At 41.0% G+C, this 104,735-nt stretch overlaps 2 protein-coding genes across 11 annotated transcripts; both read left to right on the top strand.

Annotated features, from left to right (window-relative positions):
* Nucleotides 1-9,821: 9,821 nt before the first annotated feature.
* si:dkey-119m7.4 (uncharacterized protein LOC560629 homolog) lies at nucleotides 9,822-22,827 on the top strand. Of its 3 annotated transcripts, XM_062410776.1 has the most exons (11): nucleotides 10,236-10,350; nucleotides 10,436-10,532; nucleotides 11,613-11,716; nucleotides 11,840-11,994; nucleotides 12,515-12,683; nucleotides 13,056-13,194; nucleotides 14,867-14,973; nucleotides 18,835-19,046; nucleotides 19,233-19,341; nucleotides 20,716-20,928; nucleotides 21,761-22,827. In XM_062410776.1, exons 1-11 carry the CDS (start codon nucleotides 10,247-10,249, stop codon nucleotides 21,861-21,863), a joined length of 1,512 nt encoding a protein of 503 aa, XP_062266760.1. In that variant the 5' UTR covers nucleotides 10,236-10,246; the 3' UTR covers nucleotides 21,864-22,827. The 3 variants fall into 3 exon arrangements, with proteins under 3 accessions (XP_062266759.1, XP_062266757.1, XP_062266760.1); XM_062410775.1 differs by having other exon boundaries at nucleotides 9,822-10,532; nucleotides 13,056-13,185; XM_062410773.1 differs by having other exon boundaries at nucleotides 9,823-10,532.
* A 12,115-nt stretch (nucleotides 22,828-34,942) lies between these two features.
* fynb (FYN proto-oncogene, Src family tyrosine kinase b) lies at nucleotides 34,943-104,046 on the top strand. 8 transcript variants are annotated; one of them, XM_062411195.1, is made up of 14 exons: nucleotides 34,943-35,383; nucleotides 48,858-48,926; nucleotides 71,338-71,594; nucleotides 76,537-76,636; nucleotides 84,180-84,278; nucleotides 87,724-87,827; nucleotides 88,151-88,300; nucleotides 93,564-93,728; nucleotides 94,086-94,241; nucleotides 95,578-95,757; nucleotides 98,647-98,723; nucleotides 99,361-99,514; nucleotides 101,577-101,708; nucleotides 103,494-104,046. In XM_062411195.1, exons 3-14 carry the CDS (start codon nucleotides 71,348-71,350, stop codon nucleotides 103,700-103,702), a joined length of 1,773 nt encoding a protein of 590 aa, XP_062267179.1. In that variant the 5' UTR covers nucleotides 34,943-35,383; nucleotides 48,858-48,926; nucleotides 71,338-71,347; the 3' UTR covers nucleotides 103,703-104,046. The 8 variants fall into 8 exon arrangements, with proteins under 8 accessions (XP_062267179.1, XP_062267181.1, XP_062267182.1 ...); XM_062411197.1 differs by having other exon boundaries at nucleotides 34,945-35,383; nucleotides 76,540-76,636; XM_062411198.1 differs by lacking the exon at nucleotides 94,086-94,241 and having other exon boundaries at nucleotides 34,946-35,383.
* The last annotated feature ends 689 nt before the right edge of the window (nucleotides 104,047-104,735 follow it).

Below are 104,735 nucleotides of genomic sequence, written 5' to 3'. Positions count from 1 at the left end.
TTCTTGTACTCCAATTTTTCATGTGACCAGTTACGTACACCGGGGCCAGTGTAAACAGGAAGTAGATTGTCTAGTCTGCAGTTGTGTGCTTAGTAACAGGAAATACTACTGACGGGGAACGGCCAGGAGCAGTTTTCGCACGTGACTGTCAGAGAATGTGCACAAGTGAGTCCAGACTTTCCGAAGAGTTTGTTTTTTTCACATTTAAACAAAGCAGCAAGAGATTCTGAGCTCCTGATTTCTTCTTCTTCACATCGGTTCCGTCAAAAGTCAAAATAAACAAGCAGATTGAACTTATAGTTCACAACATCATCATGAGAACTAAATACAAATATAAAAGTAAGTTCAATCCCCCAGAAAAGTCAATACCCCATAAGGACAACATTTTCTTCTTCACTTGGTCAAGGTTTTTTAGGTTATTTGATCATTACACCCCTTTGTTTGTTGTTTTAAATAAAATCGAATATTCTGTTCTGTGAGTAACTGATACTTAAATGTTCCCTCTGTATGTCTTTCTGTTTTTGACAGATAACTTAACTTAGAGAACAGCCTACACCATACAGTCTGTTCTTATCTTCAATTATGAATAAGAAAAACACTGAGTGTAAGTGGAGTGAAGTTTTTTTCACACTGCAGTTCTCCTTTCCTAACACCTTACGGCTTTTCCTTGATCTTGTGACGTTTTCCATTGGGGTCAAGGGAAAAGTGCTGAGGAAAGGAGATTATTTTAACTTCCTGAATACAGCCATGGATCCTTAGATGGTTGCTTAACCTCAGTTTAGTTGAAGGATCCACAATTTATAGTATTGTAAACATTTGCAATTCTGTTTTGTTTACGTGAATGAAGGATTGATATGGCTAAATAAAGATTTGAAATTAACCAAGGCTTAACCATGTGTCCCAGCCTTTACTGTTCTATTCCTAAAACAAAAACACACACACAAACATACACACACGCGCGCACAGCTGTCAAGAGCATTTTGGATGGTCTTGCCCAAGAATACTTAAACATAAAATGGAGGAGCCGGGGATTAAACTACCGACCCTCTGGATTGTTGACGACCTGCACTACCTGAAAGACAGCCTTGGAAACAAATTAAATAACCATTTTATGCTTGTTGCAATAAATAATACAAAGAAGAAAACATTTAAGGAGGAACAAAAATATATTTGCATTAACTGAACACTATAGATGTATAGATTTAGCAGAGGAAAGCGCCTGATGTTGGCTACATGTTAAACAGTTAATTGAAGCATAGAAGGAGGAAGAAGTGATATCTGATGATAGAGGGGGCAAAGGTGATTCAGCAACACAATCCAGACCTGTATATCAATCAATCAATCAATCAAATTTGATTTGTATAGCCCATCTTCACAAATCACAATTTGTCTCATTGGTCTCTTACAGGGTAAAAAGAACGTAGAAACCAACCCAGCGCACCCCAGACCTGCCAGCTGTCCCCAAGAACGCCGTCACGCCCCCCTGCGCCGCCACGCCCCCCTGCCCTTCAGTGCGGCAGGATGATGTGCGCCTCACGATGATGTACGGTGATGATGTGCGCCCCACGATGATCTGCGGTGATGTTGTGCGCCACAGGATGAAGTGCGCCGCACCATGATGTGCGCAGCACGATGATGTGCGCTGCAGAATGATGTGCCCCGCAGGATGATGTGTGCTACGCGATGATGTGCAGTGAAGATGATGTGCAGTGATGATGATATGTGCTGCAGGATGATGTGCACCGACTCAGGATGATGTGCGCTGCACGATGATGTGCTGTGATGATGATATGCGCGGCAGGATGATGTGCACCTCAGGATGATGTGCGATGCAGGATGATCTGCGCCACAGGACGATGTGCACCACAGGAAGATGTGCGCCACAGGACGATGTGCAGGATGATGTGCGCCACAAGAAGATGTGTGCCGATGTGCTCCGCAGGATGATGTGCGCAGCAGGATGATGTGCGGCAGTATGATGTGCGCTGCAGGATGATGTGCACCGCACGATGATGTACGGTGATGATGTGCGCTGCACGATGATGTAAGGTGATGATGTGCAAGGCAGGATGATGTCTGCCGCAAGATGATGCGCGGTGATGATTTGCGCCACAGGATGAAATGCGCTGCACGATGATGTGCGGTGAAGATAATGTGCGGTGATGATGATATGTGCTGCAGGATGATGTGCACCGACGCAGGATGATGTGTGCTGCACAATGATGTGCGCTGCAGGATGATGTGCGGTGATGATGATATGCGCCGCAGGATGATGTGCACCTAAGGATGATGTGTGCTGCAGGACAATGTGCGCCACAGGACAATGAGCGCCAGGACGATGTGTGCTGATTAGCACAGCAGGATGATGTGGCCACAGGATGATGTGTGCCGCAGGATGATGTGCACCTCAGGATGATGTGAGCTGCAGGATGATCTGCGCCACAGGACGATGTGCGCCGGCACGATGATGTACGGTGATGATGTGCGCGGCAGGATGATGTCTGCTGCACGATGATGTGCAGTGATGATGTGCGCCGCAGGATGAAGTGTGCCGCTATGATGTGCGCTGCACAATGATGCGTGCTGCAGGATGAAGTGCGCTGCAGGACATGTGTACCACAGGACAATGTGCGCCGCAGGATGAAGTGCGCCGCATGATGATGTACACTGCAGCATGATGTGCGCTGCAGCATGATATGCGCTGCACCATGATGTGCGGTGTTGATGATATGCGCAGCAGGATGATGTGCAAGCAGGATGATGTGCGCTGCAGGATGATGTGCGTTGCAGGATGATGAGCCAAGCAGGATGATGTGTGGCACGATGATGTGCGGTGATGATGATATGCGCCGCAGGTTGATGTGCGCCGCTGGATGATGTGCGCCGCTGGATGATGTGCGCAGCATGAAGATGTGCGCCTCACTGTTAAGTTACTGTAAGCCAGGGCAGGATCAGCGGTGGCTTTGCGCATGCGCGATTCATTTGCAGTCTGGATGACTCGGAGCGTGGGTCTCCTCTCTGCTCTTACTGCAGCTGGGACTGCTGTGCAAGGCTACTGGGAGACTGACCGCCTGTGAGTGCGTTGGGACGGCGGAGGGGCTCACGGCAGCACCCGCTGCTCGTTGAGGACAGTAACGATACGTGCTTTCACTTCAGTCTCCAAAACACCAGAAAGTCTCCAATATCACCAGAAAAAGTCGCTAGATTTGTCACTAGTAGCTTTTGACAAAAAAAATCGCCATGAGGGTTTGGAAATCGCCAGATTTAGCGACAAAGTCACTAAATTGGCAACACTGCGCCAAACTTTATCCACTATCACGATCTCTGATACGCGAGCCACAGATGTGGCCACAAGTAAGCCTGAATTCTGGGAGCGCAGTGCTCTAGTGCAGGGGTCTCCAAATCCGGACCACGAGAGGTTTCCATCCGTACCGCGACTCTCCATTAAAAAGAAAAAAGAATAAATACATGAGCGACCTTGTTTGATTTTTAAGATACTTTTAATCAGGCATAATGACGCCAGCCCAGAGGAGCCGCTTGGGTTCTATGTGTTGCTATCATATCCTGTGTAGCCGGGTTGCTAGGTAGAGAGAGGGACACAGACGGAGACACACGGATGGAGGAGAAATATGGCATTATCAAAAGTTAGGAAAGTTGACGTTGAAAACCGAGTCTTCCGAGCAGAGTGGACAGAAAAGTGTGTGTCAGTTCCTCCTGCAGTGAGCTCAACAAGACCGGTGCGTCTCATTTGCTCTGAGTCTATTGCTTTTGTGCAAAATGAAACTTTTAAAACGCCATTATTAAACCAACACTGATACTTTGAAGACTCGCACCTGCAGCAATCCGAGGTGAGGACCAGGAAATAAATGAGCTCAAAGCCCACACAAAGTGTGTTTGGGTTGCAGCTGTCCCGTCTCTCCAGCAGATGACAGATTTTTTCAAAGTGGATCTCCAACAGAGCTTTACACATTTTCCAGCAATGAAGCAAATTCAGGGTGAGAGCGATATTTCTTCTCTTGTTGAGTTCATACACAAACTGATTGGTAACTTCAGTGATTGTTTTGATGACTTCAGCCCTGAAGAGCAGGTTCGTCTTGGCCCCACATAAGTTGCGAATATGCATTCTCAACACTTACCGCAATTAAATGTACATTCCTGTTTGAGAACAACACTGAGTCATCCAGTTCACCCTAAAACACTTCACGTTTGTCTTTGAGTATGTTTCATCTTTGATGGTTAAAAGGAATGTAGGCCTATATGAAAATTCCAACACAGAATGTTTATGGTACTTTGTGTCATGTTTGACTAGATTAGGCATTGTATTTTTGCAAGTTTGTATTTTTGTCAATTTGTGTTTGATTTTGTATTATAACAAAAGCAACCTTGTGCAATAAAAATGTTAATTAAGATGATTTAGTCAGAGCCCGTATTTGTATGTCTCTAATTATCTGGACCCCAGAAGGGGAAGAGGGTTGATGTCTAGACCTGTTGACATTTTTGTTGAAGACCCCTGCTGTAGTGGGTTGATATGGTACTATGAGCTCTTTAAGGAATAATGGTGCCATATTATTAAGGGCCTTGAATTAGGGCTGAACGATTTGGGGAAATAATCTAATTGCGATTTTTTCCCCCAAAATTGCGATTGTGATTTAATATGCGATTTTTTTCTCCCAAAAAAAAAACATAATGAATGATTTAAATATGACCAACACAATATTAGATACATTTACTGTACAATATTCTTTCCCACATTTTTATTTAACTGCTCATTACAGCAACAAGACAAATGCAGATGCAGGCTTGCTTCGCTATCTTCTGGATCAGAGGAGTTTTGTGGTCCCGCGGCACTCTTGCTGCGGGTGAGGACAGCAGCCCAGTGCCCTACTCTCTAACAAATCGCGATTTTATCGCAAATGCAATTAATCGTTCAGCCCTACCTTGAATGTGATGAGGAGAATTTTAAATTCCGTTCTAGATTTGACTGGAAGCCAGTGAAGTGAAGCTAATACAGGAGAAATGTGCTCTCTTTTCTTGGTTCTCGTCAGGACACGTGCTACAGCATTTTGGACAAGCTGCAGAGTCTTTAACAACTTACTGCTGGAGCCTGATAATAATGAATTACAATAATCACCTTTGTGCTATTCACATAAAACAAAAGCTATATAAATAAATAATTAATCCATTTAACAAGTCACAAAAATCTAAACTCTTTCGGGGTGGAGTGTGGAGGATGAATTCAGTTGTGTCACGACCTGAGAAATTGAAGTATCGTGACACACCAGTAACAACATAATTACCTCTGAAATTGTCTATTGCTCTTCTGTAAACGTTGACAATAATTTACACGTGGGTAAACAGATGAAAATTTAACTTTTAAGATAACTTTAGCTCATACAGATTTTTTTATCACAGTTGATAATGCATGATTTTGATTACTTAAGAAAGTCTACCTCCTCAGTAATGGTGTGTGTGTGTGTGGTGTGTGTGTGTGTGTGTGTGTGTGTGTGTGTGTGTGTGTGTGTGTGTGTGTGTGTGTGTGTGTGTGTGTGTGTGTGTGTGTGTGTGTGTGTGTGTGTGTGTGTGTGTGTGTGTGTGTGTGTGTGTGTGTGTGTGTGTGTGTGTGTGTGAGAAATTCAGTGACAGTTGGACAAGCAGGACTAAATGTTTGTTGTGCTCGAGGGGGGGGTCCAACTTTTTCCTTATCTCACCTTTACAGCCTGTAGTTGTTCTCCTTGTTTGATCTTACACTCTGCATCCTGCCATTTGTGTTGGTTTAACATTCCAGCTCCCGGATGAAAACCTCCTTCTCTGACAGTGGACAGATCATTTACAGAAAAATAACATATCATCACTTTCCAACAATATTCCACTGTATCTCCGCATTATTATATTGTGACCAAATAATTCTCATGCCGAGGTTCACTTGCATTAATGGGATGATCGAATTTTTTTTCATAGTACACATAGTGACACCAAATAACTGTGATCTCTTGTGCTTTAACTCAACATTTTCAGTTAACATTGAGAACATTAAGTGATTTGGAGGCAGTTTACAATAAATAGAATATGAGTGGGCTGGCTCACTTTAGTATTTTCAAGTGTCCACAGGACCAGAGTCCTTTACAAGGCAAGGACTTTAGATGAGCTTAGGGAAAGATCATGGTCTAGATTGAATGCAAATAGACACTTTGTGTCTGAAGTGACTCTGAACCTTCTCTGTATTAACCACAATCTTTCTGTGACCCTAACCTAGTGCTTTAGTTGTCCAAACCATAAAAAAAAGTATAATGATGCTAGAGTCAAAACAAGTGGATAACATACAGGTATGTCATCTACAAACATCTTACTGACAGGTGCTGTGCTTCTTCCTGAAACTTGTGAACAATATATAATGGAATTTTTGGAGAGACTGTCTCCGGGCCCCTCTCAGGGGCATAGTGCAGATGGCTGATTTGGGGAGTGTGAGAGGTTGGTGAAGGTCAAAGGCTTCACTCCCATAGACACCACAGATATGAGACTTGCGTACTGTCTCCAGAACTAGACAAATACATTTGATTGTTAAGGAACTAGCAGACCCATAGATTAAATGATCTGTATGCTATTAAAGTGTGACTACAGAAAAACAGAGTGGAGAATATAAGAGGACATCATGCACAGTTGTTTGTGACTTTCTCCTTGGCCAGGCTTCAATAAATATTTCAGCATAAGATGACAAAGGGCTCCTGAATGCTTTCTTCACTAACGATTTGACCATAGATCTGCAGATTTTCCACAACACAATACATGTGTATTATAATTGTTTAATCCAAGGCTTGCAATGACACAGATCCATCATTACTCGACAGTTGAGGACTAGAATATGTAGCCTATTCCAATGAATTGATGAATCTGGATTTCTGCTTATAGACTGTAGATGGACAACGACATGAGTCCATGGAGCCAAGAGTCCAGGCTGCTGGTGGTGGTGTATTGGTATGAGGAATGTTTAGCTAACACAATTTAGACCCTCAATACCAATCAATGTAGTATTGTTGCTGAGTATGGTCATCTCTCTATGGCCACAGTTTATCATCTTATATGCAGGATAATGGTCTGGGTCAAAAAGCACTCTCAAAGTCTCAAACTGGTTTCATGAATTACTGAGTTCAGTGAACATCAGTGCCCCCCCTGTCACCTTGTTTACTTTCCTGTTTACAATTTCTGTTGACTGTTTATCTACCTTACAGGTCGACTCAGTACTTAAATGGTATTATTTTGTATTTGTCCAGATATAAGAGATGTAGTTTGTGTGGATAAGATCGAGAGCCCTTGTGTGTTCCTCAAATTAAAATGTTTTTTAATAAATGTCCCAGACTCCAGCCCTATTATATGATACAGGCTCTACCTCCTCCTATAATTCAACATGGTGAGGAACTCTTTGAAGGAACCGAGAAAGTGAACGGAGGGAGGTGTCAGTTTGGATAAAAAAGCACATTTAGTTTACCAATTGAACACATCACATGCAAAGACAAATGGATCATTTATATTTGATGCCTAATGTTCAAATCTACATTTGTGCTAGATTTATTGTTTGTTCTTTTTTGTATGTATTTATTTTATGTATTTTGATGTGAACCTATGATTTTATTTCAATATGTTAAGCACAGTAACAATAAAGATGAGAAAAATATATGATAATCCTATAGTATATCAAGCAACAAGAAAAGTATAGATTCTATTCAGGTTTTTTATTTATCAAAGAATGAACAGCTGTACTACTGAGCTCCAAGTTGCACCTGATACACAACTATTGTGTTTAAATGTGTGCGTGCATGCATGCATTTGTCTGTGTCAATGACTTTCAGGAGGACACTTACAAAAGTATATTTACTATTTCTCTGCACCACGCTAGCTGCTTTAATGTTATGCCCAACTGTGTTTTTGAGTTTGGAATATACACCCTTGAATAAGAGGCCATGGACTGTCCCTTCACAGTATGAGACTTGAACACTGGGGCCCCACACTTCATCAAAGAATGCCAAATGTCAGTCCTCTCCAGTTACCAACAGGAGCTCTGTTCCACTTTTGTGAATTGTTTAAACACCCAAGTGTCCACTTTGAACTTGTGAAGTAGTTCGAGGCTTAACCACAAAAATAATCCCTCCTATGTTAAAATGATGCGGCAGCAGGTCAAAACAGATACTCTGAGGGGGCTGTAGGGCAGTTACAACCTCCCGTAATCCCTCCCTGCTGCATTCATTTACTTCTTCTGTGTCACCATTTTAGTTGCCTAACCCCCTTGCATCCCAGGGTAGATTAGGGTAAATTCAGTTGGAATGTGCAGGTCTGTAGTCAGTTTATTGACTGACTTTTGGCAGCTGAAAAAAAGATAAAGTGATACCTCTGCAGTTGGTCAATAATGTCTAGATATAGTCTGTGGCTAGGAAAAAAAATCTGTTTTTATAATTACTACAAAGAAATATTAAGAAAAATGTCATCAACTCTGCTTTTGGATTTCTTTCAAATTACTTCAAAATAACTGGAAAAACTGAGGCCAGACTCAACACAAACAACACAACACACAATATTCCATCCAGTAGCCTTCATTTTTTTGACACAGAAATCTGGGACTCATCAATATGTTCTTACCTAAACTTGTACAAACATTTTTTTAACTTCCTCAGACCTTGTGTAAGCACAAATAATGAAAGCCCGGCTGTCCCTGTAAACGTTAACACACACCATTTAAATTAAATGCTTAGTTTGCTAAAACTCAATTTTTTCAAACTAAAAAGGGCTTTATAGACAACAGTTATTTAATTTACTACTGCATTGACCAAAGGTATTCAATTACCATGAAATTGACGCACTTTAATCCTCATCATTGATTGTCATAATTCAAATCTTCAATTATACCAGTTGAGAGAATTTTGAGAATGTTCATATTTAAATGTAACAGTTTTGGCTTTTGATAAATAGTTTTTGTCCTATAATTGATAGGTCACTCCCAACAATTTCTATAATAAGTAGCAAAAGAAAATCCGATATGAGAGCTAACAAAATTATATATATCAATATAATATATAGTTCTGCTCCAACTTGCAAACCCTTGAACCCCTCAAGAGCTGCGCTGCAATGACATCCACGCCCATACATGCGCCGTAAGAGCGCATGTATGGGCAGCTTAAGAGTCGTTGGATGTTCTTGGACACAGCCAGCAGCAAGCTCCTTTATACAACTAAGAAGTTGTGCAGAATTCTGCTGGCCTGCTGTGTCCTGCACAGCCTATGGCTAAAAGTATCCCCTTACCAACCGAAGCAGAAGCAAAACCAGGCACAAAGATGTACAGTCAAATGTGGGGCTTCCTTCCTGCAGTGCTGGTTCGCGACGCCTTAATGCAGCGCCTTCAATTATGGTTAAAATGCCTTTTTTCAAAATGTATACTAAATAAAGTTGTGAAATTATTCACTTTTCCTTATGGGTTTATTTTTCTACAGCAAATGACACACACACACACACATATTCAGCCATAAACTTATTTATTTGTTCAGACATCCAGTAATTGTTTCAGTGTTTCATCAATTTTTCTATATCACTGTCGCAATGTCTCTCACTGCATCCAAAAGCCAGCTGATTTAGCAAAACCTCCAGACTCCAGGAGAGAGGACGGGGTGATAAACATTGTGGTTGAGATTTTTTTTCTTTCTGATTACATAAAATCCATAACCACCCAACCCAAATGTACACATGGGAAGTTTGTATCACCTTTGTCAAAAAGTGACCAGTTAACAACTGGTCGATGTCAAAATTGTGAAAAATCATCGGAAAGTTGGTTCATCAGATACATTTTATGTTCTGAAAGATTTTGAGTGAGAACGTGGGGGGACTAGACTGCAGCTCCTCCCTCAGAGGACAAACACCTCCCTCCTGCTTTTGTTCACTCCCATCCGGGAGGTTATATTTGCCTCAGAGAGCTCAACAGTTCACTTCAGATAGCCAAGGCTGCAGTGCAAAGTGTTTGAAGGTGTGACTGTATCTGAATGAGGACATTTCTGTACCTCTTAATTGGGCTTTATCTTGCATTTGACCAACGCTTGGTTTGCTACCTTTATCAGCTTGTGCATCTTCAGCAGCCTCATCTTAGGAGCAGTATTGGACACTTTTTGCCCATTTCAAGTGGGATTCGGAAAAGCGTGATCAAAATGAATTTTGATGAAATCCTCAGGCTTATTGGAGGCTTTGGGAAATTCCAGAAGGCGTTGTATGTATGGATCTGTCTACCTCAGATCTTTCTTGCATTCCACATGCTGGTTTCAGTCTTCACCGGGGCTGTTCCTCCTCATTTATGCCGCCCAACCTGGCCCTCAACAGGTAAGCCAGCCACTTTGAACTTCAGCCTTCTGACACTACCTGATGGCCAGTCTGAGTTGTCATGCAGTGACCCCTTGAACCACAGCGATGCTGTAACTCTTGGTGATGGGCATCCTCGTGGGAGCTGCCAGGGACGCTGGGAGTACAGCAACAACACTTTCAAAAGCACCGTAGTAACTGAGGTAAATTACTCTATGATTCAGGATTTAAGTTTTCTTATATCCACATTTTCACCATATGGGTTTAAAATCCTGCATAGAAAAGTCTAAGGGCTTAAAAGTTATATCACAGTGGACTGATATCTGAGAGAGGGTTAAATAAGAAGAGGGTTCTGCCAGCAGTGCAGGCATTTATATAATTGTCCCGTTGCCAGGTTATAACACATGAAACTGCAGGATGGGACATGTAAGTGGCTATATGAGTGTTCAGACAAAGCAGTGAGCACAGTAAGCGGAAGTCCCGCAGGATATTAGCAGTGGATTTAGAAAACTTCTGGAATCTTTCCAGTCTGTGACTGTGGATCCTGGTAGGCTGGGGCTCTGTGGATAGATCAACGATTTAAATAGTTTAAAAAGTAGCTTGCTCTCTAACAGAGCAAGTCGCATATATACCACCTCAAGGACAATACATGTTCTAAATAAAGCCATCACATAACTAGTGCCTTTATTAAAACATTGATCAAAAATAGCACTGTTGTCTTGGACATAAGCCTCAAGAGTTGTCTTGCAATACTGCAATGTTATGGTGCAATGTATTGAGTTTCTTGCTTCTTACAGGGTTACTATATTTCCCTGACTCACTGCAAAGGCAATGAGGACATACAAATCTAACAGGTTTATCATATATATGATAAATGCATATAAACATGAAAATATGGCCTGATTTTGGCGTTATAGGAAATAATAAGGTAGCACCAACATCATTCAGATTTGACCTATTAAGTCCTTCATATAACCCACTAACATTCTCCAATGGTAATAACGTGGATTTTCAGCACCCAATAAGTTTTCAGTTACCAAGACAAAGTTTTTTTTTCATGTGGACAAATGGGCATAACCTGGCACAAAAGGAAATATCAAGGTGTTTCATTATCCTCTGAGGACCATAATTATACGCCATATTCATCAGCTATCTCACTCCAGCAGTCTAACTAATAACAGTTTTACATTCGAAGATCTTCTACTTTTGCCCAACTCTTTTAGGCTGAGTGTGAGTTTTTGAAATGGAAATTGCTTTTACATTTTGTCCTTTGATCATTGCAGTGGGATCTGGTGTGTGACAGTGCTAGCCTGAACAACATTGGCTCCTCCGTCTACATGTTTGGTCTCCTTGTTGGTGCTGTGTTGTTTGGGAGCTTAGCTGATAAGTAAGCAATCTATCTTTCGAGCACCATCTAATGTATGACATTACTCTGAAGTCCTGGTTTTATTTTGTCATTATAAAGTTTTTGTTTTGATGACCAAATTGTGAAAATGTTTTATTTTTCCAGGTATGGTCGCAGGATCATCATCCTCATCAACCTGGCCACCCAGGCAATATTTGGGGTTGCTGCAGCTTTCGCGCCAAATTTTTACATATACACTGCCCTTCGATTTCTAGTTGGAACATCCATCTCTGGAGTTATCATGAATGCGTTTGTTCTAGGTCAGTGCCATATACAAATTGTATGCATTTTTTCTCTGAATTTACAAAAGAAAGCTATTCACAAAATCACAGCGAACTGGCTAACAGGTTATGGAAACCTCAAAATAAATGAATTGTTGAGTGACATTTTGCCTTTATATGACAGTCAAGATGATAGAAAGTGTGTGTGTGGGGGGGGGGGGGGTATAACTGACAGAAATTAGACTTGCTTAGTTTCAAATGTTTGAGTACTCTAAATTTGACCCTAAAAGGGATTCATAATCAGGGTGAGACTACAAAGTAGTAATGCACAGCACTTTGAAGTTTTGATTGCATTATTACAATTTAGGATATTTACTGGTCACTAAAACCATAATTGTAAAGCCTCATGACATTGATAGAATTGAAGACAGTTTAAAACTTGATGAAATGTTAACAGAAAATGTATGTATGTCGTAGCCCAATATACACTTTCAATGTTGTTATTGTGGGCACATTCAATATTTTTGTGCGTCTCTTGTCACATTTATGCTCCTTACAGGCACAGAATGGACAGGACCGAAGGAGCGAATGCTGGCTGGTATAATAACTGACTATTTCTTTGGTTTTGGCTACATTCTGCTGGCCGGGTTGGCATATCTCATAAGAGACTGGCGAAAACTGCAGCTGGCCATTTCAGCTCCTGGCTTCCTCTTCATCTTCTACATCTGGTAAGTGGACAGCAGTGTGAGCTGTATTTGATACAGTGTGTCCAGACAAGCAGGCAAAACGTATTTTCCAAAACTGTCCATCATAATTTTAATGAGAAAGGTCTTGTAATTGTGGAGGTCTTTTATTAATGTAAACCCCTTTCATACCATGTGACTGAAAACAAAATGTGTAGCTAAAGCTCAGTGTATGTTAGGTGCCAATCGTTGCATGCCAGACAAACTGTTCCTGATACATTTTATAATTTAATTAGGGCTGTATTCCATTATAGGTGTTCCAGCATTATTCGTCACATTATTTTTCTCGCCATTTTTAGTCAATTTGTCTAAGGAGTCAAATGTACATCAAAGCTTATCATAATTTTCTCTTTTAAGGGTGTTGCCAAAGTCAGCTCGCTGGTTAATGGCCAATGACAGGGAAGAGGAAGCATGGGAGCTGATCCGGAAAGCAGCACAGATGAATGGGAAGCCCCTCACCAAAGATCACGAAATGTGTCCGGTACAGGTGCAACAAGTAATTTTTATTTATTCAATATTTGAAAAAAAATGTTGCTGATGTGATCTGCCTTACACGTGGCATCTATTACACTTCTGTCCTTCCTGTGGGAGGGATCCCTCACATGTGACTGAGGTTTTTAAATTTTGTATTTTCGTGGAAATTCTGCAATCCCTTTCTGACAGTGAGGAATGTGATAGAAATCTTGAACAGCATTGTCCCACTTTAATGCTCAGAGCATGGTGCAAAAGACAAAAGGTTGTTTTTTAATATGCACATCGATGGGAAGCTGTTCTTTCTCTTTATACATTTGGCTCTTTCCTCTCCTTGTTGAGGTTATTTCTCAGGCAAAGGTCAGGATCTTCTGATGACATCAAGGCAACAATGCCTTAGTTCAGGCAATCACACCAAGATTTTTTTAGTTGTACAGTATACAGCACGATTAATGTTGCATTGTATAAGGGGGGGAATGAGGGGAACTCTGATGCATGAATATGGGCTTTACCAATATAAGTTGACCCAAGACTGGTTTCCAAAAAATATCATACTGAGGTTCTTAAAGGGATAGTTCCCCCAGAAACTTGTTATATACTCACCACTATCCTAATGGGGGTGATGGGTGAAGTGTTTGAGTCCACAAAACACTTTAGGAGTCTTGGGGGTAAACAGTGTTAGAGCCGAATCCAATACAATGGAAGTAGCTTGTGACCAAATCTTTAGATGTAATAAAACAACAGAAAAAACATAACAAGCCCAGACATTCATGTTCGACTTGAAACCGTGTCATTGGCCTAGTTAGCGAAGGTTAGCACGTCCGATGGTCCCTAAACACACCTTGTCGGAAGATATCAGCAGATATTTAGTCAAGTAAGAATGACAATGAAAAATGTTATGTCAGATTTATATTTTGTTTCAATATATTCCAATTTGACTGCTTAGCTTACACAATAGTTGATGTTTCTAAACAATGTATTTTAACTTAACAAGAGTTGTCATCGATACCGGTGATGTCATTAGTCTTATTTAGCAGGAAACTTGGAGTGAGGTGTGGGGTCAGCTTTGCCCCAATTCTATTCGAGGGGAGGCCACAGTCTCCAGACTTTCTACGCCTGGCCCGATAAAAAAGTCCATACAACGTTTGTCTGACTGACACCTTCACTGAGAAATATTGACAGCTCCCTTCGAGTGAGTCTGCTAGGAGTTACCTGAAAAATAATTAAATAAAGAGGTCTTGAAAATCACCCAATCTATAGTGAGACCTGTCAAAACGCTGAGAGCCCTCAGGACCAAATTGTACAGAACAAAGTGGATATGGTAGTTGTGACCAAGGCTTTAAAACAAACAACAGTTGGCCTTGGAGGTATCACTATGTAACGACTACTGGTAGCAACATAGTTACTTGCATACTGGTTCTGAGCGCCAAAAGGCCATCAGGTAAATGTACTGTCTGTCAAAATGTTACTATTTTGTATTTTATATCAAGAGAATATCATAATCATTAGTAGTGAAATACATCATTGTAGTTCATCTTGCTTTCCTAGCAGTGATAGTTAAATATTAAAGGGGCACAATCTCTGAAACAGTCAAACTGGTTTTCATTTAAATATGCAAACCATTGAAACAGTCAATGAGTCACTTTGTAATCCTCTCTCCCAAGTCTCCTACTCACTGTGTTTCACTCTTTTACCAGGTCTATAAAACTGAAGAGACAACAAAGGTGAAGAAAACATACTCATGCATAGATCTTGTTCGAACCCCAAAAATGAGGAAGCAGTCATTGATTGTTTTTTATCTCTGGTAAGTATCAGAAGAACATTACACTGTATATTACATTACTCTCTGTATACATTACATACTAACAATACATCCCCATGGGTATATGTCAAATTAAATGTTTCAGTTGGTTTTGTCCTAACATTCTATGACAATGCTATACACAATACAATGAAGCTCTTCAAAGTTTCTGGGACTGAAGACATTGCCCTGTATTATTGCTTAGGCCATTTTTTTTTCATATGAAGATACAAACATGCCCACACATGATTTGGAACAAAGTGACAGTTGATCCAAGAGGAAAACATTTTGCTTGGTGACAGCAGCAAGAGCTGCTATCAACCTTTGTAAGCATTTTCGGGCTGTAGTCAAATTAGAATATAAACTCATTGACTTGTATGCAAATGAGAACCTTTGAGCTTGGCTGGAAACAGACTCAACAAAGAAAAGTTATTTGCGGCTGTTTTCGGAGTGAAATAGGGCAAAGAGGAAAATATATCGCTGTTCCTGGACTTTTACTGTGTATATAAATATAATAACATAGCTTGCTAATGCAGGCATATACTTTTCACAAGTAAACAATTTGAATTAAGTTTGATGAGGCTGGAAAACAACAAGTTTTTTATGACATTCTGTCCAAAGACATGTGAAGGGGTTGAAGGGTGGCGTTCCATTGTGCTATTCTGAGAACTAAGTAATTAACAGTTATAAAAGAAGAGAGTATAGAGAGAGTTCCAACCCAGCTTACTCTCTCACCTCTGTACAGCCAGTCAGTCACTATATGAAGTATGGGCATGAATGTAAATAATTCATCAAGTCATTATTTTGATAGGACGTACCCAAGCCTTTAATGAGGACAGACTTTTTCTGGGTTGTTTGTACATGTTATAAATACACAGGGATTTAAACATCATGAGACATGATAGATCTATTTTACCAGTCTACATCACAGCTAGCATCTACCTCCCAGTCTTCACAGGTAAACTCATCTACTGACCAGTTGATACGTTCGTAGCTGGTTTTCCTTTTTTCCTTTTCTGAGATTTATAGCCCTAGGACTTGCTTCAAGGCTAAAACTTGTCTCTGAACTCGCTTTCTTCTCTTAAGTGCAAACGTAACTTGACGGGAACATAACATTACATTTATTTTTTCATTAGAGACAGGCAGTGAACTTGCTGTATGAAATGACCATAAATTATAATTCAAATAGTAACATAATTTCAGATCTGAGTCAGTTTCAAATTGGCAATTCAGTTTATATCGATTCAAAGCAATGCAGCATTTTTTATTCATAAACGATAAAGAATTATACACATTTATGAATAGCCCTAACATAACCATAAAGTACACACAAAATTAAAACATGTTAACATGCATGACTCCACATGAAGATATTGGTGTCACAGACCAGAAGTGGAATTAAGTTCATTAGGTGGCATCTAGACTGGCACTTAGGCCCCTTTATAAAACCACATTTAAATCCCCACAGATATCAGCCGTACATTTGCCAGGTTTTCTTTTTTTACTGAGATCTCGCGTTATTGTCAACATCAATAAAATTCAGCAATGTAGACGTTCTGAATCCCCCTATTCATCCAATCAAAGTAGTCGTTTTTACATAATCCTGTTTGTCATCTGTGATGGAAATCTGGAGATACAGGAGGCTGGAAACAACATAGTTATCTACTTTCTGCAGAAAGGATCAACACAGGGAGTCACAAGGATCTCAGAGTGAAGATGGAGAACAGTCAAATAGAAGGGTCTTATATAGGAGGACAAGGAAGTTTGCCTGAGCCAGTTCAGACTGGTTCTGTAGGGTAGTTTAAGACAGAAACTAAAGCACAGTAACAAATTATTTACATACATTTCTATTGGGTTCTTTCGACAGTCAATTAGAATTGCAAAGGTCAAACAGGTATATAGAAAGGTCATACAGGTTTCAGGTCATAAACATTTAAGGTCATGGAGTCTTGCAAAAAGTTACTCTTCAACTACAAAATAGGTTTTAACCACTCTTAGTTAATTTTTCCAATACACATCTTTAACAGTCAAAAATGATTTGAATGTAGAAAAATGGTTAAAGAAGGAGGATGACGAGAGGGAATTGCAGTTTGAAGGATATTTGTCATGGTTTCTGCAGTACAAAGAATCATTAATAATAATGAACTAAACACCAGTCATCGAAACAACAATAAATACTAAAATAAAATGAATACTGATAAGTAACTCAAATTAGCACATTAATCAAAGATACTGCAGATAAATAATGATAAATATGACATTCTTACATTCCATTGATGCAGAGCAGGGAGCTTCGATGGCGGTGAGTCAAAGGGTCGGCTCAGGTGTGTGGAGGCCTCATATAGATAGCTGTGCCTGTGCAGAGTTACTGTCTGTGTCCACCAGGAACCACCATTTAGATGGCTCAAGAGAATTCACAGCAGCCGCCCCCACAGGAGTCCAACTGCTGAGCTAGGGAATGAATTCCTTGTTGCTGTCAGGATGGTAATGAGGGTAATGGGATGCATCAGCTCTGGTGTACGCCTGCTTTTGAATTTAAGATCCATCGATCTGACTCTTTCATCCGAACTGAGATGGGCCTTTGTGATCTTCCCATTAGAACACTGGCTTCTGGGCAGTTGAGCATCCTAAACAAGTACCACATAGTTTTCTTTGAGGCTTTCCATTGTAGATAGCCATTTGCTCCGTACTTGTTAACTGGGAAGAAGGTCACGAATGAACTTTGACAAAAACTGATCTGCTATAATTTGGCTTTGAACCCGGAATCTGGAGTGTAAGTTACTTGAGGTAGTGTGGAGACACCATCGTCCCATGAGCCGCAGAATCCAAGACACAACAAGGTAATTTACACCATATTTTAAGCCTAAAAAGTCAGAAGGAAGTAGCTAAACTAGCAGACTTGGTTAAACGATGGTGTGTCTGTGATTGCACCTAGTAGAAAGATATCAGAAGACATTTAGGATAAAAACTTGGTGTAAATGACCTTGATTCCGTTGAATATGAATTACGGGGCTTCCAGACACACGAGCGGTATGGAGGCACACAAGTTGTATTAGGTCTGAAGAACACCATTCACTCCTATTGTTTTGGATTTGGCTGCAATGCTGTTTGCTCTTGAAGCTCCAGAGGTTTTTTTGGAGTCAGACCCTTCAACCACCCCTCCATCGCCATAGTGTGCAGAGGATAATGAGTGACTTTACATATTTCAGTAAACTAGTCTCTGTTGAGGACTCGAAAATGCCTTAGTTTGGCCCCATCTGGTGGTGGTGTCAAGAATGTAAGTGTCAAGCAACACATTTGACACAAGAATCTGGGATTCATCAATATGTGCGAACCTTAATTTTCTTTGTTCAAACAAATTTAGAACTTCTTCATGTAATGCGAAAATGTAAACACATACCCTTTTAATTAAAGGCATAATATATTGAAACTCCATTTATTTAAATACAAATAGTAGATAGCAATAATTTAATTAACTAATGCAGTTACCAAATGTATTAAATCACTATGAAATTGACACCCTTTCATCCTCATCATCTCTATAAAAAACCGGCTAGAGGTAAAAACTCTTTTGCATCATAACTTCTGTCTGCAGGAGTCGGAGTATGTGTGTGTGTGTGTGTGTGTTTTCCACTTCACTGTTCAGCACACGATATCGTCATGACAAACTGATGTCCTTATATGGAGAAATAGAGGCTTGGCAAATTTGCTAATTGACAAGAGCTGACATGCGCCTATCAATTTATAATGATTCTGACTCACAAACATACGCATGGTGGTGAGAAAAACAGCTGGTGGGTAACTTATTTGTGAATGACTTGAAATCTCCCATCCAAAATGATACCATTTCCCCACCTGTCTCAGGTTCGTCAACGTGCTGGTGTACTACGGCCTGTCCCTCAACATCTCTGACTTTGGGATGAACATCTATCTGACCCAGCTTATCTTCGGCCTGGTGGAGATGCCTGCACGCACCATCACCCTGTTCACCCTCAACCGCTCTCGCAAGATCTCCCAACTAGCTTTCCTAGCTGTGGGAGGCACAGCCTGCCTGCTGACCATCTTCATCCCCAGTGGTACAGACGCTCATGTCCTTACTCAGGAATTTAGCATATAATAGTGAAAGCCACATGTAGTAAAGTTCTGCAGTCATTGGTGATTTTTTCTATTCTAAAATGGTTGGTTAGAGGGAAGTTTTATTATTACGTTATTTTTATTGTTTTCCTACTGTCTGTGTGACTTTTCTTTGTCCGCTCCTCTAGAACTATCTGTTATCAAAACAGTCCTGGCCATGATTGGGAAGTTTGGAATCACAGCTTCTCTGTCCATTATTTATGTCTACTCAGCGGAGGTGTTCCCCACTGTGATCAGGTATGGGGGGTCGAGAGACCAGGAACAACATCAGGTTTCAGCTCTTAGTTATACTGGTTATAAGGAAAACAATTAGAGTAATACTTATGGATGTAAAGATGTTATTAATGATAGCACCAACAATTCATATAATAATAATGATAATAATATTTTCAAAAGTCTTTTATCAAAAAATATATTTTGCTCAAAGCAATGAAGGAAATCTGACATTTACAAAGCTGCGCTCTGATATTGATGTCAGTATAAGACCTTTAAGCACTATTATCTATGGGGCTCTATAATTGAACATGGCAACAAAAGTGATATCATTCAAATATGGAGCCATTGAAAAGAGGCAGAAGCTTAAAAGCCTTTTTTTAGCTCTGTGTTTTTGTCCTGCTCTATCACATATCACTACAGAAACATTGGTGCTGGATCAGTAATGTCTTATATAAGTTACACGTCACTATAGAAAAGACAGGATACAGGTTCCACTGACATTTTGCTGATAGGTGAACGACATATCAGGGGCCTCACTATAAAACAGTGCGTCCGCAAAATCAGATTTGTAAAACCTTGCTCAGCACGCACTCCTGACCGCAATGTTCTCTTTATAAACCACAGTCCACCTGGAAACCTGCATACGTGAATCTGCCTCATACTCCGCCCTTTGCATGCCCACTTTCAACTATTAATTATCAATGCAAAGCACCTCATGAATATTATTGACCCTGCTGACCAATAGGTAACCAAGGTGAGTCATGACAGTCATGACAGACTCACTGCATTAAGTTATGAGAAGAAGAAGCAAAACTATCTGACCCTGACATCGAGGTGTTTGTTACTGAGGTGGAGGAGAAGAAAGACTGATTGTTTGGTGGCCACAGAAGCGATAAACAAAACAAAATCAATTTTTATATAATAATAATGAATGCCTCGGATCTGACACTTTCTGAACATAATTTACTGTAAGTTATCTTATTCAATTGAACGTTCGTCTGGAACAGTTAGGAGCACAAATAACACTGTTTGTTTTAATGTTGAAGTGGATCAATAATCTGGCTCCAGTTCACCACCTAGCATCAGCAATGTCATTTTCCCATCTCCAAAAATGTTTGTACGTATGGGTCGGGGTTAGTGTAGAAATGCGAACATTCTCCCGTCAGGTTTGTTTTTATAAGTCCTAACGTTTGCGTGAGAAGTGGCGTACACAAGTTTCAGGCCACTTCTTTTGTGCATACGCAACAGTTATAAATGAGGCCCCAGATGTTTCTCTGAAAGCCTTCTATAATAACATGGGGGGCACAGAATAAGTGATTCAGCAGACGCATTAATGATTTGCCTTTGGGTTCAGACTCAGGTCTATCTTTCTTCTCATGTAACTCTGATTTACAGACAGAACGGGATCGGCCTTGGCTCCATGTGTGCTCGCAGTGGAGGAGTCTTGGCTCCCATGATGTACCTGCTGAGAAACATCAGTCCTCATGCTCCCATGTTGCTTTGTGGTCTCTGCCCTCTGCTGGGCTCTGCCCTCACCCTGCTGCTGCCTGAGACCGCCAATAAGCCCCTACCTGACACTATAGAAGATATAGAGGGAACCAACCACAGGTCTGACACCAGTACTTTTATACATAGTTTTGAATGGGTCAGTTCACCCAGAGTACAACCTCTAGTGGTGTGTCTTCAGATGTGTGTTTGTTTTTTTATGAAAATGATCAAACATTAAATTGCCATCTAAGGCAACCTATTTTTTGTTGTTGCCGAGTATTACAGAAAAAATTTAATATTTGGTAAAGACTGAAAATAGTTTTTGCATTAAGGGCAGATGATCTGCCTAAAGAGATGCTGATTAAATGTTCCTTTGAACTTTTCATCTCCGTTGTACTTTGGAACAGACCGAAATCTCAAAGAATGATATCTGCACAGAAGGATACTACAATGAGGCGAGAGAATTGGTTATTTATTTATTTTTGAGATTTTGGTGAACTGATCCTTAAAATATTGTATGTTGAATTTTTATGCCATTAAATATTTGGATCAGGGTTTTTTATTAATTAGTGCAATAATGTAGCATTGAAAGGTAAACGAATGAATGGAAACCATATGGTTATGTTCTGTGTACTCAAATAATTTGTTTATCAATTAGGGAATTCATATTATATTGGTGTAGACTCTTACTTTGGTACTTTGTACATTGAATATTACTTTACTGATGATTTACTTGAACCTTGCGGTCTTACCTACTTGTCACTGGAGAATGAAATTTTAACTAAAAGACAAAAAGATTATGCTGCTTGGTTTTGGTAAACAAGTAATCAATATTAAAAGGGGTGTGACACATTTTCCAGTGGTCATCAGCATTGAAAAAATATAGTGATAGAGTTTGAAGATTCAGTTATAAACATTTTTAATAAAATCGTTTTGTCTCTTTCTCTGTCAGTGAAGAGGACGGCGGAATGAAGCCTGTCATCTTTGACGCATCTACGAAGAACATGAACACCGGCAGCATCAGTATGAGCTGCTACGTGGGCAGCTGTAGCTGAGGGGTAGAGCGGTTGTCCTCCAATCTGAAGGTCGGCAGTTTCAATCCCCAGTCTTCCCCATCTGCATGCAGAAGTGTCCTTGGGCAAGATGCTGAACCGAACTGCCCCCATAGAACAACAAAGTGCTGCTGATAGATGCACGGTATGAATGGGTGTGTGAATGGGTGTATGTAAAACTTTATGTAAAGAGCTTTGATTGGTCATCATCAGACTAGAAAAACGCTATATAAATACAAATCCATTACATCCCATGAGGCAGTCAGTGTTTTTCAGTACTGTTTGTGGTTTTGTGCTGACTGAGCATTTCGTGTACATTATGTGTCTCAAAGCTTTTTTGCTGGACGCAGCTTCCTGCAGCAACTGGATAGAGATTGGTGAGCAAAAACACCTGATACAACTGATATAACTTTTGCTGCATTGTGATTTGGATTTGTCAATCACATGAATGCAAGCACTAAAGCCTCTTCCTCCAACTCAACTGCCTGGACCCTGGTGCATCCCTGCTGTTGTTTTACCCCCGAACAAATCTCACTAATCCTCAGTGTTGGACTTCTGAAAAGGAGAAATCTACAGGTTTCAACACATACCTGCATTGCTTTAGGTCTGTACAGCGGCAGCACATTCATGATTCTTGAGTTGTTTCTCTATTCAGTCTCAGCTTGGTTGTATTTTGAAAGCTGTAGCTTTATCAGTACTACATGTACAGTAAGTTTGCATCCCTCTCCGTGCAGTCAGTTACTCCTCCTCTCTTACGCAAACACACTCCCCACTATGATATGCACAGGAAGAAGAATTGTGTATTTGTCTTGTTCATCTATGTAAGAGACCACAAACTCTCACCAGCATGGGGGTTAGTATTATTGATTTCTGTATGCTTTTGTTTATTTTTACTTGTATATTTCTGTCATTTAAAATGTATGTACAATGTTATGGAGATCTGGAAATACAAGAGGTTGAAACACCATATTTGTCTTTTGTATATTGTATTTAATAAGGGGCTTTCTGTAAAAAGGGTCATCACAGAGAGTCACAAGGATCTCAGTGAAGATGCAGGACAGTCAAATACAAGGATATTATATAAGAGGACTAAGGCTATCTCTCAGAACCAGTACAGACTGGTTCTGAGAGATAGCCTTAGCCTGAGGTCTTCCTATTTGTTCAGTTTATTGGCGGGAAATTTGCGGTGTCAGTTTACATTGCATTTGCAATCTAAAGGTTTTACTCTCTGATTGCACTCTTATTAGCCTTTAATGCCTTTGATATGTGCCGGCCATAATTAACTTGTCTCATCTTATAACTCTGTTCTCACCAAATATACGTGGGTGGGCTTAAATGCCTCTGTATTAGCACAACTTTACCGGACTGAGTTTCTGAGAGACGATCCCTTTTTTGGCAAAGCACCGTCTGAAGATACAAACTACTCCTCTTGTCAGAAATGGCTGAACCTCCTGCACAGCCCAGCCTTTTCCATTGTTACCAGTGTTCAGCAGAGCTAAGTGCCCCTTCATGGGTAAGAACCCAATAGCCAGGGTTGCTTGGTTGAATAAGTCGAAAGGATATCGTGTTTTTGTTATTGTTTTATTTCTGTGTGTGTGGGTGCACACGGCGTCGTCTGAGACTGCTGCTGCTCACATGGGCAGGATGGGAGAGGAATCTAAACACAGACAACTGATTTACATGTGTTTCCTTTGGACATAAACAGATATACATTCAGTTCTTTGGGGAGTCTAAAGGGTCTGACAGTTTTCAGGTCAACACAGTTCAGACCATAAAACAGCTCAGGTCATAAAGTATTTGGACAGTTTGTATACGTATGTAGATACAGGTCATAAAAGTCTTACTTTCCAACTACAACATAGGTTTCCCACATACTTAGTTAATTTTTCATTACAACATAAACTGCTGGACACCAGCCAAACACTGCTGTCTCTAGGTCTTGGAGGCATAGTGGGTTTTTTTCAAAACGAAGGGGTATGGCCTAAAATATTAAGATGACCAGTATTATGCAAGTTCACACCTCTCAGGAACTACTTAAAAGTTCAGTTCAAAGTAAACATGAATAGTTCTCGTTCATAGGCCACCATTTAAATTCTGAGCTAGTTTATAGTTCAGTTAATTTCATAGTTTTAAGGTGGAAAGTGAGAATGAAGACCTAACTTGTTTTTTTAACTTGATCCATCACTACCCCTTGCCTTAAACTGTACTTCATATGTATCAATTCCTAAAAGAAATGTTTTTTTTTTAATAAGTGCTCGAGCACCGTATAGTAGTCGGAGGCCTATTGATAAAAAAATTCCAGGGAAATGTATTGGCTTTTTGAGGGCTTTAACAGGCTCAAATTCTTAGCAAAATTTGCAGAAAATTGCAAAGTGATGAAAATTTTCGTATTCTGGAGTAGTTTTCAATGGGCGTGGCAAAATGGCTCAACGACGCCCCCCCCCCCGAGTCCCCCGGAACTCGTTCACATTGACCGATCCTAAAAAATAAATTAAGATCAGTGTTGATCAACAATGCACAGTGGAGTTATGACATAATGCCCCTTGAGACTATTTTGTTTGTCTGGTCATGATAGATCGGTGTGAAAACTGTGAACGCGTTCCAGGGGTCTCGTTGTTTTTGATTTTTTGTTCACAAAAGTTTGAAATAAGTATTTACGTGGTGTCGTCTATTGTGTTTTGTTGGGGCACAGCTTAAACGATCAAAGCTCAGCACATTGTGTCAGGATTTGGGGAAGCAATGAGCAATAGGACCCAGACGCAGAATATAAACAGAATAGTTATTTAATAGAAACAGTTCTTAACCAGACAAACCAACAAAAACACTAAAGGGGAAAAACTGGATAAATATCAAAGCGAGTAACAAAAACACAAGGAAGCTTACACAGGGGATTCAGAGGTGCAGAGGCTCAGGAGATCAGGACAGGGCAGGGAAGGGTAGACAAGGGAAGACACACAAGAAGCAGAAAACACACACAAGGAGGTGAGACTACAAAATAAAACAGGAAACAGAAAACACTTTTAACAAAAAGACTGAAATCACAAACTAAGATGACACAGTGTTCCTTTTCCAGTGCCTTTGTTGATGAAACAATTTGTTCCCTTAATTTGTAATTGCAACTCTAGGAGAATGATAATAATGATAAAATATCTTATTTTTTTTAAGACATCTATGAAAAGAAACTGAGCTGTGGTGGTGTATGTTTAACTTACAGTTACATTTTGTTTGGTTAAGTTGTTTTGAATGTCTGTACAAACAGCACATTTCAGCCAATATAGCAGGAACATAATACCTTTTCCCCAACATCAACAGTTTGGCCCTCATGGCATCAGCTGTGTCAAGGCCTTGGGAGTGTGTCCTGTTCACTTCCTTATTCCAATGCCAAGAGGATGGACTACGCGTGCGAACAATTGAGGAAGAACCTAAGAAGACTTGGCCTCCGTTTTAACCAATGGGATTCTACCTACTGTTATAAGATCTTACAGACGCCGTTCTGTTGGGTCTCGTGTTCTGATGCGACTCGAGGCTTCGCCAGGGCTGCTAGAGTTCTGGGGGAGTGTGTTGGATGCCCATTGTTTTTGCTGATTGATACCTTTCATTGCTGATTGATACCTTTCATTGCTAAATAAATACTTGATTGAACAAACCGAGTTCGGCTCATCTTTTCATATTTAGGATAAACCAACACGCCTGACAGTTTGGCGTGTTGACTTTGTATCAGTGGTCACATCAGGTTTGATTGACTTATTTATTTCAACATTTTTCTTTTTCTGGGATTAATAAAAAGCATAAAGGCTTCTTTTAATATGTTCTCCGAGTCAACGGAAAGCCGAACTGTCTAATTGCCCTTCTCCCTTATCTTGCTCTTATTGATTTTAATTTGTAGTTAAAATTTGTAACTTTTTGCATACCTGTCTAAGACTCCATGACCTGAAATGTTTATGGCCTGAAACCTGTATGACCTTTCTATATACCTGTTTGACCTTTCCATTGCTTATTGACTTTCCAAAGAACCCAATGGAAATGTATGCAAATCATTTATTCCTTTGCTTTGGTTTCTGTCTTAAACAACCCTACAGCACCAGTCTGAACTGGCTCAGGCAAACAGCCTTGTTCTCCTATATAAGATCTTTGTATGTTCTCTGTCTTCACTCTGAGATCCTTGTGGTTTCTCTGTGTTGATCCTTTCTGCAGAAAGCCCCTAATTAAATACACGTAGATTACTTTGGTGTTTCCAGCCTCTTGTATCTCCAGATTTCCATCACAACCTCAGATAATATTGTAACGAACTTGTAGATAGGTTTATGTTCTGTTTGACTGCTATGTGTTTGTTATGACTTATGTTCAGCTAAGTACACCATGTTAAATAAGTATTGAGATGTCCTGAGGGTCAGTGAACAGGTCGGGTTGGGGCATGTTATAGTTCTAGACCAATTGTTGTGGGGTTGGGTGGGATGGCAGGCTCTCATTGGCTGATGAGTTAGCGGGTCAAGGGTGAGTGAGGAAAGGGATCGAAGAATACGGTGGTCGATATTAGGGGTGTCGGAGTTACGAATAAGAAGTGTGTCGTGTTCGTTGGACTTTAATAAAGTAACACATAAAGAGAGAAGTTCCCTGTCATTAACAAGCGAGGACGCTACAATATGAACATGTTCACCGTTCAAATTCATTATTTATCATTAAGTTGCGTTCAGTTCGTCGTTCTCATAAAAATGAATGTATTCAACGAGCTAGTTCTCTTGAACTCGTTCTTGCACAACACTGAAGATGACAATATCTGAATTTAAAGTTGATCTGATGAAAGCTCTAGGAGAGGTTGGTTCAAATACAACATGTAAAAAATGGCCACTTAATTAAAGATTCGGGGGAGGGGGCTGTTGTTACACAAATGCAGTTTGAGGGATTTTGAACAAAGTACACTGACGTTAATTACCACTAAAATGTTTTTCAAGGAAAGCTCACAGTTTCCATAAGACTTCCCCATCAATGTCTTGAGGCCCTTCTCAAAATGTTTGACATGGTTGTCTCAATTTGAGTTATGATTTCTGTGTAGTTGTCATACTTTTCCAGTTTTAAGGTTAATTGGGCCATGTATGTCTGACATACAACAGCCTCCTGTTTTGTGGAAGAGTCATAACAATTTTACAGCACACCGTGGTCAGCCCTTGTGTAGTTTATTGGCAGATGACAACAGACATCAAGGTGCATTAGCGCCATCCACTGTCTACAAATGAAAAATTGGAATTAAAGGAACGCCTTTGAGGTCTTCCTATTTGTTCAGTTTATTGGCGGGAAATTTGCGGTGCCAGTTATTAAAGGTTTTACTCTCTGATTGCACTCTTATTAGCCTTTAATGCCTTTGATATGTGCCGGCCATAATTAACTTGTCTCATCTTATAACTCTGTTCTCACCAAATATACGTGGGTGGGCTTAAATGCCTCTGTATTAGCACAACTTTACCGGACTGAGTTTCTGGCAGATGATCCCTTTTTTGGTAAAGCACCGTCTGAAGATACAAACTACTCCTCTTGTCAGAAATGGCTGAACCTCCTGCACAGCCCAGCCTTTTCCATTGTTACCAGTGTTCAGCAGAGCTAAGTGCCCCTTCATGGGTAAGAACCCAATAGCCAGGGTTGCTTGGTTGAATAAGTCGAAATGATATCGTGTTTTTGTTATTGTTTTATTTCTGTGTGTGTGGGTGCACACGGCGTCGACTGAGACTGCTGCTGCTCAGCTACACTAGTTAGCAGCAACAGTCCAGAGTGACAGGTAAATGGTAGTAATTAGGTTAGTGGGCAGGGTCATTGAATGATCCTGTGACTTAGAGGCATCATCATACTATATTGAGTATATGCAACTTAAAACTCACCAAAGAACTATCTTGGAGAGGTGGTGTTTAACAATAGAGAGTTGGCTCAAAGAAGAACGCATATTTTAACTGTTAACTGTTTTAAATATTTTATCATTATCCATCAGATTTCAGTTTGCAGGTTATTGTTTTTATGTTGTCACCTCCAACCAGCTGTTATTAAAACTCCAGAAATGCTTGTCAGCTTCCTGTGGTTATATGAGGAAGAGAAGTAAAGCTGTCAAACCTTAATGCGCCTCAATTGCTAACATGTAAGCAGAAACGTTTTTACTCTCCGCAGAAAGTAAGTGCTTGTGCAAAATCTGATTTATGACACTCGCTCACCACCTGATTTGTTTTTCACCACCATGTGTATGTTAGTGAATCAGAATCATTCTAAATAGACGGGCTTGGCAATTAGCATACTGCCACGCCTCTATTGTCTCCATTTAAGGACATCTGTTTGTCATTAAGAGAGCGGTGGGCTGAACAGTTAAAGTTACTGAGAGACTGTCCCGAAAGGTGTTTTCCTTTGATTCTCTAGTTTATGAGACACACGTTTAGACCTGCTGCACAACACGAGACGTATCGTGACGAACACAGTCAGGACATCAGGGCTAAAGTGAGGGGAACAAACCGAGTCATGATCCGACATCATCCATTAATAATTAAATACATGTGATTATCAGTATAAGTGTGAGGAGGGACAGAGACGAGCACAAATACACACACACTCACACACCAACTCACACACACACTCCCGCAGACAGAAGAGTTCTTTCCGCAGATTACAATTTACCGAGGTCTTTTAACTTCATTGTTGCAGAAGAATCAAAATCCCTGTTTATCCAGAAAATATAAATATGAATTCAGCAGGTTTTAATAGAGATGATGAAGATGAAAGTCGTCAATTTCATAGTTTGTTAATACAATTGGTCAATGCATTAGTAAATTAAATAATTGCTGTCTATCTACTATTATTATTGTTATTTGAATAAATATATTGTTGATATGCATTAAGTCAAAAGGGTGTGTTTACTTTTTCTAAGTAAACTAGGCCCATTATGTCCCTAGTGTTGTTACTATTTGGTAGTAATTGTGTGTTGTCCTTGTTGGTGATTATTTTCTATTTTATCTAACTTCTAATGGGATAACCCTTACTCAAATACAAAGTGTGTAACTAGTCTGGTAATGTGCTTGTGTATACTTTCATGAACGAGAGATGTGTTCCTAATGTGTGTGCAAATGAGTCTGATTTATTATACTTGTGCAGTAGAAGGGTTTTTAGTAGGATCAATTGTTGCCAAAGTACTATGTTGAACTATGTTTTTACTGAGGGTAAATGTAGCTATTGAGAATTTCTTTGTGGTGGATGCAGCTTTTTAAGCTCCTGGAGGGTTTTTAAACAACAAAGATGTATCGTATTTGTTTTTAAACGAACCAAACTAAAACTAAACCTTTTTGTACAGCACTATACATTTCAGCAAAACACCTGTCTTACTCTCTAAACTAGACGTTATAACTAAAAAATATATATAACATGGACTAAACTGTATCTACTAAATATTTACATACGTGTTTTCACTGCAGGCCTACACCTGTCCATACTGTGGATGTGTTTCCACTGAGGACTTACCTGAGGAGCAAAGGTATGGAAGATAATTTGTTTTCACTTGATATTTAAATTTGCTTTTTTACCTTCTTCACAACTGTGTTCCTTCACTTCTGATAACAGTCCTGAAGCCACACCCTCTAGCCATGCTCTCAACCTCGCACCCTTAGAGGTCAGTGGCTCTATACCAGCTAAGCTCACCTAAAAGAACTTTTGGCACATTGCACAATGATTTGACATTGTGTTTTCCATTAGAATAATAATAATAACACTTGTTCACATATCCCTTCGGGCATCCTCCATTGGTTACGATTATCGACAAAATGAAGGAACGGGAAATTACATTTTGGCGAGGATACAGGCTGCTGCGACCACAGTTTCAACGCCGTCTTCGAAGATGGGGTGGGCCTGCTTTCACAGGGTGAGATAGATGATTGTGTGTTATCAAAAATGAAAAATCACTCATTATTTACTCACCACTATGTCACTGGGGGGGTGGGTGAAGTGTTTGACTCTACAAAACACTTTAACACTTTAGGAGTTTCAGGGGTAAACACAAATACAATACAATACAATTGAAGTAGCTATTAATACATTTTCCAAACGTAAAAAATAACATAAAATGCCTCCTTACTGCTCTTGTAGTGTCATCCAAATGTCCGGAAGCAGCGACATACATTTTCAAGTCGAAACGGCGTCATTTAAAACATGGTGTAAATGACGCCGTTTCGAGTTAAATATGAATGTGAGTCATTGTCTAGAGTCATTGTCTAGTTTTCTAGTGGTGAGTAGACATTGAGGGAATTTAAATTTTTGGTGAACTATCCCTTTAACTAATGAAAATACAATGTAATGCCTGTTTGTTTCTCTGACTACTTTCTTGTTTTGCAGGGCCATGCCAAATGCAGTGACTGAAATGGACTTTATCTTCAATGCTATATTTGGACAGGTACACGTTCTTTTTTTTTTACAATAAATTGGAAATAAAAATGTATCTCACACCGACAGTTATAGTTTCCCAAGAGCTTTTCAGTTGATCCCAAGGACTTGCTCTATTTAAAGTATCATAAGAAATAATTAATTACAATGATGTTTATTTTATAGCAATATAATGAAACAAGGCTGCACCTCCATTTCAGGAGCTGGCCTTTTTTCAGAATTCAGGATACAAGGAAAGTACTGTGTTAGCAGTTAACACTAAACAAATAGAACTTGTTTGTGAGAATGGAGCTCTATAGCTAGAAGATCAAGCTTCTTTACAATTTATTCCATCAAATCAGAGTTATAATGGCTGTAGAGTTTAGCTAAATGTTTAAAAAGTTTGTCTTAAAGGTGTGGTTTATAGAACTTCTTTTCATGCAGATGACCTCAGCCATTTAATACGATTTTTCTCTTTTTCACTTGCAGCTACCGAACCAATTTGAAGACATGGGACCTCTTCCTGCAGACACAGGAAGTATTCAGAGTTTACCCACCATCTCCATTACAGAGGAACATATGGGTGAGTGCCTGCATGTCTATCTAACTCTCACTCACATTAACATACTCACTGTGTCTAAGCCACTCTCAAAACAGAAAAGTCATTTTGGACCAGTGTTGTCCTTTGTGCTAGCTTCATATATGGATCCAAACACCTACTAATGATCACATATCCTGACCTATAAATCAATCAACAATAGCATTTTATCTTTAACAAGACAACCAAACATAATCACAATACATATTTCCCAAACACACACAACACCAAAGTAATGTTGTAATGTCATTTTGGTGTTTGTGCAGGTGCTGATCTGGAGTGTCCTGTGTGCAAAGACAACTACAGCCTTGAGGAGAGTGTTACACAACTGCCCTGCAGTCACTTGTTTCACAATGATTGTATAGTACCATGGCTGGAACAGGTATGCATGTTTTCAATGATTTAAAAAATATATTGTGCATGATCGGTATCAGACATTGATCACAGTTGATCAGTGTTTGATGGGTATCAGATACATCAAACTATAAATCAAACTGTTGTTCTGTCTTAAAACATTGGACGGTATTCCTAGCACTAAACTGCAACACGACTCAAACCACCACCAGCTGGAAGTTTCAGTGCATCGGTAAAGCAGAAACTGTAATTTACTGAGCAAAAAAACATGCAGCAAAACTTTGGGTAAAAAAACCAAACTAATCTCTGCCTTCATTTTTAAGACATTCCTTTGGTGCTGCTGTGGCTTAAAAATATTTTTTTAAACCTCAGTGTTCTCGTACAGGCAAAGACGAAAAGCAGTCCAACATTAGGATGTTTTCTATAAAGGCACCTATATATAATTTGGAAAGTAACAAAGGAAAGACTCAATGTGTCAGCTAGACCGATAATTAGACTGAACTAGTAACTGTTAAAAAAGTGCCTGTTGGGGTGTGTGAGTGTGTGTGTGTGTGTGTGTGTGTGGCATTGTTTTAAATCATAAGAAAATTTAAGAGTTGCTACTTATAACTTGTAGAGCCGCATCAATCTAGAGACAGTAACCTCATTCTCAGTCTTACCCTCCAAGTTCTGATGGGACAATTGTTGCTCTACCAGGAGAAGTGGCTGCCACTATGGCTTCACACGTGGACAAAATTGTTGGTACCCTTCCGTTAAAGAAAGAAAAACCCGCAATGGTCACTGAAATAACTTGATACTCACAAAGTAATATTTTTTTTTTACTGAAGTTAACTAATAAAAATCAGACATTGCTTTTGAATTGTTGTTCAACAGAATCATTTAAAAAAAAAAAAACTAATGAAAGTGGCCTGGACAAAAAGATGGTACCCTTAACTTAATATTTTGATCCACAACCTCCTGAGGCAATCACTGCAATCAAGTGATTTCTGTAACTCTCAATGAGACTTCTGCACCTGTCAACAGATATTTTGCCCCACTCCTCGTGAGCAGGCTGCTACAGCTGTCTCAGGTTTGAAGGGTGTCTTCTACAGACTGCATGTCTGCTCCTTCCACAGATGTTAAATAGGATTTAGATCAGGGCTCTTAGAAGGCTACTTCAGAATGGTCCAATGTTTCACTCTTAGCCATTCTCGGGTGTTTTTAGCTGTGTTAGGACCCATGACCTGCGAAAGGGACCAAGTTGTCTGATACTGGGCGGCACATTGCGCTCCAAAATGCCTTGATAGTCTGGAGATTTCATTGTACCCTGCACAGATTCAAGACACCCTGTGTCAGATAAAGCAAAGCAGCCCCAGAACATAACACAGCCTCCTTCATGTTTCAATTCAATGCAAATAGGAGTGATTTTAATAGTAATTTGTGTGCTGTTGCATGATGTGTGCTGTTACAAATATTCATGATGTCTGCTGTTACAAATATTCGATTTTGACTCTTTATTTGAATACACTTGGTATTGAACTATTCAAACAAAAAGAAAAAGCTGATCAGATCATCCCTTAATTCTGTGCTACATCTCTAGCACAAGGGGATACTGTTGATCATCCAGAACAAAACAGGCATCTGAATTTGTCTTTATAACATGTATATTGATGGTGAACAAACTAATGACTCTTTTTTCCCCCCACAGCATGATACGTGTCCTGTATGCAGGAAGGGTGTTAATGAACAGAACACAGCCATGGATCCACCAGGGTTAACAGATGTGGACTCATTTGGATCCTCCTCTTCTTCTTCCTCATCTTCTTCCTCCTCTTCTTCCTCCACCTCGAGTTCATCTAGCGATTAGGACACTGCAGGAAACTAGCTAGAAAGCAAGTGTGAGGGTCAGCACTTTCGTCATGTCAGCTGTGTGGAGTTGTTTTATGCTCCAGGGAGAAAAATGCAAAACTATACAACGCAAATGTTTCAAGGGGTGGCAGCAGCTTTGGAAACTTCAACACTACAATTTTGATCCAACATTTGCAGAAGCACCAAATGTTTATGATGGCATCTGATTGTGGTGGTGGATCCTGATCGTGGGGGCAGCTAATCGTGGACTTTTATTTTCAACAATAATAAAAGGACTGCTTGATATACAATATGCCTACTCCGTTGAATTACATTACTGACAATAACACCTCAATTAATTTCCTTTCCATTATGTTACAAACTGTCTGTTACAATCAATGTTGTAAATACTGTTACACAGTCATCTATTGGGGAGAGGGATCACTCACATGTGTCTCTCTCTCTGATGTTTCTGTGTTTTTTTCTCCTGTTACATTACGTTACATGTCATTTGGCAGATGCTTTTATCCAAAGTGACTTACAATTAATGAATTCAACATCTATGAGAGGCCATTTTTTTAAGGGGTTCAGTATCTTGCCCAAGGATATTCGGCATGAATGCGGAAGAGTGAGGATTGAACCGCCAACCTTCTTGTTGGAGGACGACTGCACTACCCCTACGCCACACCGCCCCAAAGGGTTTCATCCATAGTTTTTCCTTACTGTTGTTGAGGGTTAAAGGCAGAGGATGAGGCACATTGTTTAGCCCTGTGAGAAACATTGTGATTTGTAAATATGAGCTATACGAATACAATTTGATTGATTGATTGAAAGGAGTGCGACAATAGTATACAGCCAACCAGGGCCATGAAGATCAGTGTGCCATTTCAGGAAACATTACAGAAAATAACAGAGAAATATTATTAAAGAGCAACTATTTGATTAATTTTGCTGAAAAAGTGGCTTCTTCTTATTTGAAGTTTATTGGCAGGTATGAGTCTTCTTCTAAACTAAAACCCATCTTTTCAGTCTGGCTTTCATGGAGTGTTTTATCATTTGTATGGCTTTTTAGAATTTACATTTTTATTCATTATGATGTAGCATTGTATTTTTTAAATAATTTTGTTAATATCTATTTAATAATTTCTTAGAATTATATATTGTATCTTGTTTTATTAACATATTATTGTTTATTATCATCAGCAGAATGAGACACTTATTCATTCATGCGTATAGGACATTCAAATGGAGCTGGAGATGCCACCCAAGCATCTTCAACAAGATGTACGAACGAGGTGAACCAGCACATATTACATGATCCAGAGCCTGCTGTTTTTTTAAATGCCAGCTTCCGCAGAGAGGACCAGCTCCTGATGTGAATATAAAGTATCAAGGCCCCATTCTAGGATATAGGAAACAACAATTAAAACAATTAAGAGGATTACAAAGTAGCGAAAACATCATTGGAATTTTTTATATTCAATTTCCACCAATAGATCCCTTTCATTTAAATCTTACACACTGAACCTTTAAATGCGCTCTCAGTCCAGAAGGCAAGGTCGACGAGGTAATAAAGGTGCTGCAAACATCGGGGCTTTTCCCATGCCGCTTCCCGTCACCTGTCTTCTTCACATCCAGATGCCGGACAGAAGATGGCGCTACAATATTAAGTAAAGAAAATGTACATACGTAGTTCCAATGTTCTATCTTCTGATTGGACGGCCGTACTGTCAGTCAATGGACCAGACCCCGGGTGTGTCTTTAAAAGCTTTGCCGTAAATTTTAGAAAAGGGGGTCGACACCCGTCAGCACGTAAGGAGGGATACATAAGCACGTAAGGACCCGGAAGGGCTCTTGCGCTTCTGCCATGACGTAACAATGTATGCAAACGACCTTGTTTGAAAATCAATATCTGTTTTATTTTGTTTTAAACAATCATCAAAACATTGACATATAACGACACTTCTTTGAGTAAGGCAGTTAAAAGGCTCTATTTTTTCAAGAGGTTTGTGGCAATTTCTTTTCCATTAAGTTAAATAATTAGCACAGATTTGTGTCCTCTGCCCCTAGCACGTCACATCTCGACGGCATAAAACCGCGAAACCCTACCTATACCTGTTTTTTCCCTCCGCCGATGGGTTGGGTTGTGAGTTTTTTTGTACGCGCGTAGGAATATGTCCTTTAGCCCGTGAAGGCAGCAGCGCTCTCGCCGTGGCCCTGCTGATATCAGGGCTGAGCGCCATCACCAGCTGACACAAGCAGGAGGCAGCGCGGGGACACCAGCTCCACCGCAGCAGCTCCACAGTCATCTCACAGAGGAGGCGATGGGAGGCAGCGCCGCGCACCACTAGACGCGCTTCCACCGGTAAGAGACCCCGTGTTTTCACTCACAATTCAACTCGCCTCCATCTCTGAAGCACAATGAATCACTTTGGGTGTTTGTTGTTGTTGTTTTTTTGACCTGGCGTTACTGTTGTTATTATTGACGTGTCTTCTCCGTGAACGTGCTTGGTGTGCTACAGCTACGTCTGCATTGGGGGCAGATGGAGTGAGGCGTCGGCTGCTTTTGACGCGAGGCTCCGCGTGTGTTCAGGGAAACCTCCACATCTAGCGGGCTGAGCTGGAACGAAGAGGCGGATGACACGAGTAGCTCATCCGCTGGGTTTGATATCACACAGGCGGCTTCACATCATCTTGGCGCAATGGTTTTTTATCCTCTATAATCCGTTGTTTACCAGGGTGCCCCCCCCCCCCCTTCCCAGTCTCCCAGTCTCCCAGTCTCCCCCTCCCACCACCACCATCAGCATCTCCTGGGATGCTTGTCGGTGGAGTCAGCTGAAGGACGCAGCCTCACATGATTCAGGATTCACATCTCGGGTTCTCTTACGTCTGAGCATGCAGATGCGGCGGAGGGGACACACAGCGCACGGCTGCATTCCTTTACATGAGCTGTGTTTTGCAGTTGACGTGCACTTGCGTCACTCAGATACAGTCAAGCCAGTCTTTGAGGCATGTGGTTGTTTCCACGGGATAATGTGGTGTTGACTCGTTTGGCATGACACTGCTGCATTTAAGAAAAAAATGAAATACTCCCTTGAAGTACAAGCCCTTTTCCTCTAGCCTTCCTCGTCATGAAAGGGAAGGTTCCTCCCGCCTCTCCTATGGGAATCCAGTTGAATTGCACCTCTCCTGTTACCTCTTGTCTCCTTTTGAAAGATTGATGGGCTTCCGTCCTTCGATTCCTGCTAGCCCATGAAACCTGCCCAGGTCTGAACCACAGCTATTTATTGAATGAATCAGCCTCTTTTTGACAACATGCGACTAACAGGGCAAGGGAAGCTAAAGGGAATGCATTCATTTTAAGTGGCGAGCAAGGGCAACATGTAGAAACTACTGTCTGATGTCCCGTTGGAATCTCCCTCATCTTTGGGGTTTGAGAGGTGCCAGCATCTGGCCCACAGTTTGCTGTTATGACCATGTGATGATATGGTCTGCTGATGTCTACAGAGCTCAGGTGCTGCAGGTGCAGCATGTGGAATGGTTTCACTGTACTGTTAGGTTCTGCTGCCAGGAGCATCAATCAATCAATCAATCAAATTTTATTTGTATAACCCATATCCACAATTCACAATTTGTATCATGAGGCTTAACAAGGTGTAATATATATTCTGTCCTTAACCCTCAACGAGACTAGGGAAGAAATACACCAAAGAACCCTATTAACGGCAGAAAAGAATGAGAAACCTCAGAGAGAGACACATGTGAGGTATTCCTCTCCCACAGAAGTGTAAAAATCGCACGTGTAGCAGAGCACTTCAACAAAATAATATTATAACATTGATTAAGACAATGTCTAACATAAATGGAGAAGTGTTTTAATGTTTACTGTGTTTAATTTAGTATATGCATAAAAGAGAATGTCTGACAAAGAGGAAGGGAGCAGTAATGACAATTGTTATGATAGAGGTATTAACAATAATATATATGTGGGACGGCATATTGTATATCTTATCAATCTAGTTGTAATGATAATCAATGATTAGACGCCTTCATGATCATGATCCAAACTCACAATCCACAATCATCTCTGTTGAGATGTGGCAGTCTTGAAAACTGAGCTCAGGTATAAGTGCGCATTGTTAAATATTGTTATTTTTAGAAGCTTTATATAGGCACACAGACTAACAGGGCAGATTGTATTCTCTCGGTCTGAGGATTATTTATTTCATATCTGTTGAAGTTCTAATACATCCTGCCAAATTTCAAAATTCCAACTCTAAAAGTGAAATCCTTGCTTCCACGTTTGAGTTAAATTTGGCTTGTTTTCAGGGGAGCTCTGTATTGCAGATGTCCCCATCTGAGATATAGCAGGGGAAAAAACTGCTCTTGTCAGGATGAGTTCTGAGTTAAGAGCTGCTCTTTTTTATTCTCTATGCTAGAGCTATACAATAGGAAGAGACATGCCCGGTATCACAGAGTAAAATCCATTATGTTAAGCACATTGGCCTATTTAAACAGACATTTATAAACAGCTTCATCCTTTTACACGCTGCCACTGAGGCTTTGTTCCTCACAATTCATGCCATCACTGACTGACAGGAGGATACTTTGGGCAGGCAGGAGAGCTCTGAGCAGGCAGGTCGTCACAGAGAGGACCGTAGAGCACAGGAAACCTAATTCAGTAGAAGAAGTATGTGGATGTAGTGTCTGCTAATGAGCTGCTTTTGTAATTTCAATCATTCCAATAATAAACTTGCAGGACTGCAGACTGTTTTTAATATTTTGGACTTGTTTTTTGTTTTCATAAATGGATATGCCAAGAATAATCAGTTATTCCTCCTAGACCCTGTTATGCCGGGGGTATTACAAATGGCATAGACCCTCTAGGGGCCACGTGTAATACCACTGGTTTCAAATATATTACACATTGGCCCTCTTTGAGACAGGGCCTCTGAGTTAGTAAATAAACCAAGAACTTAAAAATTACAAAATAGTGAAAACTTATTGACACACAGTAAGGTTACTTTGCTTTTTCGGCACTGATGAACCTCCAGGACCCTACTACGGTGGCCTACTTGGAAATTGCCCCCACACCATGTAGTTTTATCTTAGACATGAGTTATTTAACATGTTCACAATGCTGGAGTGAATGCAATTTTCTTAGGTTGATTCTGTTAAGGACATTCTGGTGTCAGTAGCTTGATTGTGGCTGGGACACTTTCAGTATTAGACAACTTTTACATGTGGCGATGCGGATGGTCTTAGTGTCCTTTTCTTTTCTCCAACTGTGGAATTTAAAGTAAAAAAAAGAAGCTCATAGATCTATTTTGCTGCGAGGTCTTTTTCCCCATCTTATAACTTGAAATTCATTCAGGTACAGTAGATCGTGGGCCAAATGATTTGATTTCTCTACAAATACAGGAAGTAAAAAAATAGGTTTTCACTGAAATTGAACAATTCACATTTTTCACTGCATTGGAACCAAATTAATGTACACATTTATTCCTTCTGCATAACATGGTACAGATCTGGACTTCATGTTACTTCTAATCCCTGTTACTTTACAAATATACACTGTCCCAGCTGTACACAACTGTACACAGGTCTTGATTGGAACATTTTACTACAAGTCATGGCAGCTGGTCAAACTCATTTAATGCTAATTACAAATGTCAGGTAATAACAAGTGCGATCCATGATAACTAAGTAATTGATTGAGAAAAAGCAAGTAGACCATGAATTTCCTTTTACAGTTTATTTGCACAAAAATTTAACTTGCTCAAAAACTGTTTTATTTACGTTTATGAGTATATAAATACCAGATTAAAATATTAAAACAGTACACACCAAACCAACATACATATGCTAGTATGACGTATGAAGTGTGTAGGTTCATGACATTTGAATATCTGCGATGCAGACATAAGTTGCTGAGAGGAAAAACAAAAAAGATCTCAGAAGTCTTGCTTACTGTTGAATAATTAGTAATGGGAAGAAGAACTAAAGTGATCAGTCTTCAGGTCAAACAAATAAAACAAATAATTTTTCAAGCAGATAAGCAGAAGAAACACTTTGTGTTCTCTGCCTATACTTCTACAGGAATCCTGTTATTTTTAACTTGTATCTTCCTCACTAAAGAGCATCAGAGATTTAAAATAGTGAGATATAAATCGTTTATTGTGATAACGCCTAAAAATATAATTTAAAGGCCATATCGTCCAGTCCTGATAATATTAACAAAGTTTCCTGGTCAGTTCATTGTCACTTTCTATGTGGAAAAGGTAAATTTTTCTGTTAAACACAATCCTTGCTTATTGAATGAAACCCAGTTAGATTCATAATTAAATGGTTATCTCATTAACAAAAGACGAATAAAAAACAACTTCTCAGCTGTAGACTCCAGTCCAGGGGTTGACGTCATCACATGGAGCTCGCAGTGGGTTAGATGGCGCCGGTGGAATAGAGTCATCCTCTGCTCTGTGCTCAGCATCACGCCAGAACCTCAGAGGTCAGAAAGACACCACAACAATGCTGTCCTTTGTGTCACGCCTCCAGTGGAGTGGGATGAAATGTGTCTCTCTTCCCTGCAGTTGGTGGCCGAGTCGTGACGTAGTCAGGCTCCAACGAAGTTATTGTTACAGATGAATAAATGTTGTAACACAGATGAATGAAGGCTGTGAGGAATTGGGGTTGGATGTTCGCTGACATGTGAGAGTAGAGCTAGATCATATGATGGCCTCCAAATGCAAGCGATCCCTCCAGCATCTCCCTCTCACCACTCACAGTTGTTTTTTCATGCTGCTAAAACCCAGAGGTTTCACCTCTTCTAACATTTTACACAATCCGTCAGCTTCATTAAAGAACAGGAATGTTTGTGAGCCTGGCATATATGCCTCTGGGTCATTGTTAAAGCGATATCATTGGAGGCAACGATGCGTGTAAGTGATACACTTGCAGCAAAGCGTATCAGAACTGGGCCCACGGAAATGTCGGCCTTAGAGGGTTGCCTCAAAGGAATTCAATTAGCAGATTGTTTTTCTCACTTCACAGAGTTGGAGTTTCACAGATCCTATCACAGCGATCACAACGTGCACAGTTCTTTATCAGCCCACCACTTCCACCTGCCACGGCTCGTCTTTACGTTTGGTTCCATGCACGTTGTCTCGAAATTAACATAGTGAGTGGCTGCAGTTGAGTGTGGCTTCATTTCCTCTGTAAAGAATCACATTTACTCATTAACATGTGGAGCAGAGCAAGCATAGCTTCCTCTCATATCCTGCTCAACATTTTCTATTTTTAATCTCCCTCACTTTTCTTCTTAATCTCTCCAATTCCATTTAGCTCTCAAGTCCATTTAGCCTTTATTCAGGAGTTCAGTAGTGCATTGGAGCACCTCAGACTATATTTAAAGCCTCACCACTGAATGAATTGAGCAGAAATCTTTTAATTCTGCTAGCCACCACCCATCCTGAAAGTTTATACTGCTGCAGAAGCAGTGGAAAGCAAGTGGTAGGCTCCTATAACAGCTTTGAGCCACATGCGGTGTCTGAGCAGCTAGCCGTAGATGGAATCATGTGGAGCATGTGGTGGTTAGAGGAGCAGCTGGGAGAGCACAGAGTTCATACTCACTCCATGTATTATGCTTTCTCAAGACTTTTTCTTGTGTATTGTACGCTATATTTGTCCAACTGAAATTACAGAGTGTGTTACCAATGGCTTTTTTATATTTTTGCTGCCATTTCAATAGTAACACAGCCAGCCTTCAAATCTATCAGTCCTGCTGTGGACAGTTTGTGGAGAGAAATAAAAGCAGAAACCTCGAGCTGAAACCGTCTTTTTATTTTGTTACGTGTTGGTTGTACGAAGATGTTAAGAAATTGATGGATATTTCTCGACATTGTATTTGATTAAGAATTTCATTTCATACTGTTTAGGAAATTAATTACAGCAAATACCATTATTTTAATAAAGATAACATTAAATAAACAATAATATCAACACCACTGTTTACTATGAGGGGCCGTGAGGGACATTATTCAGAATATCCTCTCACACACACATCTGAAATGCTCTCATACACACTAGTGAAAAGCTCTCACACGCACATATGAAATGCTCTCACACACACATATGAAAAGCTCTCACACACACATATGAAAAGCTCTCACACGCACATATGAAATGCTCTCACACACATATGAAAAGCTCTCATACACACATATGAAAATTTCAGTTGAAACGGAAGGTATTTCAGTTGAAACGGAAGGTATTTCAGTTGAAAGGGAAGGTGATCGAGGGGGGGCTTGTGAGCGCCGCATAGCAGTGTTTCGGTTGCGGTGAGGAAGGACACGCGATCCGAAGCGGAGTGACCCGGCTCTGCCCGGTCCTGATGCGGCTACGACCGCTTGGGCGGGTCCCCTGCTGCTCCTCCGGTACCGGAGCGACAGGGACCCGCTGCCCGGCCGGCCACCTCTGGGAGCCGGTCGACCCCCACGCGGTGCTGGCCGGTCGCGTCGCTCCGGTGCCGGAGGACCAGCCGGAGGACCAGCGGGGGCCCCAGCACTCGTAGCTTTATCAGGACCAGGCGGAGCAGGGTCACTCCGCCTCGGACAGGCTCTCACCGTGTGTCCCTCCTCTCCGCACCCGAAACACTGCTCCGCGGTGCCCACAAGCATTTCAGTTGACCACCACGATGTTGACGGTGAAGCCTGCAGGCTTCACCGTCAACATCTCCGCAGAGCAGGCACGTGCACAGACATTTTGGGGGGCAGCGGCTCAAACCCCCCAAAAAGGGCACCCATCGCCCAAAATTATTTATGAAATTAAAAATAATAATAATTATAATAAATAAAAAACACAGTAGGATATTTTCAACTGATATATTTATTTTCAAACTAACTCAAATTATCAAATTGAATGAATAACAGGCAAAAACAGACAAAACAAGGCCATACTGAATAACCAAATAATATGTTAGGGTTAGAGTTCGTGATGTGCTTTGGGAGCTTGTGAGTGCCACGGAGCATGTCGGGGTGACATTCTCACAAGAACTGAAATAAATGCTCCGTCAGATATCAGAACACATTTAGGGGGAATTGATGACAGAGAGAATCATTTTTATTCTTAAATATTGATGAATGAGGAAAAAAATGGGCTCCAGCAGAAGGGCACTTTTCTCATCCAGGGCAATAGGGCCAGTGCTTGAGCATCACTAGGGGTGTATCTGTGCATGTGCCTGCCGCGGAGCATGTCGGGGCGACATTATCACAAGAACTCAAATAAATGCCCATCAGTTTGGATGATTTGAAATGGTCATTTATTATCACACTAGCATTTAATTATCACTGCAAACAATTATGCTTCACTGAACTGTAAGTAAAGTACAAGAAAGTTAAAATAACAAAACCTGTAATTATTACTTGTGAACGAATATCATTCACAGTTATATTCCACAATACTATGCAAGAGCATTTCAGTTGTGTATATGAGCCCATTTCACTATTGTGTATGAGAGCTTTTCACTAGTGTATGTGAGAGCTTTTCAATAGTGTGTGTGAGAGGTTTTCACTAGTCTGTGTGAGAGCATTTCAGTAGTGTGTGTGAGAGCATTTCAGTAGTGTGTGTGAGAGCATTTCAGTAGTGTGTGTGAGAGCTTTTCAGTAGTGTGTGTGAGAGCTTTTCAGTAGTGTGTGTGAGAGCATTTCAGTAGTGTGTGCGAGAGCATTTCAGTAGTGTGTGTGAGAGAGTGTAGTTTTTCAGTAGTGTGTGCGAGAGCATTTCAGTAGTGTGTGTGAGAGCATTTCAGTAGTGTGTGTGAGAGCGTATAGTTTTTCAGTAGTGTGTGTGAGAGCATTTCAGTAGTGTGTGTGAGAGAGTATAGTTTTTTAGTAGTGTGTGAGAGCATTTCAGTTGTGTGTGTGAGCGTATAGTTTTTCAGTACTGTGTGTGAGAGCATTTCATATGTGCTTGTGAGAGCATTTCAGTAGTGTGTGTGAGAGACTATAGTTTTTCAGTAGTGTGTGTGAGAGCATTTCAGTTGTGTGTGTGAGCGTATAGTTTTTCAGTACTGTGTGTGAGAGCATTTCATATGTGTTTGTGAGAGCTTTTCAGTAGTGTGTGTGAGAGGATATTCTGAATAATGTCCCTCACGGCCCCTCATAGTTTACGTCCTGTTGCTGGACGACTTTTCTCAGTTTCAATCTCGGACTTTAAGGGAAACACAAAATTGTGGAGTAGATTTCTCCTTCTTCTCATGCGAAGTATGTGATACCTGGGATGAGACATGTTAAGGATTAGCTACTCTCTTTAAAAGCACACAGTGAACATTGGGGCATTCTAAGGCTCTATGTCTGCCAGATAGTCATCATAAGGGGGTTGATCTCCACGCTGAGGTGACGGGCGAGGCGAACTGTTGTCCGCCTCGCCCGTCACCTCAGCTGGTATTGTTTATTAATTGTATGCTAACCATGGTGTCAAGCAGACTGATGACAAGTGATTGCATTTTGAGGGAAAAATGTATGTTAATGTATGTTAATTGCCTTGAGCATTTTCATACATAATTAACTTGTGAAATGTTCTGCTTTGTTTAATGTCATATGAGTGACAAAGGCTGTATTCTGTTTCAACAAATCAGGCCTTTGCCGGACGTGTCCAACTTTGTCAGAAAATCTGCATTGCTAATCAGCTTCTATGCTTTATGTTTTCTAGGAATTTTTGTGTGAACATGCTGCTTCTGGTTCTCTTAGAGGCTTTGTGTGGAGAACTCAAGCCTTCATCTCATCTCAGAAAGTAACAATGCTCCCACGTCTTCCTCGCCAAGATATTCCACTTTCCACTGCAGTATACAGCCTTGTGAACTCTGCATCCCCTGCCTCCCTCAGTGTGATGCTCTGCTCTCTTTTTGACTGTGCAGCGTCATTTCTCTGCATTGCTGATGCAGCTGCAAGATGCTGACAAAGGAGGTTATTACTTGTCCTTGCTGTACCACCATGTTGGCACACTAGACCTGGACCTTGACCAGGCCCAATGCAGGCCATGTCACCGCCAAGGGATAAACCCATGTTGGCAGAGTCTTCAATAGTTTCCAAAAGCCAGGCATGTGATTCTCACTGTGACCATTTTGTTTTGTAATGAAGAGTTTGTTAATGAAGATTAGGAAATATATAGCAACTTCTTTATTATATAAGTATTTTTCTCAGTCTTACTAAACTTAAGAGGCAGGGACAGTATCGTCTCTGCTCGTTTGGTTAGAATACTCACCATTGTCTTTGACTGTGTGTTCATTTTTAAAACTGACATGCATGTAGGGCTTGTGATCCAGCCTAAAAAAGGTATGGTGATAATTTTAGGCTATATAGTGATACACAATATACATTTTTTTATATTTTGAAATCTCCACTTTACAAATGCTAAATTGATATCGGCGGGCATTTAGGCTTAAAACAAGGTGTAAATGTTTTCGTTTCGAGTCCAATATAAAGAGCTGTCTGCTGTGAGAGAGGCATGAGAAGAGAGAAGCGAAACTTAAGCAAAATGCTACTTAGAACAATTTATACTTGATGTTCGCGATATAGTAATTTTATACATCTCACGTGGAACAAGCCGCGATACATTGAGTATATTCGATATATCACCCAACCCTACTTGCGTGAGCTCTAGTCCCACACTTCAGTTCAGTTGGCAAGAAGTTTTAATATGTATTCAAACTACACTCCTCTGTGTTTTAAAGGCACTTTTGTCAGCCAAAACTGAACCACCATCTCTTAAAAAAAACTTTTAAAAGAATGAGTGTAACATTTAATCTAATTTAATTTAATAGCAGTCAAAAAGACCCAACTGACTATTTAGATATTCACAGCATCATTCATCCTGGAATGAATGATGTTACTCTTCCATTCATGTGTTGGCTATTGGGTTACTGATATCAACAATTTGAATTTGTTATGTCCATAATTAACATATTTCAAAATGTTATAATCCATTTTCCCTTTTAATATTGCATATCTAAAATGTCGTCAATTTTTATTATTGAAATATTGAATTTTTCTATTACAAGTAGTTAAGATCTGGCCTTGCTCCAGGCTACAGACTGGGGGTGACCAATCAAAAGAGCAGAGATGAGCGAGCGTCATAGACTTTCAATATGAAAGGGACATTCAAACAAGCCCTCATCACAGCTCAATGATTGTAGGAGTGATTGCAAATATGTCGAGCAAAAAAATGGTCTCTTGTGATGATGGTTTTCCAATCACAAATACTGTTCCCTGAGCTCATATTTTTTGTACGGTTGTGGGTATCATACTCCTGAATTGTATCTGCAGGATTTTATGCACTGCATAAGAATAAGATCAGTTGTTAATTCTGTCTCATCATGAATACAAAACTCTAAGGTCTTGACTTTATTATGTTATGATTTGACCCTTTACGGATGAACTCAATTAAATGCCTGTTATTTTAGTTTCATTCATCTTTTTTCCATGGATTTTTATGAAGCACTTTGTAACCTTGTTTAGAAAAGTGCTATACATTATTATTAAAACAAAAGCTGTTCAGTACCTCAGTCAAAACCCTGTTCCATTTCTCTTCCATACACTGGTGTATAGATTTCTTCATTGTGGCAATCCTTGCCATAGTCCTTCTCGTTTTTACTCAATAGGTAAGTTTCTTGATCGGTAAATTAGTGAGTTTTAAGAGAAGCCTCTGCTTGAACACCAAACCTTTTCCAACTCAGAATTTTTTTCACAAGTGTTTGAATTTGGAATATGAAGTTACAGTGGTGGTTGAAGCAGAGAGTCAGTGCCCATAGAGCACAGATTAATCTGCTCCTGAGTTGTGTCTGTCAGTCAGCCTCTCACTGAGGGTTGGTTGGAGCAATGCTCTATCATTTAGATTTACCAGGTAGGAGAACATACCTCTACAGTTGTACCCCACAAGTTGTAAGATTGCTCTAAATCCATATACAGGCCATAGCCTGCAGCTGTAAGCTTTGAAAATCCAGCTATTATTGAAATGGCAAAGTGCCATACTTACCCCTTAGAGACTAGCCATGAAATGAACCAGAAGTGGGTGGCTGACAGAGAGGTTTATTCTAACTTGGACAGGGCATGATGCGTCTGTGCGTACAGGAAAAGCGGTGGCCCGCCCACCACTAGAGACTTGGGTTAATTTCCATGCAGGAGCACCTCCGGCTTGACCCCTGGTCCCAAAAGACTATGAGTGGCTGTGTTCATGGGTGAGAAGCCACTGACGGACAGTGTCCCTGTCACTGAGACCGTGACTTCTGCAAAGCCATTCAGTGAGGTTGGCAGCTTGGTTCCTGTCCTCATAGAGTGAAAAGGGCAGGAAGAAAGTGAATAAGAGGAGGTGACAGCTGATCTCTGAAATCAGGCCAATATGCCAAGCCTGTAACCGTTTTTGAAAACTGTTAACTCCAAGAACAAAGTTCATAAGTTCTCTTTTTTCATTATGTGGCTATGAATTTTAATGGCATACCGAGCCTGGACATATACATAAAAGCTGTACAAGTATGTTTACATAGTTAGTTAAAACTAACTTTTCCTAAAGTGGGAAAGCTTCTAGTCAACACTCTTTCCTGTTGTGACTTTTAATAGTTAATACAGCCTTTAACAGCTATTTAGAACAGCAACTGTGGATCTTTGTTCTTATAGCGCTCAAACCAATAAACATTTTTTTTTAATGAAAAGTGATTAAATTTAGAAAGGTTTACTATACCGTGATAAATTACAAGTGAAATTAACTGATTATTCGAATCGTTGATACATTTTCCGTGGATTATTTCATTGATGAGTAATTGCCATTCAATTGTATTATATCAAGGGTGGCTCTGTGAGGCTATGTATTCACTGCATTTTCAATGATCCTGAAACCTATCTAATACTAACATTTGTAGCTGTTAGTATTAACAGGTTTACCTTTGAACATAAATAGTGGAAAAGTGTATTATTAATTTGAATTGCCTATGTCCTTAAAGATCATTATGTGTTATCATTATGGTCATCAGTGTACTTGTCATATTTGAGACAGGCATTTTTTTTTTTTTTTTTACAATTATTGCATTATTAGACCAAATTATTAAGTAATAACAAACAATTTTGACAAATTGGCAGATTGATAATAACAATATTCTAAACAGTTGCAGGCCTATGAAAGCATTAAAAGGATCGCAGAAGGTACTGCATGACTGCCAGAATATGCCACAGCTACTCAAGGCCATCAGACGTGGGTTGGCAGCGACAGTGGCTCCGATTGATACATATGGTTTTGGGATTTGGCAGTGTACATACTGTACACGGTGGGCCTGCCTTCCTGCCCACAAGTCTGGTACCTCCTGTATGGATTCTGCTGTGTGTCTGAACCGTTCACTGGCCTACTCCTCTGTCCCAGGAGCAGCGCAGCAGCAGAATGACTGAACCCGTTGTGCCTCAGCTTGTCATGTGACAGCGCTGTGTGGCTGAATGGCTTCCCCCTCTGCCCCACTGCCATTATGTTTTATTGCAAGGGTCTGCTGATGAAAAGAAAGTCAGCTCTCGCTAAGGGGCTAGGGGGAGCACACACTCACAGCTAAGCCTGCTGGGAGCCTGTCGTCATGAATTCCTGGACCGATTGGGAGAGAGTGGAGAAAGGGAAGGAAGGAGTCCTCAGACATGTGGAGCAGCCAAATGGCAATTTTCTGCTGGTAAAAAAGACTTCAATCACATTTTTCAGCTGGAGTATTCTGGGACAGCCTAACAGTCCTTCTATGCAGACGTCTCAAATAGAAGGAAAACCATCTAAAATAGCTGTTTGGATTCTGGCTGAACATTTGGGTACTACCACTTTACGCACATCCCACTATAGTAACCGTTGGTACCACTGGTACTTTCTGACCTTCCAATCAAACATTTTTAAGAGGAGAGAGTAAAAATGTGTGATGACATTCAAGGTACTTGCAAGACGTCACAGACTTTAGTGGAAAGGAAGTTTCACACCGGAGTTCTTTCATCCTCGTCATCTTTCATATTTTTTTTGTCTTCTCAACTACTTTGTGTGTCTTTGTGTTCTGTGTTGTCTGCTGAGAGCCAGTCAGCACATTGCTTCATTTGTAGCATTTGTGCGTGCGTGCGTGCGTGTGTGTGCGTGTGTGTGTGCGTGTGTGTGTGTGTGTGTGTGTGTGTGTGTGTGTGTGTGTGTGACAAGCAGGTGGCTGCAGTCCATGATATTGGTCACTTTTTGTTTGTTTATTTGTTTGGTAGTTCTTTATCTCTTCTTTCTGTAGAAGCACAAAATCCCTGTTGCCAGATGGCAGTGGGGAGTAGTATTTTTTTTAAGCCTACATTCCTAAGTGTCCTACATTTTAGAGATTAAACTCATTCACACCTGGAGAACTGAATGGATTTTAAGCCTCCATCCATCTGCCGGAGAGGCAGCGAAAATTACAACTTAGCAGTGAAATGGGCCCATCATGCAGGCGTTTGAGTCAAGCTGACTGCTCATGTGCGTTCTGTAGCATCCTGTTGTTTAGTTGAAATATTATCTATTATCTATATCTATTATCTTTCTGTGACTTTTTTTTTCTTTTCTTCAAATGTGATTGGATCATTCAACCTGGTAAAATCTGTGTTTATATCTACGTCTTTCTTATTGTTTGTCACACTTTACTTTAGTATTACCATGTTAATGGGTCAAAAAACGCTGAACTAACAGAAGTTAAGTCTGACAGAAAAAATAGCAAGACCTGTTTTCTTGAAGAAGCGTGAATGATGGCAGTTGGAACACACTGTGGATATTCATGTTTTATTGAATGGGACGATGAATAATTGAGCATCTCTGTATCCCTGCAGGGCCTCTGTTTTGGCGTCACACAAAGCAATGTGGAGAAAATAAAGAACCTGATACGCTGAAAACCAGAGGTATGACTCTTACACACTCCACTGGACTTGTGTACACACATTTGTAGCTTCACACAAACACGCTTGTAGGTGAATTCAGGCGTGTTTACTCACCTTATGAGAATAACCTCATGCACTGTGCATGATGACAGCAGATGGATGGATGGTAAAGCTCATTCTGGAGAATTTTTCTTGTCTTAATACACATGTGGGTCACAAGGATTGCAGAGCAAACACATGCACATGCCCGACATTAAACCACGCACAGATGCCCACAAGCTGGCAGCAACTAGTTAAGATTGTGTGCCAGTGGCAGGTCTGCTGTCCCAACAACATGCACATACCTGTTGTGAATTAGCATGGACTATGTATTCTATAGGTTGCAGCAGGTGTACAGCTCCCTCATAAGAAGAACGAATAGAGAACGCCACCTTGTGTGTCTGTTATCACTGAAGCAGTACTGTTGTTACAGGCTGACTCGCAGCACAGCAGATGATACATGTCCTGTCACAGGATATGACTCTAATGTGTATTTCTGCTGCTGCTGTTTTTACCCCACACTTGAGCAAGTTAGGTCAGCCCATAAGTTGATGCAGGAGGGGGGGATCAACAAGCTCTAAACACATACAATCAGCTGGAACTCAATCGCCGCTGTATCTGATTTCTCATGTTTCTCCTCTGATCTAAATGTTTTTTCTGCCTTATCACATGCAGCATATTTCTGGGCTAAAGATGCAGCAGATAAAACCTGTTTCAGTTATTTCCTAATCCAAGTTTTCACATGCCGGGTCCTCACTAGGTTAGACTGGAACAGGATGACACGGATGCCAGATTAGTCATTGACAGCAGGCAGCTATGTGTTCTTTGCATCTGCAAGTCAGACTGCAGTGACACAGTTCAGGACCACAGCAGCTCTTCACAGGTCTATGATGTAACTGGTTCCATGGACACTGAGAAGAAAAAAGAGGTGCTCTTTAACACCACTCACTGATTATATGAAGAAGGGCTGCGACTGTGGTAAGAACATGAAGTTCCCTTTCATTCTTTCTTTGACCTGGATTTTACTTGTAGTTGTAGTTTGAAGACATCTCAAATTATAGGACTGTTACATATGGCTGACTGAGAGTGTAGTGGTGGCCAGAGGGATGATGAGAACATCCTCAACCAAATTTGTATTTGTTTTCTGTAACTTTTTTTGCATGAAGGTGAGTAACACACGAGACAAGTCTCAATATGTGAGAGGTAAATACATAAAGCAGGTGTTGCACATGACCATGTGAATGGCTTGATAAAGATGATGGGTATCATTACGTGGTAACAGCCCAGCGAAGATCATTATCTATACTATGATAAAGGCAGAAGAACCCCCTCTTGTACTAATAAGTAGGCACATTTTGTTTCTGGTAGACATGAATGTCAATTTTGAGCCCCGTCCAGTCCTGGAGCTCTCTCTGCTGAGTCAATGCCCATCCGAGGATCCCTCTTCTTCGAGTGTCCACCACTTCTTTCACCATCTACCATTGACCTGGTGAAAGTTTCCAGGGGATAACAAAGCGCGTTCCTACACCTACTTTGGTTATGGAGTATTGATGCATTTTCTTTGTGCCGTAAATTGAGGTTTGGTGAGCAGACACATTAATATTGTGAAGGCAAGACTTATAGGAAACCAATCTAAACACAGATGTTGCCATGACTCAAAAGTCATTAGATTGAGCGAATCAATATATTTACTTCATAATGATTAGTTAAAAGAAAAAAGATCTTGTCTTTTGCAACATCACTTTCCATTAGAACACAAAATCAATATCTTTTAGAAGAATGCTGTTTATCCCTTTCTTAGAGTCCCATAAAGAGTAGGTGTCTATGACATGAGCATAGAGATTCATGCCAAACCATTGGTAATGAAAACAAGATTTCTTATACGAAACCTGTTTCTGCCAGACAGCTTTCTACCAGAACACATCATATTTTTTGTTTCCTGAGCAGTTTCTATGGAGTACAGCTCACATCAAGGACCTTCTGTTCTACACAGCTTCTCTTGTGCGACCTGTTGTGAAACCTAATAGATGAGCGTGTCCGGCCTGGTCAGAGGCGTCTCAGTCTGTAGCTTCCCTCTTTTTCAGTGTGAGCGGAACCTCCAGCATTCTGATAAAGAAGCTGCATTGTGAGAGGTCCAGAAGAGCAGTCGACAAACAACTATAAATGGAGCATTTTGGGGGGTCGATTTATCAATGAGTTGTTGCAAACAGGCTGAACAACGGAGGTCTTCCAGGAAACTGGAGTCATTTGAGGATCCGATATTCATAGCAAGTAGGTTTATCTTGCATGCTCAGTCATCACTGCGCTAATAGCTCCTTTATTATGTGTACTACAGTTCCCTACAGTGCCTCTGCGTGTTATACTGCTCAACAATAGAGCCAGCAGAGTGGGCTTATTTCGGTGCAGAATCCCAGTTTTGTGTGATTCAGCACTATTTCGGAAAAGAGACATGTCATAGTACATAGTGGACATTAGACGAAACGACATTAGCACACAAGACGAACTGCAGAGCTGCAATGGTAGCATATCAGAACCACTATGACTGTGGGAACGTGGAGCAGATATACTGTGTGCGTGGGTGCCTGCATATGTGTAAGTGTGCGCCTCAGTGCTCTTGCTGGGTGGGTGGTATTGGAGGCTGGTGAGAAACGGAAATTGAGACACTGGTTCCAATCGTGTGTGTTCGTGCTCCTTGCTTGTGCGGGAGGAAGAGCTGAACTGCACTGTGATAATTATCCTCACATTGTCCAGACATTGATATTCATTGCTAGAATAATTTGCAGCCATGAGACAAACACTTGTGTTCGCCATTTGCATCATCACAGCTTCAAAGCTCTCCTCCTCCCTCCTTGTTGCATCCACGATAATGACTGCCAGAATGGGCTGAGCAACTGTGCGCGGAAATGTCAGCTTTGCCATCAGACTGTGGCTTCATTGTGGTTTCCAGTTTGCCTGGTGGTAGGGACGTAGTTAAACCTCACTCCATTATATTCTGGTTATATTCTACATCTGGTGGCATTGCTTTTCCTTTGTCCGCCTAATCATGATCACCATAGCTGTGTCCCACCACAATTCACACAGGATGAATTATACACGTCAGCCCTCCTTGCCTCTTACTACCACTGTGATAGAAATCACTGACTAGTGAGTGATTTTATATAGGCCACCATATATTGAGTAGTGATCACCAATTTGTGATGGTTCAAAGAGCTCAAACTGAATAAGACAGAGTGAGAATAAAACTTGCATTATTGTGTGTGACATGGATGAAAACCTTCAAATTTGGCTCATGAAAGGCAGCAGCAATCAGAAGAACCTGAAATCACAAAAAATAATTGTAGTTGTGGCTCAGGAAGTAGAGAAGATCGTCCACTAACAACAAGGTATGCAATTGGGCTCCCCCATTCCATGTGCCTAAGTGTCCTTGGGCAATAGACTGAGCTCCCCTGACATCTGTGATTAACTCAATGCACCTCTTTATCTTTCTAGACAGTGAGTACTAGGTAGAAGTGAAGTAGTGTGATTTCTGACACAACCCAAGGCTTGAAGAGACATCTTGAGACCTCAGCGTGACACATCACCAGCAGATTCTGAATATAGAATCCGCCCCTACCATTCCTTTGCCCATTTGATGGCTAGAAGAGGAGAACTCCGTCTTGAATAGGAATTTGACTAATGTCAGAGGCAGAGCACCTTTCTCCCTCATCTGTTTGTGAAAGTGGAAACGTTAGCACTTTAGCTCTTGCAGTTGAACTGCTCGACCCCTCTCAGAGACGTCAGCTCTAGAAAACCTCAAAGTGCTGCTGTGCTGCACCGGATCCGGGGATCCACACTCAGCAAGCGGGGACAGAGAAGGGACACTGCTGCTCTCTGCTTGCAATAATTGCTCTAGGTTACAGTAATCATATCCATGTGTGACATCTTCATGTGTCAACAACACATAATGCAGGATGTCTACGCTGTATATGAATATAAATATCTTACACTTTAAAGGAGGAATGACATTTAGTCGGAGGTCTTTATTAAGGTTCAAGACCTACAGCATAACTTCAGTGTTTTCATGTTTATTCTTATTTATAAAAACATAATCTTCTTCTAATATATCACCTCAAATTGCAATGGTTTGTTACTTTCAGCTGGTAAAAACAGTCAGTGAATAAAGACAATGGGCAGAGTTTTGACAAAAAGCACAAGTCATGCCCTTTTCTCAGTCTGATTGTGATGTACTGGGATCTGTTAATCTTTTCTAGTCTTATCGACCTCAACGCGTTTTATATATTCTCACAAGTACATACATTCAGTCTGTGTTTGTATTGTGTATGGAACCAGAGACATTTAGGTTAGTGAACTATTCTTCCTTAATGTAAAAAAATATACACCTAAGCGTGTGTGTGTGTGTTCTTTCACCTATATCTTTGTGAGCACCATTGTGAGGGACCATTTTAAGCATATTTTGGGAAAGTGAGGACATATTGACCAGTTATCAGGGCTGTTTGAGGGGTAAGACTTGGTTTTAAGATTCGGAAGATAGAAGAACAGGTGTGTGTGTCTGTCTCAACAATTCTCCTCCCTCTTGCAAGTTCTTAGCAGAGGTTGAAGTTGTAAGCGCATTTTATGTTGCCCTATGTCACAAAGCAGTTATAAATCTTTACAAAAACAGACCAGACTGAGCTCCCTGACAATATGTATGCAGATGAAATGTCAAGGCTACCATATTGCCAAGGAGAAGATACCATTACATGGATTTATATTGGCCAGTTTGAAAAATAAGCGGCGGGAACAGCAGCAGCCGTAGCTCCTCATTGACAAGCCTTCAGAGTTACTGCCTAGCCCGCTGAGTGCCATGACAGGTATAGTGTCACAGAAGCTTCGAGAAGCTCTGGGCATACCAGGCCTCCCAATGGCTTCACACTCGGATGGGCTTATTATGGATGAGGCTGCACAGAGGCTAACAATTAAGTCTTTCACTCGAACGTGGCACAGCTGAAAACCTCATACAGACACATTTATGCCTTGCAAATAATCCTAATCTTAACCCACCCAGGCAAGATGGCCATCAATCCCACAAAGACAACCCCATAAATCCCATCAGGTTTAGAAATCACTTCACAGAACTTTATTTGTTTAAATCCAGGACTGCACTTTGATTGCTCAATGCTCTCAGTGTTCTTGCTCACCTATGTTATAATGAGTTATTTACTCATGTGCTGACTGAGGGTTGTCAAGTGGTTCAGTGCTGTTAAATGGTGCCAGCTCCGACGCTAAGACAAGAGCACTTTTGATGTTGCACTGGCTTCATCTGCTCCAGGCAGTGTGGACTGTCAATAACGCAGTTTCCATCGGTGCTCCACATGTTGGAAGTTTCGTGGCGACGTGGTTTTAATTATAATGGGGGGGCTGTTGGGCTGTGGCCATATGCAGGCCTTTGGTCCCTATGGACTAAGGCCAGTGGCTTAATGAGCAGCCCGCAGGAATTAGTGCTACTTTAACCTCAGTGTTTAGGCTGCTGGAAGAGGCATACTTCTCATCTGATTTACTGCCACTGATGGGAGGGAGGTGCAGAAAAGGAGGGTTGGACCCCAGCCTTAACAGACATATTAACCTTCTTCTTCCTAACATCTCACAGTTGTTTCCTCCTCTACTGAAAAAAGCCTAAAAACTGTAAACTTTCATCATTGGTCACTTTTGGTACTAGCACCAATACAAAAGCAGTTTCAGTACTGATAACAACACCCTACTCGTTTAATACCTTACTCATATTAGAAACTAAATAAAGAAATATATTAAATATTCAAGTATTATACAGACACGTATATTATTTATGTTATTTAAATTTAGCAAAAGAAGCTTACGTTCACACATAAGCAGCTGTATAAGAACATCATCCTGATTGAAACAATAAGATTATGAATCTGCGCCAGCCTGCAGGTTTTAATACTATACATACATTTCCGAACTACAAAAAAACGTTGGGGTAGTAGTGAGTGAGTATACCCAGTGATGTCGATAGCAAATGACAGCTGTTGATTTACACAGAACATTTGTAATTTAAAGGTCTTACACAAACACCGGCCTTAACTGAGAAACTGGATGTCACAGATTTTATTTTTCTTGATTAAAAGCTTTAGAGTTTAATGATCCTGTGTATTTTTTCCCCCTGAGTTTCAAGAGACATTCACTTTTTTAGCTAAATAATATTGCACCCAGGAAGCTGCACTGTTGAGTGTAAACAACATGAACACCTCTCCTGGCCATAAAGGCTGAAGTCTTTTCAGTCTCTTAAAGGGACTTCAAAGGTCCAGCTTTCTTTTGTTGCTCTGAGCTCCGCCCGAGGTTCACATTAAATCAAGTCATTTTGTCAGTGCAGTGACTGCTTCACCGTTATAACTGTTGTTTTAACAATCTTGTGTTGAATTTTGCTGTTGTTTTAAACACACAAGCCACTAAATACATCTTACAGTTTGGTCACATTTTTAGTTTGCTCTCAAGAACAGATACTTTGGTCGTCTGATGATTGCTACACAGAACAGTCACATCCATGCCGTATGTTTTTTATTTCCTGCCAAAGCCTTTGATGTGATGACCAAGTTCTGTAACTGAATAACTTCCACAGTCACACAGACAACCTTCATCTGTCGCAGGAGACATCTGCCAACTGTGTTTTCTCCCAAATATCTGTACATTCAATGTCAACTAGCAGACTGCACTTGCTTTGGATATAATTGTGGGTAACATACATATCCTGAATTCATTTGGAGAGTTGTTTATTTGCCCCTCAACTATAAGAGCCATATGATAGAAGCACACAAACAGTGGTGTTATGATGTTACTGATGTGAGCTAAGGTCCGGAGCAGACAGAACAAACCACCACAACAATGAAAACGTACCATCAATGACGGCGCCCCTGCCATCAATGAAATTATCTCAACATTCTCAGCATAGTGACCTCTGTCAGCATGTCATTCTTTTGCACTGTGCAAATTTAGAAGCTCAGGTCCTCATTGTACTGTAAACATTATCTAGAGGGACAATTTAAAGATAATAGCTGTTTTGTCTTTAGCAGGCCCCATCCGGCCTGTACAGTTGTAGCAGAAACAGTAAAGCTGTGAGCACTTACTATCCAATCTGACAGGCTCCCATCATGCCATTACTGCTATAACAACATCATAGCCCTCTTCAAACATTATCTGTTGATTGATCTTACTTGAGCCCACCCGCCTTGTTGTACTGTGGCCGCAATACAATCCAAGGAAACCCACCAGGGGGCAAATTGCATCAGGCCTGCCTCCCTCATATAAAATGACTCTGGTCTAAGAGTTAAAGGATATACTGTTTTGGTGTCTGTGACACTTAACACATAATGCTTTCATCACACAAGGTGCACAGCATTTTAAAGTTGTTACAGTATCTGTGTTTCATGTTTAAAGCTATTTATAGATGTACTGACTGGGGCTGCTTGTGCCCGATGTCGCTCTACCTAAGGACAGTTGAGGCCACTCGAGAGAAAACTCAGCAGCAGCAGCAGGATTGACAGGCTGTGTTAGTTTCCACTTGGCTTCACATGATTGTACTATGATTGATGGTCAATCAATCACACAGGAGGCCCCAGCAGCCCATCACTCCTCTACCACCACTGTCCCAGCTGTCAGTTATCTCCAATTATGGATTCTGCTCTAGTTACACTTTCACCACAATGTTGTAGTTGTTGACAGTTGGTCAGTCGGTCTGTATTGTTTGAACATCTTTCTTTGCAATACTGTTAGATATTGCAGCAATGACTGACCAAACTAACTCTTAAAATTAATTAATGTCATTTGTTTTACAAAAGTAAGAACAAAAATGGATCTTCGTGCCACAGTTTATGGTCCCTGTTCAAGGTTTTGGCTATATATGATTGAGGATACCAGGGTCAAATTAAACGTATCATTTCTTTTAGATTTGAGGTGATCTAACAATAAGCTGATTTAACACTCTGTTTCATACAATCCTAATATTTTCGTAATTTAATTGCTACATTTTTCAATTAAAGATATGTTTTGTAATCATGGAAAAACTAGAAAAGGCCGGCTACACTTTGATTTAACTGTTACAACCCACCTTCCATCAACCCTGTCGTCAAAGCATATATTAATGCCTATTACCTGACAATTGCTACAAGACGACTTTTTATTGGCTCTGCCTTCATGGTGTATGCAGTGAGAGCCTTGGCAGGGTGTGTGCATGCAGGTCAGTACGTGACAGGTGTACCAGTAAATTCAGTCTGAATGAATTGATTGGTCGTGTTTATTACAGTCATGCAAGGGCCACAGAAAAAAGTTTTTTATTGATGTTCTATCAGGAGCTGAAGAGGATTTCAAAAAATCCGATAAAAAGTGTTTCAGAAAGAACTCACCAACCCTACCTTTATGTGTAAGGTGAGGAGCTCAGACCTACAGTGGGTACGGAAATATTCAGATCCCTTTACATTTTTCATTCTTTGTTTCATTGCAGTCATTTGCTCTCCATTCTCTCATCCAACTCTCAGTCTTAATAAGCTTTTCTCATCATATTATTTTTAATTATTTATTTAGAAAAGAATACTGCAAAACAATAGCATGGTATGGTATATTGACTGAAACTGCAGGTCAGTAAACAGCAACATTGATTTGTCTTCAAGGCCTATATAATGTATATTTGTTTTAGTTTTAGTTATTATTTTCTTTCATTTCAGGGATAGATAAACTGTCTTTAATTTGAAATCATATCTGTCAATTTGTAACATTTATATTCTTTTAGCTCATTGTGCTTGTGTTGAGTTTTCTCATGCGTGTACACATGCATATCATCCATTTAAACCATTTGAAGATAAAGAATGATGAGCCTTAAAGATTATCTCCCAGCCAGAAGACAATCTTCTTCGGAGATGCTGGGCGGTGGGGGCGTTTCAGAGTCTGGGTGCTGTCTAGACGCTGCTGCCTCTCTGGGCAGGGATGTGCTGTGCTGAGCCAGGCAGCTGCACACACTGACTCAGGGAGTCACAGCTGGATCATGCTGTCTCCTCAAAGGCACACTGTATTCTCATATCAGAGGTCACCCACTCACACGTGCACTGTTATAATACATAGATGTGTATTTTTATCTTCACATATTTGAAGCAGTTGTGTCAAAAACGTAATGTGTCACTAGTGACCATAGCTATCAAAATGTGTCTCCTCGTCCTGCATCATTCAAACGCTCTTAAATCATGGTGGCTACTCTGTCATCTTCACTCTCTAGACTCCAGTCTGGCTCTGCCATTAGAGTAGGGAACCATAGTACTCACTGTGCTCTGGAATGGGGTAACCTAGCAACGCGGCTATAGAGACATATCACTGTGTTGGGTTCGGTGATGGGCAACCACGCCTCATCGGTAAGCCCTGCTTCTAAGGTGTGATGCCACACCTTTAAAAATTGTGAAAAAGATAAAAGTATATAAAACAAGTGCAAGCCAGCAAAACTGACATCAAATCAGAGAGTGCTTAAGGTTAGAAGTGGTTGGGATTGTCCTGGTGGTATAGTGATTAAGATGCATACCGTATAACCACAGCATCCCTGTGCTCTATCTACAATATTCTGCCATTGTCAGCCAGCATTACAGGTACAGGTTTTAAGGTAATTTGTCATCATATAAGCAATGTTTTAAAAGATAAGGCACAATATAATTTTAAAGCCACATTGTAACTCTGAAAAAGAAGTTAACAAGGTAAATATAACACAAGCAGTCTGTAACTGTGTTGCTTCCTTTTCATCTGCATAGTGGAGGCGGGTTCTCAAGAACAGAAAAGTGTGGCATCAAACTCATTTACCCAGTCTGAAGGCCATGAAGAATGTTTGTGGCTGCTGGGTAATAAAACATGCATCTGCTGTAGAGGGGAAAGCAAAACGGCTTATGTGAATTGCTATGGAGTTCCGAAGAAAGCGTTGTGCCTTTCTTCTGCTGTTAGAGGCTGCCTGCCTGGATGAGGTGGAGCAGGAAGGACGAGGAGCAGCAAGGGCCAGACCCAGGTTGGCCGAGCCAACGAAGTGAAACTGTATAGATGAATTGCGGAGAGTAGGAGCTGGACACAGAGGCCTCCTTGGCCTATTTATTGAGGGACTGATCGACTCGGCTGGGAGCCACTCCATCAGCATGCCTGCCATCCTCCCAAGTGGAAGAATTGTGTGGTTATTCTCAGCATAATGGGGCTGAGCCATATTATTACACAGCTCTCGCAAAACGTTGTTCACAGTTAGGTGAATGGAAACTTTGCACATTTGAGGCTTTGAACCACATCCTGTTGGCAGTCATATTGATGATGCTGAGATGGTTGTCTGTCATGGAGGTTTAGCAGAGTGTTGCACTCCCTGCACATCTGCACATCTTTCGACTGGTTCCACGCCCACAATTTGAAATGCTTATAGTGCAGCTTTTGTTGTTTTGTACGTTCTGACCTTTGTTTTTTTGTTGTTGTATCGGTGTAGTTCCTTTAGGCATGTGGGCCCTCAAGCATTGTTATTGGCATACCGTGTCCATCTACAGGCTGTTCTATTCATGAATGTACATATACCATCTTGGGTGCTTGGCATTACCGTAAGACCATACATATTTAGTAGGGAAAGTCCCAGTAGTAAGCCAGCTACAGCTGCTTCTACCCATCTCAGAGAAAGCTGTTTCTTTTCTAATAATCCCTTATTTAAATACACAACAATCTGATACTATGAACTAATATGTTCTAACAAATGTTTATTTCCTGTGGAGCATGCAGTCAGGGCAGCATCTGCCTCAGGATGTTCTCAGTAATCTGAGAATGTTTTGACACTCTGGCTTTTCCTGTGTATTTCACTCTTAATAAGTGGAAAGGGATACTTTGATCTGCATGCGGCTCTAGTACAGTCATTTGTCTTTATCTGACTAACTGCACAATGAAACTAATGGTTCAACTTGTGTAATCAGAACATCATAAATCTTGGTAATAATGGTAATAATAATAGTATTGGTAATCATGAATAAAATACTGAATTATATCCCTGTATCTAATGAGGATTACACCTTTCAAAGGACATGCAACACTTGATTCCACGGTACCTGACATAAGCCATTTTCAGTTCAAACTTATATGGTTCTTTAATGTAATAAAGAAATTTAATGGGAGCAGCTGATAGCGTTACAAGTCCTTAGGGAGATGTCAAATGTCTGTGCATGTGATAAAATAGTATCTTCTTTACGCCCTGTGTGTGTTGTAGATTTCCAGCTGCAACAACAACAGCAAAAGTGCCACAGGGCTCCAGTCATCACTGGCCAGATAGGTGCGAAAATTAGAAGCTGGTTAATCAATATGAACAGCTCGTGGTGGTAATTTTCCAGTCAGGCATCATTAAACCAGTGTAGAGAAAGAGGCCATAACAAGATAGGGTCAAACCACAAAGGAAATCACTGAAGAAATATGTGTCACATATTCAACAGAGGATGGGTGTTGTCTTCTCATCTCTCCACCCTTATCTGATTTCAGGTCTAAAGTTTGTTTCTTATGTTACATTTTGCTTATAAATACATACAAAGTTTGACCACCTGCAAATCTTTAAGACTTTTGGGGGATATTTTTGTGGTTGTTTGTATAAATTAGAAAATATGTAGGTGGAAAACCATGTAGTGTCTCTCAAAACAATTTCTAAATTGACAGTATGGTTGAGGTGAGAGGGGCGGGATATGTGTCATACATCTTTTTCATTTTTTTTCCATTTTCTTAGCTACAACCTTTAATATATGATGTAAAATAGTAACATTCTTAATATTTTTCAATAAATTAACTTAATTTATAAAATAATAAAAATTGACAAAACGTTGGAATTTCCAGTTTGCTTTCTAAAAAATGAAATGGCAAATCTGAGGCACACACATAGATAGACAATGTAAAGATGACCTACTCCGCGAAGGCTGTTTATAAAATGAAATCTGCAGGTGTCTCCTCTTTTCTCTGCTTATGTGCTACTTTGTTCCTGAGACAAAACTCACTGGTGCTACCAGCCTGCTGCGCACCAAACTGATCACTGTCACTGCACAAAAAGCATCAGCTCTGTGGAAGAGGTGAAGGATATGTGCACACCGTAAATACATCAGTGAAATATGCCTATGTACTCAAGGAACTAAAACGCACAGATCAATGTTTTTATTCAGCTTATCATTGATGTAGTCACAGCATGATAAAGTTGCATATGCTACTAAATGTTAAACTCCATTGGAAAGTACATTTCCTGTCTGGTGCCATGAAAGCACAGCAGTTGAATGGAATGGAAAAATAATTGAGGGTTTCCTTTGAGAAGCAGATGAATATTTTAATGAAGAGAGCAGAGGCCACATCTTTTGTTAATTAATCCCAAGCCCAGGGGAAGGAAAGAGTGTGCGTGCTCTCGGGTCAAGTCCTGGACACAGCTGCATTATTAACAGAAGGTCAGCTGTCAGCACACGTCTGCAGGACTCACATCAAGCAGCTCACTCAATTTTGCGCCTCTAGCTGACAGGTTTGTAACCTTGTTGGCCATTTAATGAAGGTTCACAAGCCTTCTCTTCTGCTTTCAGCTTCTTTCCTGTTCTAATAAAACAAGGCCAGACCACAAGGAGCATATAATCCACAGAGCATCTGGAACTACTTTTATTACCTTGCCATAATAAGATGTAAATTATGTATTGGGCGGGGGCCACGATCAGCTTATAGGGCAACAGCAGAAATAGGCTCCAGATGAATTTTCAAATGATTAAAACACACATTAATGCTGTTTATTTAAAAAAAAAAAGTCCAAAGCAATTATAAATCCTTACATCAAGGCTCTCGTGAGATCATGTGGGACAAACAATGATGGCATATTTTTAGAGTGCTCGATTAGTTACTGGACTCATAACCAACAGTCTCCTGTTGCGTTCACTGCCTGTGCAGTGAACTAACTCTAAACATAAACAGTAAACAGTCTTTTGGATCCCTCGTTAAAACATGGCATCAATATTTCAAAGTCGTCAGGCAGCAAACTGTCACTTTGACTAATTAACTAAGATCATCCCAGCAGGCAGATCTGAGAACTGCGTCATTTTAGATGATCTACCTCTAAGTGTCATTGTTAAGACATGATAGAGCAGCAATTGTCATCATTGTTGCAGCGTCATTTTAATTTAATGGTAAGTTATTGATAATTAAAAGGTTTGGAATAATTAGTAACTACTAGGTACTAAATAAGTATATATCTGTATTTGAACTCAGTGTGACCTCTTTGATGGATTTTCTGACATTAAGTTCCATGTAAATCCCATGCTAAGTTTAATATTTCCTAGTGTAGTTGAGCCTGATAACAAAAATAGGTTGCACTTTTCTATTTACCATATTTTTATTCATTGTTAGTATTCCCCTAACTATGCGACTAATATTGGTTGTTATATCAAAAGGGGCTTCAGTTTGGTGAACTGCAGTGTGTCAGGAAAATTGTAATCTTACTTATTATTTAGTGGGTTTTTAAATAAAATTAACAGACAGACAAACTACAGAAGCATTGTGGCTTGAGGCCTTCACTCACCATATGTACAGGTGAACAATTCACAGTTTTGACCCCCTACCCAGATGGAGCAGTAACCATACTCCTCCCAGACAATTCAGCAAAGAAACCAACAACTTATTAATGTATAAAAAAAACAAATTGTTTTAGTCACAGCGTTTAGCCCCACAGTTTGATCAAGAAAGTAGAGATGGCTGTGAAAAAGTGTCGTTTTTTTCTCATGAAGTTAGCTCTGAGTCAGAGCACCATCAGGTGTCCTTTGTTGTCCTCCTGCTGCTCCTAACAGTGCTGCTGCTGATGCTGAGCTTCCCTGACACAATGGTGTTACCACTGGCCCTGCCCAGCTTGAGTTTGACTGACAGGAGCAGGGAGGACAGAGGCTGGCACCCCTCTTCTGTGTGAAGATAGATGAGAGGGAAGCAGAGAAGAGAGGACCATGGGGGCAGGCATGGTGGAGGCCTGTGTTGTTGTGATCTGCGCTTAGCCAGCAGGAAGAGATGTAGACAAGAATGTGGCCTCTCGACTTCCCCGGTGGAACCAAAGGGCTCGCCTGCTCGCCTGTGCGTTCTGACAATCGAAACTCTCCGGCAGTCACAGAGGAGAGGCGGCCGACTGAAATTCACCATTGGCAGCAGCCTATTTTATAAACTCTGAGGCGACCTGTTTGTGCAGAGGAGCTGACACTTAGGGATCTAAACAGAATATATTCTGTGATCCAGTGAAGGGGGTGGAATCATCCTCAGACACACCTCCTGCAGGGAGACCAGCTCCTTCACTTCGTAGACTACGCTCCACCCAGCTTCTTTGAAACAAACTGAAACCACACATTGCGGGCCCTAGGCTTTGAATTACAGGAATGCTCACCCAAGGTCCAAATAAGGTGTTTAACTCTTTAAATGTCGACCTTGGCAAGGCCAGTAACAGCTACTAATGTAGGGGGAAGTTCGCCTAATTGAAGTATTTTGTGTTTTTACAGTATTCTGGCATAAAAAATGTAAGCGATGTGATTGTGTTTTAATTTCTACTTATTGAAAAATGTCCTCCTTTACTGACACAATCTCAAGGTCAGAGATTGTTTACAGCTGTACCACTACTCCTGTCACATTTCAAACCAACTAAAAATAGCTGTGCTTAGAATGTTCTTTTTCAATTCCAGCCAGCTAATTCTTGGTAAGTGTCTCTGGTCGGCTGTGTGTATTTTGCTTTGCTTGCCTGGTTCCTCAGGAAAAGGGAGGCTGCTCTCTCTTATTATGGTTAAGCGTGCGTGGTGGAGGCTGCCTGGGAGGCAGCAGGAGTGTATGGGGAGGCATGGATCCCAGCTGCAGTGCTTCCTCTGCCATGTGCCAGGTAACTTCAGTGAGGCGTCACGCTAGGAAGCCATGATTGGCTATGAGGGCTACACTCAGAGGGCATGAGCCTATTTTAAATGATTAGCAACATTTTAAGCAGTAATTTTATAATGTTTATTGAAAAGTAAAGGACTAATTCAGTCGGCGTCCTATCGGAACACAAATAAACACATTATTCAGTATAGGGCATAATTTTTGTTATGTTGTTAATATTCCATTCATATTCATGTTTATATCTTACAGAGCATAGTCTGGTAATGACTCACGTCATTATGTCTACTAACAATCTGTTTTAACGTTTTAACACCTCAATCTAAAAAAGCATAATGCTACATAATACCGTTTGGGGTGTTTTCTTTCCAATTTTGACCGAGCTGCAACTCAACCCTAAGGTCTGATGTAGCGGTTCAGGACTATTGGCCCTCAGAGGCTATGTCAGCCTTTTCTACTGTAACCTATAACCCCACTGTTGTAGTTTAAAAAATAACATACGGTCCCTCAGACTTGAAAATCAAGCAACGTTGCAATGAAAGGTAACCACTTCATTCTGTATCATCTTCTGTAATATTTTCCTCTGTCTCCGACACACTATGAGTGAACAGTGATTAATGAAATACCTTCACGGTGAGGCTAAGTAAATATTATGCTTAAGTGATGAGTCAACTGCAGTGATCCAGGTCTCTGTCCAGATTATCTGACCCAAACGAAAACATGCCGCTGTGCTGATATTCAACAAATTGCAGGCATTGTATGTGCATGTGAATTGCGTGCGAGTGTTTGTGAGTCGATAACCTTCAGTGGTACAGACCTCCTCCCTCCGCAGGATGCTTCATGACTCTGGCAGGGCGGAATTCTGGGAGGGCAGAGGTGACACCCTTTCATTAGTGGCTCTCCTCCTTTGCACCAACTTTGTCTTTTTTTCCATTCTGGCCTGTCCATTCCATCACTCACCTCACTCTCTTCCCCTCCCCTGTCAACTCTCTCTTTTATTTGACTTCCATCTCTTTCTCTCTCACCTCTTCTATATCAGCCAATGTTCTTCCTCCACTCTGTGCTCTTTTATCTTACCCCATAATTGTTTTCTACCTGATTATTACTCCAGGCAGACCTCCACACCTCCTCCCCTCTCTCTTGGAAGGTGAAGGAGGGTGTGATTACGGCAGCTTTGTCTTCATTATCAGTGGTAATGCTGGTTCACCAGGGGAGAATAGGGCCATTGTAGACACAGTAGTATAAATACAGTGGGTGGAGCTGGGGGGTTTTGTGTAGATATATTCAGTCAACATGTAGGTGGTACCACATTGCTGTCATGATAGATTCTTCCATGTAGGGCTCTCTGGTTCTTTCTGTTGCTCTCAAAGGTCACCACTGTTGAGACAGTTTATAATACATGAGCAATGATACTGAGCTGGGACAGCTACATGCTGTAACAGAAAGTACATGGATAAAGAGGAACATACATTCAAGCTTTTTTATATGGATAGAGGGACATGTGAACATGTGATGTAATTGACAACCCCTCAGAAAACTGCCCCCTCACCTCTGCACCAGGTAGGGTGAATCAGGAAACAGGCTAAAATGACAGCGTTGTGGTGAATTAGGTGGGTCCATGTCAAGGATATATGCTTCCACATGTATGCTCAAATCTGTGTCTGAAGCAAATTACTAGCCAGCCCCACCACCCTGTTTCCCCTCTCTCTGGAGGTGTTTTCATTCAGACGGACACGAACACATTCCTGCAAGACCCTGATGACTAAAGGGATGGAAAAATCCTTCCCCTGAGGGGATTATATACACCAGTGTTCCCTCCACCTCTTCCTATAGCAGACCCTCAAATCCCCATCCCTCCTTTCCTGCATTCAATGAATCCCCACCCTATCACCTCATCATCAAATACAAATGCAGCAGAGAAGGATCCCTCCCTCAAACACCATCGCATACGTTCAGCTCTGACCCATGAATTATTAACCTGGAAGTGGCACATGGACGAGGCTGGGCCTCTGGATGCCCCACCTCACCTACATCAATCTCCATCCCTCCATCAATTTATATACATGGAGCGCATACAGCTGGCAATTTATTTCACGCTTGAGTTAATCAATGCTTTTCATCCCATGAACTGTTTGAATCAAACTCATTACATCTTCAGGTACTTCACGTCTCCAATTAAAGAAGCTAATGAATTTTCCCTATCCAGTGTAATGTGAACAACCTTTTGTGTTAACTGATTATAGATCCGACTCCACAACTGGTCATGTCCTGTTCTGTAATTGGATTTTCCCTGAGGGTTCATTGATTTCATGTTGAAAGTGGCTGAAACATGGGAGGAGGTACTTGGTCAGATATGAATCATGAGGGAGTATGGAAAGTTTTGTAGTGTACGACGTTTTATTTTAGTGAAATAATCGTATGATGCCCACCCAATTTATATTGCTTTAGTCGCCTCTGGAGCTGTTTTCTGAAGCTCTGGAGACCTGAAGGAGCACAGAGCAAAACAGCCCCTACGGCTAGCAGGTGCCATCTTTTTCTGTGAAGCAGGAATAATTAATCAGCAGAGGAGTCTGCGTGAAAAGCAGGGAAGGAAGGGGGGAATAAAGAGATGAAAGGGCCTTCAGTTCAAAGAGAGCAGTCAGAGATGGCATTGGCCACTGCTGGGCTTGCAGAGGGATGAGAAGAGGGACAAGCCTTCTGTCACAGCCATCTTTGTCAGAAAGCATTTAACATGATTTTAATAATCCGACAGTTTAAACCATTGTTCAAATTGATTCAAGTTGCTGTAATTGAATTACAATTACATAATGTAGTAATCTGAACTCATATGACAAGAGGCATTGAAGTTGCTCAGGAGGCTCATGGTTGCACAACATCTAATTTCCTCATTTCATCTGTACAGTATATGATCCATTTTGGTCTCAACAGTTTCCCATTTGAAAACCACCTTTTCCCAATCAGCTTCTTACTGTGAGCATTGGCTCCTTTATGAACACAACATATTCCACATAAGAGATCTCTGTCAGTATTGTTTTGGCTGTTCTGTTCACAATGGTTTGAAGTGGGTGGTACTGGAAAATGAGATGTCAAATACACAATACACCAGTTAAGTTTCAGGAAAGAAATGTAAAGAGTGTGTTTTTTTCTGATTTAAATTCAATAGATAGCAAATCATATTAAGTCAACATGCTGGTGAAGTAGCAGTTGCTTTACTTAACTCACTTAAATCACAGAAATATACAAAATGTACTTGTGGCCTGTTTTGTGACGTTTATTCTGAAGCTTTTTTTGCATGTTATTTTTTGGGCCTATTTTTGATAAAGATGGGACATGACAGGGTGAGACAGGGTTGAGAGTAAATGGACCTGGTAGTTTGCACTTTTGCATATTGCATCCATGTTGTCTGTTCCCAAACAATTCAGCTATTGGGTCAGCCCGTTGATGCCATTTTGTACAGATGGCATGAGGCTGCAATCTTGCTGAATAGGAAGCTGAAACCCTGTCTCTTAAATACTGCCTATAAAGCACAGATTATTAGATGTCTTCCACCAGTTGAAACTTGCAATCAAGCAGCCCACCAGACCTTTTTTCTTGAACAAATCTGGTGGTGTGAAGATTCTGAGGTCTGGAATCAACCTAAAGTATTTGTAACCTTTACAGCCCATCACAAGGTGTTCTCACAGTATAATTATCCAGACACGGTAATAGCTTAATGGATAACTTGATTCATTTGGTCTGTGATGTAAAAAGGTAATGTAGGAATGGGTAATTAAGGTAACCTTCCCATTTGGGTGGTTTTGGCTCTGTGTGCTCTGTCTGTCACTGCAGCAGCAGATTAGATTAATAATGCTCCAACTGGGTCTCTGGAAGCAGCAGATATAGTCATTACTTACAGTTTGACATGTGATGTCACACCAGGTGACAGCAGAGCTGCCACAGCACTTTACACATCTATATGGTGAGAGGTACTTTGTTTGTGGGCTTGCACATGGACGGGTGTATTTTTATGTGTTTTTGTGACTGTAACATTTTTCTTATCTGCCCGTTATCATATTCAATCGTCTATTAAAAGCACCTAGCTCCAGCTCCATACAACCAGTAGGCATGTCTATCTGTCCTACGTCCAAATATTATCATTTAACAACTGCACGGGAACAGCTTTCATTCCAGCTCAAAGGGATCAATACACTTGTTTCCCTTCCAAAAGCCTATTCAGTCTGCCTCTGCCAGTCGCCGGTTATGTAAGGAGTCAGAGAGCAGAGCAGCTTGTGGTTTTCACTCGTCGCTGGTACTGCAGTGAGCATATAAGATTAGAGATGCTCTGCAGTCTTGCACTGAGCATAGCATTGGTGCTGTTGTCGCCTGGTCCCTTGCCTGCGCCCCCTGCCTGCCCGTGTTCTGTCACACAGGATTATAGCATTGGTTGATAGCATTGTCATGGCATATTCTACGGCACTGCTGCAGCATATGTGAGACAGCCATTTCACTTTGCCTGTGGGTTTGATACTAGGTCATTGACATGGGTCATATAAAAAGCACCAAGGTGATATTTCTCTTTCTGGGCCAAGAACTGCACCACCTACTGTTGTAAATGTGTACAACCTACTTCTGGGGGATTTGCCACGAGGTAACAGCGTTTAGTTTTTTTATGTTTGTGGATAAAATAACTGTCTTTATAGTTGGATATAATAATAATTTTGTATTTAGTCAGTTAACCAGTGGTGGAGGAAGTACTGCAGTTTAGTAGTAGTAAAAGTACAAGTACCCAGGAAAATATATACTTAATTAAAAGTAAAAGTACTTACTTTTAAATTTACTTTAAGTATTAAAAGTAAAAGTACTCATGCAATGGGTTGTCTCTCAATGTCAAGGCTGTGCCATTTCGATAAAGAATGCAGATATAGCTACTGGTAATACTCATGCCTCTACGGATGTCTCTACTAGTAATAATTATAAGCAGCAACATTTGTTTATTGAAAAGGTTGGTGTACTTATTGTGCTTACCCTCTGTTGTCACTCTATCTTACAATTCTGCGGATGACAAGTTATCTACCAGGGATTATCTGCAAAGTAGATACCATTAAGCCAAACCAATTAAGACAACATGTTATATCTTTAAATCTTTTATTTAATTGTAAACGTGTACAAAATGTGCCTTGTTGCATGAAAAAGCATTACTTTTAGTTGCACCTGGCTGATGAAGGCACAAGGTTTTTGGTTATTTCGTTACTTGTTGTCATTATTATAAACATAATTCTAAACATCTTTTTGCGGTGTAACGACACGTGTGTGTATTTGCGCTTTTAAACTTCCATAGACTTGAAAAATCTCTCACACACACACACACACACAGACACACACACACACACACACACACACAAATAATATGGTTAGATTCTCTGCCTTCAACAGCTGCACTTCCTTTGACAACCTCTGATTGTACGGACGGGCATTTAGGCTTCTGTCTGCACCAGCGTGCCATCTAAGGGATCAGTCTGTAATTATGTTGAAAGAGAGATGTCACGGTGTGTCAGTCAGTGTGGGGCTTCTGTGCTAATTGGAGGAAGGTTTGTCTGTGTGATACTCAGGGATTAACAAGGACTCAGCCTATAGAGGTTAGCACTTGATCATTGTGTGAAAGCTTTGATTGTGAGACAAAAAGCTGCATGGAATGTCATCAGGATTACAAGGTTAAAGACTTCCTTGTCCGCCTACGGGCAACTTTTTTTGTTAAACCCAAATTTGATCATTCATATATTTCCCCCCTTTTCTTTATTGAACAAACGTACTGAGTTAAGACTGTAAAACTGAGGCTGGAGGATTCCATTTAACCGTTCTAACCATTTGTAGACATTGAGGGAAATAATGCACAGCATACTATATAATGGAGTGTGGTTGGGGATAAGAACAGATAAAATGTAATAATTTGATAAAAGCATGTCAATTTAAAACACCTCACCTTATTTTTCTCATGTTGTCATCTGCAAATTTGGGATTTCCTTATTCAGAACTATGGATTTTATAAGCCAGAGGTAAGACCAGAATAACAAAGCCAACAGCTCTGAGTAGTTGCTTAAAGGACAAAGCCTTAGATCCGTCTGGGACAGAGATAAATGACTAGACTAACATCCTTCCAAAAGAAAATGTTTGGCTGAAGGACTTAAACAAAGCTGATGTTTCTTCATGTAGCTGGTGCCAGAAAAAACATCATGGAGCAGTCAAAATGGAAACAGTTCATCCTCTGGGCAACGTGCTTGGCATATTTCCGGACAGTCTGCCTTCATCAAGCAGTGGATCATTTCACATGAGCCTCCAATGTTGGCCTGAGGAACAGTCATGGTGGTGAAACCACGAGGAATCATCCACGAGAAGACTGTGTCATTGTCATGATATTTAGTTAGTTACAGTCTTTCCTCTACAGCAGCTTGTTACACTGTGATATTGTGATACAGAGCAGACATTTGAGGACTGGAGCTGAAGGAAAAGACTTGGGCTTTGTCTTGAGAGGAGAGTCTGTTGTGTCTGCACTGATAATAATTTGATGGCATTAATTCCTCTGGGAGTGCACTTTGTCTGAGGGTAGCCTAGTAACCGACTCCACTATGACATTTTTTTTTAGATCTGGGCATTAAATTCTTGGGAGGGGACAACCATCCTAGTTTAGTCATGAATAAACTATTCAACGAAGTGTTTCAAGATGTTTCCTCTGAAGTACTCTGGAGCTGTAAGTACAGCAAGCACATGTACAACAGAAAAATTCCTTCTTTTCTTAACAAAGTTGTCTCCTGCTTTGTTGCAAACCAAAAGTTTTGGTTTATTTCAAAGAAAAGTCAGCTCTTATGCAGTACCAAACCACAGTTACCACAACACTGGTTGTTTGGCACTTCCATAAGGTTTGGGGGACTTGTAAAATTCAAATTTGGAAAAATTTAATTTAAAAAAACAGCAGGAGCATCGCTCAAGGGTCAAGCTTGAAAAGCCTTTTAAAATTCCCAGAATGCAACTTGCCTCCAAGCCCGAATGACACCTAAGATACCCCAGTGATATCACAAACCTGACAGCTCGGACAGAGCCACAGAACATGTTTGCTGTTTGAATTATAAACAAAGTTTCACATTTAAGAGTGTTGGAGAGCTCCTTTTTAAATACATTGTTCTTTTATAGTCACCAGAGTTTGAACAAATCAGACACTGTCAAAAATTCAGAATTTTTACATTCCTCACGCAGGCCACACATTGTGCATTTTTATTCACCTTGTACATTTCCTGCACAGCCAGGACCTGTAAACACAGACACACTCACACTGAACGTAATCACGGAACCCCCTGTTTGGTTTTGGATTCTTGTTCACCTGTGACTTCTTTGTACATCCATAACTTTGGGTCTTATATAAATCTGTTAAATGTAAATGTATAAATGTGTTTGGATTCTTCTAACCATTTCTCTTTCAGTGTTGTCCCTCAAATCCAGTTTCTTCTAAACCAACCTAATGTTTTTTCTTGTCGTTCTCACTCAGATTATAGAGAATGGGCTGTGTCCAATGCAAGGATAAGGAAGCAACCAAATTTACAGAAGACAGAGATACCAGCATCTCCCAGGGACCCGGCTACCGCTATGGGGCCGACCCCACACCACAGCACTACCCCAGTTTCGGGGTCAACGCCATCCCCAACTATAACAACTTCCATGCCCCAGTTGGACAGGGGATGACCGTCTTCGGTGGGGTCAGCACTTCCTCTCACACTGGAACCCTTAGAACCCGCGTTGGGACGGGTAAGGGACATGATGACGTGATGTTCAAAGATATCAGCACGAATTGATCAGAAGTGTGTGAGAAAACCACTAACTGTAAAAATCTTATTCCTGCTTGCACATTTTGCTCAAACTTATATTATCAAAACTGCTCAGTCAGTGCACAGAGGTTGATTTCCTTTCAGTGAAATTGAAGACAACACATACTCACTAACACTTTCAGATGCTTGAATGAATGTGAAAGTAACAAAAATCTATTGAAGAGGATGTACAGTACATGTTTTTTATCATAATAAAACTTGCTTCAGCAGAACAGATTTGCTGTTGGTGTAAGCACAGTTACTAAAGAGGTAAAAGCACATCCAAGGTCTGATACTGATCCAGGTCATGATGCCCTCAGACTAAGAATAGGTAGCCTTCTAACTACAGTGCCTTTGTCTTTTAGTTCCTCACTGGGGATTTTATCTTATGGGTTCAACCTCGGGTCCCCCCAACTTTCCGAACTGGAAATATTTACAGAGAGGTTCATGTTGAAGCGCCCTAGCTAATTTAACATGAAGGAGCAGTAAGTTCTCTCAAAGTTCCTAGTATTCACGTTCCTCATCGTGACTCCATAGGTAACATTCACGCACATTTGACAGCTGGACCATTTGTGTTTATTGGCACCAAACAGAAAGTGAACCAACTGTACAGATGTTAACTGTAGGCTTGCTGCCAACAACATAGTGGTGTGTGTGTATGTGAGGGTGCCTGGGTGTTTGTGTTAAGTCCCCTTCTGATCTCAGAACTCATTAGGCTCCACCTCTTTATGTTTCCTTCAGTCTCCTTCCTTTGTCCTTGTGTCTTCATAGATTCATTGAAGCAGGTTCATTAAAGGCCAATGTATGCTTCTCCGTTTTGACGGACACGGACAGATAGGACCACCTTCTCCAACGTGGAACGCCCTCTCCGGGTCTCTCCGCGGCTCCTCTGAGAGCTTTTCGTGCAGCTCTCATTTTTCTAGCCTCAGCATACACCCTACTGTTTAAGTTGAAGCACTTTCAACGTGCAAGTTGCTTGCATGTACACAACAAGGCGGGACACATCACAGTGCAAAGAATGGTGTTGGTTTATGATTGCTACATAAACCACACAGCAGAAAAGTGCCACTTTTTTATTTACTGGTGGGTACTAACCCTAACCAATGTTCCTGTAATCTTCATTCCAAGATGGTGGGATATTATGAGTTCAGGGAGCTCCAGAGCAAACAGTGTTAACTTTTCTGGCTGACCATTTATCAAAGGTTGTTCTCAGGTTATGTCACGGACAGCTGTGATCACATTAGTTGGACACTGAAAGGTCAATGCCAAATAATGTCAGAGTTGAAACTGATTGAACTTTGAGCAACAAACACAGTGAGGTGTAAAATCTGAACAGAGTGCTACACAGAGTGCAAGGTAATGCTGCCAAGGTTAGGGCCTCGCAATGTTGATTGAGTGGATCGGTCATCAATCAATCAATCACATTTAATTTGTAAAGCCCATTTTGACACAATTTTCCTCATATGGCTTTAACAAGGTGTGACATCCTTTGCCCTTAACTCTCAACAAGACTAAGGAAAACCTACAAAAAAAAAACGTTAACAGGGTGAAAGTTAGACCAGACTTTACTGCGGAGGAATGAAAATGAAATACTTATTTTACCTATAGAAGTGAAGTACACTATCAAGCACTTTTCTTGTCTTAATGACAACAAAAATGTCTTCAACTGAGCAATCACAGGCGCAACTATGGACAAAAACTGAGACAGATGTTATTTTCCAAATAACAAGTAGAAGTGAGAAGGGAGATTATTAATTTGAAGGTTCCTTGATTAGTCTTATCGGTATGACAGAAGAGAGAAAATATTTGCCACACAAACTAAAGTGCGAGAGTCATTTCTCTCATCTTTATCTCCACATAGTTAGTGTTCTGTTCCAGCTGCCTGCATATGATACACGCACACCTCTGAATGCAAAAGCACATACATTGCTTCTGCTGTGAAGACTTCTCATTGGATCCTAAATATTAACAATCATCCCAGCCACTGCTACAGCTCCACTATTGACCCCACCCTGGCCCTGTCAGGAACGTCCGGCGGGCATTAGTGCAGGGCTTTGTGCAGTAGGCCCATTGTGTATGTAGGGAATATTCCTACTCAGGATATCCTTTATGTTTGACTGAGCCTGGGCTGCTGTGCAGAGGAACTCAGCATTTCCACTCAATTTGGCAGGAGTCCTCTGCCTCAAAGTATGGATTATTTTCTGCGCTGTATAATCCAAATCCTGACTGTGGCAGTGGAGGACAGAGAGGTTTAGCTTTTTAATTTTCTCCCAGTGGGATCATTTGGACGGAAGCCGCCCTTCCCTCCCAACATCTGTTCAAACACAGCTGCCCAGCTTGTTTCCGTAACAGCTACAATCACCCCACCACGCTCACACTGCAGAGGAGCCCAAACTACAGCTGGCAGCAGACAGTGTATTGATTATCAGTTGATCTTTTGCTGATGATGTTTCTGTCCCAAACGGAAAGTTACAGCTACTCCTTTGATATTATATAACTAACTGAGTAGGACCCTGGTAGACAATTGTGAAGTGCAAGAACAAATCGGTTTATACCTTACGCCCACCTTTGCAGACCTAATGGAACGTCCTAACAGCATATGCTGAGATGCATTCAAGGTCTTGTTACTGTTGTAAAGGTTATCTGCGGTCCTATCAGCAAGAGCCTTACATATCAACATTCTCAGAAAGCCTCAGTCTGGTTAGAGTGTCTGAAGTGAAATTACTTGAATAAATGCTGTAAAGAGAATTTAAGTGGACTTTGGACAAGTGCTCATTTAACTTCCATCTGTCAAACACTCAGAGGCATGTAACAGCTGAGAAACATTTTTTTTTAATCTCAACATGCTCCTGTTATGAGGCAAACTGAATCAAGCTATTGCCAAGATAATCTGCTAGATGGCGCTCCAAATGTTTTCAAGGATAATTCTTTTTTATTACAATTTGAGTCTTAATTTGATAGCTATAACAGTATTACATTAGTCAACAGTAAAATGTTTCATCTAAACTGTCCATCAGTAACATCAATCCCAGTTTACAAATCTGGTTCAACTTAAACCTTACAGACACACATCTGCTCACCTCTTTCTTCTCATATCAAATACTTTGTCTAATGTTTTTTATTATTGAATGAAAAAAATCTGTCCTTTTAATCTTAAAACAAAACAATACACTGGAGTGTTCGCAAAGCTATCAATGACAGGTCAGTTTGTATTTATTTTATTCAATTTTTTCAACATTGGCTTAGTTCCTTTTTGTATTGTCCCTAACGTTTCAACTGTGTACTGTTCAGCGCTAGCAGCAGGTAACAAGTCTTAAATTAATGTGTCAGGCAGGGTTGTGTCCAGAAGGGATGTAAAGATAATGCAGGCAAAGGGCTCAGTTCTGGTGCTGAGCTTTGCAGGTTTGCAAAATTGAAAAAGTGGCAAAAGTCTGAACAGAATGTGAAAAATATCATCCTATTCTGCAGGGTTAAACGTTTCAGTTACATTTCTTGTTTTTCTGCTGCATACATAACATGATAGGCATATGGGATTGTTTCTGTTTTTGTATTTCGCACACTGTAGAGAACGTTCAGTCTTGAGAACTTGGAAACATTACTTTGACCATTGCATGAAGACTTAAGGTGTATTTAACACTTCAATAATCCTATCGTTTTCCTTTTAACTAGAATATACACTTTTGTCTAAATGTTAAATAGACAAGAGTTTTTTAAGGAACTCACATGAAAACCTGAAAAAATACTTTTTTCAAACAAATTCTATATTTTGGGCCACTGCGATGCTTCCAGCCGTTTCCTTCTGCAGAGCTGTCAGTGAGATAATAATGGAATGGCTGAAAAGGTTTTTCTGGTCACTGGTCTTTATCTAGAGATGTTTCGATTACCTGTCCAATGGCAGTCAAACTGGAGTAAGGACTGGTCAGTGTCAGAAGCACTTTCCCTGGCTGCTCTGGTTCACATTACTGTCAGTTTGTGCAACTCAGGTGTTTGAGATAGGCAAATGTTTGGCAGTGTTTTTTCTATCTAAAATACTATAGGGTTTTATCTGATGCACTTTTTTAGAGAACGACTTCAGTCTCCTTTTAGCTCATCAAGGTTTGACAATAAAATCCTCACAGTCCTCAGACTTCTATTTAACCCTAACCCCCATTAAAAGTAAGTAGAAACTGTTCGTCTTTTCACAATGTATATTTACATTGTACCTTAATTTACACAAATTCAGTTTAACTTTCGAGATCACAGCAACATTCAGAAAGGTTATTCTGCCGTCATCAAGGCGTAAAAGTAAAACAGTAAGTGGATGTTAATATATTATATGTATATATAAAACAAGACAAAGGGGTTTAACAAGATTGAAATGAGTTGCACCATGGCAATTATTGAGACATTTCATTTGAAACATAAAGATCAACAAAACTGTTCCAATTCACCGAGTGCTAAAAGATGTCCATTTAATAACTGAAGCTTGGTAGCACTGACTCAAAAGCAGGGCCAGAAATTATAATGATTTAACGTCTGGTAATCTAGTAGCTATTAATAAAAAGTTATTATAAATAATTACAGAGTCTAGATATTTCTGTTGGGATCAAAGTGGTAGAATGACCAAAACATTCATGATCCTATTCTGACCAAACGTAACCTCCAGCAAGCCCAAGTACATTACAATAATTGTTGGGAGATAAGTGCTTCTCTGTTATCAACTGTTAAATTTGATGACCTCCATATTAAATTCAAAACAACAGACTTGCAATTAATCCAGAGATTGGTCCTTATGTGTTCAGTGTGCAGGAGCTTTCATCAGTTCAGCGTGTGATTTTGAATTCTGAACTTCATTTTCTCATGCTAATCTGCCGAGTGCTGACCCTGAGTTTTTATTGCTCCAGCAGGAGTCACCCTCTTTGTGGCACTTTACGACTACGAGGCGCGGACAGAAGATGACCTCACCTTCAGGAAAGGAGAAAGGTTCCAGATTATCAACAGCACGTAAGTAACTGCAGCTGCTTATCACGCTGTCTGCACTCGGGAGGAATGCCCCTTTTATCCCCAGGGCTTCACAATTTGAGCAGTGAAAGAAGCAGCTCCTCCATGTAAATGAACTGTTTTGGTATCATAATCTGGAGCAAGTTGGAACCCAAAATAAATCAGCTTTACCTCATGTTGCGGAATGATACAGCTATCAACCGGTCAGCCTCTAAAAGTAAATAATTTTAATTGTGAAAAAATGGCTTAAATCCACTGAATAGCTTCAGAAAGTCTGGATTGGGAGCAGCTTTTTATAAGGTACAACATTAAAGGCTGCAAGGCAAATCAAATGAGGTTAAAGTGGTGGCTTGAACAAGTAATATGACAATCAGCAATAATAAGTTTATTTGAGATTTCCAAAGGGTGGAGCAGCTTCTCTCCAGCCAGCAGTGATGAGTATGGTGTTAGGCGGATTTTAGACAGGAAGTGACCTATTACACCAACTGTGATGTTGGCCAGTCTTTCTTCCAAATAAAACACACACACACACACACACACACACACACTCACAATCTAGGTTTGTGTGTGTGTCTGTGTGTTTTATTTGGTTGTTATTTGGTGGAAACAGAAGTGACACCATTGGCATAGTATTTGTATCAGATAACACAGTATGACTTTATGACTTTAGTGGTGGTGCTTTTGATAATGATTGTACTAGGACTGGATACTGGCACTCATCAAACTCGTTTTTAGAACATGTACCAAAATTGTTCCAGGTGTTCATTCATTCTTGCACTCGCCTGAGTTGTCTAATCTGTCTCAGTGATGAGGTTTCCGGGAAACCACTATGGTTTTGAATACGATGAAAGAAGAGAAAGTGAGTCAGCATTTTATTTCTAATTAATTGATTCTAATTTAGTCATTGCTAGCATAAGGCAGTCAAGCTAAGAATTCAACATATATTACGAGTACAATTTCCCAAAGCAAATTATGGATAATTGACTATTTACTTGGATTTGAATAAAAAAAGTAAATGATTTTATTTTTAGAGAAATTATTATTTTCTTTATAGTTTCTACCAGAGGTATGGTGGCGGTGGGATGTTTTGGGGAGTCATCGTCTCACTGTTACTACCAGGCTACGATACTGCTTCAGCGGGGGAGCTGCTCAAATCCAGGGCAAAGGGCAAACATTCCCAGACGTCTCCAGTAGAAATCACACCCTTGGCTTAGTACATTACATTACATGTGTAACTTTTGTCCAAAGCGACTTACATTTTTAGTACACTCAACATTTATGAGGGGCCATTTAGGGGTTCAGTATCTTGCCAAGGACACTTAGGCATGCAGATGGGAAAGAGTGGGATTCGAACCAGCAACCTTCTTGTTGCAGAGCACCCGCTCTACCCCCCTAGGCCACGCTCTCCCAGTAGTAGTAGTGATGCATTGTATCTAATATTAGTTAAATTAATGATGGTTAGTTAATGTTCATGCCATGTACTGTCAGCCACCCTCTGCAGAACAGTAAGAACTCAACTGTACATGTTATACTTATCGCTTCAGTGTGGGGCCCCCGCCAGGTCAGTCTTCCTTCTCCCCACAACCAGTGAGCATCCTGTCCAAGCCAGCATCATGCACATTCCACCACACACCTGGGTCCCTGCTGGGCCTCTGCCAGAGCAGGAAGAGGACACTATCATAGCTGCCGAGACTGCCTCCGACTCCTCTCCTCTCCTCAGCAGGAGCCAGACAGAGCAGCATCTTCAACCCTTCTCTGCCCTCCCACTCACTCTTCTCCACCTCACTCTATCTGCCCACGCCTTGCCGCCACAAGAAGCCCTCCACCCTGGAGGGCTCCTTCTCCCCAGCCAGACTGACCCCTATTGGACAAAGGTAGAAAGACTCCTTAAATCCTCATGTGCTCCGGCATGTCAGAGTTGGCAGGAAGTGAGTGACAGATGCCAAAACAGGCAGGGCTCATGTGATGTAGGGTGGGCAAAGATCGCGGTACTGGCTCAGCTGACACATTGCAATGCTGTCTTTTTTTGTTTTGGGATGACATCCTCCAGGAAATAGACCCCCTGCCCTGAATGTTTACAAGGTTCTGCATTCTGCTTGGGCTGCTTATGATCACTGTGAGCGTGTTATTATGTAGCTTCTCCAGACATAGTCAAAAAATAGCTTCAGTTTTGACTGAATGCTGCAAGTGTGCACTGTAAGTAAATGTAAATAGCATTGTTGTGATTCAGCTGCAGGCTATGAATAAACACAGTCAAAGTCAAAGTCAAAGTCAAAGTTTATTGTCACATGCACCAATGACCGCGTCATCGGAGCAGTGAAATTCTTATGACATGGCAGGCAAACATCTACGCAGTAGGCGACTTTACAAAATGACAAAAAAATAACATACTATGTAACATAACATATAAGACAACATTGTAACATATAACATATAAGTGAATATTAAATTAAGTAATATGAATATATGTATAACATATAACATAGTCAAATTAAAGTCAAAGTTAAATGAAGCAGCAGTTTACAGGGTGAAGGAGTGGGGAATATTAAATAAAATAATATGAATATATGTATAACATATAACATAGTCAAATAAATTAAAATGAAGCAACAGTTTTCAGGGTGAAGAAGTGGGGAATATTAAATAAGATAAGTATATGTGAAGTAAGTGTATTTATATGATTTAGGAGCAGAATGTACATGGTGACTATTCAGAGGATAGAAAAAAAAAATGCTATCTAACATAACATATAACATCACATCGTAACATATAATGTAGTCAAGTGAAACAGGGTGAAATGGAATATTAAATTAAATAATATGAATATGAATATATGTATAAATATAACATAGTCAAGTCAAAGTCAAATGAAGTAGCAGTTTACACGGTGAAGGACTGGGTAATATTAAATTAAATTAAATAATATGAATATAGGTATTACATAGGAAGATGAAAGTCCAAATGAAGCAGCAGTTTACAGGGTGAAGAAGTGGGGAATATTAAATAAAATTAAAATATGTGGAGTAAGTGTATTTGTATGAGTGTGGGAGCAGAATGTACATGGTGACTGTTAAGGGGGTCAATGTTGATTGTTCAGAAGCCTGATGGCCTGGGGGTAGAAGCTGTTTGTGAGTCTGGTAGTCCGTGCTCAGATGCTCCCGTAACGTCTGCCAGACGGCAACAGTGTGAGAAGTCCACAGCCTGGATGGCTGTGGTCCTTGATGATCTTCCGTGCTTTTCTCAGACATCTTGTGTTGTAGATGAGTTGCACGGAAGGGAGATGGCAGCCGATGATGCGCTCCGCTGTCTTCACCACCCTCTGCAGGGCCTTTCGATCAGCAGCGGAGCAGCTACCAAACCAGGCAGTAGTGCAGCTTGAGAGGATGCTCTCAATGGTGCACCTGTAGAAGTTTGTTAATGTTTTTGCAGCCATGCCAAACTTCTTGAGTCTCCTCAGTTAGTATAAACGCTTTTGTGAAGTTCTCACCACAGAGTCCGCTGGTTTGGACCAGGTCAGGTCATCCGTGATGAACACACCGAGGAACTTGAATTCGGAGACTCTCTCCACTACAGCTCCATCAATGTGTAACGGACCGTGACCCCCCCTCTGCAGCTTCCTGAAGTCCGCGATCATCTCCTTGGTCTTGCAAACGTTGAGAGACAGGTTGTTCTCTTGGCACCATGTCTCCAAGCCTCGGACCTCATCTCTGTAGGAGGTCTCCCTTTATAACCAGTGATGTGTTGCAGGCCACCCCACAAGCGACACAGTGTGTTATAGTGAATGGTGCTGTACTGTGCACCTCCCCTCTATCAACACAGTCGTGTGTTTAATTATTCTCTCATCAGCAGTCACCAGGTGGAGAGGATCTGAATCCTTTTCCAGACAGGAGGGAGGCTCTTTATTTACTCTTGTTGTCCTCTGTCTTCTTGTGGTGGAGTTGCTTTAAGGGGGTTTGTTTTCTGGAGACAAGAGGCAGTGGGACAGACTGAGGCCTACTCCGCCCTGTCTGTTTATGTCTCACTGTCTTCATGCAAACCCACATACCAGACACATCTCATACCACACATCCCCTGACTCCGACATACTTTTTCCCCCTCAGAAGACAGATTGTTGAATCCCTACCTCCCCTCCTGAGGGATCTTCTGCGAACAAAAGGGAAGCGGGCCTGTTTCTGCCTGGGATGTCGTCCCCAGGCGATCCCCTATCATGGCTTCACCCAGCATACATGAAGGACCTTACAATGCTTCTCTCCTCCCCCTGTCCTCTACTGTGTTCTCTCTCTCTCATACACACAAACACACGCCTAAAGACAATCCCTCCTGGTGTGTAAGGGATGTGATAGAAGCAAGCACTGGGTAGTCAAGTGAGTGAGAGGGACCACTGTCAAAGCTCGGGGATGGGGGAAGGAGAATGAACATGTGTGATTGTGCATTCATGTGTAAGCATTGGTAATGACGGACAGTAAACCACCACTGCTATCTGTCTCTAAGGGTAGCTGGATACTGAAGTGTGGAGGAATGAAGAATGAAGGGAGAAGGTGGAGATGTACTTAGTCTTTGCAGAAGTGAGAGTAAACCGAAGTGGATGTCAGTAACAACATAGAAACCGCCATTACTTAGTTTGACTACTGTCTTCTCTGCTTAGTTTTCTTTCTTTTTAAGATTTAGATTAAGATGCATTTATTAGTCCCAAACACATGCACAGACATGCAAAGGCACACTCATCCAGGTAGGGAAATTTAATCTCTGCTTTTGACCCATCTGGTGCAGGACACACAGAGCAGTGAGCGACCATGTACGGCGCTCGGGGAGCAGATGTTGGGGAAGTAAGGTGCCTTGCTCAGGGGCACTAGACAGGGTAGGGAGACTCTTGGATTTTTGGACAGATCAATCCAGGGTCGTCTTTTTGTTGTCTCTCCGTTGAGTCGAACCAGAGACGAACCAGAGACCTTCTCTGCCCATAGTCCAAGTTTCTGCCACTAGACCACCGCCTCTCCCAGTAGACCAGCGCCTCTCCCACTAGACCACCGCCTCTCCCTTCTATCTGTCAACATAAACTAAAGTAGTAATATATGTTGGCTAAACATGTCCCCCTCTCAGTACCTTCAGTTTCTCACAAGCACATTGAGCAGGTAACGAATATATATAAAAAAAGCTCAGTAATTTTCTAAAACAACTTGGCTGTCGCTATAACAAATGTTCCTCAAAGAGCAAGAAATGTCACATTTATTTGGGACTGTTTTCATCAGCTTATTGAGGTGTATGTGCTTTTATGTGTATTTTCAAAATGTGTTTGAAAGAGGGGTGGTAAAAAACAGAAATTGTTTTTTATGATCAAAGTTAAAGGGGGAACATGCAATGAAAACAAACTTAGCAAATGCATAATGATTTGATTATTGGCATTAGTGATCAATTGACCTATTGTTTTTTAATAATTTGATATATTACAAAATAGAAAACATGACAATGGAAAACGGCTCAGACTTTGTGTTAATTGTCACATATGTTAAGTCTGATCTAATGTTTGTTCTATAGTGAAGCCTGCAGGAGTGAAGCCAAATATTGCCACAGACATAACTCTGCATTTTTTAATAAAGTAGGTGTTTTGTGTGGTTTTAAAATTCAGAGTTACTAAAGTGTTGTGGTGTTTTCTTAATCTTAATGCCAACACATCGATGCTTAACAGTTAAAATGGTTATTAGTAGAGAAAGACTAATGGGGAGAAACCATGGAGGAACAACACCGTACCAAGATACCTGTGCTGAAAATATCTCTAGGTGGCGTCATACCCTTTGAAATTGAGCAGTTGATAGGAGCACAGTAAACATCAGACAGGAGATAACAGAATCACCTAAAGTTAGCTAGTAGTGTCGAGTGAAGCTACCAGAGTAATTTAGTCTTTTCATTTTGAAAATCTGACAAATATTAGATGTAATGTAATGGTTTAATATGACTTTAACCATCCAGGTACTTCAAAGTAATGTGCCCAAATAAAGAGCTTTAATGGCTTTAAGTGAAAACATATTGTGATGGAAATTCATCTTGAGATTTGAAATAATGAAATTCTCAGACTGGAGTTGCCATTGAGCCTTTATAATAGTAAGCTCTGCAGAGTTTACACAACAAGCACAGGTGCTCAGGATGGAACAACTGGCTGCAAGTGTGAAAAAGCCAGGACTTATACAAAGAGGCGTTTCACAAGACAATATGAAAAACAGAAGACATGCCAGAACTAATACAAAGAGGTGCTTCATAAAACGTAATAAGAAAAAGATATGAAATCCTCCCCTGTGTCTATGTGCTGTGTCCGTCCGCTGTAGCAAACTCCCTATTTGCCAAGGCCACAGCAGTGAGAAACCTGGTCAGTTGAATTTTCCCTTACAATATATTGGGTGAAGTATGATGCAATTTTGGGCGTCAGACACAGGCAATATGCCAATATACGTCAGTAAAATGTGACGAAGATGAGCAGCTGAGAGGCTGGACAGATAAAAGAGTCAAAGGCTCATAGAGTAACAGACGGGCTGAATAAGAGCCGTGGCTGGTGAGGAAGAGCTGCACATCAGAGAAAGACACAAATGGTTCTGTGGGCGTCCAGGCTGAGAGGTCTTTAAGGAGCCTCACCTCCCTCCTCCTCTGCCCTCTTTTTCACTTTCAACAGTTTCAATGCTAAACTTCAAACGTCAGCCACAAGCAATTGACTGCAGACACTGAAAAACACTGTGAAGTTCATTGTGTCTTTACAAAATAGATTAGGATTTTAGTGAAATACTTGTACATGCTTTCTTCCAGCACAGACAGAGCCATCCCATGTCTGTGTCAGTAACAGTTCACAAACACATAATATATAACATTACATGGAATTTCTACCATTTAGGGTTAGGGTTATTATTCTGACTTCTGAGATGTTAGTATACTTAAAATCAATGTTTTATTTCTTTTCACTACAACAACGCAGATGCAATCAGAATATGTGTGAACCTAAGGGATTCTTGTTGAACAATTGTCATTGGAAAGTGAAAAAAAAACATCTTTTAGGAATTTAAATTCTCTGTGGAATGATTTCAAATCTTTCGTAGTTTTAGTCACTCTGGGAAAATCATATAGCTCGGATAACTGAAGATTAAGAACTTCATCATCGATTATGTTGAATGTATATTTATTGGTTGTTCTATGTTGCCATATCGATTAGAAGGCAGCGGGTAACTTAAGGTTTATTCCTGCAGCTCTGTCATAATTATGTGAAATGTACCCTTTCCCAAAATATTGAATATTACTCTGAGGCAGCTCCCATTTCTTTGTGTAAGCAGTTTTGAGAATGGGTGGATCCAGAACTCGACGAACGCCATACTACCTTTCTACAGCTGTGTTACACCAACTACTAAATCCTGGATGTCTTCCACTTGGACAGAAATGAGCAGGACAAACTAAAGCTGCTCTTTTGTGTGTTCAGTGGCACAGAGACTGTCACACACACAGTATGAAGCAAAGTGTATTAACTTGTGTCTATTGTGCCCCTCCCCCCTCCCCACTCCCTCTCTTTCAGCGAAGGGGACTGGTGGGACGCTCGCTCGCTCACCTCTGGTGGCAGCGGCTTCATTCCCAGTAATTATGTGGCTCCAGTGGACTCGATCCAGGCTGAGGAGTAAGTTGTGTGTTTGTGTGCGTGCGTTTGTGTACGTGTATCAATGATCCTGAATCACGGTAAACAACGGCAAATGTGCAGAATTTTCTCTCCCTGTAGAGCAGTTTCTTCTGGCCTGATACAATGACCGTTGTGTGACGCTATATTAATAGATTTACAGTTTAAAATCATCAATCAATCAATCAAATTGTATTTGTATAGCCCATATTCACAAATTACAATTCATCTCATAGGGCTTTAACAGGGTGTGACATCCTCTGTCCTTGACCCTCAGCAAGAGTAAGGAAAAACTACAAAAAAACCTTTTAACAGGGTAAAAATATGTAGAAACCTCAGAGAGAGCCACATGTGAGGGATCCCTCTCCCAGGACGGACAGAAGTGCAATAGATGCCACGTGCAGGAGAACATCATCAATAATCAAAGTCTCTAGCAGCATTGATGAAGCACAGTCCATGCTCCACCATCCAGACCAGACGCCACTCCAGTCCTCAGTCACTGTCCACCGCCGCCCACCAGGAGGACCCATCACAAGCCACCACTGCGGTCCTGGTCCACCGCCCGTGCCCAATGCCAACGCGACACAGGGTCCGCCACCAGCACCACGATCAGCCCACATGACTCAGAATCCGCCACACTGGATCCAACACCGAGACCCCCGGTGCGCGATCCACAAACCGTAATCCATGGTGCGGCCACAGAGGCCCTGGATCTGCGGGTTATAAAGCAAAGGGATTCCGGGGAAGGGGGATAGGGATGGAGAAGAGGAAGGAGAAGCTGGAAAGAGAAGCTCTGTGTGTCATGTGTCATAAAATAGAACAAGTAACGTTCTGGCGCACTAATTAGCTCTAACTATAAGCTTTATCAAAAAGGAAGGTTTTGAACCTACTTTTAAACGAACAGATGGTGACTGCCTCCCGAACTGAAAGTGGTAGATTATTCTACAGCCGAGGGGCTTGATGGCTAAAAGCTCTGGCTTCTACTCTACTTTTAGAGAATTTAGGGACGACAACTAGGCTTGAATTCTGGGTGCGGAGGGCTCTAGTGGGTTTATAAGGTATTAACAGCTCTTTAAGGTATAAAGGCGCTATATTATTAAGGGCCTTGAAGGTGAGGAGGAGAATTTTAAATTCTATTCTAGATTTAACTGGAAGCCAGTGTAGCGATGCTAATATTGGAGAAATGTGCTCTCTTCTCTTTGTTCTCGTCAGGACACGTGCTGCGGCATTTTGGACAAGCTGTAGAGTCTTTAACGACTTCCTGCTGGAGCCTGATAATAATGAATTACAATAGTCCAGTCTCGATGTAACAAAGGCGTGGACTAGTTTTTCTGCATCTTTTTGTGAAAGGACATGTCTAATTTTTGAAAGATTCATTTAGACTGACATAATCATCAGGATGCAGCCACGTCTCAGTGAGGGACAATAAATCTATGTTGTAATCGGAGACTATTTCATTAACTAAAAGAGCCTTCTTTTCCAGTGATCTAATGTTTAAAAGACCACATTTAAAAGTCTGGGTTTCCTGTATTGTTTCAGAGGTTGTTTTAATTTGTATTAAATTTTTGTGTGGAGTTCTCGCTCTATTATTGTTTAATTTGAATAATTTAATCGGACGGTGTCAGCCAGACTGTGGCTGGGAGGTAAATGTATCTTTGGCGGGACTTCTCTTTCTATCATATAGTTACATTATACATTTTACATGGAAATCTGTGCGAAAATAAATAAGTTCCACTCAGACATATGATGAATGGAAAAAAAAGAGAAAATGTTAGTAATTAAATGTTGGTTCCGTCTGGATGTGCAGCATCAACCGTTGCCACAGAACCCGCCTGCCCCCACCCTGACCCTTCAGTCAGACTGAGGTTTGTGAATGAAGATGTCAGTTCACAGTAAGCCCACTCAGAGCATACTGTAATTTAAAACAGGGGAGGAGTAGGTGCAGCTCCTCTCATCAAGACACATCTTCCTCTATGAAACACGCACTGTGCTGTCATGCTGCACACATGTCCTCTCACTGTAGTTTCAGTCTATGTGAGGACCTCTCTGAAAAGCTTTTTACTGACAAATGTTTCAATGAGGTTTTATAAATGTTGAATTTGTACCTCTACCTTGGATTTTGGCTGCAGTGTCACAAGAAACAAATAAGCATTGTGGGAGGTTTCCACTGCCTCTGTATTAGTAACGTGTTTCATCCAGGTTAACACACCATGACTCAACAGTTATTGATGAAGGGAAGAAGGCAGCTGGCCTTGAACTGGTCACAGTCTGTATGACTGTACAGCTGTCGAATGCTAATTAAATACAAGGAAAATACAACAAAAACTATAATTCTCTAGTTCCACCAACAGTTCCAAGAGGCTGCAGTGTTCATGGCATACCACAGTATGAAAGTCTGTGAAAGAATTAACAGCCTTACTAAGACTTAGTCTTAGAAGGAAGTCTAACCTAGCACGGGAAAAACATGGTTGTCCTGAGTGCAACTAGGTAGATATCTTTCTATGATGTCTGATCATTTTTGATTAATGATAGTTTTGAATGAATCAAGAAAGAAAGTAATCACCAGATTATCAACCAAAATTGACAAAAATGGTTTTGTCAGCTTTTTATTTATACATTATACATCCATGCAGGTAACAGTGTTTTCAGGTTTGTCTGTATGTCCATTCATCCCTTAATGGACTTTCTTTAATTTTGGCACAAAACTCCACCTGGACTCAAAAGGGAATGATTAAACCTTTGAGGTCAAAGGTCAAGGTCACAGTGACCTCAGTTAATATGTTAGCCATAACTCAAAAACCCACACACAAATTATAACAACATTTCCCTTAATAATTTCTAACAAGTTAAAAGAAATGACATTTTCTAGACAGCTCCATTACTCAGGGGCAGAAGGGCGGATATTTGGTCACATGCTGGATGGTGACACTAATCTTGCTTTTCCACCTTGACACTTTGGTTTATCAATGCACAAACACACTGATACAGCAAAGCTTAACAGTCAAATTAATTTTAGTCATATAAATTTACATCACTAATGAAACATTTATACAGAACATTTTTAAATGAGTGGGGGCAGACACAGATGTAAACCGCAACTTGGTTGTCTGTTAGAAGCAACAACAAGGCAATAATTCTAGTTTTACTTTACTTTAATTTGTGTGTTTATTTCTTGACAATAGGGAACTTTGTCATAATGATTCAGAGGTTTTACAAAACGTATTCGGAAGAATCTTCACAACAAAAGTTCCTTCACATCATGAAGATGGTGCATATAGGATCTCCCAGAGTTGACTAAGAGGGAGCCAGAAAATCCTGTGTACTGCTGATGGGTTGTACTTTCCATTGAAGTGCATGAAGGATGAGAGCCGAAGTAAAAGTGCCTGCAGTTCATCATGGTCTTGTAAATCTATTGTTAGACTTGACATGATGTGTCTTCTAATTGCAGCTGGTACTTTGGTAAACTGGGCCGTAAGGATGCAGAGAGGCAGCTGCTGTCCACAGGCAACTCAAGAGGCACCTATCTCATTCGGGAGAGTGAAACCACAAAGGGTAAAACCACAAACACAATCTCGCACCATTAACCTTTGGGTGTCTGAGTGGTGAGTGGTTACCAGGGGGAAAACAGCTCACATCAGCCTCAGTGAATAAAGGAGGAACCTGTGGAATTTTAGTTATCGCTAAGTTTCTTGCATGGCTTTTGTACTTGAAGTAGGAACTGAATGCTCAGTCATACCCATAGTCTTTTGAATGTAAAATGTGATTAAATACATCCTGATTTAAATCATCATTTTATCCATTTTATACTTTATCTTAGGTAGACAAGTTCTCAGTGTTTAGTCATATTCCTTTAATCCCTGATCTGTGTCTCCCAGGTGCATTCTCCTTGTCCATAAGAGACTGGGACGATGTAAAAGGTGACCACGTCAAGCACTATAAGATTCGTAAGCTCGACAGCGGCGGTTACTACATCACCACCAGGGCTCAGTTTGACGCGTTGCAGCAACTCGTTCAGCACTACTCAGGTACGAAACCTCATCTTCCCACCAACATTTACACTGTAAGTAGGGCAGGGGCCGGGGTGATAGTCATTAGATGTAGGACCAGAGAAAAAGTCAAAGGCCGCTTCAAGAAATTCAAAGAAAAATACCCCTGGACTATGTGACAGACATTTGTTTAATGCACTGCCCTGCTGCCATCAAATTGTGTTGTGCAGTCAGACACAAACAGAGCCATAGATGTGTGCTGGTATCCTGGTTTTACCAAGCATCAAGGAAAAGGCCTACAATAGTAGTGACACATAATCTGATCAACACTGAACACCTTAAGACACACGTGTGTATAGATACAGACGGTAACCAGCGGGTAGTCCTTTGGAGTGAATATTGAGTAACTCCCTGAGAGGCGTATTAAAGGCAATAACTTCCATCGGTTTTAAGCTCCATTTTAATGAACAGACTTGGTAGTCAATGTTTTTGTACATAATACAATTTAAATTGCTTTGTTGCTGTTCATGTATGTGGCTTGAATGTAAGTAGACAGAGTTACTCACCAATGTTTTTTCCTCACCACCTATTTCATGGCGGCTATTTCAGAGGTCTGTAATTTAGCTTGAAAAAATTACCGCAACGAAAAAACCCACATTGTGCTCTTGTTTTGTAGGCAGAAGTGGAAGTGCTTCTATGAATGTTGTTGCCATGGCAGAGATCAGCACCTATGGCACCCCTGAATGTTATGTGAAATAAAAAAAATTATAACAATAATACAAATCATCTTGCAGGGCAGATATTATCTGTCTTTTTTTGAGGATTTACTCTGTTCTGGTGAATTTTAGGCATAAAAGGTATTTACCCCCTTCTGGGTTTCTTCTATTTTTGTATATTTTTCACATATGCATGTTTCAGACAATTAAACTACCTTTTATACTAGTCAAAAATAACCAAAGTAAACTAAAAATTACTAGAAATTACTTTATTAATTGAAGGAAAAGAAACGGTTCAAACCTACCTGGCCGAATGTAAAAAAGTAATTGTGTCCTCACTTTCTAAATCAGCCAAATAACCAATTTTAAAGATAATTTTGTTGGATATCACTACCCCCACCAGGCATGATAACCACCAGAACTGTTCAATCCAAACATCTCTTAAATAGAACCTGTATGGCAATGTGAAGTGAGCGCAGTTCTGAAAAAGAGAAAATTAAGTAAAAATGATCTGAAACATTTAACTGTGACCAAGGACTAAGTCGAGAGAGGTTCAAATATGTTTTTACGGCAAAGTATCTTGCTGGTGTTTCTGTTGGGCTTCACTGACCTGTGCAGCTTAAAGGCTACAGGAAACAATATCATCTGTTAAAGAGCCTGAAAACTCAATGGTCTGGCTTCAATCTTTCCTTTGGTAAAGGCACTGAAAGGGCAGCATGGCCCACTCTCCATTAAAAGGGGAACAGGGATATGTTGCCATGAAGAGATTTGTCATGGTGACAGAGCATCGATTCGGTTGACTCATGTTGACTCATACTCATACAAGCCCAAAGCCAACGTTAAAGTCTGTCCGGTGTCCATTTCGTTCATCGATCCAGAATGCATTAAGCAGACACTGTTCCATTATATAATTCAATTTAGTCTGCCAGCACATTTCACATTCAGAATTAAAAGGTGCCATTTACAACTGGGAGGCAAAGAAAGTTCCCATGTTGGATTATTGGCTTTTACCATCGTCATTGCGTTTATATTGAGTTATTTAGAATCACAGTCATTTTTAATGCAGCCATAAAGAAACACAATATTGTAGTGGTGGTGTGGAAGGCAGAGGGAGTTAAGCCTGAAACATGCTTCTGCGACTGCGTCTGCGTCTTTTCACGCCGCTGTGGCGCAAGACTCGTTTTCATTCATGCTTCCCCAACCGTTGCGCGTCTTACAAAGCAATTCCGCGCCAGAACACTAGGCGGAGTAATGCTTTTTGTCGAGACGACCTTAGAGACGCCTTCTTTCCGCCAGTCAGTGAGAGGTTATACAAGTGATCATACTATCGGATATCTTCTAACAAGTGCTCTTCTATTTGGTCCATATTCGTTCTTCTAAATCTTCCGTGATTTCTGCCGGTATTATGGGGCATGAAACCGGAAATGCAGCTCCAGAAGGGATGTAGAGCAGACCAATCACAGCCTTGCGGGCTGAGTGAGCTTGCAGAGCTTTGCCGTAAATTTTAGAAAAGGGGGTCGACACCCGTCAGCACGTAAGGAGGGATACATAAGCACGTAAGGACCCGGAAGGGCTCTTGCGCTTACGGGCCCGTGAAAACGCAGAAGCATGTTTCAGGCTTAAAGCCTGAAACATGCTTCTGCGACTGCGTCTGCGTCTTTTCACGCCGCTGTGGCGCAAGACTCGTTTTCATTCATGCTTCCCCAACCGTTGCGCGTCTTACAAAGCAATTCCGCGCCAGAACACTAGGCGGAGTAATGCTTTTTGTCGAGACGACCTTAGAGACGCCTTCTTTCTTCTTCGTCGATTGTTTATTTACATAGCCACTGCGGCTCCTCGTAGCCTTTTTCTGGCGGACAAATCCGCCAGTCAGTGACAGGTTATACAAGTGATCATACTATCGGATATCTTCTGCCAAGTGCTCTTCTATTTGGTCCATATTCGTTCTTCTAAATCTTCCGTGATTTCTGCCGGTATTATGGGGCATGAAACCGGAAATGCAGCTCCAGAAGGGATGTAGAGCAGACCAATCACAGCCTTGCGGGCTGAGTGAGCTTGCGGAGCTTTGCCGTAAATTTTAGAAAAGGGGGTCGACACCCGTCAGCACGTAAGGAGGGATACATAAGCACGTAAGGGACCCGGAAGGGCTCTTGCGCTTACGGGCCCGTGAAAACGCAGAAGCATGTTTCAGGCTTAAGTGTGTCTGAGTTCAAGCTTGCGTCTCTGTGAGCTCGTCCAGATGTGTGTACTAAGCGTGTTCCCCCTGACCGCGTGCTCGTTCAACAGCAGGCCGCTGCATCTGTGCTGCTGACACACATATTTGTTATTCAGATTTACAGGATGAGACAGCGATTTTAATTTTAGTTTTACTCTTCAGTTCTCGATTCTGTTCTTATTTGTGTCTCTGTCTGCTTGATATGATGACGATGTATATCTGATCATATGTGCTTTGTCTTCTTACGTCTATTCTGTTTTATCACTCTCCCTCTGTGAAAGGGATATTATTGCCGTTATGCTCTACTTGGCACATTGACATATCAATGTTTCAGCCCTTAAATCAACACCATGGATTTTCTGTATGTGTTTGTGTCATGGAAAATTAACTCTCCCTATACATTTTATCACCTCTCCAGGGGACATACTGAGAGAACACCACACCTTTGCAAATAACCTTGCCTCTTTTCAGGGCTTATGCTTTTATGGCTTTCTGCTTTCTTCGATTTGTCGTGTCTTTAAAGAGCTAAGTGGGACATCTGGCCTTGTGTACTGTAGAATAATCTTCACATGTACCTTAAGACATCAGAAAACTTATAGATTTTTTTACCTGCAAGTTTGAATGAAAACACATTTGAAGTGTCTTTATTGAAGCTGAAAAAAGTCACTTTAAAACACAGGCCTTTCTCGGTTTAGGTGCTGCAGCCTTAGCTATTGAGTGATATATGTTGGTGAATCTTAGTAAATGTTTAGATAGATGCCCTCTGACTTTAGGACCCCATTTTCATTAGGATAAAAAAGGATGAAAAGTTAAACATGAAAGAGCAGTTTTTAGATGTGTAGTAAGTGGTAAGACATCCAGTCATTGTGACTCACTATGTTAAAAGTAAATATTGGTTTTGTCTGGTTTTCAATTTTTGTCATTCATTTAACATTTACATTTTCTTTAAAAATATTGACACCTTTAACATCTTACAGAAGCTCAATGGTTTAATGACAATTATTTTAAAAGTCCATAATAGCACTTTAAAGTGGTACTGATATAAGTTGTTTGAATGAACATGTGACAAGGATGTTTGTAGTCAGTGTGTTGCTTTCGGTCTAATCATCCATTGCCCACAGGTTGGATCGGTGTCTATTTTGTTTTTAACTACTACATGGCAGCGGTCCACATATTGACAGGCTATGTGAACACAGAACTGTATTGATGTCTGAGTGGAGTGCAGCAGGCAGGCCAGATGGGCTTTAATGGCAGAGTTGAATGTTGAACACGGGCCTTTATCTCATCTTTACTGCCCCATGCAAACACCCTGGGTAACCTCCTCCCACAGCACCTCACTACAACAACCAGATATCAGCTCATCTAGATATAAGTGTGGATGCATCAGTGGAAACTCTGCCCTAATTCAACGGTTGAATCAATGACTGGCAAACAAGAGCACTTCCTCTGCAGCCAACGCAAGAGATGCTTGATTTCATGAGACAATAACATGGTGTCATTGGTTAATGTGACAACCTTATGCAGGAAAGAGCAGCTGGAGCACCACTCATCCGCCCAAACATGCACGGCTACTAATGCCTCTCATGGTGCATAAAGTCCCTGCACTTTATCTTTATTTTTAACCACTGTGACAACGTACATGTAAATGTGCCCGATGAGTGAGCGAGGTCTGCAGCTATGTCTTATGAATTACCACCATTATCATAAAGTGTATTTGAGCTATATATGCCATTAGCCAAAGTGAGTCATAACATAGAGCCTTTACTTTTTCTATGACCTGCACCCATACTTGTTTTTTGTCATTCAGTTACGTTGGGCCACCATAACAAGGCAACATCAAATGGAGAATATTGGGCCTGAAATAACAAGTTATTATAATATATCTCTAAAATAATTATCGGACAGAAATATGGGAAAAACACAAGATTGCATATGGTGATTACTCACATCTGATAGTCAGAATGATAATGGTGTCGTTATTTTATTTGGTGCTGGAGCTCCATAATGTTAGGGAGGCAGATTTAAACACTCTTAAGGGCCATAATTTTGTCTGGATTAAGAAATATTGGATCTGAAGAATTTTCTGGGTCTGTGAAAGAACCTCTGGCTTCTGCAGATAAATGAGTAGTAGCATTAACCTGTGCTGCCAGCCAACTCACTGATTGGTTTGATGGGAAAACACATAAGATTACTGCTGTATCATCTGGCCTGAAAGCAGCATGTGTGCAATCCAGGAAGCAGGATGGCAGGAAGGGATTTTTATGATTACTCCACCACTGGTCATCTTTGTTTCTAGATGTTGCTTTGATGCTTACTCTGTTTACATCTTTCTATATGCGCTTGTTTGTGCTTCGCTGGGTGGTGTGTGCAGACCGAGCTGCTGGGCTCTGCTGTCGCTTGGTGGTTCCCTGCCACAAAGGGATGCCCCGCCTCGCCGACCTGTCCGTCAAAACCAAAGACGTGTGGGAGATCCCACGGGAGTCACTGCAGCTAATCAAGCGTCTTGGGAATGGGCAGTTTGGGGAGGTCTGGATTGGTACGGATCCGGTCGCCTTCAGGAGATGGGGTCACAAGGAAAGGGCCACCCTGTACAAGCAGAGACACCAGACGGGCTCCAGAGCACAAGAAAATACTTAACCCTAACCTTAACCCTGGGAGGGGAGGGGATCAAATGAGAAAACAGGCCAAGACATTTTGATAAATCTTAGTTTGGGGGTGTTGCCGGGGAAAAACCTCAGGTTTCTTACCCCTTCCTATCATAAACATCTGGTAAAGACATGCACTGTGTCTGGAGTCTCTGCTCTCACAGTTTAAAGATGGCCTCCTTCCATGTCCTCTACTGCATGTTCCCCATTAGTTAACCCTCTGTGCCTTGCCTTCCCTCCCCCTGTAGAGAGTGCGGATGGTTTGTGCTTTAATTTAACGGGCGTGTGTGTGAACTACATCCCTGACACTGTGGGCTTGAATCACGATTCCTGGGAGATCGCCAGACACACACTTGAATTGGAAGTAAAGCTGGGAACAGGATGTTTTGCTGAAGTGTTTTATGGTAAGAAAATCCTTAATAGGAAAAAGTACTCTTCTTTTTTCTCTCACGGTGAGCCTACCTGGAAATAGATGTATTCATCCTTTTTTTTTTTTTCTTAAGGGCACCAAGTAACCATTAGCAATTTTGTTAACTAATTGGGGATGAAAGCAAATGCTGTGTTTCAGCATGCAACATTCCCACAGGATTTTAAACGTAAACAGTTCTAGTTCATGGTTTTCTACCTTTCAGATTTTTCCAGTAATTCACTGAATATGATCTGCAGTATGGCACTCTAAAAATGTTTAAATTAGATAAATGTATAATTGTGCATACATTTTATTAAAGAAATACACTTTGAGAATTGTCAAATGATGTTTCATATTGATCAGTCAAGTTGTAACAAAGTAAAAAATACCATTACAATTCATCAGTTGATTTATTTTATATATATTCAATATTTATTACATAACTTGTGTTTTTAATATTTGACATGTTAGACTTCCATACTGCAGAACACAAGAGTGTGCACTGTTATCCTGTCCCATCTGGACAGATACCGGGGCACAGTCAGTCCTCTCCCAGATGACACTCAGCCTCTGGGATCCTAACCCAGCAGGTGATCATCAGCCCCAATATCTGCACAGCTGCTTCTCTAAAGAAGCCCACTCTGATTTATGAGCTTACTCATACATTAACCTCTTAACCCCCTAACCCACCAAACACATGTAGAGAACATGTTCATTGATGGTTAGTCTCTCTGTCTACCATGTTGGTCACTACTAACATCCCTGCATCCCTTAGTGTCACAGAATGAGATAAAGAGAGTACTACTCCATTGAAGAGAATACAGTGTTCCATATCTTATTATGCATACTCTGACACAGGAGCTAGAGGCAGTGTACAGTGCCACATTTGGTGGCACAGCCATCCTGTGTTACTGTAGCTGCCATACAAGCAATGAGGAGCTTACTGGCTTGCTTTAGTTAATCATCATACAAAGGTTTATCTGCTCCTGTGTTGGTGTATTGTGTCTCTCAAAGCCCTGCTGGAGCTCCCCCTGCTTTTAAAAGCCATTTCAAATCAAGGTCCACTCTAAATCTGGAATCCATTTAATTATCCATCAGCACAACCTCTGTGCATTAAAATAAAAGATGGACTGATTCTCATACTGTCTCCTGATCTCATTCAGTGTTGCATGTTTAACTCATAGTTATTTGAAAGACCTGTTCCCTTTGTTTTGGACTAGAGTTGCCTCTCAGCTGCCAGTCATCTCCTCAGGCTACAAAGGAGAGGTCTTGATTTGAATAGAATCAATGTTTGGTGTACACTTATGTGTGTGTGTCTTTGCGTGTGCCAGGAACGTGGAATGGCACCACTAAGGTGGCGGTGAAGACTCTAAAGCCTGGCACCATGTCTCCAGAGTCCTTCCTGGAGGAGGCTCAGATCATGAAGAAACTCCGCCATGACAAGCTCGTGCAGCTCTACGCCGTGGTGTCTGAGGAGCCCATTTACATTGTCACAGAATACATGGGCAAAGGTAAATGAACATACATACAAATATCTGCATAGATGTAAAGTCACCACTCATTAACATGGCATTAACCTCTGTTTAACCAAAAATATATTTTTTAGAGAGTCTCGTGAAAACAAAACCCAAGTTATAGATCATCCTCAGACGTAAAGGACAAGAACTTAATTGAAAAAATCTCAAATCCAGTTAGGCTTAGAATCAAATCAAATCATGTTTTTATCAACGGCATGCTGTTGTACAATTCAAGGCAGTACACAGACTTAATCCCAGGTTAGATTGTCAGTTTGTCAGTCAGTTTTCAATATACTCTCTCTTTATGGGCGGCTGTGGCTGAGGGGTAAGGTGGTCGTCCTCCAACCTGAAGGTCGGCAATTCGATCCCCAGTCTGACCCATCTGCATACCAAAGTGTCCTTGGGCAAAATGCTGAACCCTGAATGGCCCACCTTTGAGTGGTCATCAAGACTAGATAAGCGCTATATATATATACCATTTACCAAAACCATTTATGTAGTGTTACACCACAGGATGTGCCTCTAAGCATTTAAGTGAATCATGGTTCACTTAAAATAACTCACTTTAACCAGGGGACTGGTGAGCTGGAAAGAGCCTTCCTAACCTATATATTCTCTTCTGTTTATGCGATATCTCAGGCTATAGAAAATACATTCAGCAGCATTTATTGACATTTGTTGAAATTTTTTTAACTGAAATTGTAATATCATAATATGTATCATTCTCATCTGGAGCAAAACGTGTAAAATAACTCACTTAAATTCAGTGGCTCATCTTGTTGATGGGTACAGTGGATAGAGAGTAAAGCCTGAAACATGCTTCTGCGTTTTCACGGGCCCGTAAGCGCAAGAGCCCTTCCGGGTCCCTTACGTGCTTATGTTTCCCTCCTTACGTGCTGACGGGTGTCGACCCCCTTTTCTAAAATTTACGGCAAAGCTCCGCAAGCTCACTCAGCCCGCAAGGCTGTGATTGGTCTGCTCTACATCCCTTCTGGAGCTGCATTTCCGGTTTCATGCCCCATAATACCGGCAGAAATCACGGAAGATTTAGAAGAACGAATATGGACCAAATAGAAGAGCACTTGGCAGAAGATATCCGATAGTATGATCACTTGTATAACCTGTCACTGACTGGCGGATTTGTCCGCCAGAAAAAGGCTACGAGGAGCCGCAGTGGCTATGTAAATAAACAATCGACGAAGAAGAAAGAAGGCGTCTCTAAGGTCGTCTCGACAAAAAGCATTACTCCGCCTAGTGTTCTGGCGCGGTATTGCTTTGTAAGACGCGCAACGGTTGGGGAAGCATGAATGAAAACGAGTCTTGCGCCACAGCGGCGTGAAAAGACATGCGTCTGCGTCTTTTCACGCAAGACTCGTTTTTTTTGCTTTTTGTCGAAGACGACCTTAGAGACGCCTTCTTTCTTCTTCGTCGATTGTTTATTTACATAGCCACTGCGGCTCCTCGTAGCCTTTTTCTGGCGGACAAATCCGCCAGTCAGTGACAGGTTATACAAGTGATCATACTATCGGATATCTTCTGCCAAGTGCTCTTCTATTTGGTCCATATTCGTTCTTCTAAATCTTCCGTGATTTCTGCCGGTATTATGGGGCATGAAACCGGAAATGCAGCTCCAGAAGGGATGTAGAGCAGACCAATCACAGCCTTGCGGACTGAGTGAGCTTGCGGCGCTTTTCGTAAATTTTAGAAAAGGGGGTCGACACCCGTCAGCACGTAAGGAGGGATACATAAGCACGTAAGGGACCCGGAAGGGCATTTCAGTTGTGTATATGAGCACATTTCACTATTGTGTATGAGAGCTTTTCACTAGTGTGTGTGAGAGCATTTCAGTAGTGTGTGCGAGAGCATTTCAGTAGTGTGTGCGAGAGCATTTCAGTAGTGTGTGCGAGAGCATTTCAGTAGTGTGTGCGAGAGCATTTCAGTAGTGTGTGTGAGAGAGTATAGTTTTTCAGTAGTGTGTGCGAGAGCATTTCAGTAGTGTGTGTGAGAGCATTTCAGTAGTGTGTGTGAGAGCGTATAGTTTTTCAGTAGTGTGTGTGAGAGCATTTCAGTTGTGTTTGTGAGAGCTTTTCAGTAGTGTGTGTGAGAGGATATTCTGAATAATGTCCCTCACGGCCCCTCATACGCTGAGGCTGATTTCAATACACGAGAAAGATCACCAGGGGTCCGTTCAACATTTTTATAAAAACACCATGACATGTGAGAAAGCCCTATGAAACAAATTGTGATTTGTGAATATGGGCTATACAAATACAATTTGATTGAATTTGATTGATGTGAACTTCTAAATCTAAAAGAAATTTGTCTGCGAGCTTAGCCTATGGCACTGTGCACATGCATGTGTGCAGGCTCTTTAAAATGTATTTCATCTATGTGTTGTTGTTCTATTCCTGTTATGATAAGTGTAACTGATCTGATATGGAAAGCTCTTGTTTCAAAGAGGCTGAGGATGATTAAAGTCTTCAAAACAATACTGCAAAAGCCTGGATGTTAGAAACCCCACAACAAAGAGTCACATGAAACAGCAAAGAGAACAATAACGAAAACTTAGAGGTCACTCTGTTAACTCGGAAAATGTGTTTTCCAAAAGGAACAAGCAGAAGGAAAATGTTCTAAGAGTCAAAGTATTCAGTCATCCTGTATTTATCCTCTGTCATCGCTGTTTAGGATAGAAAGTGGAGGTGAACAGGCAAATTACAAACCTCTTGTCTCTGAACTGTTCAGCTTTACAAACAGTTCCTGAAGAAGGGTGGGGGCACCACTGATTTGTTGATGGATGTAGGACACAGCAGGAAGGTGTGTCCTCAGTGTGTATATGAATAAATGAGCTATCATGAAACTGATATGTGTTTATGTCCTCTGAAGGAAGCCTGCTGGAGTTCATGAAGGACGGAGAAGGACGGGGGTTGAAGCTGCCAAACCTGGTGGACATGGCGGCACAGGTAAACCCTCGACATAGACCTTCCATGTTTTATCTGCAAACTCTTGTGTGTTTGTGTTACATTAAATAAGCAGAATAGAGGACTTATTTCTCATCATTGGTTTCTGGAAAACAGCTGAAGACTTCAGATAATACTTCCTTGCAAATCATAACTGCAGAGCCTTCATTTGAAACAGACTTGGTGGTTAATTGACTGTGTTTCCACTTCCCTATTTTTATATTTGCTATGTATTTTAGTACAAATCGCCTCATTTTTTAACTTACTTCATTATAGTTTCTTCATAACTAATAGGTTCAGTCCACAGCAGTTCATCCTGTTTTGACCCAGATTTCTAGCAGGTAATAAGTCATCTGTAAAAGGACACCTCAAGAGTGTAAGCCTCCTGAGCCGACCAGGTCTTTTGTCTTGTGCAGGTAAAACAGCATTAAAGTTTAATGAAAACCATCAGAATATGAGCTATAATGCTGTGCTCCATTCACAGTGGGATCCTAAACAAACTGCTTTTCTGCAGAATCACTCCAAAATCCTTTTTCTTAACCTGCCTGGAAGTTATGTTTTCCCTTCCTGCCAAATCATATGAAGCAATGTCAGGGGATCTCTGTTTGAGCATTGATGCAGTGTGCTCACTGTGCTGCAGGTGGCAGGAGGCATGGCCTACATTGAGAGGATGAACTACATCCACCGAGACCTGCGCTCCGCCAACATCCTGGTGGGAGACAATCTGGTGTGCAAGATCGCAGACTTTGGCCTGGCCAGGCTCATTGAAGACAATGAATATACTGCTCGGCAAGGTGGGGCTCAGCCACTCCCCACTCACACACATTCACACATTATGTTCTGCTGTTCACACTTACATTCATTCACACGATGACTGCATTAGGTTGTAGAGAATATTGTCTCAATGTGCTTCAATCAGAATGACGAGCAAATAGCAATGAAGTCACAGTCAGTCAGTCCCGCTGCTCCGGAGTTTCCAAGAAAATTTCATTTTTTTCTAGTATTGACCACTGACAGTGAGACTGGATTAGGTTTTTTGTGTCTTGGGAACGGTTTATTTTTATCCAGACCAACAATTAAAGATAAGAGAAGCAATTTTTAGCAATGTTGCAGACATTGACAATCTACATTCATATATATGTTAATAAATCATTAAATACTGTGTATGCCATAGCTAGAGCCAGTGGTTTTCTGGGTGTCCATCCGTCCCATTATTTTAAATTTTGATATCTCTGGAAGTACTCCACGGATCTCTTCAAATTAGGTACAAACATTAACTTAAACTCCCAGATAACCAGATTTAATTATGGTAGCCATAGGTGAAAGGTGAAGGTCACAGTGGCCTGACAAATGTGTTGATATCTTAATCAGCTTGAGAAGATGTTTTCAGATTTGGCACAAACATTCACTTGGACTCAAAGATTGAACTGATTTGGTGGTCAAAGGACAGGGCCTCATAAAATATGTTTTTGGCCTCGTGAATGTGTATCTAAAGATACTTTCTTCAACTTCAAAAGATCAGGTGGTTATTATTCAGTGGACAAAGGTTATGGTCACATTGAATCTGTTAAACTAATTTATTACCAGGCATACAATCATAGTGTGGTATTTTTCCATTCTAAAAATAATTTGCTCTTTCCCACTGGTGTGAGTTATATGCACATGGTGCACATATTCACGTTATATTAAATAAGAAATTCGAAAAACAGATTAACTTGTGCACTCTGCACTTGACTCCAAAACACTGCCTAAGAGAACTGAACAGAGTGCAGCTTTGGCCAGTTGGTGTGTCACTAGAAGATAAGGCCCAAAGTGCGGGACTCGCAGTAGGCTTGAAGTAGAGGAGGCAGAGATGCATTCAGGTCCAAACGACCCACTTTATTGCAGTCAAGCAGAAACGGTACAGCTCAATAACATCTCTCCTTCCCTGCTTGATAAAGGACACATAAACACATGCTTAGAAGTGATCTACTTTCTCAACCTGAGCAAACCTCAACTATCTGTGTAATGGAGCAGGAATGATCCAAATGGATCAACCCCCATGGTTCAGAGCGTATGTGAGCAGCGAATTAAAAGCAAAGTTTACATATTCAAATTTTGTGTTAATGTCGCTTTCACTTTTTGAAGCAATTACGTAAATTTCAATGCAGAGATGCAGTTAAATCAAAGCAGCTGTGTTCACATGAACTTTGCATGGAAAAAGCCGATGATGGTTAAAGCCATGGCTACTTGAGGGGCAAACTGCATTATTGATGTCACGTATGAGAGTATTTAGGCTTTCCAGTTAAATATACGGATGACAGAAGAAAGGTGGTGAACAAAACAGTTGAGGTGTGTGAGCGTTGTGCCACATGAAGGCCGCATGACACATGTTACAAACATAAACGGTTGCAACACTTTCTGCATACATTTCAAAATAAGTACTCAAGCATGTCTGTTTACCAAATCCATTTTTTTCTTTAAAAAAAAATGGGGTTTTATCGTGAAATATTTGCAGGAGTGAAAGATGCACGGCTTCATACTGTCTAGTACTGGTATTTATTTGAGTACACAGGACTTCATACACTTTCATACAAGGAAATAGTAATATTGATAATCAAATTCAAGGCAAAGCCTATATGTAAAAACATTGTGCTGCAGAAGCAGCTCCTCGCATAACATGTTGTTGAACTGAGAAGATAACTATTGTGCATTGAACAGATGCTGTTAATATGAATTGATATCAATGTGAATATTGTTAATTGAATTGGTATATAAATAAAGGTAATTGTACTTGTAAGTGAAGAACAAACAAATACAGCAGCATGTGACACACATTTACTGACCAGCTCTGTTCATCTCTCTGCTCTCCTGCAGGTGCAAAGTTCCCCATCAAGTGGACCGCTCCGGAGGCTGCGCTGTACGGGAAGTTCACCATTAAGTCAGATGTGTGGTCATTTGGCATCTTGCTCACGGAGCTGGTCACCAAGGGCCGGGTGCCTTACCCAGGTGAGGGGACTGAAGCTAGAGGCTCAGTGTGGCTCAGCTTTCACCATAAACCACTGGGAACATGTCAGTGAAGTGGTCTAACAAGGAGAAACGTCTCATATGAAACCCAGAGTTGACATCAGGGGGCCATTCCTGCTGTGTGAGAGAGTGCTTTCCCTGCCACAGTATGAGATAACCCATTAGCTTTGCCACTCAGCAGTGGGACAAGTTCAGTTTCAGACAGAACCAAAAGGAGGAGCACAGCTGAGGGAGTAGCATCATGCTAACACATGTGTTTGCAGATATCTGTTACTCAAATATTGTGCTTCTTTTATTTTACATGGGCATACTGGTATTCAGGCCAATAAGAGAACACATGCTCTGTATTTACGGTCACCTTGTGATGTATTGTGACATTGTCACCTCATGATCAGGTTTGACACCTCATTGTGGAGGTGAGGGGGCTGGAACAGCACCTTTACCTGCACAACAGAGGATCAGTCCATGCAGGGGAGAGCTGTTAGCGGATGATCCTCAGGTTTAAAAGGCAGTGGCTGAGCTGCCTCAATGAGACACTCAGAACTGAGACACAAGAGTCACGGACAGAGACACAAGATTGGACACGGAGACTGAGCAGAGCTAATAAACCTGAACAGGTTATGTTTGTTTGGAATTTATGTTTGCTCTGTAATAATGCAAGTGAAAATGTTGAGGAGTGAATGGTTTGTCTCTGGCTGCTGTGGTGATAGCCCTGCGGCGTGGTCAACTGCCACATTAACATACTGCAGATGTTTAGTGTTGAATGTGTGAGCAAGACAGTATACACACAGTTTACACTTTAAGCTCAGAGGTAGCTGTTCTCAGATCAGCTTTTACATCCCAAGATCCCTAGGAAGGATACATGGTCTGTATTTATATAGAGCTTGTCTAGTCTTGATGACCACTCAAAGTGCTTCACTGAACAGTTTGTCATTCACCCATTCACACACATATTCATACAGTGCATCTTTTATCTTGCCACAGAAACTTGGGCAGATGTGGAAAACTGGGATCGGCCTGCCAACCTTCTGGTTGGAGAACGACCGCTCATATACATATACACATAAACATATATAGTTAGAGAAATCTTCAAAGGAAATCAAAAAAGGGGCATGGATTCAATACTATATGGATAAACAGTACAAATGGATACAAGTAGTAAGTAAATGGTAAATGGATTTGTATTTATATAGCGCTTTTCTAGTCTTGATGACCACTCAAAGTTTACAGTACAGTTTTACATTCACCCATTAACACACAAATTCATACAGTGCATCTATTCGCAGCACTTTATTCTATGGGGGGCCAATTGGGGTTCAACATCTTGCCCATGGACACTTCGGCATTCAGATGGGTCAGACTGGGGATCGAACTGCCTATCTTCAGGTTGGAGGACGACCACTCTACCCCTCAGCCACAGTCAAAGTGTATTTGAATTCCACATAGTAGAATATACATTTTTCTCCCCAAATCTTCTTGAGTAAGTGAAAATTGACATTCAAATTACACAAACAAGTACCTGAAGTTAGTTTAGTACATGTAATTGTATAAATATAACCCATTAATTCTATTAATAGTGGACCAATTTGTTTAAATGAGCTACTTGTCTTGTTAAAAGGCTTTTAAAGATTCAAGATGTTGACCTGGTGCCACTGGGATGTTAAAGCTCACTGTCAAAGAGCTTGGTCTTTACGGAGCTGTCACACGGATCAGTGCAGGAGCCCCTGGCTATGCTTACTTACACTCTTTTTCTCTTCTTTTTTCAAGGGATGAACAACCGTGAGGTGCTGGAGCAGGTGGAGCGGGGCTACAGAATGCCATGCCCTCAAGACTGCCCCATCTCGATGCACGAGCTGATGCTGCAGTGCTGGAAGAAGGACGCAGAGGAGCGGCCCACCTTTGAGTACCTGCAGGCCTTCTTGGAGGACTACTTTACAGCCACTGAGCCTCAGTACCAGCCCGGGGACAACCTCTAGGCCCCCTTCAAACCCTGTCTATCTGGTGGTGGGTGGGGGGGCGGCTCAGGGCTGGGACCACATTGACCAAATCCGTACTGTTAAAAAAACTCTTGAACCCTCCTGGCTACGCCTGCATTTTAGGGATTTGTGAAGCTTCCTCAGCTCAACCCAGTATTTTTCGCTTTACACCAAGCCCCAGAAACACAACCCTCAGTCTCTGACACCCCCCCTATTGCCTGAACTCTGCAACTGCGATAATAAGGGAAGCTGAGGGATGAAGGATGGACAGAAACAAGTGGGGTTGTGATAATGCAATGACATACATGTATTAACTGTAAATAAAAGGCTTGTTTTAGATTATTTGTTTGCTTCCGTATAAGAATTTTATTTTCTCCTTCACAAAAAAGTAATTATAAAATAATAAAGGCAAAGGATGATGAGCAACTGAGCGGGCACAGTTAATCTGTACGTGTATTATACTATAGTTCATGTATTATTTTCTAGAGATTGAATTAGAAGCCTCAATTTTCAATTTGTTGCCATAGTGTAAAATCACTCACCATCAGTTTATTGCTTCATTCTTGACTTTTCAGTTCATAATGTTGCTGAGGCTTCTTCGGACAAGCATGATGCGGTCCTCCATCTGCCTTTTTCTCTTTTCTTGCTCCCTTCCAAAGCTTCCTCAGAGCGGTAGTTGTTAGAATGTTGCTGTATGGAACAGGATACACTGTTTGTCACATTTTTGTAAATTAAAGCCAGGCGTGCAAGGATTTCTAACATATCCCTCCTCGCTTATAATTTTGAGACAATGTGGGTGGAATATTTCTGAGTTTGTACCATACGGGTTTTTTTGTTGAACTGGAAGAAAGAAAGGTTGACTTAAGTTTTCCTTTACTTGAGCTTTGACTCTGGGGCATCTCATCATTAATGTTCTATTTTTGGGGAGGGGTATGTGGACTGTCGTGTTCTTTGTGTCTTCTGCACATCGTCCACTTGAGCCTGCAGGGTCCTGACCAGTCAAACCTGGACCAACTCACCTTCTCAGTTATTT

This window comes from Platichthys flesus, chromosome 18 (assembly GCF_949316205.1).
Source record: "Platichthys flesus chromosome 18, fPlaFle2.1, whole genome shotgun sequence".
Classification (NCBI taxonomy): domain Eukaryota; kingdom Metazoa; phylum Chordata; class Actinopteri; order Pleuronectiformes; family Pleuronectidae; genus Platichthys; species Platichthys flesus.
Note: the sequence above shows the minus strand (reverse complement) of the source record. Positions and strands in the feature narration are given on the sequence as shown.

Excerpts from the sequence above, each read along its gene's own strand:
- si:dkey-119m7.4 (XM_062410773.1), top strand. The coding sequence starts at position 10,020 with ATGAGGACATTTCTGTACCTCTTAATTGGGCTTTATCTTGCATTTGAC. Across the intron at positions 11,717-11,839 it reads TTTGGGAGCTTAGCTGATAA|GTATGGTCGCAGGATCATCA; the intron begins GTAAGCAATCTA and ends TTATTTTTCCAG. Across the intron at positions 19,047-19,232 it reads GACCATCTTCATCCCCAGTG|AACTATCTGTTATCAAAACA; the intron begins GTACAGACGCTC and ends CCGCTCCTCTAG.
- fynb (XM_062411195.1), top strand. The coding sequence starts at position 71,348 with ATGGGCTGTGTCCAATGCAAGGATAAGGAAGCAACCAAATTTACAGAA. Across the intron at positions 88,301-93,563 it reads ACTCGTTCAGCACTACTCAG|ACCGAGCTGCTGGGCTCTGC; the intron begins GTACGAAACCTC and ends TGGTGTGTGCAG. Across the intron at positions 95,758-98,646 it reads CACAGAATACATGGGCAAAG|GAAGCCTGCTGGAGTTCATG; the intron begins GTAAATGAACAT and ends TGTCCTCTGAAG.